At 48.9% G+C, this 108816-nt stretch overlaps 5 protein-coding genes and 1 pseudogene across 15 annotated transcripts; all 6 read left to right on the forward strand.

Moving 5' to 3' along the window:
* The first annotated feature begins 3516 nt into the window (after nucleotides 1-3516).
* On the forward strand, nucleotides 3517-5622 carry TLCD2 (TLC domain containing 2). Of its 3 annotated transcripts, XM_019755477.2 has the most exons (5): nucleotides 3517-3854; nucleotides 4068-4150; nucleotides 4335-4417; nucleotides 4974-5213; nucleotides 5387-5617. In XM_019755477.2, exons 1-5 carry the CDS (start codon nucleotides 3679-3681, stop codon nucleotides 5390-5392), a joined length of 588 nt encoding a protein of 195 aa, XP_019611036.2. In that variant the 5' UTR covers nucleotides 3517-3678; the 3' UTR covers nucleotides 5393-5617. The 3 variants fall into 3 exon arrangements, with proteins under 3 accessions (XP_019611036.2, XP_019611034.2, XP_019611035.2); XM_019755475.2 differs by having other exon boundaries at nucleotides 4974-5622; XM_019755476.2 differs by having other exon boundaries at nucleotides 5100-5622.
* A 10833-nt stretch (nucleotides 5623-16455) lies between these two features.
* PRPF8 (pre-mRNA processing factor 8) lies at nucleotides 16456-42592 on the forward strand. The gene is made up of 43 exons (XM_019755493.2): nucleotides 16456-16587; nucleotides 16783-16893; nucleotides 17406-17574; nucleotides 18518-18682; nucleotides 18771-18989; nucleotides 19119-19331; nucleotides 19457-19582; nucleotides 19679-19784; nucleotides 20792-20982; nucleotides 21117-21236; nucleotides 21326-21515; nucleotides 21650-21769; nucleotides 21859-21993; nucleotides 22353-22482; nucleotides 22738-22934; nucleotides 23064-23270; nucleotides 23396-23559; nucleotides 23706-23832; nucleotides 23950-24142; nucleotides 24415-24602; nucleotides 24758-24996; nucleotides 25211-25357; nucleotides 25534-25744; nucleotides 25941-26057; nucleotides 33306-33553; nucleotides 33652-33831; nucleotides 34015-34150; nucleotides 34264-34433; nucleotides 34594-34723; nucleotides 34844-34990; nucleotides 35164-35324; nucleotides 35625-35816; nucleotides 36067-36304; nucleotides 36436-36564; nucleotides 37371-37484; nucleotides 37566-37739; nucleotides 38034-38227; nucleotides 38880-39119; nucleotides 39218-39359; nucleotides 41387-41527; nucleotides 41662-41801; nucleotides 41905-42107; nucleotides 42251-42592. The coding sequence occupies exons 2-43, from the start codon at nucleotides 16794-16796 to the stop codon at nucleotides 42403-42405; spliced, it is 7008 nt and encodes a 2335-aa protein (XP_019611052.1). The 5' UTR covers nucleotides 16456-16587; nucleotides 16783-16793; the 3' UTR covers nucleotides 42406-42592.
* On the forward strand, nucleotides 26549-27019 carry LOC141568947 (small ribosomal subunit protein uS8 pseudogene; annotated as a pseudogene).
* A 561-nt stretch (nucleotides 42593-43153) lies between the features above and the next one.
* Nucleotides 43154-47122, forward strand: RILP (Rab interacting lysosomal protein). Of its 3 annotated transcripts, none has more exons than XM_019755515.2 (8): nucleotides 43154-43617; nucleotides 43692-43785; nucleotides 43874-43980; nucleotides 44072-44317; nucleotides 44620-44765; nucleotides 45158-45280; nucleotides 46279-46362; nucleotides 46622-47122. In XM_019755515.2, the coding sequence occupies exons 1-8, from the start codon at nucleotides 43390-43392 to the stop codon at nucleotides 46764-46766; spliced, it is 1173 nt and encodes a 390-aa protein (XP_019611074.1). In that variant the 5' UTR covers nucleotides 43154-43389; the 3' UTR covers nucleotides 46767-47122. The 3 variants fall into 3 exon arrangements, with proteins under 3 accessions (XP_019611074.1, XP_019611076.1, XP_019611075.1); XM_019755516.2 differs by having other exon boundaries at nucleotides 43176-43617; nucleotides 43698-43785; XM_019755517.2 differs by lacking the exon at nucleotides 46279-46362.
* A 118-nt stretch (nucleotides 47123-47240) lies between these two features.
* On the forward strand, nucleotides 47241-59296 carry SCARF1 (scavenger receptor class F member 1). Of its 3 annotated transcripts, none has more exons than XM_074319529.1 (11): nucleotides 47241-47653; nucleotides 47953-48014; nucleotides 48245-48346; nucleotides 49244-49769; nucleotides 52208-52426; nucleotides 52845-52973; nucleotides 53706-53809; nucleotides 54840-54960; nucleotides 56255-56376; nucleotides 56460-56606; nucleotides 57237-59296. In XM_074319529.1, the coding sequence occupies exons 1-11, from the start codon at nucleotides 47436-47438 to the stop codon at nucleotides 58094-58096; spliced, it is 2610 nt and encodes an 869-aa protein (XP_074175630.1). In that variant the 5' UTR covers nucleotides 47241-47435; the 3' UTR covers nucleotides 58097-59296. The 3 variants fall into 3 exon arrangements, with proteins under 3 accessions (XP_074175630.1, XP_074175631.1, XP_074175632.1); XM_074319531.1 differs by having other exon boundaries at nucleotides 47259-47653; nucleotides 56497-56606; nucleotides 57237-57485; XM_074319530.1 differs by lacking the exon at nucleotides 52845-52973.
* Nucleotides 59297-62288: 2992 nt separating this feature from the next.
* Nucleotides 62289-103373, forward strand: SLC43A2 (solute carrier family 43 member 2). 5 transcript variants are annotated; one of them, XM_074320643.1, is made up of 14 exons: nucleotides 62289-62655; nucleotides 63519-63716; nucleotides 71709-71922; nucleotides 73018-73073; nucleotides 73870-73946; nucleotides 87275-87367; nucleotides 88780-88913; nucleotides 88996-89198; nucleotides 89674-89820; nucleotides 92401-92539; nucleotides 93938-94067; nucleotides 95998-96071; nucleotides 97285-97408; nucleotides 97921-103373. In XM_074320643.1, exons 2-14 carry the CDS (start codon nucleotides 63557-63559, stop codon nucleotides 98080-98082), a joined length of 1713 nt encoding a protein of 570 aa, XP_074176744.1. In that variant the 5' UTR covers nucleotides 62289-62655; nucleotides 63519-63556; the 3' UTR covers nucleotides 98083-103373. The 5 variants fall into 5 exon arrangements, with proteins under 5 accessions (XP_074176744.1, XP_019611060.2, XP_074176745.1 ...); XM_019755501.2 differs by having other exon boundaries at nucleotides 62335-62655; nucleotides 71733-71922; XM_074320644.1 differs by lacking the exon at nucleotides 62289-62655 and adding an exon at nucleotides 63039-63134.
* Nucleotides 103374-108816: the final 5443 nt, after the last annotated feature.

Consider the following 108816-nt stretch of genomic DNA (forward strand, 5'->3'; position numbering starts at 1 on the left):
AAAGAAAACCCTGTCTACTCCTTTACCCAGATGTCTTTTTTGACCCTCCTTCCTTGTCCCCCATTCTTTCCACTCGCCTTTCCAGATGAGGTCCAGAAGTAAGTTTCCTCTCAGCAAAAAGGTCAGACTGAAATGCTCATCTGAGTAGTCATCCCTCTGCTCTTACCTTTCCCTGCATTTTCTTAGACTGGCTCAGACTCTAGATTCAGGGATACTCATCCGTATGTGAAACCCTCATAGACCTCCCGTCTCAGCTTTCTCCACCTACCTGTGCGATTGGGAAGCGCCCAGTTGAGTATGCATGAGGGAATCAGAAACCCACTTTGCAGACTCAGAGCTTGAGATGGGAACAAAACAGCTTTTCACATAAGCTATTGCCCAACCCCATCCCTGACCATAACCCTAGGAGCTGGAGGTGGGGGGGGGGGGGGCTGGAGGGAGAGGCTAATAGGAATTCAGTCTGATTTCCCACCATGCAAAGGTGGCCCCAGGCTTCCCCTGCCACCCAAAATAGGACTGCGGCTCCTGATGGGGTTCCAGCTACCATTGCTCTCTTTATTTCCTCACTTTACTTTCTAGGATAGTGTGTGAGACTCAGCTCAGGCCTGTGCAGGCAGGAAATTCTCCCCTCCAGCAACCAGGAGAGCTAAATTGTGGGATATAGTCCCCACTGGGGGATCAGGCAGTGTATACCTGCCACTCCCAGCTCTTGATCCAACCTCACTCTTGGGCTCAGGCTCTGGTGTGGTTCAGCCTTGGTCCAGTCTGTCTGCCTGAGAAGGTGGCCACGTTCAGGGACTACAAGAAGCTGTTTGTTCTATTTTGGTGGAGGAGGTATACAGGGAGCTGGGTCTTACTCCCCATTTATGAGAAACTGAAAGATTCAGAAGAGAGAAGACCATTGAACCCAGCTTTTCTGCAGCCTAAGCTGAATGTGTGTGGGACTGCGTTCAAAGGGGGAGGGTAGACTGAGTCCACTCATAGGCCACAACAAAGACCACTCTGTCCCTGGATATTGCTTCCATCCTTTCTTCCCCTCCTCGCTTCACTGGCCAGTGTCTCCCTCCAGCCCTGGGTGTGTGGCTCTGTCATCCTCACCTATCATGGAGCAGAGATGAGGAAGAGCAGCCTGGGAACACAGGCTGGCAGAAGACCAGTGAAGGACAAGGCCTGGAGAGCACAGGGCCCTGTCTGGGCACCTTGCAGAGGAGGCCCATAAAGGCCAGGAGCACCCCAGGAGGAGAGAGGACAGCCAGCCTTCATCAAGAACAAGCTTCCAGCCATCTTCTTCATTCATCATTTCTCTCCAGTCTTTCCGTCTCCCTCAGAGATGTGGGACCATATTAAAGTGTCCTGTGGCCTCATCCTCCTACTTCCACCTCTCATGCACCCTGCAATTTTTATATAAGCTGCTTCAAGGAGCAAGAGCCAGCTGTGAAAGGACATATACAGGAAATTCATAAAATAAATTCAAATGGATAAAACCATGAAAAATGTGCTTCATTAGTAATTAAAAAGAGTCAAATACAGGGGGGCGGCTGGTTAGCTCAGTTAGTTAGAGCGCAATGCTTGTAACCCCAGGGTTGCTGGCTCGATCCCCACGTGGGGCCAGTGTGAGCTGCACCGTTAACAACTAGATTGAAACAACTTGATTTGGAGCTGATGGGTCCTGGAAAAATACACTTAAAAAATAAAAGTTAAAAAAGCATTAAAAAAAAAAGTCAAATACAACTACGCATTTTTCCCAAAGCAAGCTATAACGGAAAAAATAAGACCCAGTTACTGGCAAAGAAATACTAAAATACAGTGCATATGCACATAGAAATTGGTACAGCCTTCCTGGAAGTCAGTTTGGTAATATGTGTCAAACATTACCTTGACCTTTGACCTAGTAATTCTACATTTGGGAATTTATCCTAAGAGAATAATGAAAGATTTAGTTATAAGATGTTCATGTCAGCATTGCGATAGAGAAAAATAGAAGCAACTCGATGATTGGGAATTCATTTCTGCTATAAGGAAAATTTGCAACGGGATTGTTTATGTAAATTATTATATATCCAGCCAGAGGGTGGAGTACTGCACAGCCATTCAAAGTCATGTAGAAGAACATTTGACTGGAAAGAAAAATGCTCTTTGAATATTAAAAATTATAAAAATAGTGTATGTGATCTCAATGTTGTTTTTTAAGATACAGGTATATATGACTTGTAGTTGTATACATAAAACAGATAAAGACTGAGGACATACTCCAAAATGTTGATAATAGTGGTTATCTTGGAATAAGGTGGTGGGATAAGGTAATTGTAATTTTCCTCAAGTTTCTTTTCGTGTAATTTGCAAGTGTTCTACATTTATTGTGCATGACTTTCACATAACAAAATTTAAAAGAATCGGTATAATGTTTTTTAAAACCGTTTGGAGAGGTGGGTGTGAAAGAATGAAGGAATGCCCCTAGCCCCTTGGACTTCATGGGGTTTTGGTGGAGAAAGGGGGTTGTGAGAGTGTTCGGTGGAACACTTAGTGGTTATGAAGTTCATTCTTTGGAAGTAGCTGAAATCCACCCTCTGCATGTTCAGGAAATGGCAGTCTGAATTGCTGGCTGTCAGCCAGCGAAAGAGGTATGGAGAGGAGTAAGACAAGGAAAACAGTAAAAACCAATCACTCTTCAGGAAATGGGTTGGGGGAAATATTTGCCTCTCCAGGATGAAAGATTCTAGAATCCTAACAGTCACGCTGCTGAAAGCATGATGGGTCTTTGTTTTTCTCTTTGATTTTGGTCCAACCTTGAGGTGACCCTGTGTGTCCTCTCCTGGTCTCCTCAAGTTGGAAGGGATACCCCACAGGTACCATGGTGGGGGCGGAGGATGCTTTGCAAGACTAGTGCTGAGTGGGTACCTTTGCCTCCCCTTCCTAATAATGAGGCAGTAATCCCCAGTGGGTCGCTTCTCCGAAATGGAGCTGTTCCGTTTGAGAGGTATTATATATGGGGGTAGGACTCCTGGAATTACGTGGTTGCTGGGATGTGTTAAAGGTCTGGAAAACTCGGGAGGTCGAAGGGGTGGCTCCAAAGAAGTGAGGTGCCCTCTCTCCCACAACTGAGACGAGGTGGGGGGAGGTGAGCAGCAGTGCGTTGGCGAGGTTTAAGCAAGTAGGCAAGGGTTTGCCCTGGCCTCTAACTTCAGGTCTGTGTGGGTGTGGTGGGAGGGATGACCAGCAGGTGAGAGGTTAGAGTAGGGAAAGTGGTGAAAGTTAGTGGGGCGGGGCCTCTGGGAATGTCAGGTGAGATTAGTGACCTATTTCTGGAGCTCCGAGGGGTTCAGGACAGGTAGTTGAGGTAGACCCCTATCGACCTGAGCTGCACTGCATTACCTGGTCGTCGGGAACTCCCAATTCTCCGTCCATCGCTAAGGCGGGACGCGATCGGTTGCTGTGGCTCCAGGGGCGGTGGCCACACGGATGCTCCAATCACCGCCCAGCCAAGGGATGGGGGCGTGGACGATCCCTGCAAAAGTTACTGCAGATTCCAGAGGCGGCGCCGGCGAAGTATCCCAGAGACCCAGTCCTGCAGGGAAGCGGGTTCCCAGTCTCCGTCCGCAACGTGCGTTGGATGCGTCGGGACCGCGAGCAGCGTAGGGGCCCAAGGGACCCATCCGGACCTAGCCCGCCAGCCAAGCCATGGCGCCCTCCGGGCTCCTCGTGACCGGAGCCTCCTTCGCCGCCTTCCGGGGGATGCACTGGGGGCTGCAGCTGCTGCCCACGCCAAGATCCGCTGCTCAGGACCGTTGGAAGTGGCGGAACAGTTGTGTCTCCCTGGTGCACAGCCTGCTCACAGGGCCCGGGGCGCTGCTCGGGTGCGGGGCTTAGAGGTTCCGGAGGTGTTGTGGGTGAGGGTGAGGGGTGGAAGGCTAACATTTGAAGACCTGGCAGACACCTTTAAGATTGATGCGAGACCTTGAGAGTCAGAGGCTGAGGTGAGGGTGTGGGTGGGTGGGTGGGCGTTCACAGCAAGAGAGTGGGCTCCCCGTCTGCATAACGCTGACCGTGGCTCCCCCCATCTCCTCCAGGCTGTTGCTGTACCCTCAGATGGCCGCCGACCTCATTCATGGCCACCCGCCCTGGGCCCTGGTGCTGGTGGCTATATCTGTGGGTGAGTCTGCAGGGAAGGCTGGGCCGGTTTGTGGGTGAGGGGTAACCTTCCAACAGTAATTACAGGTCCCCTTCTGGCAGTTTTACTGAGGGAAACTACAGAACTGGAAAGGGGATGGAGATTCTCCTCCAGGCTGTATATCAGCTTGAGGGAAGCCTACCGTCCCCCTACCCCTTGCCCACAGGTTATTTCCTGGCTGATGGAGCTGACATGCTGTGGAACCAGTCCTTGGGCCAGGCCTGGGAACTTCTCTGTCACCATTTGGTGGTGAGACTCAGGGAGAGGGGAGACAGGAAAGAATGTGTCCCAGTCTCTCATCAGCTTTCTGTCCTGTGACTTCCCAGAGTGTGTCTGATTCCCCTGGCACTTGATCCTCCCAACCTTGGGCTGAACTGGGGGGAGGGGATTGCCTGCTGGTCACACTGGGAGTCTGAGCACGGCCTCAGGAATTTGGATTCCCACAGGTGTGTCCAGTCAATTGCAGAAACGTTGAATATGGAGCTTTCTGAGAAGGAGGAGCCACAGTATTGGGAATGGGGATGGGGCATGAAAGGCCAGGAATAGAAGTTAAGGGGGTACTATGCAGATGCTGCAGCTCCAGAGGAAACAGCTTCTGGGGCAAAGGCTGTTTCCATCCTAGGGAAGGATTGTTTCAAAGCCATTCAGGCCCCTGACGTAAGGGTAAGCATAGTGGTTGGGTGTTTTTTGGGAGGGAGGCGTGCCAGAAAATATTTGGGAGCCCCTCTCTTAAGGACCAGGATATTGGGACATGATGGGTAGTAGGTCTTAGAAGGTCCTCTGACTTTTGACCCTGGCTCCCCAGGTAGTGAGCTGCCTCAGCACTGCCATTCTGTCCAACCACTATGTGGGCTTCGCTGTGGTGTCTCTGCTCCTGGAGCTGAACTCCATCTGCTTGAGCCTAAGAAAGTTGCTGCTGCTGTCTCGACAGGCCCCGTCCTTGGCCTTCAGTGTAGCCAGCTGGTCCACCCTGGCCACCCTGGCCCTCTTCCGCCTGGTACCACTGGGGTGGCTGAGTCTCTGGTTGATCCGGCAGCATCACCAGGTGCCTCCGGCTCTGGTTGTTCTCGGGGGAACTGGGCTGGTCACTGTGGGTACCCTGAGTGTCATACAGGGGGTCCGTATTTTGGTTAGTGATGTCCTGCGGTCTCAGCCCCACTCACCTCTCCCTGGTCACAAGGAAACCAGGACATGTAGTGATGGTGAGCCTGTCCTTAGGGATGATCCCACTCTCAGCTTGAAAGACTAGAGAGAAGCCTCAGGTTCCTCTTCTGTCCGTCTTGAAGGAGGTAAGACCAGGAAAAGAAGATGGTGGTCTTCAACGCACAACCCCCAACTAGTGGAAGGACTGGACTGGATTTTCAGGATCTCAGTTCTTCTTCCAGCTAACTCACACCTCTCCCCCATTCCTAGGATCTGAGAATAAATGCTGATGTTCATCAGCAGGAATCTGGGCTATTGTTCACTGAATTTAATCATCAGATGACTATCCTTTGCAGCAAACTAACTCAAAAGATATGGCCAGTAAGCTACCAGTAAGGGTGGCAGAAGGCATGAAACTGGACAAAACTGCCAATGGAAACAGAAACCCTTTGCTTTAGATGAGGAAAGGTGAAGTCTTACTAGGATCCAAGAAATCTGGTATGGAGTGGGTTAGGTCAGAGAAACGTCACCTATGACCAAATCCTGGCAGTGAGAGGAGAATACAACAAGTGCTTTCTATAGCCAGTTGATATGTAGACATAACAGTTGCCAAGAGACCGAGGAACCTGGGCCACAGTTATTGTTTCTACCTGGTTCTCGTAGCCCCACTGTTGTGTTTGTACTTAACTCTAATCCTTCTGTGTCCATCATCTGCCTTTTTATATTTTTTAGTATCTTCTGACCTTGTTAAAGAAAATGCATGTTCTTAGAGACATAAACATGGAGATAGGTCTGTCTTCTAGGACAGTACTGAAGTCCAGAGCCATAATAAGGACTCACACACCCATTCTGGATGTGCAGTGTAGGGTCTTCCCAGGCTCAGGTTTTCATGGAAGAATGAAGCAGAGGCAGAAGCATTTAAGGGAAGGCTTCCATTTGGCTACAGAGGGATTAAGGAATATCTGACTCTCTTCTGGGAGTCATTCACAAGCTCTCCTTTCTCCCCTGCTGCTTCTGCTGATTTTGTTTTCCTATTGCACAAGACCCCCTCCCTTCTTCAGACAGACCATCCAGGTTATGGGAAGTATAGAATGGATTAAGGTTGCTATTCTACTAAACAGTTGACAGAGAGAGGTAACCCATAGTGACCCACAGAAAAGATACATGAGCAAAAGGAAGAGACAGCAAGATTTTTTTTCTTATCCTGCCAAAAAGCAGAGCTAGAGAAAGGCAAAGGGGGTGTTAGAGACAGACATGCATAGATTGAGGGACAGATAGAAAGAGAAGGATTAGTTGCGTAGAAGAGACAGAGGCAAAGAGAGATGGAGTGCGAGACAGACTCCTTGGCAGAAATATCAAGAAAGATGGTTATAGAAGCTGAGAGAAATCAAAATCATAGAATTGGGAAAATGGTCATAAAGAGGACAAAAAAAAAGAAATAAAATCTGACAGAAAGGGACCCCAAGGGTGGAAGGCACAGATAGTCTAGACAGTGATTTAGTGAGAGTGAGTGACAAGGAAGAACAACCAGACTCACGAGAGAGGGAGGTAATAAGGGGCAGACTGAGAGACTATCAGAGAAAGAGAAAAGAGAGGTGGAAAGAGAGATGGGGGTGGGGGGGATTCATCAGGGGAGCCGATAAGCAGAAGAGCAGAAGGTGGAGGAGGCAGTCAACGGAAAGATTTATTGACAGAAAAAGAAAGCAGGAAATATGTGGAGTTGGAGACAGGCAAAAACACAAAGGACAAGCAGCTAAAGAGCAAAACACAGAAACAGAGACTGACAGGAACCGATAGGCAGAGACTGGTAGGAAAATGACGAAAAGTCAGAATGAGGGATGTACATTGAGATAGAAGAATGGACAAAGGGACTGTGGGGAATCACAGAGAGGGGGTGGAGAGAATGAGTAAATAAACATCCAAAGGAAGGTACAAGAAAAAGAAGGTAACGCAGAGAAGGAGAGAGAAAAATAATAAATATAGGGGGGGGAAATGAGAAAGGGATTGTGAGAGATCCCCATCATAGAGTCATTAACAACCAAGGTGTAAATGGGGAAAATAACAAATAGAAAGTGAGGAGAAACTGTGACAGTTGGAAGTAAACACAGGCAGAAAATAAGAGCAGAGGGTTTAAACATAATCAGACCAAAAGCAGATGCAAAGGTGTGGAAGTTCAGATATAGAAACAAAGTAGAATTCTGTCAGCGTGTTTGTCCTTCATAGAAATAGTATCTTCAAAACTCTTCACTGAATGCCTTGATTAATAAAAATCTTACCTTGAGTTTTCAAAGAAAATAAAATATGACAAACCCAGGGGAGGAATCTGTTCCCTAAGTAATTTTTAATGTCAATATTGAATCATCCCAAACTTTAAACCTTTTCTTCTGCCGCTGTCATAAATTCATGCTCCGAGGGAGTACCCCTCTTGGTCATACTTGATAGTATTTATGAAGGGTGCCAGAGAACTTGACCATCCAGGAAATCTGGCTGTTTCTGTGAGTTAACTATTAAAACCCATACAGGAAGGGTCAGATTAGCTACTGATGAGGGTAAGACATAAGTGGATACCTGAAGAGTTTGGAATCACACCCAAATTTCCATTGTGGTGAACCAGTGAAACTTCAAGAAAGCAAGACTGGATAGTGGTTATAATTGACTAAGTAACATCTCATCAACTAGACCAGTTGTAGTGTGGACCAAATATAAATGATGGGAATCAGAGAAGCATGGTCAATTAGGACCTTAGAAAACAGAAGCTAAAAAATACAGAGGTTGACAGATGCTACGTTTGGTTCAATAAGTTGGGTCACCATGGCAGTGCCTTGTCATACCTCACCCCTCAGTAAAGCAGTCCTCAAGACTGATTCCACGCCTACCAAGCTACTGGCGGATGAATGAGCACAGAGGAGGGGCTTTCCTGGATGGGGGAACATATCTTACGGTCTCAGAACACTATCCTGATCATAAATTAATAAATTGCTATGCAAATAATTGCATCAGTCTTCTGTGAGTGTTGTTTACATTGAGTCATTTTTCTTGGCTACATTGGTGTCCTGATTTATAATGCAGTGCTGGGTTGTGGAAGCTTTGCTATGGGAAGATCACTTGGCACTAACTTTTGACCTACAAAGCCCTAAAGTGTTCTAAGATCCTCTGCTATCAAAAAGCAAGCCCAGGGGGTGGTCGGTTAGCTCAGTTGGTTGGAGCGTGGTGCTGGTGGCACCAAAGTTGCTGGTTTGATCCCCGCTGAAAAAAAAAAGCAAGCCCAGTTTATTCAGTAAAATGGACTTAGAGCAAGAGAATGGATTCAGACAATTTAGAGTGATTCTCAATGCCAAGGGTTGAAACCAAAAGAAGCTTTTAGCCAAATTAATCTTGAGTTAACAAGAAAAGTAAATCTCCATAACTGAGTTGTCAAGGCTTTATTGTATATAAAATCTGGATTTGTCAGGCTGGAAATTAGGAGCCCTCACTTTGCAAGAGATTATATAAGGGAAATGATTCTTTAAAGAGTTGCTCCTGTATTGAAATGAGGTGTTTGTTTAGAATCATTAACTGAAAGTCATAGCGTCCCAGGCTGAACATTTGTTGCACTCCTACCATGTCAGTCACCTCTCCTACCTTACCCCACTTAATCCCACACCATAGAGACTCATCCCATTTTTAAAACGAATAAACCAATTTACTCAGGGTTACCTAGCTAGTTAGTGACAGGGCCTGGACTCAAACTCATATGTATATTTTTTCTATTATACCACCTACAGCCAACATCTGCTATGGTTGCCTGCCTAGCAGTGTAGGGATTTTCCTTTGAAAAAACACTCATCTCTCATCCCCTCAATGGGCAGGTGACCTAGGACTATCTTACCAGAACACCATATCCTCTTTCCCAGAAATGAGCTCATGACATAAGCAGAGCACAGCTTCTGAGCCTCAGCACCTTGATTTCTGCTAGAACTTTTGGCTAACGATGCACTATGTGTGCTAACATCGCTAAGCCAGTAGGACGTTAGAGAGCTTCCCTGAACATGAAGCCAACACAGAAAAAGAGGGCTCAAAAGATGGAGAGAGATTTCTAGCATTTGAGTATCTGGATCAAGCTCTGCCTAAAGCCAGACCTTCCCCTGAACCAGTTAATGAGCCAAAAAATCCCAGGTTTGCTTAAGTGATTATGAGTTGAGTTTTTTCACTTTTAACAGTGAGTCTTTATTAATACACCACCTTCAAGGTTATCTAGTCTTATCATTCCATTTTGCAGAACATTGAAACCTAGAAAGATTAAGTGATTTATTCAGGCCCACCCAGCTAGTTTGTGGCATGGTCAGAATTAGAATCCAGGTCTTTGATTTGGTTCAGGGTTCCTTATAAATTATTTTGTCTTCTCCTTTATAGGAAGGTTGAGGAGTGGAGAAACTTTAAGGTAGAAAGATAGGAGCCAGCTGACAACGGAAGATCAATCAAGTCAGATAAATTGCCTCTGAAGTATTTATAAGGCAGGATGCTTCAGTTTGAAAGCCAGACTTCTATTCACCAAGTATTGATTTCTGCACTTTTCAGGAATGCAGCAACTGTGCAGGGCAGAGATCCATTTCAGCTTTCCCCTGCAGTCATGAGCACCACTTAACAGTGTTGTGAGCACATTATTTCCCTGCCTTTAACCTGATAGGAGACAAACCCTCACTTGCCACATCTTCTGCAGGAACTGGACACAAGTGATTCTCAGACTGAGTGAACTCTTTCAACTGAGATAAGGATGCGAGCATGTGGGCTTTAGGAGTAGAAGAATGGGAGTTCGGTCCTGTAGTGAGGTATGAGGGTCCCTGCAAAAGGCCCTCTGCCTACCACCACCCAACCCCTAAAACAGACTCTGGGGTAGTAGCTGACATTCCAGAGATAGTAAATTATTAACTTGGGTTAAGCTTTGTCCCCTCACTCTGGCTTCCCTGTCTATGCCCTTGAAAGGACTCTCTTACCTCCTTGAACTTCTCTGGTTGGCATTGCTAATCCCAGTGGCTGAGACTGGCACAGTGGCTCTCTCTGCCCCAGATCCCAGGTCAGGGCACCATTAGAGGAGGACAGAGAAGCCTGAAGAACTGGGGTGCCACAAATTCCTAGTGCTGCACTCACTGATCTAAAACAACACTGCTACTCAACAATTCACTTGCTTCCCTTCCTAGCTCATCCAAACATAGTTTTCAAGTTCCTGCTCTTCCTTCCCCTAACCCCAGCTCTTCTTCATAGAATCCAAATGTTTTCACCCTGGCGGCAAGCACGGGTGAAAGGCTGGGGAGATAGAGATGGGGGGGAAGGAAATAACGGGCACAGCCTAGGGCAGCTGTAGCAGCATTTCCTTGACATATATTGAATTTTAAAAATTCATATTCATATATGTATATGAGAAGCTAACGGAAGAGTTGGGTCTCCATTCTCTATAGTGGGAAGTTAGTAGATAATGCCTAAAAGTAAAAAGTCAAGAAATAGCAATGCAAGCTTATTACTTGGAGATATTGCAGTAAATGCCAAAATCATCCGCTAAAATTGGTGAAAGTGGTTTTTTGGGGGGAGAGAAAAATGGTCACAGGGAGCATAAGTGACTGTTTTTTGTAACGAATTTTTGTGTCAAATTCTGCAAGACCGTATAACTTTGTAAAAGCTAAAACTAAAAACATTACAGTTGGCCCTCCTTTGCCGGCCGCCTCCATATCCCTGCGTTCCCCATCAGCAGATTCAACCAACCTCAGAGAAAAATTGGTATGTTGTAGCTGATATGTACTGTGTACTTAGGCCTGTGATCGTTGCCTCTGTACTGAACATGTACAGACTTCTTTTCTTGTCGTTCCCTGAGCGATATAACAACGATTTACACAGCATTTACATTGTATTAAGCATTATAAGTGATCTAGAAATGATTTAAAGTATATAGGAAAGTTTACATAGGTTATATGCAAGTACTGCATACTTTTACAAAAGGGACTTGACTGAGCATCTTTGGATTTTGGTAACACAGGAGGTCCTGGAATGGATCCCCCAGGGATAATGAGGGATGACTATAATTGTATAACTAGCTGTTTAATGTCCATCTCCACATCTAGAATGCAAGCTCCCAGCAGGCATAGCCGTGGTCTAGTCTGCTCTCCTTTGTATCCTGGCACCCTGGCAAGGACTGCACCTGGAGGTGTACATTAAACGTTTGTAGATCTTTAAGAACATACTTGCTTTGGAAAGACTTCCTGCATTGAACAGGAGTTTCGGCGAGATAATCTATGATGTACCTGCCAATAATATGATTTTAATCTACTTTCCTACTCATCTCGATTTCTCTTCATCCTCTTGCTCCAGTCCAAATGCTTGTCTTTCTTTTATGCCTAAACGTTCAAAGGATTGGTCAATTCCCATCGCTTCTGTTTGCTCATGATCTTCCTTGGCAACCAGGAAACTTCTTCTGCCATTAGCTTTCTGAAACCGCTCTCCTAGGTCACAGAATTCTTCCTTTCTCAGTCTGCCTCTACCTCTTGAATTATCTAACATGACAGAGGGCTTTTCTTTTTTTTCTCTCTCAATCTTTGTTTTCCGTTCCTTGCTATTATCCAGATGGGCTTCCTTTTCTTGAAGCTCTCCCTCCCTGTGGGCCTCGCCTGACCTTTCCAGCTGTTCTTGCTCTGGCTTTTTCTGGCATCCTCTTATCCTAGACTGTGTGTATCTCAAGCCTTCCTCATCTGCTTTTCTGTTATTCTTCTTCTGTGAACTGACTCTTTCTCATGGCTTTAGTGTCAAATTTAGTCTGATGATTCAAGCCCTCACCTCAGGTCCTAGACTGCCACTTCTTTATTTCTAGCCAGAGGACTCCTTCATTTTTATTTTTTTATAAGATTTTTTATTGGGGAAGGGGAACAGGACTTTATTGGGGAACAGTGTGTACTTCCAGGCCTTTTTTCCAAGTCAAGATTTTGTCCTTTCAATCTTAGCTGTGGAGGGTACCATTCAGCTTCAAGTTGTCCTTTGACTCTTAGTTGTGGAGGGCACAGCTCAGCTCCAGGTCCAGTTGCCATTGCTAGTTGCAGGGCACGCAGCCCACCATCCCTTGCGGGAGTCAAACCAGCAACTTTGTGGTTGAGAGGATGTGCTCCAACCAACTGAGCCATCTGGGAGTTCAGTGGCAGCTCAGCTCAAGGTGCCGTGTTCAATCTTAGTTGCAGGGAGCGCAGCCCACCATCCCTTGCGGGAGTCAAACCAGCAACTTTGTGGTTGAGAGGATGTACTCCAACCAACTGAGCCATCTGGGAGTTCAGTGGCAGCTCAGCTCAAGGTGCCGTGTTCAATCTTAGTTGCAGGGAGCGCAGCCCACCATCCCTTGCGGGAGTCCAACTGGCAACCTTGTGGTTGAGAGCCCGCGCTCCAACCAACTGAGCCATCTGGGAGCTCAGCAGCAGCTCAGCTCAAGGTGCCCTGTTCAATCTTAGTTTCAGGGGGCAGAGCCCACCATCCCTTGCAGGACTGGAGGAGTTGAACTGGCAACCTTGTGGTTGAGAGCCCACTGGCCCATGTGGGAATCAAACCGGCAGCCTTCAGAATTAGGAGCATGGAGCTCTAACTGCCTGAGCCACTGGGCCGGCCCCTGACTCCTTCATTTTTATGACCCACAGTCACCTCCACACTCAGTTTTAAACTCCTCGAACAATGAGGAGACTGGTTTGACTGCAGTGAATGGTCCATAATAATGGCAGCTAATGTTTTCTGTTCAGATATTTTCCTGGCTTGGTCACTTTTCCTCCTCAATTGAGCTTCGTCAGACTAACTCATACAGACTGTGTTTGACCAGTTAAGGCACCTTAAGAGAAGTACTTAATTTCTTTAAGTTTTAGTTTCTTGATTTGTAAATTATTTCATTTGTACGTGTGTTTCCTAGCTTTAAAAGAAAAAGTTTGGAAATAATTGTCAAGTAGGTCAAATCATTGGCAAAATATCAAAATTCTGCTTGGAATTCAAGACCAGCTTTAATTTGGCTCAAATTTTGCCCTCCAACATCATTTATGCTTCTTAGCATGAACATAGAAGATGATATGGCAGTAATGGTTAAAAACATAAGCTCCAGAGCCATTTTTTACTGTTTCCAGTATTTACCGTCTGTGGGGCTTTGAGCAAGTGGCTCAATTTCTCTGAGCTTCAGTTTTTTTACCTATAAAGTGAGGTTAACAATAGCACCTAACTCATTGGATCATTGTGACAATTAAATGAACTAATACATATAAAGTTGTTAGAGAGAACCTGACACATGGGTCATGCAATTAATCATGTGACCCAAGGCAGGTTACTCCACCTTTCTGAGCCTGGGTTTCTCATCAGTACAATGGGGATCGTAATAATAATAACTCTCTTGTTAGATTGCTTTGAGGATTAAATTAGCTTATTTATTTATTAACTTTTTATTGTGAAATAACTTTAGGCTCACATGAAAGTTACAAAATAGCACAGGTAGCATAAAGATAAACCTATAGATCAATGGGATAGAATTGAGAATCCAGAAACAAATGGTCAGTTTATTTTTTGACAAAGGAGCCAAGACAATTCAAAGGGGAAAACATTGGTCTTTTTAATAAATGATGCTGGGACAACTGAATATCCACATGCAAAAGAAAGTATTTGGACCCCTATCTCATATTATGTACAAAAATTGACTCAAGGTGAATCATAGACCTACGTGTAGGAGCTAAAACTATAAAACTCTTAGAAGAAAACATAGGATTGCGTCTTTGTGACTTGGATTAAGCAATGATTTCTAAGATTTGACACTAAAATCATAAACAATAGAAGAGAAAATTTTAAAAGTTGGGTTTTATACAAATTAAAAACTTTTGTCTTTCAAAGAACACTGTCAAGAAAGTGAAAAGATAACTCAAAGAATGGGAGAACAAATTTCCATATCATATGTATGACAGGGGACTTGTATCTAGAATATATAAAGAACTCCTACAACTCAATAATTTAAAAAAACAACTCAATTTTAAAATGAGTAAAGGATCTGGAAAGACATTTCTCCAAAGAAGTTATATGAGTATATATACTACACAAGGATGAACTTCAAGAACATTATACTAAGTAAAAAAAGCCAGTCACAAAAGACCACTATTCTATGATGCCATTTATATGAAATGTCCAGATCAGGAAGACCTATTGAGACAGAAAGTAGATTAGTGGTTGCCTAGAGCCGAGGAGGAGGAAGTAGGAGGATATGGGGAGTGAGTGCTAATGGTTACATTGTTTCTTTTAGGGATGATGAGAATGTTCTGGAACTAGATAGTGATGATAATTGCACAACTCTGTAAACATACTAAAAATCATTGGATTGTGTACTTTAAACAGGTGCACTTTATGGAATGCCAATTATATTTCAATAAGGCTGTTTCGAAAATAGTACAGAGAGTTCTTGTGTACTCTTTGCCCACTTGAGAAGTTCCTACATAACAATAGTAGGACAATCAAGACCAGGAAATCGACATTACTATTGGCATGATTACAAATTTACATTAGCAGTACAATAGTATTAATGAAACTATAAACAGTATTAGGATTTTACCAGGGTTTAAAACAGTAACTGGCACATAGTGAACCTTCTACAGGTGGTAAAGACTTCAGTACAATGACAATGATGAACATGATGATGACGATGCTGAACTTTCTACTGCCGCCAGGTTGAAGCTCTTTTCAGAGCATCCCATGGTTGTGCCTCTTTCTAAATGCTAATTTTAGCAGTTTCTACTACCTGGGATTCCTTTTTCCTTCCTCTTTCTCTACCCCATGCAATCCTTCAAATCTACCCATTGCCATCAACTCTTTCATAATGCTCCTCTCCCTTCTTTGAACTGTATGAACCTCCACATCAGCCAAAACTTGCCTGGAATCTTCCTTTGTATTTTTTTCTATTTTACCTTTGACTCCCAAATTCCCAACTAGATTGAGAGGCTGTATTGGTTACAATTCCTCTGCATTCTCCACAATAAACTTGGTGTGATTCAAACAAATTTATCTGTTAAGTCAGATTGAAAGTTGTTACCAAAGGATGGAGCAAGAGAGATGGGAGGGCAGACGGGTGGCTCAGTTGGTTAGAACGTGAGCTGTGGGCCAGGGGGCTGCCGGTTGGATTCCCACATGGGCCAGCGAGCTGCGCCCTCTGCAACTAGAATGAAGCCAGTGAGCTGCCGCTCACCTCCCTGGTGGCCAGATGGCTCAGTTGGTTGGATCAAGGGCTCTCAACCACAAGATTGCTGGTTCGAATCCTCCACTCCCGCAAATAACAACAGCAACTGGACCTGGAGCTGAGCTGCACCCTCCACAACTAAGATTGAAAGGACAACTTGACTTGGAAAAAGTCCTGGACGTACACACTGTTCCTCAATAAAGTCCTGTTCCCCTTCCCCAATTAAAAAAAAAAAATCTTTAAAATAAAGAGGGATGGGAAGTAAAACAAGGATGGTAGGAGGATTGTAGGAGCTGGAGAGCAATTCAGGCAGAGCCTGAGGGACTCAAGAAGCATGTATAGGCTGTCCAATATAAACTCCATAATGTAATCATTGCCAAAGAGAGAAGAGGACTGGAGAGGGAAGGGAAAAGGCACCCAGAAACGTTGTTCCCCAAGACCTTTTATTTTTCTATGTTGGCAGACAGGGTTAAATGTTCTGCTCCCGAACTCCGATCACAACGCATCTTAAGAACCTGGGTTCTTGTTCGCATCCCTGCTACCCTGTGAACTCAGTGAGGTTGGCCTTTTCTTTGCTATATTCCCGCAAATACATAGTGAGTATTCAACATATGATGGTTGAATGAACGAATGAACAAAGGACTGGTTGACTTGGAGCTAGTACTGCATCTCAAGTCTACATTTATGAGACTAGACACAGAATAATGTGCAGATTTTGACAAATTTATTAAAACTCTGGAAGCTTGGGTTTCTCACGATCAGAGGACAGTCGCAGATAAGACCGCGAGATTTATGAAAGGGCCCAGAAGCAGCCTCAGAAACGCGGGAGGCGGGGCTTGTGCCTGCTCCGACCACACCCCCTCGCATTCTAATAATCCCGCCCATGGGCCCGCCCCCTCCGGCCCGACATGCAACTCTAATTGGTGAGTTCTCCAACTTGTCTGAGGACCTCGGCGCCTATTGGGTCAACTACTGAACCCGGGTTGCGCACTTCCCGGCGTCGGGAACGCGGAGCGGACGTAGGCTTGCCGCCATTGCGGTGCGAGCGAGCGGCGGGCTGCGAGTTTAGGGGGCTGTAAGGGTGCGTAGCGGTCTTTAAGGGCTGGCTGCGGGAGGCGTGGAGGGGTCAGGCTGAGCGGCGGGAGGGATTGGGCCGGGCCGTGCCTACTCTGAGCGAGGCGGTACTGCAGGCCGCGGGTATCGACGCGTTCCTGCTGCGCCTCTTGTAGGCCCGGGCCCTGTTACCCCTTAATTTTTTTCTTCCGCCGCCCCCCAGATTCTCCGGACATGGCCGGAGTTTTTCCTTACAGAGGGCCGGGTAACCCGGTACCCGGCCCTCTAGCCCCGCTGCCGGACTACATGTCGGAGGAGAAGCTGCAGGAAAAAGGTGAAGAACGCGTGCGGGAGCGGTGCCTACGGGCCCGGAGATGTAGGGACTGGTGTGCGCGCGTGCGCATCGGGTTTGAACCCTTTCCCTTTGTTTTGGCAGGTGTCAAAACATTAGGCGTTAGCGCGGTTATTAGCCCCCTCCCTCATTTATTTTTTCACCTGATCGGGTCTTGAAGAACGTCTGTCATTTGCAGGCACTGATCTAAACAACAGAGATAACAGTAGCGATGCAGACAGAATCCCTGCCCTTACAGAATTTAAATTGCAATGAAGAAAATAGAAAATAAAAAACTTAAAAGTCTGTAATAAAAATGTTAGGCAGTGATACATGTGATGAAGGAAAAAATAAAGCAGAGTGAGTTGATGAGAGAATTGGCTGGGAATCTTTCTGGATGCTGGCCTCTTTTTCATACATCTTGACAGGAGCCTACCCTAGGGCAAGAGGTGGGAATGAGTAGGCTAAGGGTCCCTTAACTGAGTTCAGTCCCTTAAACTGAAGTATCTTTGTAGCCCGAAAATGGCAGCAATTACAGGCCAAGCGCTATGCGGAAAAGCGGAAGTTTGGATTTGTGGATGCTCAGAAGGAAGACATGCCCCCAGAACATGTCAGGAAGATTATTCGAGACCATGGAGACATGACCAACAGGAAGTTTCGCCACGACAAAAGGGTCTACTTGGGGTAAAGAACATTTTTTTTTTTTTGGAGTCTGGCCCCTTTCCCTTCTCGCTGTCCTATAAGTTGTAGTCCTGGATAGCTGCTCTATCATTTGGGACATTAATCTTCTAGGACAGCCTGTCTTGATGATTAGAAGAGAGGAAACCACTAGGGTCCTGTGATAGTTTCCAGATTTTCCAGTTATGGTCCAGATTTTACTTCCTGATCTGGGACTGGAGCTTTAATTTGTGCTGTTGGTGCTATGCTAAGATGTCCCTGTCTTTGAATGGATTGAAGCCCATAACAGGACACTTTGTGCATTCTTCTTGCCTGTCACTCCTCAGTGACCAGAATGCTCAGGTTTGGGAATAGTTAACTCCTGAGGTCTCTATACTCTTGTTTGTCTATGGCCTAAGCTGGGTTAGTACAGATGCCGTAGCAAATCCCTTTTCCATTTGGACATAAAAATGTTAGCTACTTAATGAACTAGTCTAAGACAGCCATGGAAGTTTTGTTTATTTCAGAACTATTTCTTGAGAACTGTGCTAGGTGCAGCGGAGCACCTAGCAGTGAACAGGAAGTGGTGGCCTTTCTGGAGCTTATAGTCTAGTGGCGTGACAGACATGAGACAAATGGTTACAGTAAAGTATCTGACTACTTTATTATTTATGGGAATGTACAGAGAGAATAGAAAATGAGACAGCTTAAAAGCTGCCTTTAGATGGAGAGCTGTTGATTTAGAGGGACTGAAACCCAGTATTGTGGTACTGTGAAGTTTAAGACTGGCACAATTGGAGAGGAGGAGCAGAGTTCCTGGTCATGGATGGCCTGTGTGCTAAATTTGGGAGTTGCACTGTAAGGCAGAATTTTCTGTGGGATACGATACTGTTATACCATGTTGCTTCTCTGCGTGGAACAGGTAGGAGAACATCTTGTGATTTCTAATCATCTCTTCCTAATGCTGCAGTGCCTTGAAGTACATGCCCCATGCAGTCCTCAAACTCCTGGAGAACATGCCTATGCCTTGGGAGCAGATTCGGGATGTGCCTGTACTCTACCACATCACTGGAGCCATCTCCTTTGTCAATGAGATTCCTTGGGTCATTGAACCTGTCTACATCTCCCAGTGGGGGTAAGAAGGGCCGGAATATGGCGTGTGGTGGTGGTGGTGGTTGGGAGGCATTGGGTAGAAACCGTTGTGTGACATTGTTGGCTTCCAGGTCAATGTGGATTATGATGCGGCGAGAAAAAAGAGACAGGAGGCATTTCAAGAGGATGCGTTTTCCCCCTTTTGATGATGAGGAGCCACCTTTGGACTATGCTGACAACATCCTAGATGTTGAGCCGCTGGAGGCCATTCAGCTAGAGCTGGACCCTGAGGAGGATGCCCCCGTGTTGGACTGGTTCTATGACCACCAGCCATTGAGGGATAGCAGGAAGTAAGTGGTTGGAATAATTGCCACTCTTGTGAGAGTTTTGGAAGTCCAGGGGTCCTGAGAGAGCAGTTGGTAGTGTGGTTTGGCTGGCTGGTGTACCTGTCTGACGTGGGCCTCTCTTTTTTTCCTTAGGTATGTGAATGGCTCTACTTACCAGCGCTGGCAGTTCACACTGCCCATGATGTCTACTCTCTACCGCCTGGCCAATCAGCTCCTGACAGACTTGGTAGATGACAACTACTTCTATTTGTTTGATCTGAAGGCCTTCTTTACGTCCAAGGCACTCAATATGGCCATTCCTGGAGGCCCCAAATTTGAACCGCTTGTTCGAGATATCAACCTACAGTAAGTTGGAGAGAGTAGGGATTTTAGGCATCTTGGCTTGAATCAAATCTACTCTCGATCCTTAAGATCCATTGTAACTTCTGAACTCTTCAACTAGTCTGCTCATCTTTGATTTTGTATCCTAGGGACGAAGATTGGAATGAATTCAATGATATTAACAAGATCATCATCCGGCAGCCTATCCGCACTGAATACAAGATTGCTTTTCCTTACTTGTACAACAACCTTCCGCACCACGTCCACCTCACCTGGTGAGAGAGCTGAAACACAGCTGGGGGGAAAGAGAAGGCTGGCGTTTAGGTTGGGCCAGGGGAAGGGCCCTTGGCTGACTTTGCTTTTCATTTTAGGTACCACACTCCTAATGTTGTGTTCATCAAAACTGAGGATCCTGATTTGCCAGCTTTCTACTTTGATCCTTTGATCAACCCAATTTCCCACAGGCACTCTGTCAAGGTGAGAGGAAGGGACGTTTGACCTCACCTCTTCAAAGAGAAATTTCCTGAGGTGTTACTAGATAAAAATTCATCAAGAGGGAGATGTATTTTCCATCCTGTTAAGTGGTTCCACTTGAGCTATAAGCTAATTTGAGAGTCTGGCACTTGGCTCAAACCATGGTATTGGTATAATCTTGGTTTCTGTGATTATCCATCTGGGCTTTATCGTTACTCCTCTGGGACTATATAGTTTATTCTGGTTTGTTTCCATTGTGTTCTTGTTTCCTGTTAAATCCTTTTATTGAGGTACAATTCACATACCATACAATTCACCCATTTCAAATCTGTAGTTCAGTAGTTTTTAGTTTATTCACAGTTTTTTGCAACCATTAATACAACAAATTTTAGAACATTTTCATCATCCCAAAAGAAACCCCATTCCCATTAGCAGCCACTCTCCATTTCCCTGAACCCCTTTGCCTAGTCAACTATTAATCTACTTCCTGTCTCGATAGATTTGCCTACTCTGGACATTTCATGTAAATGGAATTATACAGTATATGGTGTTTTGTGACTGGCTTATTACACATAGAATAGTGTGTTTCTGTTAAGTGTTTATCCCTTTAATATATTTGTTCTTCTAAATGTAGAATAACGTTTTTGATGTTCATCCATGTTCCATTGTGTTCTTAACATGAACACGTCTGCTTCCCCAAGGCCAGTTTTTGGATCTTGGGCAGGAAGTGACTGTAATATTTACGTCTTATGGTATTGGTGCTCCTTTGGGAGGCCTTTTGTGGTGAGCCAGTTGGGGTGTAAGGAGTAATGTTTGCTTGCCTGGTTGGCCCTTGCTTGTTCTCTGCTCTCTTGGCCTCCTTTGCCCTGGCCCTTTAGGGCTTCTCTTATCAGGCAGCCCAGTTTCCATGGCAGATATAGGTACTCTGTGTGGCCCCAGACAGTTTCCCTCTTATCCCAGGTCTCTGCCCAGTTCAGTGAGAGCTGAACCCTTGGGGGTTCTTCTTTCAGAGCCAAGAACCATTGCCAGATGATGATGAAGAGTTTGAGCTCCCAGAGTTTGTGGAGCCCTTCCTGAAGGACACACCCCTCTACACAGATAATACAGCCAATGGCATTGCCCTGCTCTGGGCACCACGGCCCTTCAACCTACGCTCTGGTCGTACGCGCCGGGCCCTGGACATCCCTCTTGTCAAGAACTGGTAAGGCTTCTTTCTACCTAGGGGTATGGTAGTGGATGTGTAGGAGAAAAGACTTCAGATGGGTGCGCATGCAGCCTTTACCAGAAGGGCTGGAAGGAGAGATGGGCCAAGCTCTTGCGGATTTGTTTTCCCAGGTATCGGGAGCATTGTCCTGCTGGGCAGCCCGTGAAAGTGAGGGTCTCCTACCAGAAGCTGCTTAAGTACTATGTGCTTAATGCCTTGAAGCACCGGCCCCCTAAAGCCCAGAAGAAGAGGTAAGGTGCCTGAGGGCCCCTGCTCAGACTTCTTTTGTTCCAAAGGTAATCTGGGCTTACTGTCACTCTCCTCCTCATTCCCACCCCAGGTATCTATTCCGCTCCTTCAAAGCCACCAAATTCTTTCAGTCCACAAAGCTGGACTGGGTGGAGGTAGGACTCCAGGTTTGCCGCCAAGGCTACAACATGCTCAACCTTCTCATTCACCGTAAAAATCTCAACTATCTGCATCTGGACTACAACTTCAACCTCAAGCCTGTCAAGACGCTCACCACCAAGGTGCCTGCAGTGGACCTTATGGGTCTCCCGGGCCTGAGGGATGGACTGGTTTTGCTCTGTCCCCCAAGGAAGGCTTACATCCAGTCGGGACCATTGCTGATTAATGTTTTTTCTGTTCTTGGCATCTTCTCCAGGAAAGAAAGAAGTCTCGTTTTGGGAATGCTTTCCATCTGTGTCGAGAAGTTCTGCGTTTAACTAAGCTGGTGGTAGATAGTCATGTGCAGTATCGATTGGGCAATGTGGATGCCTTCCAGGTAAGGCTAGGTATCCCCAGCCCCTGTCCTAGGTGGGGAAGCTGGGAGGAGCTGGCTGTAGCTTAAAGCCTGTGGCCCTTGTGTTGCAGCTGGCAGATGGATTGCAGTATATCTTTGCCCATGTGGGGCAGCTGACGGGCATGTACCGGTACAAATACAAGCTAATGCGGCAGATTCGCATGTGCAAGGACCTGAAGCATCTCATCTATTACCGCTTCAACACGGTGGGACCCTGCCCCTACACTCACTGTCTCAGATCCATTTTACCTTTTACATCTAGTCAGGGCGCTCTCCAGGGACCTATTTGGAGAGAGACTCTGAGTGTGTTATTATTGCCCTTTGTGAATCTCAACACATCTCTCCCCACCCCCCCAAAGGTCTAAATAGGGAATTTTAGTTACTGGTTTCTGCCTTAAAATTTCTCATTTACCCTGTTTTTAGATGTTGAGGTCCCAGAGTTTGTCATTTTTTTTTTTTTTTCACCGTCATACATGTGCCCCTCCTGCCCCATCTTTGCCCAATTTTGTTTCGTCGTTTAAATGAATTGCTAACTTGCATTCTTGACTTCTGCTTGGGCTCATAGGGCCCTGTAGGGAAGGGCCCTGGCTGTGGCTTCTGGGCTGCTGGCTGGCGGGTCTGGCTGTTTTTCATGCGTGGCATTACCCCTTTGCTGGAGCGATGGCTCGGCAACCTCCTGGCCCGGCAGTTTGAAGGTGAGTGTTTTTCTCTGTGTTCAGCTTCTCCCATTATCTCTTCAAGGGTGAATCATACATATTCCTGTTCTGTCCCCTACCCTTGTTTGAAACAGAGTCCCTTTCTGCTAGGTTGCCTCTAAGTCCCATTGTCTAATGAGTCTGACCTACTGTTCCATTTCTTATTTCGTTGTAACCATGGTTAGTAAGAGGGGCCTGAAGGTAGAGACTTTATTAAAAGCAGTAAACCTTGTTTTTAATTACTTTCACTTCTAGGCCGACACTCGAAGGGGGTGGCGAAGACTGTCACAAAGCAGCGAGTGGAGTCACATTTTGACCTTGAGCTTCGGGCAGCTGTGATGCATGACATTCTGGACATGATGCCTGAGGGGATCAAACAGAACAAGGCCCGGACAATCTTGCAGCACCTCAGTGAAGCCTGGCGTTGCTGGAAGGCCAACATTCCCTGGAAGGTGGGTGTCTCCCCATCTCGGAGGCGGCATGGACTTCATCTTCCTGGGGTTGGGATCACCACTCCTAGGCGTCGTTAGGGGGCCATGTGGCTCCCATCAGCTTGCTCATTGTGCGTTTTGCACTTGCAGGTTCCTGGGCTGCCAACGCCCATAGAGAACATGATCCTTCGATATGTGAAGGCCAAGGCTGACTGGTGGACCAACACCGCCCACTACAACCGAGAACGGATCCGCCGTGGGGCCACTGTGGATAAGACTGTTTGTAAAAAGAACCTGGGACGCCTCACCCGGCTCTATCTGAAGGCAGAACAGGAGCGGCAGCACAACTACCTGAAGGTTGGGCAGAGGAGGCTGGGCTGGGTGTGGGGGCTGGGCAGGGCGTGGACTCCAGAGTTTAGCCCAGGCCTTGTGCTAGAGGGATTGGCTACAGTGGGAGGCTAATTATTATGTCCACCTTGCAGGATGGGCCTTACATCACAGCAGAGGAAGCGGTGGCAGTGTATACCACCACTGTGCATTGGTTGGAAAGCCGTAGGTTCTCACCCATCCCATTCCCCCCGCTCTCCTACAAGCATGATACCAAGTTGCTCATCTTGGCCTTGGAGCGGCTCAAGGAAGCTTACAGGTGAAGAGTGGAGTAGATAGGTTCCTGTGGGCAGGGGATGGGGGAGAACAGCATCGTCCTCAGAGTCCAAAGGAAGGGTTAGCCTCAGTCCTTTCTGGGTTTGACTTCCTCTTGGTTTTCTTGTTCACCTTCTATTATCTTGTCAGTGTGAAGTCTCGGTTAAACCAGTCTCAAAGGGAGGAGCTAGGTCTGATCGAGCAAGCCTACGACAACCCCCACGAGGCATTGTCCCGCATCAAGCGTCATCTCCTCACACAGAGAGCCTTCAAAGAAGTGAGTGAAGTGCCCCCCAAGTTTCTTTTGGCTCTGCTATTCATTCATGGCACCCAGGGGGGCAGGTTACCTCAGGTGACTGGTGGATTGGTTTGAGCCAGCTTCCCTGTCCCACAGGTGGGCATTGAGTTCATGGATCTCTATAGCCACCTGGTGCCAGTGTATGATGTAGAGCCATTAGAGAAGATAACTGATGCCTACCTGGACCAGTACCTTTGGTATGAAGCTGACAAGCGTCGCCTTTTCCCACCCTGGATCAAGCCTGCTGACACAGAACCACCTCCTCTGCTGGTTTACAAGTGGTGCCAAGGTAGAACTTCTGGGGTCACCCTTGAGGAAGGGAGGTGAATTGAGTTCTACATCAAAATTCTCCTTTAGGCAGCATAATTTGCTTACTGTCTTGCTGCATGGTACCAAGGAAATAGTGTTGATGTCAAACTGAGCAAAGCAGACACTCCTAGCCATCCAGATGAGTGAACAGAGCGGTAGTGCGGTTGGGTTCTGGACTAGATAGCTACCATAGGCAGGAGTCCCAAAAGGGAATGTTGAACCTGCTGGAGACCTGTCTTGCTTACTTCTCAGGCATCAATAACCTGCAGGACGTGTGGGAGACAAGTGAGGGCGAGTGCAACGTCATGTTGGAGTCACGCTTTGAGAAGATGTATGAAAAGATCGACTTGACCCTGCTTAACAGGCTGCTGCGACTCATTGTGGATCATAACATAGCCGACTACATGACAGCCAAGAACAACGTCGTCATCAACTACAAGGTGTGTCTTAGGGGCCGGCTAGCAAGGAATTGGCGGGCAGGGTCTAGGCCCTGAGTTAGGGTCTGCTGAGGGGACGACAAAAGAAGATGGGCCCTGGGGAAGCCTGGGACGTGGCCATGGGATAAGCGTGTTATAAGGTATATCTTTCTTTGTAGGACATGAACCATACAAATTCATATGGGATCATCAGAGGCCTGCAGTTTGCCTCATTCATCGTGCAATACTATGGCCTGGTGATGGATTTGCTTGTGTTGGGATTACACCGAGCCAGTGAGATGGCTGGGCCACCTCAGATGCCAAATGACTTCCTCAGTTTCCAGGACATAGCCACCGAGGCGGCCCACCCCATTCGTCTCTTCTGCAGATACATTGATCGCATCCATATTTTCTTCAGGTGAGGGCTGGCCTGGATTCTTATCCTTGCATGGCATTGAGGCACATGCCTGGCCTCTGGAAGCAGTTGTACCTTACTTGACTTTCTGCTGGGTTGTGGCAGAACGAGATTCCATGAGGAGGGTGGGGTTGGGGGTGGGCTCCATCTGGGGAGCTGTAGGTCTCACGGGGTCCTGGTGTATTTGGGCCTCAGCAATGTACCTTGCCTGGTGTAGGTTCACAGCAGATGAGGCTCGGGACCTGATCCAGCGTTACCTGACAGAGCACCCTGACCCCAACAATGAAAACATCGTTGGCTATAACAACAAGAAGTGCTGGCCCCGAGACGCCCGCATGCGCCTCATGAAGCATGATGTCAACTTGTGAGTCTAAGTGGGCGCTGCAAGGACATCATCCTGAGGGATTCAGAGAACAGTTAGGGGGAATTCTGAGGTGGTGGCCTGGACGGGAGGAGTGTGCTCGGGCGGATATCATCAGTCTGGCCTTTGAGGGAAGTTCCTTCCAGGAGACTGATGTGACCGTATATTCTCTGTGGCAGGGGTCGGGCAGTGTTCTGGGACATCAAGAACCGTCTGCCACGGTCAGTGACTACAGTTCAGTGGGAGAACAGCTTCGTGTCGGTGTATAGTAAGGACAACCCCAACCTGCTGTTCAACATGTGTGGCTTTGAGTGCCGCATCCTGCCTAAATGCCGCACCAGCTATGAGGAGTTCACCCACAAAGATGGGGTCTGGAACCTGCAGAATGAGGTACAGCCTGGGAAGGGGGCTAGGAGTAGCATTGCTACCCAGGTACCTCTGGGGCCAGTGTGGGTGAGGATCTCTGGCCCAGCTTTTTATTATCAGTCAGCTGCGCCTTGTGTGGGCAGGGCTTAGTGGTGGTCCGAGTTGGTCTTTGTCCCTGTGGCAATACCAGAGACAAGTTAGCCTTGACCTTGTGGTTTAGGTTACTAAGGAGCGGACAGCCCAGTGTTTCCTGCGTGTGGATGATGAGTCGATGCAGCGCTTCCACAACCGTGTGCGTCAAATTCTGATGGCCTCTGGCTCTACCACCTTCACCAAGGTAGGTCACACAGTCGGCCCAGGCTTTCCTTATGTCCTCTGCACATCTCACATCCCTTTCAGCTCCTCTCCTGGTTTGCTCCCCTTCCCAGCGCTGTCCACTGTGCCAGGGTCCATGCTTTATGTGTCAAATCAACTCACAGTTATTTTCTGAGAATTCCCTGTAGGAATTCTGCGGCTTCCTTCTGTCTACTCTAAATTAAGGCAAGAGTAGAAATTGGATTTTTAAAATTTGAACAAAAATCACTGTTTTTGCCTCTTCCCAGAGGCCAGTTATTCAAGTCATATAGCTCATCTTTTAACCAGTAACAGTGCGCGTGGTACCTCAGTGTTTTATTTCTCCTTCACTTGCTTCCAAAGGCCCAGCTCAAGGCAGCTGGGATTGAAAAAGAATAATTTGAGGATTGTTAACTGTATATTTAAGTTTTTGCAAAGTTTAAAAGTCATCTTGCTCTTTCCATTGTCTTTCCATGGCATTATAATGGTGCACGTAATGTCCTGGCAGATGCTGTCAAGGGCATCAATAATGCGAAAAAGAGGGAAATGCCAGCTTCTTATTAGGCTCTGCTCCAAAGTCGTTGTCCAGTTTCTAGCTGTGATGATGAGGCAGGTTACTCTGCCTCATCACTGATGATCTTGGAGCTGGGAAAACCGTGAACTTCTCAGGCTGGTTAAACAGAGGTGCTGTGATCAACCCCCGATTTGATGTGCAACTCAAAAATCTAGAAAAATGGCAGAATAATCGGCACCAACCTTATCAGTTTGGTTTCCTTATACTGACAACTTCAGCTGGTATCATCGTCCGTGAAAAAGCAAAAGCAGAAAACACACAGGAGGGAAAATCCTGAGATTCTTTTTCTAGGAATGTAATACATATATGGAAATAAAGTGCCTCAGTGGATTAAAAAAAAAAAATCACTTCATCCTGGTTTCCCTTAGAATAACTTAGCTGTAGCCTTTTTTTCTTTCATTCTGACCTTCATATCCCTTTAAATGTGCAGCACATACAGAATGCTTTAAATTTTTTAGTGATGCTTTTGAGGACATGTTTTCTTATCTTAATATTCCTTACCTAAAATTCCACATGATACATTTTTTTGGAATATAGTGCAAAGAAAAAGTTCGTCTTTTAGGTTAGATTATTCCTTCTGAGAGTCAGATAACAGGAATTATGTTATTCATTCCGTTGGTGTTAGTTGCTAACTACTGCATTCAAGGCGTTATGCACGCCCTACACATAAGAGAGAATTGCTGCCTTCATTGAGCTCATCTACCTCGTTAGAGACACAGGCGCATAGTTGGGAGAACTATACTAGGATGCAGTGTTTATAGAGCGATTATATTATTTGGGAATCTGTGAGAACACTTTAATGAGTGTTAAGGAGAGAAAAGTCTTCCTGAAAGAAATAACGTGATGAGGCAGTGAGGGAGGACATACCTTCAGCCAGAAGTATGGAGAGGTAACTGGCATGGTATATACAAAGTTGAGAGTTCGCTGGAGTAGAATTGTGGAGTTGGGACGCTTACAGATGGAGGCTGGATAGATCATCAAGAGCCAGCTCCTGGAGGGCATTGCATGTCTCATTAAGAGTCCTGTACGGGTTTTAAGCATGGGAGTGGCTTTTTGAGATTTCTGTTAGGTGGTTCACTCTTACAGCTGTGGGGAATTGGAGTTTAGAGGAATAGGATATGAGGTCAGGTTTGGGGACTACTGCCAAAGTTCAGAGAGAAATGATGACAGCAGTGAAAGTAGAGATGAGAGCAGAACATTTGATAAGGAGTTATCAGGTAAAATCAGCAGAGCTTCATTTTGGTGGGATGCCAGTGGGAAAGGAAGAAGTCAAAATACTCAGTTTTTGGTACGGGTGACTAGGAGGATATTGGTGCCACCAACTAGAAGACTAAAGGAAGAAGAACAGGTTTAGAGAAAATAAATGAATTTAGGATGTAAAAAGTTTGAGACTCCTGAGAACATCCAGGTGGAAGTGTCCAGCAGGTGTTTATATCGCGTTTCTTTAATTCCAAGATAAATATATACCTATATGTGTGTATCTTTTCCCTTAGTGGTACCTCTTAAATTGATGATCTCTTAGATTTGGTGAAAAATACTATGCGTTTGAAGTTCCAGGGAGAGAAATGAGGTGAGAAAGTAAGAGCAGTCAGGAGTAACTTAGAGGTTCCTAAAGAATGTCCAAGTGGAGATAAGATACTTTACAGTCGGAAGCTTGGAGAATATGTCTGGGTTGAAGATATAGATTTAAGAGTCTGTCAGCATAAGGGAGATGGTTGAAAGCTCAAGCGTGAGCAGGATTACCTAGGGAGAGTATAAGGAGTGAGAAGGGCAGAGGGACGAGTTTGGAACCATTGAGAACATGGAGTAGCAGTGTAGCCAGACTGGGGCAGAGTGGGTCATGGGAGCCAAGGCTATCAGGAATGGGGTAACCACTTAACAGTTACAGTTGCCTAAGGGTACTTCAGCTAGATAAGGTCTGAAAAGTAGCCATTGGATTTGGCAATCAGGACGTCATTGGTGACCTTAGCAAGAGCCGTTTCAGAAATAGTAGGGATAGAAGCCAGATTGCAGTGGGTGAGGCTTTATGGGAAATGAGAGGGTGCAGACAGCAAGGATTGTCGATTTGCTAGAGTAAGAGAGGGAAGGACGTTACATGCCAACTAGAGGGAGATGTAATCCGGGCAGGTTTTTTTTTTTTTTTTTTTTTAATTTTATTTTATTAAATTTATTGGGGTGACAATTGTTAGTAAAATTACATAAATTTCAGGTGTACAATTCTGTATTACATCATCTATAAATCCCATTGTGTGTTCATCACCCAGAGTCAGTTCTCCTTCCATCACCATATATTCTGGGCAGGTATTTTTAAACGAGTGACTTGGGTGTGTTTTCATTAAGGAGCCAGTAACAGTTCATAGTGTAATAGAAGTATGATAACCTGAATTGGGTTAGTGTAAAGGGCAAGCGGAGGGAAAGATCCTCTGAACCTAGTAGAAAAGAGGTTTGGATAGATGTGAATGTAAATAACAAACCTTGAATTTTTTAGCTTGGCCTGGGCTTGAGTGAGGGGCGTGGGGTGCTGGACTTCAGCTCAGTGGTGAGGGTATGATAAGATTGTTGAAGAAACTCTGCTGAGGGTGCCGGTGGGTTTCAAGAAAATGAAGACAACTCGAAGTGAGGGTGAGTTCTTCCCAGGGGCACTCAGCTGCTCAGTGACAGGGTGCAGAAAGTGGATAGATTATAGTGGTGATTCAAGTTTGGGGTTCTGCCAGAGAGCTGTTGTGGAGTGGTAAGGGATTGGATACAGGGGAATCAAGGGTGGTGGCCCTTACTGGAATCCTGGATTGTGGGAGGGTTCAGAAGGAAGAGACTAGTGGCCTTAGAAAAAATAGGGATCAGTAATCGTCCAGGAAACATTCTTTACCTTAAAGTGTTGATTGCATCATTGGGCATTTTGTAGTTTGCTTTCTTTTTATATTGGTCTTTTCAAAGAACCAGCTTTGGTTTCAGTGATTTTTGTTTTTCTCTTTTCTGTTCATTGAACTAGAAAATTCATTCATGATTTATACTCTTTGTTTAATTTGCTTTTAGTTAAGGTTAAATGTTAGATGATCAATTTTGGACCTTTTTAATAGACACAGTCAATACTGTGTAATTGCCTTGTGAGCACTGCTTTGGCTGCATCCCTCAAATTTTGATAGGTTATGTTTTCATTTTCATTCAGTTAAAAATATTTTCTAATTTCTCTTGTGAGTTTTTATTTTACCCATAGGTTATTTAGAGGTATGCTGTTTAATTTTCAAATATTTGAGGGTTTTTCAAGTATTTTTCTGTTACTAGTTTCTAGTTGAATTCCGTTATGGTCAGAAAACATACTCTGTGTAATCTTAGTTTTTCAAACGGGTTAAGACTTATGTTACGCTAGCATATATGGTCTCCATCGGTGACTGTCTCATGTATATTTGAAAAGAATATATTTTGCTGTTGTTGGGGTAGTGTCTTATAAATGTCAATTAGATCCAATTGATTGATTGTATTGGTCAAGTCTTTCTATATCCTTAGTGATTTTTTTTTCTTTCTGCTTGTGTCAGTTACTGAGAGAAGTATTGGAAATCTCAAACTACAATTGTGGATTTATTTTCCCTTTCAAGTCCTTTTTTGGGGAGGGGGTGCTTCAGAGATACTGTTTGCTTTAGTAAAAACACCCAAGCTTACAACATAAAGCCGTGTGACATTTTTCAAGACAAGTAATATATATTTTTTTGAGCATGGAAGAATGTCTGAAGTTCAGACTACTCTGGTATCTTTAAAATATTTAGTCGGAACAAAATTACCCACATAACAATTAGATAATAATTGTTTAAAAAGGCAAATAATCAGTCGAGACATTTTGTTGAACACAGTGGAAAGTTGGTCAGTGTAATTGGCTTGCAGATGGAAAACCAAGGAGTCATCCAGGATACTCACAGACTTAGGGGACTTGGGATACCAAAATGCAAACTGACAAACCTTTTGTCCAAGGAGCAGTGAACCTGCATGTGGGTGACGACCAAGGACTGTGCCAGGTGCAATGCTGTATCGTGTACTTGAAGAGACAGCTAGAATTAGAAACGGCCTTTACAGCTGGCTCCTACATAAACACTTCTATAGCTAGTAGCAACTCCGTTTATACCCCTGAAAGAACATGTATTGTTCACATACTTGGGCATAATTATATGGTTTTTTGAGTTTTATGCTTCAATGGGTCCATCATGTTTTGCTTCACATATTTTGAAGCTCTTGTTATTTGGTATGTAATGTATTTGGGATTATTATGTCTTTTTAATGAATTGATTCCTTTATCATTATGAAATGGCCCTCTTATTCCTGATAATCTCTGTTCTGAAGTCTGTTTTGTCTAATGTCAGTAGTGCCACTCTAGCTGTGTTTTGTGTTTGCATGGATGTCTTTTTCCATCCTTTTACATTTAACCTGTATCTTTATAATGAAAGTTCATTTCTTTTTTTTCAAATTGAATATTTTATTAACATGGTAGTTGTCTAAAGTTCATTTCTTGTAGACAGCATATACAGAGGGTGCCAAAAAAAAAAGTATACACATTTTAAGAAAGGAAAACTGTATTAAAATTGTAATAATATGTATCAATAACAAAAGGTGAATACAAGTTATGTTTGACTTCTGCAATTACAAGAGTTGTTCAAAGTGGTTACCATCAGCATCTAGACACTTCTGATTATGGCAAACTACTGCTTGAGCAACGTTGACCAAAGTGTCCACTTGTGTACATTTTTTTGGTACCCCTGGTAGTTGAATCTTGCTTTTTTTTAAAATCCAGTTTGACAGTCTTTGCCTTACAAATAGTCTAAACACTTCAATTAAGTTTAATAGAACTATCAATATAGTTATGTTGAAATCTGACATCTTTGTTTTTTATTTTATCTGCATTTTTCTTCTGTTCCAGCTTTCTTTTGGATTGAGTGGGGTTTTTTTCATGATTTTAATTTATCCTCACTCTTTGTTTATAGGCTAAACTTCTTTGTTTTATATTTTTTATTGGGTGTTCTAAGGTTTACAGAATACATCTCTGACTTAGTACAGCCTACTGTGACCATTACTCTGCTACTTATATCACTTTCCACATAGTTCGAGGACCTTACAATAGTACGCTTCCATTTACCCCGTCATTCTTTGTAATATTTTCATCATGTTTTAATTGTATGTGTATTATAAACACAATACTTTGTTACTATTTTTGCTTTAATTAAACAGCCTTTTTCTTTTATAGAAATTACAAAATGAGAAAAAATGTCTTTATATTTTACTCACATACTTACTATTTCTGGTATCCTTCATTATTTTATGTAGATCCAAATTTCCATCTATATTGTTTACTTTCTACTTAAACATTTCCTTTAACGTTTCTTACAGTAAAGGTCTATTGGCAATGAATATACTCTACTTCTGTTTGGAAAAGTGTTTTGCCTTCATTTCTATTAGTGTAAACCATTATTTTCTAATGCAGTTTTACAATGTTATTAATCCCATCAGAGTGTGTGTGTGTGTGTGTGTGTGTGTGTGTGTTTACTAAGTTCTTTTCTTCTTTTTTTTTTAATTGGGGAATATTGAGGAACAGTGTGTTTTTCCAGGATGTCAAGTAGTTGTTTTTCAGTCTGTTTTTCAGTTTTTCAGTTGTGGCAGGCGCAACTCAGCTCCAAGTCAAGTCGTTGTTTTCAATCTAGTTATGGAGGGTGCAGCTCACTGGCCCATGTGGGAATCAAACCGGCAACCTTGTTCAGAGTTCTAACCAACTGAGCCATCTGGCTGCCCCAGTTTTTATTTCTTCCATTAATTTTTAATAGGTTTTTTTCTCATCCCTTCTCCCTCCTCCCCCCAACCCTGGGATTACTTACTGTATTTAATCTTATTTTAACAGTTTATATTGCCTCAATTCATTTTTTTGAGGTGAAATTCAAAGTGTTTTTCAGTATATTCGTAAAATTGTGCAACCATTACGCAGTCTAACTCCAGAACATTTTCATCACCGCTGAAAGAAACTAGACCCATTAGCAGTCACTCCCTATTGTTTCCCATCTCCCCTTCCCAGCCCCTGGCAACCATTAATCTACATATATGTAGAATCATACAACATGTGATCTTTTTTGTCTGGCTTCTTTCACTTAGCATAATAGTCTCAAGATTTCATCCATGTTTTAGTATGTATCAGTATTTCTGTCCTTTTCGTGGCTGAATAATATTGTATTATTTGGATATACCAAATTTTGTGTACCCATTTGTCAGTTGATGAGCATTTGGGTTTTTCCCATTTTTTGACTCCTAGGAATGATGCTACTATGAAATTTATGTACACATTTTTTATGTGGGCGTATGTTTTCATTTCTCTTGGGTATATATACCTAGGCATAGAATTGCTGGGTCATATAGGAACTGCCAGACTGTTTTTCAGAGTGACTGCACCATATCACATTCCCACCAGCAATATATGAGATTTCCATTTTTTCCATATCCTTGCTAACACTTGTCACTGTGTTATAGCCATCCCAAAGGGTGTTAAGTAGTATCTCACGGTGGTTTTGATTATACATACTCTCCTGATGACTGAGTTCAAATCTTTGTTCAGAACTAGGGAGAATATAACTAACTAGATAAGTAGTCTGTCTCCCCTGCTCACATGGCTCATCTATATTTACTTCTTTCCCACTTTCCCACTATCTTCAGATTGTGAATAAGTGGAACACAGCACTTATTGGCCTTATGACATACTTTCGGGAGGCTGTGGTAAACACCCAGGAGCTCCTAGACTTGCTGGTGAAGTGTGAGAACAAGATCCAGACACGTATCAAGATTGGCCTCAACTCGAAGATGCCAAGTCGGTTCCCCCCTGTTGTGTTCTACACCCCTAAGGAGTTGGGTGGACTCGGCATGCTCTCAATGGGCCATGTACTCATCCCCCAGTCTGACCTCAGGTAGGACTTGGCTGAAAATCTTGCTAGATGCTGAGGGAAGGGGTCTTTACTTTTAGGCTTCATTTTTTTCCTCTAATCTTGGTTATGCTCCAAAACAGGTGGTCCAAACAGACAGACGTAGGTATCACACACTTCCGTTCAGGAATGAGCCATGAAGAAGACCAGCTGATTCCCAACTTGTACCGCTACATACAGCCATGGGAGAGTGAGTTCATTGATTCTCAGCGGGTCTGGGCTGAGTACGCACTCAAGAGACAAGAGGCCATTGCTCAGAACAGGTAGGCATCCAGGAGGGCATAGCAGTCCTGTGGGGGGCGGGGAGTGACTGAGCCCTTCGTGAGGTTGGGGGCAGAGCCTGCCATATTTTTATGAAGAGAAGGAAGTGTTTATCCTTGGCCGGGGAGGTATGCTGAGCTCTTCATATAAGTATATGTTTGACTTGGATCTTTTTTCTTTGGCAGACGACTGACCTTAGAAGATCTAGAAGATTCATGGGATCGTGGTATTCCTAGAATTAACACACTGTTTCAGAAGGACCGGCACACGTTGGCTTATGATAAGGGCTGGCGGGTTCGAACTGACTTTAAGCAGTACCAGGTGCGTGGGAGGGATGATGGAGACACTCTTCCCGAAATTAGACTCCGTGGCCATCATGCTAACCTGGGGCAGTGGGCGTCTAGGAGCGTCACCATGCTTTCCTTGCCGTCTAGGTTTTGAAGCAGAACCCTTTCTGGTGGACACATCAGCGACATGATGGGAAGCTCTGGAACCTGAACAACTACCGTACAGACATGATCCAGGCCCTGGGTGGTGTGGAAGGCATTCTGGAACACACACTCTTCAAGGGCACTTACTTTCCTACCTGGGAGGGACTTTTCTGGTGAGGATGCTTTTTTCCCCTTATAGTGACCTGTTACAACTCTCTGAGCTCGTCCCTTGAGTGCCTTTTTCTATGGTGTCTCACAGACGCACCCCCAGGAGGTCAACAGCACTGTGGGAGAGGGCAGGTCATCACTTACATGATCTCTTCTGCTTCCCAGGGAGAAGGCCAGTGGTTTTGAGGAGTCTATGAAGTGGAAAAAGCTAACTAATGCTCAGCGATCTGGATTAAACCAGATTCCCAATCGTAGATTCACCCTCTGGTGGTCCCCAACTATCAACAGAGCCAATGTGAGTGTGGTTGGCAGGCATAGGAGATGGGAAGCTAAAAACAAGTGTTTCTGTTTCCTTAATTATGTCCTGAGAGCCAAAGTCTCTTGCTCTCTAGTGACACTGTCTTTTTCCTGTCAGGTATATGTAGGCTTTCAGGTGCAGCTGGACCTGACTGGTATCTTCATGCACGGCAAGATCCCCACACTGAAGATCTCTCTCATCCAGATCTTCCGAGCTCACCTGTGGCAGAAGATCCATGAGAGCATCGTTATGGATTTGTGTCAGGTGGGCTAGAATTGAAGGGAGAGGAGGCCCTGAAAAGTCAGATCAGCTCCCTCTTTGGGGTATGGGAAATTCACCCTGGAAGCTCTGAGAATGAGACTTCTATTGTGCTACCAGGTGCCACATTTTCAGTGGGCTTCCATAACCAGTCATAACCTTTCCACTTTTGCCTCTAGGTGTTTGATCAGGAATTGGATGCACTGGAAATTGAGACAGTACAAAAGGAGACCATCCACCCCCGGAAGTCCTATAAGATGAACTCTTCCTGTGCGGACATCCTGCTCTTTGCCTCCTATAAGTGGAATGTGTCCCGGCCCTCACTGCTGGCAGACTCCAAGTAAGTGCCTTATGGCCTGGCCCCAGGCATCCAGGAACCTTAGTTTTATTCTAGCAGTACTTTCTTAGGAATTGTCTCTGCCTGCCTTTCTTTCTAACTGGGAACCAGTGCTGCCACTGGATACTATCAACATCCTCAGCCAGGTCTGTTGATTCTTGGGGAGGGGTGTCTTGCTGATCTGGCACAGGCTGAGGGGTTGGTGTTAAGATTTTGATATAGTAATTGAGAGTTCTTGTCGGAACGTTGGTTGTGCCAGTGGCTTCCTAGAAGCCTGTACTCCTGACCCATCTCTACCTGCAGGGATGTGATGGACAGCACCACCACTCAGAAGTATTGGATTGACATCCAGTTGCGTTGGGGGGACTATGATTCCCATGACATTGAGCGCTACGCCCGAGCCAAGTTCTTGGACTATACCACAGATAACATGAGTATCTACCCTTCACCCACGGGCGTGCTCATTGCCATTGACTTGGCCTATAACCTGCACAGGTAAGTTGAGGCTCAGAAGCATGTATTTTCCATCAGTCCTGTACTTTAACATACACGTTTTTACTTTGCCCAGGTGGGTGAGGTTTGGCTCGTTCCTTGTGTGGGTCACTGATTCTTCTCTGCCTCTGTGTACATGAGCAGACACTCGTCAGCCTGGCTGACAGTCTTTTCTTCCTCTATAGAGTTGCAGTTTGCTTTGTTCCTGGGGCTGCCAGCCTGGTCTAACTTTTCTTGCCTGTCACCTTCACAGTGCCTATGGAAACTGGTTCCCAGGCAGCAAGCCTCTCATACAGCAGGCCATGGCCAAGATCATGAAGGCAAACCCTGCCTTGTATGTGTTACGTGAACGGATCCGCAAGGGGCTGCAGCTCTATTCATCTGAGCCCACTGAGCCCTATCTGTCCTCTCAGAACTATGGTGAGCTCTTCTCCAACCAGATTATCTGGTTTGTGGATGACACTAATGTCTACAGAGTGACTATTCACAAGGTGAGAAGAGTTAGGGTGTGCGACGCTATAGATGCCTATGGGTGGGGGGCAGTAGAGCAAGTGTGTGCGTATTGGAATGAAGGCAGGATGGTTGTGTCTAGGCCGTGCTAACTGATGGAATTGTTCTTTAGACCTTTGAAGGGAACTTGACAACCAAGCCCATCAATGGGGCCATCTTCATCTTCAACCCACGCACAGGGCAGCTGTTTCTCAAGATAATCCACACATCTGTGTGGGCTGGACAGAAGCGTTTGGGGCAGGTGAGTAGGTTAAAGGATAGAGAGGCTGTAGAACCTTACTGCCTCTTGTTCTTTGGTATGTGCATGTGAGTATGTGAGAGGGAGAGAGAATCTCCTGTTTCTCTCTTTGAAAGATTGAGGGCATGAAGTATTCTATAGGAGGTTCAAGAGTATGTGAGTTCCTTCATTATCTACCAGCTGGTCTCTCTGTTTCCTGAATCTCCCATCTCTAACCTATTTTGAAAAGTCACCTTTCTAAAGGGAACAGGTATTCTTAAAACATCACTTTCTTCTCTACCTGAAAGCCTTTGATAGTCCCTTCTTGCTGAATTAACTCTTCTTTGGCTTCCTAGATACTCGATATCTGGCTGGGCTGTAACCTGTCCAGCCACAGCGTCTCTTCCTTTATAGCATATGTCCTCTTAACAATTAGTCCAGGATCCTAATATCCCAAAACCCTGGTGTTCCTCTCCACCTCTGTGGCTTTGCTCATATATCTTTCTAGAATGAACTCTCCTCTTCTGTTTATCACAGTCTTACTTGTTCCTTAAGACTTGTTTCTTTGTGTAGCTCTTTTTGACCTTTAGCCTTAATTTCTTTTGTCCCCAACATAGTGTGTAGTATAATCAGATACCAGCTTGTATGAGTTTTGTGCAGCCAGCTAGGTTGGGTAAGGCCACTTGACACTTTTACTTTACCTCTGAAGTATCTAACATTGAATAGCAGTGCACAATAGAAACATAGTTTATTTCAAGACTAGGATCTTCTGTTTGAGTTTACTTGGGAGGGTGGAGACTCAATTTCTATTTCCTTTTCTTTCTTTTCAGTTGGCAAAGTGGAAGACGGCTGAGGAGGTGGCTGCCCTGATCCGATCTCTGCCTGTGGAGGAGCAGCCCAAGCAGATCATTGTCACCAGGAAGGGCATGCTGGATCCACTGGAGGTGAGAAGTGGGTGAGGTAGAAGAAAGGAGGGCCAAGCCCTGCAGGCTCTGTTTCTAATCTTGGATTTTATCTTGTGTCAGGTGCACTTGCTGGACTTCCCCAATATCGTGATCAAAGGATCAGAGCTTCAACTCCCCTTCCAGGCTTGTCTTAAGGTGGAAAAGTTTGGGGACCTCATCCTTAAAGCCACTGAGCCCCAGATGGTTCTCTTTAACCTCTATGATGACTGGCTCAAGACTATCTCATCTTACACGGTATGAAGCCACCTCATGAAGAGGGTCACTTTAAGAGAAGTGGGTTTGGGGCCATGAGAAAATCTTGTGCCTTCGCTTTCCCCACAGGCCCCTTGTGGGCCATTATCACGTCTTCAACCTGTGGATGGGACAGGGACTCTGTGTTCTACATATCAAGTTGACTCATGGTGAGGGGTGTGGGGTGGCACCTTAGAGTTTGAAATCAGTTCCTGGGTTCCCGGAAAGGATAGAATCGAGGAGGGGGAAGAACGTCAAGGGGCTAACCTACCCCCACACGGCCCCTTCTCCTCCCAGGCTTTCTCCCGCCTCATCTTGATTCTGCGTGCCCTGCATGTGAATAATGACCGGGCCAAGGTGATCCTGAAGCCAGATAAGACGACTATTACAGAGCCTCACCACATCTGGCCCACCCTGACTGATGAGGAGTGGATCAAGGTGGAAGTGCAGCTCAAGGATCTGATCTTGGCAGATTATGGCAAGAAAAACAAGTGAGCGGCGGTGGGGAGACAGATGGGAGACCCAAAAAGGGTGGCATCACTGGCTCAGTGTATGGTTTGGGGAATTTTGAAACATTTGAGCCCAGAATCTGTTTCTCATTGTCTTGGAGATGCCTGTAGAAGAAAGGTAGGCAGTGTCTTCAGAAAGTGTAGGAAGTGAATGTGTTGTGGGGCTTAAGTCTGACTCTTGGGCATAGTTTCTCAGCAGAGGCACTGTTGTCATTTTGAGCAGGGCATTTCTTTGCTGTCCATACTTGACAGGAAGTTTCACACCCCAGGCCCCCAGGTACCACTGCTAATAGCACACGCACACTTTCTTCCCTCTCCGTCATTGTGGCAAGCAAGTGTCCATAGTTTTCCAGGGTGACAGACAGTACCAGCTCTGAGAACGTGTTTTAAGGTTTCTGTTTCTGAGAATTATCCTGTGCCAGGGCACTTTTTATCAAGGAAAAGTGGGAGGTATGGATGCTGAGCAGGTTTGAGCAAGGCTGAAAGGTGCACGTGCACAGGGCCTTCCCGGATGTGACGAGTCTTACCAGTATTAATACATCTCCACTTCACACTTCCTTCACAAGTGTCACTTAGGGATTGTCTGAGGTAAGAGTATGGGATCCTTGTGGTGTGACCCACACTGTCCCCACAGTGTGAATGTGGCGTCACTGACACAATCCGAAATTCGAGACATCATCCTGGGTATGGAGATCTCGGCACCCTCACAGCAGCGGCAGCAGATTGCTGAGATTGAGAAGCAGACCAAGGAACAGTCACAGCTGACTGCAACACAGACTCGTACTGTCAACAAGCATGGTGATGAGATCATTACTTCTACCACCAGCAACTATGAGACCCAGACTTTCTCATCTAAGACTGAATGGAGGGTCAGGTACTGTCAGGGGCTAAGGGTAGGGATGGAAAGGCCTGCTGGTGCTACGTAAGGTGCTTGGGTTGAGAAATGCTGACATCACTCTACCTGTTTTTTAGGGCCATCTCTGCTGCCAACCTACACCTAAGGACCAATCACATCTATGTTTCATCTGATGACATCAAGGAGACTGGTTATACCTATATCCTTCCCAAGAATGTGCTTAAGAAGTTCATCTGCATATCTGACCTTCGGGCCCAAGTAAGTGTGTTCAACCAGGCCACGGTGTGTACCCAACATTTTATGTGTCTAAAATGCACCTGAGGTATCCTGAAACTTGAGGTGCTGGTTTCAAGATTGATGGATAAGTAAATATACAAGGATAGCCAAAACAGCAAGGAGGGTTTTGGCCCCTACCAGATATCAAAACATAAAGTTAACAGCAATTAGAAGAATGATGTATTACTGGCTTAGAAGTTATTGGCATATGGTTATATAGCAGATAGTTAGAAACAGATTCATGTGTGTATAATAAATGTGGTGTATCAAGTCTGCAGGATTAAGGATTCCTTATGATGGAAAAGGAAGCTAGATCCCTGCCTCACACTACTAACAAAAATAAAATCCAGGTGGAGTAAAGATCTGAATGTAAAATACTAAAACTGTAGAGTATTAGAAGAAAATATTTATCACTTAGTGTTGAGATAGCCTTCTTAAGACACAAAGCACAAAAGCACAAACAAAATAACTTGTGTAACAAAGGGTACCACTAAAAACAAACTAAAAACAGAAAGAAAATATTTGCATAACCTAAGATACAATGGAGAAGGATCTAGAATAGGGAATTTCCAGACGTGGATTAAAAAAAAGAAGAAGATAGGGCCGGCCCAGTGGCTCAGGCAGTTGTTGCTCCCTGCTCCTAACTCCAAAGGCTGCCAGTTCAATTCCCACATGGGCCAGTGGGCTCTCAACCACAAGGTTGCCAGTTCGATTCCTCGACTCCCGCAAGGGATGGTGGGCAGCGCCCCCTGCAACTAGCAACGGCAACTGGAGCTGAGCTACGCCCTCCACAACTAAGATTGAAAGGACAACTTGACTTGGAAAAAAGTCCTGGAAGTACACACTGTTCTCCAATAAAGTCCTGTTCCCCTTCCCCAATAAAATTAAAATAAATAAATAAATAAAAACAACCGTCGAAGAGTGGGCAAAGAATATGCAGGTAGTTTAAGAAAGGAACCACAGATGGCAAATATATGAAAAGATGCTCATCTTTAATAATCAGGAAAGTTCACGTTTTATAAAACACCATCTGTGGCCTCTGGTTGGTGAATTGGAAAAGATTATTAATATTATGTGTGGGTGAATTTATAGGAACATAGGTTCTCTTTGTTGATGGCAATGTAAAATTTAAAATACCACCTAGAGGGGCCAGCCTGGTGGCTCAGGTGGTTGGAGCACCATGCTCCTAACACCTAGATCACGGGTTCAATTCCCACATGGGCCAGTGAGCTGCGCCCTCTACAGCTAAGATTGTGAACAACAGCTCTCCCTGGAGTTGGGCTGCTGCCGGCTGCTGTGTGTTGCCATGACAGGCCAGTGGTCAGCATGAGTGGTCAGCAGCCGGCAGAGCTGCTGTGAGCGGCCAACTGACTGGTGACTGGGTGGCGACCGACTGCCTCAGCCAGGGGAGCGCAAGGCTCATAACACCAGCATGGGCCAGGGAGCTGTGTCCTACACAACTAGACTGAGAAACGGCTTGAACCGGAGTGGGGGGTGTGGGAGGAGCCGAAGAAGGGGGGTAAAAAAAAAGCCACCTAGTGCTGGTTTTACAGATATGTTCACCTTGTAAATTCATGAGCTGTGTGCTCACATGCTCATTTGTTTATGGATACTATGCTTAAATAATGAACTGAGGAGCATGTGAGCAGTCTTTTTCCCCTGGATCCCACTCAAAGAGATTCTGATGTGGTAACTCAGATGAGGTCCATGTTCATGTTTTGAACAAGCACCCCAGGTAATTCTGATACAGGAGATTCTGACCACATTTTCAGAAACTGTCCTTTTTCTTGGAGAAGGGAAGGAAACAGAGGTCTAGGCTGGTACTACCATGTTTCCCCGAAAATAAGACCTAACCGGATAATAAGCCCTAGCATGATTTTTCAGGGTGACAGCCCCTGAACATAAGCCCTAAAGCATCTTTTGGAGCAAAGATTAATAACAAGACCTGGTCTTACTTTTGGGGAAACACGGTAAGAATCATTTTGGTTCTTGACCCCCTTTGTCTCCAGATTGCAGGTTACCTGTATGGGGTGAGCCCACCAGATAACCCCCAAGTGAAGGAGATCCGCTGCATCGTGATGGTTCCACAGTGGGGCACCCACCAGACAGTGCACCTGCCTGGCCAGCTGCCCCAGCATGAGTACCTCAAGGTCAGTGGGGGTGTGAGAGAAGGGGGGTTTCTGCTGTCAGGGTGGGGGAGGGAAGGCAGGCATGTTACTCTCATAGTCAGGTTCCTGTCTGCAGACAGGGCTGTAAATAGCTTTTCACTGCTCTTTGCCTATAGGAGATGGAACCCTTAGGTTGGATCCACACTCAGCCCAATGAGTCCCCCCAGCTGTCACCCCAGGATGTCACCACCCATGCCAAGATCATGGCTGACAACCCATCTTGGGACGGCGAGAAGACCATCATCATCACTTGCAGGTGGGCTTGAGCCCCCTTGTTAGAAGTGTGGTGGGGCTGGCATTGCAGGCCAGAGCCCAGAATGGTGGCCTGAGTTCTCACTTTGTCCTCATCCCTCTTCCAGCTTCACACCAGGCTCCTGTACACTGACAGCCTATAAGCTGACCCCCAGTGGCTATGAATGGGGCCGCCAGAACACAGACAAAGGCAACAATCCCAAGGGGTACCTACCATCGCACTACGAGAGGGTTCAGATGTTGCTGTCAGACCGCTTTCTCGGCTTCTTTATGGTCCCTGCCCAGTCCTCGTGGAACTACAACTTTATGGGTAAGTGGGGAAGTACAGGGAAGTGGGGGTGGGGTTAGGCCATCACATTTAGGGTCTGCCTCTGGTTTGGAGATGGCCCAGGGGCGCCAGCTGAGTAAGACAGGTGGGCCTTACTAACATTGGATGTTTTCCTCTCCCCCAAGGTGTCCGGCATGATCCGAACATGAAGTATGAGCTGCAGCTGGCAAACCCCAAAGAGTTCTACCATGAGGTGCACAGGCCCTCCCACTTCCTCAACTTCGCCCTTCTGCAGGAGGGCGAAGTCTACTCTGCAGACCGAGAGGACCTCTATGCCTAGTCGTTTCCTCCTCCTGCTTCAGATTCCCCAAAGGCTGGAGCCTTTTACTCCCCCACCACCCCCAGACAAGCTGGTGACATTCAGCAGCTTGGCCCCTTTTTCCTGTTTTGTGCCTGTTGTTGTGTTGTTCACCTCCTGATGGCTTGTAATCCTGAACTAAGTATAATAAATTTTGTATAAATTGGAATTTTTGATTTTTCTTTTCCTCAAGCTCAAATTCTGGGTGTAGAATTGGCAGGAGGCCGGACTTGGTAATGGCAAGATGCTGGACTCAGCTTTGAGGGGGCATGAGGTTCCGTATTCAGGGGCTGTGGGGCTAAGTTTCCCTTAAGTTCAGGGGACTGAGGTGAGGTTGGGCTTTCATAATCCTACTGCCTTGACCACATTCCCCAATTTTGCTCCCAAATACTTGCAAATCATCACCCCTTTTCGACATCCCTTGGAGCAGTTGCTGTCATTTTCTGATTTTGGAAGCTCGTGGCTTGTCTGCAGCTGTGGTGCCCAGCCTAGCCCCTTAAGCTTTGTGTCACTCCTGGTCAGGGAAATCGGCACAGGGCTGGACAGCTGGCTATCTCTGGCTGAGCTAGTGACAGCCCTCCTACTTCTCACCTCTTGCCTGAAAAGCTTGGCAACCAAGTGAGGCCCCATGACTCCAGACACGGGGGTGGAGCCTGGGTTGGGCCCTGTGAGGAGGGCTTGACGAAAGTGACCACTTACAGCCCTGAGCCTCAGCTCTTGGACGCCTGGCAGGAGGTTGGCCGTCCTGCTCCCTGTGACCTTGGGGACTTGAACAGGAAGGGGCCTAGATCACTTGTCTCCTTCCCTACGCTGTTTCCCTTAATCGCTCCTCCCCTGTCGCTTCTACCCCACCCTCCGCGACCCTAAACTGCTTCCTGGGCAGGAACTGTTTGGCTTTTTCCTGCCCCAGTTAGGGGTGGGAGTGTGTGGGGGGGTGACTGTCGCAGCCCTTGGCCTTCAGGGTATATGGAGACCAGGAGGGGGGAGCTTGGGGCGCATGGCTGGGGTCCTCGAGTGGCCGCGGGGTCGGAGACGGCGGCGGAGCTCGTGTACCATCTAGCGGGGGCGCTGGGCACTGAGTTAAAGGAGCTGGCACGCCGCTTCGGGCCGGAGGCTGCGGCCGGGCTCGTGCCGCTCGTGGTGCGGGCGCTGGAGCTCCTGGAAAAGGCTGCGGTGGGGCCCGACCCGGACTCGGTGAGTCTGTGCCGCCACTCCTCGCCACCCGCGTGGTTGGCGGGAGCCTAAGCCTGAGAACCGGGACTCCCCAGTTGCAGGTATCCGCGCAGCAGGCCGAACTGGAGCTGCGGCGGCTGCGAGAGGAGAATGAGCACCTCCGCAGAGAGTTGCGCTCTGGGCCACAAGGTGAGTGCAGGCCCGGCCAGAGGGGCGGGTCGTGGCCTGCTAAGGGCCTACCTCCCTCGGGCCGCCACTAAGAACACCCCTTCCTCAGAGGAGCGCGCTCTGCTGCAGCAGCTCAAGGAGGTGACCGACCGACAGCGGGACGAACTCCGGGCGCACAACCGTGATCTGCTGCAGCGTAGCCAGGAGACTGAGGCGGTGAGGGAGGGGCCGGGCGACGGCGCGGGGCGGGGCTCCCTCGGCCCCTCGGCACTCCGCCCACCAGCCCCACCGTTTGCTCCGCCCCCAGTTGCAGGAGCAGCTGCAGCGCCTCCTACTGGTGAATGCCGGGCTGCGGCAGAAGTTGGCCGCGGTGCAAACACAGCTGCGCGCCGCGCGGGACCGCGAGAATGAGAGGGAGCTGCGGCGCGAAGGGGCAGTGGACGCGGCTCAGAAGCGGACGCGGGACCAGACCGAGGGTCCTGGGTGTGAGCAGAGACAGGAGCCTGAACGAGCGACCACCGGAGCAGGAGCCCCGGGAACACCTGAGGACCCTGTAAGTGCCTGCTGAGGTCAGGGACCCATCCCAGTACTCACAGCATATGGCACTTGGTGGACACTTGGGAAAAGTTTGCTGTGCTGTGTAACAAATCCAGCGGGAAGTTGGAAGGTGGCACACAAGTGTGTCCCCCCAGCTGGCCTCTGTCTCACTCAGCTAGAGCACTGGTCTGTCATCTGTTGCAGCACCCTTGCCTCCCAAGTCTCCCTGTGCCTGTCACTCCCTGTAGCTTTCCTGTAATGGCACAGGGTCAGAAGAGCGCGCCAAGGCACCGCTCTGATCAAGCCTTCCTTCTGCAGGCGGAGGCCCCGCAGCAGCCACAGTGCCCCTCCAACATAGGGCAATGCGGCTTCAGTCGGGAAGAGCTTAAGCAGATCCTTCAGGAGCGGAATGAGCTCAAAGCCAACGTATTCCTGCTGAAGGAGGAGTTGGCCTACTTCCAGCGGTGAGGACGCTGAGCAAGGGCTGGGAAGCTGAGGGGACCCCAGGTACACCTGTTTCTGGGCCTCGGGTCACCCACCTCATTCTTTGGCTCATTGATGTATAAACAGTGACACATGCCAGCCACTGTGCTGAGCGCTGGGAGGACACGAATCACAGCCCCTGCGCTCCTGGAACTTCATCCAAATGAGCGAGGGGGCAGTGCAAAGGATCACAGCAGCCACTGCAGCAGTCAAGGAAGTATTCCTAGGAGGGGTGACACCTAAGCCAAGGTTTGAGGGGTGTTAGTAAGGCAGAGTGTTTCAAAAAAGGGGGACAACATGCACAGGTACTTGGGGTGAGACTTACTGTTGGCGTCCCCACCACTTTTTCCCTGCCCTTCCCCCTCCTCTGTAGGGAGCTGCTCGCAGACCACAGAGTCCCTGGGCTTCTGCTGGAAGCCATGAAGGTGGCTGTCAGGAAGCAGCGGAAGAAGATCAAGGCCAAAATGTTAGGGACCCCAGAGGAAGCAGAGAGCAGGTAAGTCCCTGCCTTCATTCCCACTGAGCCAGCTTGGTCATGCTCTAATCTGGCCTAGTCACCTGCTGAGTCTGCTGACCTACTCTGGTCATCCCGTTTAGCTTGCTGACCCAGCCTGGTCATCTTTTGAGTCTTTTGTCTCAGACTGAACCTATCACCCCAACCGAGTCACCCCTTGAGCCTACCACCCGAGCAGTCAGTCCCTAAGCCTGTCACCTAGCCTGGTCACTCTTGAACCTGCTAACCTGGCCTGGTTATCCCATGAGCCTATTTTTCAGCCTGCCCTGCTGCTGGGCCTGCCACTCTACCCTGGTCAGCGCCTGAGCCTACTATCTGGCCTGCGCTGCTCAGCCTGCCATTTTGTCTTGGTCACCCCTTGGGTCTGCTGATCTGGTCTGGTCACCCCCTGAGCCTGCTGTCCTGAGCCTGCCACCCTTCTCTCTGGATCACCTTGCTCCACTTGCCATGCATCCTGCAGAAGAAATCTGCTAACGCTGTTTCTCCACATTCATTTTTCGGTTCCCTGCCCTGGCTGTATATGTTTGTTCTCAGAGGGGTAAAACTGTAGCTGCAGAGACCTCCATAGAAAGCCAGAAGGACTGGGTAGGGAGAGCTTCTGGGTTGGTGAACACATGGAGATGCGGGACTAATGGCGGGCCTGGAGAGGGCATGGAAGCTCCGCACCCTTTCCCCATACCTTGCCCTATACATCTCTCCCATCTGGCTATTCTTGAGTTACATGCTTTTATAATAAATCAGTAATCTAGTAGCCGCAGTCTTGTCAGGGGCCTGCTGTCCATCAGGCTATAAAATAAAAATCTCAAGATGTCTTTCATCTCCCTAGTATCTCCTTCTCTCTAGCCTCCGGGTCCCGTTGTCGCTCTGTCCTCTCCTGTCTGTTCCTGGGGGCTGCGCAAAAGGCTGAACGTAGCTGAACTCCTGTTGTCTCTCAAGGCCTTGATAAATGACCCTCACATCTCCTCTCTCCTCTGCCTCAGTGACGATGAGGATGGCTCATGGCTCCTGCTCTCCAGTGATAAGGGAGATTACCCCCCACCCCCTGAGTCCAGAATACAGAGTTTGTATGTTGGGGGAGGAGGAAGGGCAAAAGTGGTGGGACTGAAGGAGGGGCCCCACCTTGGTTCTTTTCAGCATCCCCTCTCCCACTCCCCTGAGCTCACCCTGCTGTCCTGAGCTCTAAGCGTGCCGCTCCCCTCCTGCTTCTCTGGCCCCCACCCCTTCACCTCCCCACTACCTGACACTGCCCTTTCCCTGTCCTCAGCCCATATCCTTGAATTCTCTGGCATAGAGGCTCAAATTACCTCTTGGGTCTCCCCACAGCTTTGGCCTGTGTTATCGGGGTGAAGCAGAGGCCCCTGAAGCCAAGACCAGCAGCACAGATACCAGCGAATTAGGGGGAGAAGAAGAGACCCCACAGCAACCCCACTTGGAGCCTATGGACAGCCCTGTAGCCCCCAGCTCCTGACCGGCCCTGATCTGCTCTCAATGGACATCTTTGTCTGGAGGCCTCAGCTGCCCCAGAGGCCTGACCTTCGAGTCTGACTCTGGTTGGACGTGTGATCTTAAAGGAGGACAGGGCTCCCTCCTTCCCAGCCCTGCCCAGGCTCTTTTCCAATTCTGGCCTGAGCCAGGACATAATGGGGAACTCAGCCTACCTTCCCTATACCTCTGAGCCAAGCCTCTGTGGCCAGATAAAAGTGCTTCCTCTTTGAGTCTCCATTTCCCCATCTATGAAATGGAGAGCTGACTACCTACCTCCCAGTGGTTTGTGCGGATAGCCTAAGCTAATGTAATAAAGCAAATGCCCATGATACCTAGAAACTGTTGCATGTCTGTCTGTCAGTGGTCTTCCCCCCCCCCCCCGCTCTGCCAGGGGCAAAGGCAGGCTGAGGTTGCCTCGCAGGGTCTTCTTGGTCATCACTGGGTGGGGAGGCTTCTCCCAGCTTGGGCCTCGCTGGGGAGTATGACCTAACAGAAAGCTGTGGCTCCCTTGCCCCGGAAGCTTCATCTTCCTGCCCCCTCCAGACTGAGACCATCCCCTTAAGACCCCACTCAGCATTTGCCATTGGCCTTCCTTTTCATTTCTCTGGTGTCCCTGGCCTTCCCAGTACCCGCCCTCTCAGGGAGGTGCCTCATGGCAGCCCGCCCCTCCGGCCTGGTTTCCTCAGGAAAAGCCTTGGGAGGAAACAGGAAGGGGGTTGGGAGCTGTGGGGGCCAGACTAACTCTAGCCCTCTGACTGCGCTGACCGCCATGGGGCTGGGGCTGCTGCTCCCACTGCTGCTGCTCTGGATTCAGGAGACCCAGGGGTCTGAGCTGGACCCTAATGGGCAGCACGTCTGCACGGCCAACAGGTGGATCTTGTGGGAATCTGATGGGGGGGGGAGGTGGCTGAACTGGTGTTGAGGCATGGGGGGAAGGAGACTGTGAGGGAAGAGGTCATGGGGCCTTAGGGACAGCCTGGAGGGTGGTGGATAGTTAGGGCAGATGTTGGGAAGGCCAGGGAAGGAGAGGGAAGGGGCTGGGGATTGGGGCTGTGACTCTTGGCCAGGCCTGCCTGATGCGGCTGAGGCAGCCTCCCGCATCTAGCCAGAGACAATGATCCACCTGCGGAACCAGGCTGCCCTCTGACTGACCCCTCTCTGCTCCACAGCCCCTCTGCTGAGCTCCAGTGCTGCCCAGGCTGGAGGCAGAAAGATCAAGAATGTACCATCCGTAAGTAGCCAGGACCGACCCCCACCCGAAGAGGAGGGAGGACATAGTCCAGTGACCTTCCTACTTTCCTGGGGCCTGTTTCCCGTTCTGAGCCCTGGAGTTAAGGTCCATCCTGTTTCATACCTCTAGGCCTGAGGCAACAGCTCTTGAGGGGACAGGGGGCCAGTGAGGGGGCAGAGTGTCCCCTAGTTGTGCCCCAGTCCTTCCAACATGGGCGGGGTGTTTTTCAGCCATCTGCGAGGGACATGATGCCTGCCGGGAAGACGAGGTATGCGTGAAACCAGGCCTCTGTAGATGCAAACCTGGATTCTTCGGGGCCCAGTGCAACTCCCGTGAGTCCTGAGTCTCACCACGGGGATGAAGTTGCTGGGCAGAACTGGGGGAGCAGGGAGGAAAAGCAGGTAGGAATGGAATCTTAGAACCAAAGGACCAGAACCTCTCCAAGCTTCCCTGAGGAAATTGAAGCCCAGAGACAGGAAGTGACATACTCCTGGAAGATGCCATGAGTCATTGGTGTTTACCTATATCCTCAAAGCTCTACCCACCGGTTCAGTCTGGGCCCTTCATCTTCCTTTTCAGCCTCTCTGAAAAGATGCTGGTAATTCCTGTTAATTGCAAAATGGATGCATTCTCAGTCTCCCTCCCATATACTTTATTTATACATGTGTGGTGGGCGGAAGGAGGGCCCTGACCAGGCTGTCTCTCCTCTCTGACAGAAAAGAAGGGCATGGGAAAGGCGTTGGTGGGCGGGATAGCCAGAGGGCAGCCACCAGGAATCAGGGTTGAGAGGACTCATTGGGGGAAAATGTGGCTTCTCCTCCAACCCAGACCGGCAGCATACAGGCCTGCCAGGCCCAGGTCATCTCATACAGCCCAGTGGGGGAACCCAGTGGGAGGGAGGAAGGGACATGAATGAACTCTCCCACTTCTGTGTAACTCTGGGCAAGCCCCTTTTCCACATAGGATCTTTAAGTGTGTTCTGGAATGTGAATTAGGAAGCTGGGACACTGCTAAGGGGTTTCGTAGTTCAGTCTGGGGTAGGAAGTGAGCTTTGCCCCAGGAGGATAGGCTGCCAGATGTTACAAGGGTCTGTGCCAGGATCTTGGGAGGGTGGGCCTGGCTCCCCTCATCCTGGTAAAAAGGGGCGCAGAGCAAAGGATCCGTGACTGGCCCTGAGCCCTCTGAACCCCTTCCATCTCTACCCCCACCTCCACCTCCTCTCCCTGCAGGCTGCCCGGGCCAGTACTGGGGCCCTGACTGCCGTGAGAGCTGCGCCTGCTACCCGCACGGCCAGTGTGAGCCGGACACCGGCGTGTGCCACTGCCAAGCCGACCGCTGGGGCAGCCGCTGCGAGTTCGCGTGCGTCTGCAGCTCCCACGGGCGTTGCGACCCAAAGACCGGCGCGTGCCGCTGCGAGCCGGGCTGGTGGACGCCTACATGCCGCCGCCCATGCCAGTGCAACCCCGCGGGGGCACGCTGCGATCAGGCCACCGGCACCTGCCTATGCGAGGCGGGCTGGTGGGGCCGCCGCTGCAGCTTCCACTGCTCCTGCAATGGCTCGCCGTGCGCGCAGGAGTCCGGCCGCTGCATTTGCCGGCCAGGCTGGTGGGGCCCCGAGTGCCGGGAGCCTTGCGAGTGCGTGCGCGGCCGCTGCAGCGCCGCCTCCGGCCAGTGTGCGTGCCCGCCCGGCTTCCGCGGCGTGCGCTGCGAGCTGCCCTGCCCGGCTGGCCGCTATGGGGCGCAGTGCCGCCACAGGTAAGCCTGGTGCGAGGTGGCTGCGGGAGCGAGGCGGGGGCGGGGGATGAAAGGGACCCGCGCCCCTGAGGGAGAAGGGTAGGGGATGCTAAGGGGAGCAGGGAGTGTGAAGGACGGGAAGGAAGGGCGCAGGGAAAAAGTTGTGCGGTGTTGTTCACAAACCTGAAAGTACCGCATGAAAGGAGGGAAAAGAGACCCTCCATGAGCCTCGCCCACCCCTTTCACCTGGTTACTGTTAAACGAAAAAATACGAGTATGGCAGGCCATACTTAGAAACAGATAAAGAATGAATCACATGACAACATGATTGCATGGTCCCTTTGAGATTCAGTGGCTTTCATACTTTGACCAGCTCCACCCATAATAAGAAATTTATTTTATATCCCACCTAGCACACACACCCATATATATAATATATAAAACGGAGGTAAAAGCTTAACCAGACACTACATATTCATCTTTACTATGTATAATATATAATAGATGAAAATATAAAATGTATATACTGTAAATTTTTTTTTTTGGAACAGGACTTTATTGGGGAACAGTGTGTATTGTACTTCCAGGACTTTTTCCAAGTCAAGTTGTTGTCCTTTCAGTCTTGTGGAGGGCGCAGCTCAGCTCCGGGTCCAGTTGCTGTTACTAGTTGCAGGGGGCACAGCCCCACCATCCCTTGCTGGAGTCCAACTGGCAACTTGTAGTTGAGAGGACCCGGTCCGACCAACTGAGCCATCTGGGAGCTCAGCGGCAACTCAGCTCAAGGTGCCCTGTTCAATTTTAGTTGTGGGGAGCGCAGCTGGCTGTCCCATGTGGGAATCGAACCGGCAGCCCCATTGCCCAGAGCTCGGTCTCTAACCAACTGAGCCACCCGACCGCCCCTAATTCCCCCCCCCCCTGCTGGTCAGGATCTGCTAAATTGATTTTATAAACTCCCCTCCTCCCCAATAATGAGTCTGATCAAATCATATAATCCCAGATAATTAAGTATCTGGAGGGAGGAATTTCAAGTAACTGTTAAGAATCAATGAGAGGGCCGGCCTGGTGGCTCAGGCGGTTGGAACTCCATGCTTCTAACTCTGAAGGCTGCCGGTTCAATTCCCACATGGGCCAGTGGGCTCTCAACCACAGGGTTGCTGGTTGGACTCCGGCAAGGGATGGTGGGCTGTGCCCCCTGCAACTAGAAAACGGCAACTGGACCTAGAGCTGAACTGCGCCCTCCACAACTAAGATTGAAAGGACAACAACTTGACTTGGAAAACATCCTGGAAGTACACACTGCTCCCCAATAAAGTCCTGACCCCTTCCCCAATAAAATCTTAAAAAAAAAAAAAGAATCAATGAGAAATTAAGAGAAGGTAAACCTGACTGGAAAAATAGCTAAGAGAGTAGATCCTAAGAGATCTCATCAAAAGGGAAAAAACACTTTTTTCCTTTTTTTGTCTCTATATGAGATAATGAATATTACCTAAATTTTCTGTGGTAATCATTTCACAATTAAACAAGTCAAATCATTATGCTGTACCCCTTAAACTTACACTGTGTTTGTTGCATGACAACTATATCAGTAAAACGGGGGGTATATTTCAAAGATAAGATAAACTTGAAATTATAGTGGTGGGCTGGCCCAGTGGCTCAGATGGTTGGAGCACGGTGCTCCTAACGCTGAGGTTCGATTCCCACATAGGCCAGTGAGCTGAGCCCTCTACAGCTAAGATTGTGAACAACGGCTCTCTCTGGAAATGGAATGCCTTGGGCTGCCAGGGGCAGTTGGTGGCCAGCCATGAGCCGCTGTGGGCTACCATGAGCTGCCCTGAGCAGCCAACCAACGACCAGTGACCTCAGGGGGCGGGGAGGGGAGCGTAAGGCTCACAATACCAGCATAGGCCAGGGAGCTGTGTCCTACACAACTAGATTGAGAAACAACAGCTTGAACTGGAGGGGGTTGGGGGAGGCGGAAGAAGGGGAAAAAAAAAGAAAAAAGAAATTATAGTGGTGAAAACAGACATTTTATGCTTTTATTTTTTTATTCATTTTCATGTTATGGGATAGGAGATAAACTACTGAGGTCCATCCCTGCCAGACCTCAAGGACAGCATGGGTGGAAGGCAGAAAGGGGTGCAGGACCACAGGCAACAGGGAGCTGAAGGTTGGGTGGTTAACTTGGCTGTTCTGGCTGCGTTGGTAGCTCCTGGTGACCCTGGGACCCAGGGAAGGATGGGTACCAGAATGGGGGTTAGAAGGAGAGGGCTGGAATCCTACTAGAGTATGCCAAGATCATTTGTATAGCCTCTTTGTTGTACAACAGGGGGAAATTGAGGCTCAAACCTGCCTGAGTGACTCAGCTGGGACCTGGATGCCCTCCAGTGTTCCCGAAGGCCTGGGTGGGCACTCCATCCATCAGCCCTGCAGTGCTTCCCACGAACTCCTTCTCTTTCCAGCTGTGGCCACTGCAAGCAGAATGAGCTGTGCTCTGCAGACACAGGCAGCTGTGAGTCCTGTGAGCCAGGCTGGAATGGGACTCAGTGCCACCAGCCCTGCCCACCTGGCACCTTTGGCGACAGCTGTGGACAGCAGTGCCCCCACTGCCGGCTTGGGGAGGCCTGTCAGCCAGACACTGGGCACTGTCAGAGCTGTGATCCTGGCTGGATGGGGCCCAGGTGAGGGGGCTGGCCTGCTCAGGGTGGGGTACACCTTCCTCTAGAATCCTCACCCCAGCTGCTGCCTCTGAGATAGGTGCTCCCCTCCCCCAAACACACATTCGCACAGCGCTCTGGGGTCTGCCACCTGGCAAAGACTGAAGGGAGGAGAGAGATAGGTGCTGATAAGGTCCTGGGCAGGGTTCTCTTCTAGTTCCCCTGCCACTCAGGCTTCCTGCCCTCTTCTCCCTCCAGAGATATCTAGTCTGTCACCTATTTGGTTTGGCCCCAGCTTCAAGGCCCTGTTTGCACCTGAGCTTCACTGCCGAGGACCCACATTTGGGTTCCTGAGTCCAGAAGCATGGGGGAAGATGGGTAGGGCCCCCCTGTGGGGGCCAGGCTTGCTCTGTCCCCCATTTCAAGTCTTGCCTCACCTCAGCTGTGAAGAGCCCTGCCCCAGTGGCACCTTTGGGGAGGGCTGTGGCTCGACCTGCCCCACCTGTGTTCAGGGGTCCTGTGATCCTGTGACTGGGGAATGTGTCTGCAACGCCGGCTTCTGGGGGTCCAGGTGAGGACTGGGGCCCTGGCAGGGAGGCAGGAGCCTAATTCAGGCCTCTGTGCAATCTGTTTCCTTAACTTCCCTCCCTGAACTTCTCCGCCTCCCACCCAGCATCCTCATAACTGAGAAGTTGTTCTTCCTGTTGTGGGGTTTGCATCTTTCAAAGGAGGGTCAAAGTGATGCTTAATCTACAGGCCAGTCTCCCTACCTAGATGGGGAAGTTATTTAGGGGTAGGGTTCCCAACCGCACCGTTGTTTCCCTAAGGTCTTCAGGTGATAACACATAATCCATGTCCATGTCCCCAGTGTCAGGTTTTCCATCCATGGGCCAGAATGTAGTATCAAATGGGAGAGAACTCATTTTATAAAGGAGAGGACCAAGGCCCAGAGAGTTAAGGGGCAGGGCTGGACCTGGCTCAGACCTCTAGACCCTGAGGATATCTCTAGATGCCATTGGCATCTTGCTTATTTCACATTAGTGTTGGGTGGGCAAGGGATGAGGATCGTGAGAGGTGACTCTGCCTGTGGGTTATACCCGGGTGGGGGGTGGATTCTTCCCAACACGGCTGGGCGTACTGAGCTTGTCGCTCAGAGGCTGGGGAGTCTGCTTGGGCGTCCGCCAGGGAAGTCTGAGTGGTAGGGGTGGGGAGCAGTGCCCTGAATTCTACCTCCCCCTGTCACCTGCCTGCCGCTACCCCTTCTCACCCAGCCTTCAGCTTAGCTCTCCTTGTCACTCCACAGCTGCAACACTTCGTGCCCATCTGGCTTCCATGGACACAACTGCTCTGTTCCCTGTGAATGCCCTGAGGGATCCTGCCACCCTGTCTCTGGGGCCTGCCAGCTGGGTAAGGTGGAAAGCAGTGACCAGGGAAAGATGGGCCCTTTACATGAGCTCCAGAAGTTCATTACTTGCCAGGGAGGTTAAGCCCACTTCAAAGACATTCTCTGCCTGCCGTCTGTATGGATGCTTTGGGGCCCCCCTGAAGATGTAACAGAGCCCCTGTCCCCTGAGAAACCAGGGTAGCACCCAGGAAATGAGCAGGTAGGGCTGAACACGGGAATCTGCATCAGGTTTGAGAACTGGGGGCAAGAGCTTGTGGAACAGACCATGGACCTTGGGGGGGAGGGGAGACTAGCAGAGAGGCCGCCTGGAGGAAGGGCAGAGTCTGAGCAGAGTCTATATCTCTCAGAAGAGAGGAAGGGACCCACAGGTAGAAGACTCTGGGGAGGAGGCAACTCAGCTATAGATGAGACATACATGGGAGACAGGAGGGCCCTGACTATTTGACCGTCGCTCACCTTGTTGTGGCTGCTTGCTCTCAGGCCGTGAAGCGATTCACAAGTCTGGTAGAAATATAGAAGGAAGGTTTATTAAAGTAAGAGAAGGGTTGGCTGGGTAGAGTCTGCTGGAAACTACTGCAAACTACTGTGTCGTGTCTTTGTTTCATAAAAGTGTTATATTTTCTAACCAGGATGTAAATCGCTTCGGCCTGTAGTGGAATTTTCTATTGAGTTTGGTTTTGTCCGTTGGGTGGGGGAAGGTGCCAGTAGGCTGGTTATCACACCCTTTGCATACATAAATTTAAGTTGGAGCCAGGAGTGGGTCCCATACAGATGCAAAACCTCTCCCAAGTCACCAGGCCTACAGGGGCCAAAGTAAACAGAACCATTGAAACTCCGTAGTAAACATAAAGGAAGCAGAATCATTAAACATTTGGCAGAAAGGAAGCGAAAAAGGAAAAGAAAGCTTTCAAAAAGTCCCAAGCTGAACTACACGTTTTAAATCAAATTATACCAGCAATCCAAATCTCAAAGTAGAAGATTTAGTGCCACCATTAAAATCCCTCTCTCTTAATCCCCCCCCCCCCCCCCCAGGGCCTCACAGTCAGGATGCTGCCCTCATCGCAGGCATTCTGATACCTCTGCTGCTGCTCCTCCTGGGCATTGCCTGCTGTGCCTGCTGCTGCTGGGCCACCCGGTTGGACCCCAAGGACAGGTGAATACTGGCCTATCCCTTCCCCCCACCAAGCTCCTGGCATGGGGTGGGAGCAAGGTGGCAACTGGTTTCCTTCTAGGGTTGGGGAGGGGCTGGCCTTGTCACACACTTAGGTCGGAGGTGATGGGGTAGTTGGCTGTGGCTGTGGCCGTGGCTGTGGCCTAGAGACACCAGGTTAGCCGCCTGCCTTCCTCAGAAGCCTTCAATGGGAGTCATTTGAGGAGGGGCACCGGGCAGCAGGCTGGTAAAACTCAAATCCACAGCAGGAGGCTGAGGGTTTACGATCAAGGACCAGAGGAGGAGGTAGGGAGGGCAGAAGCCCCAGGGCCACTCTGAGCAGGGAGGGGAAGAGGCCAGGCCTCACACCCCCCAGAAAGCAGAGTGACGTCAAAGTCTGAGCAGTGGTTTAGCCGAGCATATGGCTTTCCCAGAAAAGGAGAGAAGAGGAAGGGTTTGGGCTTGCAGCCGGCAGGGAACCATGACTCCCACAGAGCTTGTCCTAATCTTTTCACGCTTCTCTCACTCCTTGGAGTCACCACACCGTGCAGGTTTGGAGCAGGGAATGTGGGGGCAGGAGGATTAGCAGAGGGCAGAGGACACTGGTAAAGTGACCTGGCTGGTTACTGGTGCACACGATGCCCAGGCCCTGTTTTCTGGACTCTTTGTCTGGTGCTGTCTTATAGTTCGTGCACTAATCCTTGAGCTTGTCATCCTGTGTGCTGTGGGGACTTCACAGATGCACAGACCTGTCCTCTGGGGCATAGAGCCTGGGGTGGGGCAGGAGCCCCTGACACGTACAAGACAGGGACAAAGACTGTCAGAGGAAGAGTAATGAGTGAAGCAGTCACTTCCAGCATGGGGGTGATGCCAGGGGCAGGCTTCCTGGAGGTAGTGCCACTTCCAGAAAGCTAGGTGAGCTGGGACTCAGCTGGATGATAGTACATACCTGCATTTGGGGGAACCCCACCTGGTGCCTGGTGCTGTGCAGGGACCTAAAAAAAGCTCTGATAGTTTGGCGTTTTCCCCATTTTACAGATGAGGTAACTGAGGCCCAGAGTTTGAGCAGAGTTGCTGCCCAGGCCTATTTGACTTTGAAGCCATTCTGCTCTCTGTGACAGGCCCAAATTTCAGGCTCAATTGTTTGGATTTTACTCTGTGGTCATAGGGAGCCATTGTAGTCACCCTTCTTCCCTGACACTAACCCTGGGACTAGGACAGTCCTGGCCCTTTTCTCCTGCCACCACCCTCCCCCAACCAGGAATCTCACACACTGACCACCCTCCTGTGCCCTCAGGCCAGCAAGCGATGGAGCTGCTGTATCCAGGATGAAGCTCCAGGTCTGGGGGGCACTGGCCAGCCTGGGTTCTGCGCTGCACTGCGGTTCCCTCAGTAGCCACAAGCTTCCCTGGGTGACAGGTAAGTGGCGCTGAGGGTAAGGGGGGCTGGGATAGGACAAGGCTTTCCGTGGGGCTCTGCGCCTGACCTGGAGCCCCCCACAGTCTCCCACCACGACCCGGAGATCCCATTCAACCACAGCTTCATCGAGCCGCCCTCTGCCGGCTGGGCCTCCGACGACTCCTTCTCTTCTGATTCTGAGTCTGGAGAGGAGGACGAGGGTCCTGCCTACTGTGTGCCACCCCAAGAAGGTAACCCCCCCAACAGCCCACTGGGCCCCTGAGCAGCCCTGCCCACTACAACTTCTTTACTTTGTCAGCAAGTATGCCTCAAGTGTCCATTCTATGCCAGTCACTATTCCTGGCTGTGGGACGCAGGAAAGAACCAGATAGATTCCTGTCTTCACCAAGCTTATCGTCTGGTGGGCAGGAATCAGACACTGATAGGACAGAGGGATATGTACTTTGATGGAGGACGTATACGGAGAGACTATCATCCAGCCATGTCAGAGGAGATTGGGGTCAAGGAAGATGTCTCAGTGTTGGTGATATTGGAGTTGAGTGTAGCAGAATCAGGAGTTGGCCAAATGAAAGTTAAGGAGAGGTGGGAATGGTGTTTCAGGAGGAGGGAACAGTGTACACGAAGGCCCAGAGGTGAAAGGGACATGGCTGTTTGGCATTGAAAGAGTTTTAGCTTAGCTAGAAGGTGACCTTAGGTCAACGTAGGGAGAGAGGTGAGAAAAGAGTGTGGAAGTAGTATCCCCAGCTTTCTACATCCTCACTGCATGTTTGAGGCTTCCGAAAAGAGGCTGACCTGGGTAAGCAGGATGGACTGGGGTGGCTAACCCAGCTTTGGCCAAGCTTTTCTGTCTCTTCTGCCAGGGATCACCCCTGTGGTGCAAGCAGAGTCTCCAGAGGCCAGCCTGGCTGGAGGTCCCTTCCCTCCCCCTGAGGATGCCTCCACACCATTCGCCATCCCGCGCACTTCCAGCCTAGCGCGGGCCAAGCGGCCATCGGTCTCCTTTGCTGAAGGCACCAAGTTTGCACCGCAGAGTCGCCGAAGCTCAGGGGAGCTCTCTAGCCCTCTCCGAAAGCCCAAGCGACTCTCCCGGGGGGCCCAGCCAGGTCCTGAAAACCAGGAGGCTGAGGAGGCCACAGGCACTGAGCAAGCAGAAAGGGACAAGGCCCCTCCTGGGGCAGCCAGCCCCAGGGATTCAGCCATTGGCCACCGCCGGCTCCCACTTGGTGGCCGGACAGTGGCTGAGCGTGTGGAAGCCATCGAAGGCAGTGTCCAGGAGAGCTCAGGCTCTGTGACCACAATCTACATGCTGGCAGGGACACCCCGGGAATCTGATGGCCCCGTCCGGTCTGTCCTCCGCCGTTTTGGTAGCTTTCAGAAAGGCCAGGCAGAGCCCAAGGTCAAGAGTGCTATCCCCAAGCCTCCACGTCGGGCCCTGAGTCGTAACAAGGGCAGCCCCAGGCTGGCCTCTGGCTCTGCCAGTGAGAGCCCTGGCTCAGCCCTGAATCAGGAGCTCACTGGGGCCTTGGAGTCTACAGGAACTGGGCTAGAGGAAGTGGCCAGGGGCCTGGGGGATGGCATCAAGATTTCAGGCAGTGCCCAGGAGCAAGTCCCTGAGGGTGACCCCCCAAAACAGGATCCCCAGAAGCTGGCTGACGAGGAAGGGCAGGAAGAGCCCCAATATGAGAATGTTGCACCCATCTCTGGGCCACCAGAGCCCTAAGGACCGTGAATTTGGAGTGGGAAAACTATGGATGGGGGTCAGGCATCCGAACTAACCATGCATCAGATTGCGCTTTATGCTGGAAAAAAGATCCCAGGGCCAGGAAAGACCTACCAGAGCCTCTGCCTTTCTATGGAGAAACGTCCCAAGTTAGAGGCCAGAGACTGGGAGTGGTCTGGAAGGCCTGGGCGGATACCCTGCAGGATGGGGTTAGGAAGGGGAAATAGATGGCTGCAGGGACATTTTCTCTGTTGTCCTGGATTCTGTTTGCCCCAAAAGACTGTTCTTTCCTTCATTTTCAAAATATTTGTCTGAAATGAGAAACAACCTAAATGTTTGGTTAAAGAAATTTTCTTATGATAGGTTCCTAAGAAACCACAAAAATCATGTGCAAGAATATTCAATATGGGAGAATGTTCATGCTATATTGTTAAGTGTGAAAAGTAAGTTTTCTTTTTATAAATTTTATTTCTTTTTGCCACAGGATACCTGTTTAGAATTCGTCCATTTGTGTATATTTTGTGATTGTTTTACAAACTGTTTTTTAAGGATGTATGTGCATAAAAAAGCTTCAAGGGAAATGCATCAAATGGCATTTTTCTCTGGGAGATGAGATTGTGGCTGATATTTATTTTCTTCTTAAACGTTTGTGTAACTTGCAAATTTTCTACAGTGAACATTCTTTTTACTTTTCTCACTAGATTGAATTTAAAAAGCAATGTTCTTTGTTAAAAATAAATAGTACTAACATTACAGACATGTATAAAGTAAAAATGAGATTTCCCCTTCTCCCCAGAGGAGTCTAGGGGACCAGTAAGGGGCCAGACTTACTTTTTCACTGAACGCCTTTTGGTCTTATTCTGAATTTTTTCCTCGCATATTGTATTACCTAGTCAGGAAATAAAGAGTGCGTTTTCCTCCTATCCCAGTGCTCAGAGAATCTCAGGAACATTTTAGATGCTTCCTTTCCGGTGTTTTTCTGTTCACATGAAAACAAAACAGCAAACTGTTCCACAATTTGCTTTTTTTACTTAATATATCTTTCTGTGTCAGTAAATATAAAGCTACCTCTTTTTATAAAAAATGACTACATGGGATTCCATCATGTGGAAATAACACAGGTTATTTAAACCATCGCCTACCTATGGGGACTTGGGTTGGTTTTAATTGTTTTGATACAATAAATGATATGGTGTACAACTTTGTCTGTATTTCTTTTTGTACTTGTGCAAGTTTTTCTGTAGAAGAGATTCCTAGAAGTGGAATTGCTGGGTGATGGGGTAAGAACATTAAACATTTGTGTACTTACTCCAAAAAAGTTGTATGGTTTGTATTCTCGCAGATTATGGCAGTATCTATTTCCTCACACCAATCTGATAAGTTAAAAATGGTATCTCATTCGCTTGAAGATGATGATTTGGGCTGTATCAAAATTTAACCTATGTAACTCACATTTAAATGATTTGGTAATTGACATTAGCTTATACTTGTTGATAGGCTAAGGATGCAGAAATTATTAAATTGTATAATTTTTGAGAAAAAAAAGGTATCATTATTTTAGCACAATAAAAAATCAAAAGGGTAAAGCTTCTTAAAAAGTTAAAATCTTTGTACAGATAAGAGTTTTTGTTTCTTAACAATCAAAAATGGTACTAAAATTTGTATTTCTATGATTGTTCTAAGGTTGAGCTTCTTTTCATATCTTTGTATTTTTCCTATAGATTATCCGGTTATTTTCTGTCCCCAATTTTCAGTTGAGGTGTTCATCTTTTTCTCATGGATTTATAAAAGCCTTTATATATATATATATATATATATATATATATATCTCAAAGATACTCTTTGCCCAGTTTGTGACTGGTCTTTTAATACTATTGTGTTTTTTTTCTCTGTAGAAATTTAATTTTTTAATTTAGACAGTCTTTTTTTTTTAACTTCTGGGTTTCATGTCATACTTAATGGAAAGGTCTTTTCTAAAAATCAGTGAAATAATCTACATCTTCTTCCAGTACTTTAGTGGCTTTATGTCTTTATGATTTGCCAGCAGTGCTAGTATTTAGGCTTTAACATTCCTGACAAAAAGACTTAAACAACAACAACAAAAACCTCAACAACCAGAATTTCATTCGGATTCAAAATCTAGTTCTGACATACTTCTTTTGTGACTTTGGAAATGTTACTTAAAGCCTCAGTTTTTTCAACTGAAAAATGGGGATAATGGCCCTCTCCCAGGGTTATTGTGGGTGATTAACACAAAGTATATAAAGCACCTACTAAATTTTTAACTCTCAATAAAGGGTAATTATTATTGACAGTACCATCATTCTCCCAAGGTCCCCAGAAGCTGATACCTTTCACCCCTTTCATTTGTTCATGTTTTCATTCAACAAACTCATATTGTTTGTCTGTTTTGTGCTTATTTCTGTACTAAGGGCTGGTCATACAAAGTTGAATAAGATAGAGTTTGTGCCCCTAAAGAGTTCATAGTCAATAGGAAAAGGGAGAAACAAACAGACACACAGATAAAAAACAATGCAATCAGTGGACAAAGATAGTGAGAGTATTGTGGGGAGTGGTTACGGAACGTGTCCTGGAGGCGATGCTGTCCAAGCAGGGACTCGGCGAGCGCGAGGTTAGAGAACAGCATGTGTAATTCACAAGCAATTCCATGTGATTGGAGCATCTAGGATCAGGCAGGTCAACCAGCCTCCAGTGGGAGGAGACTGGTGGGGAGGAGCCTGTGTGCGTCAGGTGGGAGAACTTGAACTTTATGATAGCTCACTGGGAAGGGTGGGGTGGAGAGATGAATTTCAGGAACTGAGATTGGAGGCTGGATGAACAGCAGTTGCAGTCCTAGAACACAGATAGGCAAATGAGATATTTAGGAGATACTGCTGTATTGGGGGGGGGGGGTGGCAATAGGGTGGAGAGGGAGAATTAATAGCAGGTGTTGAAACGGTAGTTCAAGGTCTCTAACCAATAGGTAATGGTGCTATTAGCTGAGAAAAAATGGGAGGAACAGTTTTTTTTTTCCTTTGGATCGGGGGAGAAAGTAAATTATTTTAGAGATCTGTTTGAAACAGTTTAGAGATGTGTATAGAATAGCTGCCTGGAGACCGTCCTCAAGCAGGTGGCCGTAGGAGGAGGGAGGGAAAGACCGAAGTTTATCAAGTGGCAGTCCCAATCTTTATGAGTGGGTGAGATCCTGCAGAGGGTGGTAACGGGATAGGTAACCAGCAAGGATCCCCCAAACCGACAGCTACAGGTACGGTCTGAGCGAGGTTGCCAGCGGCGGGTTCAGGGCGGCAGGGGGCGCTCTCGGACTGGGGGACATGGAACAGGAGGTTGCTGGGGCTTGCATAGCTCTGGGATAAGCTAGTTCCAAGAGACTGCCAGGGAGACCGAGCTGAATCTGGGGGACACCGCGGGTCCTCCGAGGTCGGGCTAGTGCCTCCGATCGGGGAGAAGCCGGGCAGCAGAACCTCCAGAGCCAGGGCTCCATTCTGCTGCCCTGGCAGTTCCTCCTGGCCGGTCCAACTCAATTATCAGACTCCACGCATTCTCCCGGAGGCCTGACTTGTTCTTGCAGCTTGGAGCTGCCCACCGCGTCACCCTGAAGAGGGCTTTTACCTGAGGGAGACGTCTGTGAATAGGGTGGAGGTGCGGAAGGGCAGTGGGTATACAGTGGTCAACTTGGGCAGGGAGCAATAAGATGATCGGTTTGGGTGAGGGTTTCCCGAGGAACTAAAGGGAGTACGAGTCTGGATGGGGTAACAGAGGAGACACCGTCCTAGGAGACAGACAAGCCTCAAACTACGACTAGGGATCCCTGAAGGACACCTTCCTGGGACCCAGAAGGTCGGTGAATCAGGAGAGCAGGGAAGAGGCACACCACGCCTGGACAGGGGTCCAGAGATCCGGAATGGGCAGACAGCGCCTGGATGTGAGGCACTGTGCGCAGGAGAGCGAGAAATCAGAACACAAAAGCCCGAGACAGCCGGAATGGCAGCGTTGCCTGGGGAGGAGGCGGCGGGTGTGGAACGACCCACACGGAGCCAGAGCATCGGGGCGTGGTGCTCAGTGCAGAAGGGAAGCTGGGGACTATAGCTCGCTGGAGGAGAGCGGAGTGCAGGAGCCGAGCTGGGTACGCGAGGAGTACGGGCGTGCAGCTGGGGAAGTCTGGGGGGCGCCGGCTTGCGGAGCCGGAGACCCAAACCCGGCCAAGGCTTCGGGGTGGGGCACTGGAGAGGCCATAGGGCAATGCCTCCGGGGTTTCCGGCGCGGCCGAGACTCCAGTTTAAGGTGGCAGAGCAGAGGCTCGGCCCACCGCTGCCTCGGGCACCCCCAGCTGTCTTGTTTGTCTCCAAGTCCGGCCGGAACCGGCTTCTGCTCGCCGCCGGGCAGGCTGGTGCCTGCTGATTGGCCAACGCCTGTTTCCAGCCCCACTCAGCCAATCAGCGTGTGGCAGTGTTTTCATCTTGGAGTCAGAATAAAAGGGCTGGAATAAAAGGGGGCAGAAAAAGCGCCGGCCGGGCCCGATACACACGAGAAGGAGCCGGGTGAGCTGGAGCCGGGAATCTGGGCCGTGGGCAAGGATGCTGGGGGCAGAAGGGGTACAACAATTGGGTCATAGGGAGAAGAAGTGTGACTATGAGAGAAAAGAGACTGAATGGATGAGGAGCTGCCAGAAGAGATGACGAATCGAGGAGGAGCTAGGGGATTGAGGGACGGGTCCGCTCCTATGGAAACGGGCAAATTGCCGGGGCAACGAGATAGGGGTCGCGCAGGTGGCTCGCGCCGCCGGTTTGAACCGGCTTCGCCTCCCATGCGGGTTTCGCGTGGCCGCAGCGCCTAGCGACCTAGTCAGCGGCCAATGGCGCGGCAGTTCCTGTGCTGCGAGGCCAATCAATGGGCCGTGGGCGGGCCATTCCGCAGCTAGGTGCGCTGATCTTGTGGTTGAAGGAATCAGCTCTGGGGAAGGGTCTCGAGCGCGGGCGGGAGGGCTCCTTTTACGGTGCGAGGGAGTGACCACCCTCAGGTATGCCTCTGTCCAGGTGTCCGGTCCTCAACCTGCCTCCCCTGCAGGCCTCCAAGCTATGTCAGTCCTGCTGGGAGCCAGGACTAATTTCACGTCTGAGTATGCGTTAGTCTCTTCCTGCTAGCATGCCTCAGTTTACCTCTGAGTGAGCTGAGGGAGAAGTCTCTCTGCCTGGCCTGAACGGCTCTCCCATAGCCGAGGGCAGCCGTACAAGTCAGCCGCGGCGGGTGGCCCAGGTCCGAGGCAGGGCTGGGGCTTCCTTCGCTGCACGCACCTGCAGTCCGGGCCGAGGAGGGATGACAAGCTCCTCGCGCTGCGGCAGCGGTGGAGCTTGGTCGCAACGACTGGGCAGGGCCCGGCGCTGACGCCGAGGTCTGTGCGCAGGTGGCTGCAGAACCGGAGCCAGGCCGCCTCGCCACACCATGGCGCCCACCTTGGCCACTGCCCATCGGCGTCGCTGGTGGATGGCCTGCACGGCCGTGTTGGAAAACCTCTTCTTCTCGGCAGTCCTCCTGGGCTGGGGCTCACTGCTCATCATGCTCAAGTCGGAGGGCTTTTATTCCTACCTGTGTACTGAGCCAGGTGAGACGGGCCCCTCGGGCTTGGGATGGTTCCTGGAGTGGGGGTTTGGGGACAGGTCCGAGGCAGGGCTGGGGGACAGGGCGGGATGGCGGAGAAGACCTATCCAGCAATACCATCTCCCTGCACAGCGCCTCCCAGTTAACAACAGACCGATTTGATTCTCACCCTGCTATGCTGGGTATATATTTGTTCCCGTTTTGTGGATGAAAAAACTGAGACTCAGATAGATCTTCTGACTTGCCCACACAGCTGGAGACTATAATAGATCCAGAACTCCTGAGTCCAAGTTTTTCTTTCCACCACCTGGGAACATTGCTGGATGTTTGTCCTCACAGCGCCTGGCCCATCACTTGCCTTGCAGTAAACAATTGCTGCCTGACTGTAGAAAGAGGAACTCCGGACTCCATGGCTGGGGGTGTAGCAAGAGAGAGGAAGTGGCTTGGCCTGCATCCCCTGGAGGGTTCATCTACAATCTAGATGTTTTTAAGTCAGATCATTACTAGTCTCTTATGGGCTTGTCAGATACAATTTCTTGTCTATTTTTGCTACTTTATGATTTTCCAAAGGACATTTCCTCCCACAGACTGAGAGAATGTCTCAGTGGCCTTCTACCCCCCATGGCAGGGGGTGGAGAGGCAAAGGGGGTGTTTATGGAAATGACACTAGGTCGGTCCTTTCCCTTTGCCACGCCATTGGTGTTGCTGAATGAGGGCCGAGGATGCTGGTCTACAGGAAATGTACCCCAATCCCTACTTTCATACTCCCCAACCCCGTTTGAGGATCCTAATTGCTTCACGTAGGTTCAGCCCAACAGTGGGACCCAACTTCTACCCTCCTACCCCCTTCTAGGCAATCTTGATAGGAAACATTGCCCTCTGCCGACTCTCAATGTCTCCAACAATGGCTGCCTAGTAGTTGAACTAGGCAATGCCTCTCCCCAGTGCCTTTGTCAGGAAGCCACTGCCTGAATACCTTTAGATAGAGATAACCCAACCTTGATTCCCTGAATCACACCACCAGCATGCCTTTTCTTCCTAGAGTTCTTACTTTAGGGGAAGAAAAGGCTTTGAACCCGCTCATGTTGCCTCTCACCCCACTAGAGCCCTCCCTGCTTCCCTTCTCTGATCTGCCCACAATATTCCTGAGTGTTCCAGTCTCTAGGGAAGCTTAGCTGGAGAGGTGAAGGGCAGGGGAAAAAGGGCGGGGATGCACAGGTGCCTGGGAGAGGGCAGAGAGTATATCTTTTAGAACCTTTAGCCTTTAGCCGCTCAGAAATGTTTCTTGATAGCCAAAGGGTTCTTGGCAGACCTTTCCCCACATCAGCAAGAAATCTTGGGAAATGGAAGAGCCACTCAGACCTTGTTCCTTGAAGAAGCTTTCTGTTCTGCCCAAGAGATGGTAGATTAATGACTCTGGAAGGAACAGGTTGTTTGGCTCCTCCTCTCTCCCTCTCTTGCCTCCCTGATGCGTTCTCTCAGGCTGCACAGAAGGTTTGAAAAACGGAAAGAAACATCATCATCCCCAGATGAAGCTTTTAGCATCTTATCCAAACTGGAGGACTGTTGTAGTTAAAAAAAAAAAAAAAAAAAAAAAAAAAAAAAATCTTTGGGCCCCCTTGGCATTGGAAGGTCAGATTCTGGGTTTTTTCCCCCTGGTTGGCCACTGATTTAATTTATTTTATAGTATCAGTAGCATTGGGGCTGATCACTTTATTCCTGCCTCAACCTTGGCTACTTCCTTCGTTTAAGTGGGAGGAGTCCCAGAGATTGTGCCAACGCAGTGCTGAGTTGGTTTTTACGCTCTTGGGGTTTGTCTGGTCCCCCCTGTAACCCAAACTGAAGGTGAAAGGTCAGGATGTGGGTTGAACATCAACTTCTTATCCTGTGCCTTTGCTCCTGCCTCTTGATTTTGGTTTTTCTGACTCTCTTGCAAACCCCCTGACTCAGCATCCTTGGGGCAGGGCAGGCCTGCTGATTCTACACAGCTTATCTCTCTGGCCTCTCTGTTCCTGCTTCTTGGAATCCGAGTAGCCTGTTGCCTTTCAGAAGCCTCCCCGTGACTCTCTTGACTGGGAGTGCCTGGAGGATTTGGGGTCACGGTTTCTGCTTAGGCCTAATATTTTCAAACTTGGTAGATGGCTGAATTGCAGAGAAGCAGTTAGGCTGTTTTTGAATTAGACTTGTGCAAAGCTGACCAGTCTACAGCTGATTGAGATGCAAATTGGTCAGCCTTGTGTTGCTTTTAGAATTGATGCTTTGGTTTGTTCTCTAAAGAAAATATGCCTGAACCTGTTGAAAGGTTCTCAGAACTCTTTCTTGGGACTCCAGCCAGAATCTGGCTATAGACACAGTACTGGGTTCCAGCTTAGAGATAGGAGAAGGAAAGAAACAGTCTCTGCTCTATTGCCCAGAGCTCTTTTTGCCCTGCCCACTGGACAGTCAGGATTGATGGCAGGGGCTGGGGCTGGCATTTGGGCTTTGCCTCCCCAGTTCCCTTGGTGTGGGCAGGAGACTGACTGGGTTTCCAGTCTAGAAGGAATGAGGATTTTCCAGTACTGTGTCCTTTTGACCTCTGGATGGCTGCTGTAACCATCCACTCCTTACCTCTTCATTTTCTCTGTCATCTGGTGGCCCTCTTCGACAGGGTCAGCTCAAGGGGCTAGTGCTCCCTGTGGATGTTTCATCTCCTCCTTCATCTAACCTACACTTTCAGTAAACATTTCTTGAGGTGCTACGCTGGGGTGCAGAGCAATCCTGGCCCTCAGGGAGTCTGTAGTCTGCCAGCATCAAAGACGTCATCACACACAGACCTGTATAATTCTAAGTGGTGGTCAGGGAGCCAGGACTGAGAGTGACAGTGGGGATCTGGTTCAAACTGGTGGGAGGGCCTGTCTGATATTTAGGCAGAAGTGTGGAGGGTGAGGCGGGGTGAGTCAGTAGAGAAGGGGTCAGGGAGCCCTGAGGCAGACTACACATTGGAGAAGAAGAGAGAAAGGACTGAGAGGAGGGGAAGGAAAGGGCCCGAAGGGGAAGCTGCTTGGGGAGACTGGATTTTATTTTCAAGGCAGAAAAAAGTGGTGGGGGCAGAGGAGGGCGGTCAGGTTCACCTATTATACACTTAGGAACTTTTTTTTAAATTTTTTATTGGGGAATATTAGGGAACAGTGTGTTTCTCCAGGGCCCATCAGCCCCAAGTTATTGTCCTTCCATCTAGCTGTGGAGGGCGCAGCTCACTGGCCCATGTGGGAATCGAACCGGCAACCCTGTCGTTCAGAGCTCACGCTCTAACCAACTGAGCCATCTGGCTGCCCCTCTTATGAATTGTTGAGGGCTTGCCACATCCTGGGTGGGGGGAGGGCTGTGAAGGCGAGAGACATGGCCTCTGCTCGAGGAAGTCACAGTGCAGACCGGCCATGGACACAAGGCAGACCTTGAGTCAGTCACTGGGTCGCTGCCGTCACTCTGCCTGTGTGTGGGGGGTAGCCATACTCCTCGCTGAAACGAAACAGGAAGCTGGTCCCTGGAGTTCTGAGAGGGCAGAGGGGCTGCCAGGGAAGCAGAGCCAGGCCTGGTCCCCACCAGGATGGGCGGAGGCTGCAGGACAGGAGACAGGTCCTGTGGCTTTGAAGCCCTCCCTTTTTATGGTCCCCTACATCCACAGGCTGGTGGTTGATTGCTTTTGAAAACCCACCCTTTCACTTTTATTGATATGAAGATGACTGTTTTCACTTTTCCCCTCAGTTTGTTTTGGATTAAACAAAATACTGTAGCAATGGGCAAGGTTAAAGGCTGGTGCCCACGGCCTCAGGGTGTGTCACAGCGAAGAAGTGACACCCCTGGCCCTCCCCACCAACCCTGCCTTTCTCCTTCCCATTTCATGACCTAGTTTTCCTCCGCCACATCTGCTCGCCCCACCTGCCTTCTTGGTATCCCATTAAGGTCCTGTCCAGCGTGGGTTGGCCTTCAGGTACCTCGTGGGAGAGCCTTATGGGCAGTACCGTTCTCACTAGGTGACATTAAAGACCACCTGATACTACTGCTGACACTGACAGCCTTATGCCATCTCTATTCTCTTAGCATTTTCTCTCTGAAATGCCTCTAACCCAGGTAGTACAGTATCAGCACATCCTGGATTCAAGTCCAGCTTCCCCGGTATCTATGAGACCTTGGGCAAGCAGCTTACCTGCTCTGAAACTCCTGGTATCACAGTGTGGAATGTGGGGTGGGGTTGGGCGCGCTAAGTGGCACAGAAAGGAGTAGCACTGAACACAGCAGACAGCACACACAGGCACTCTGTGAGCACAGCTAGGGGGCTAGGCCCTTCTTTACCCAGACGGCCCCTAACTGTGTCCTGTCTCTAGTTTGCTCTGTGTCTGAAGCTGAACTCTCACCTACATCCCCCCTGCTGCACTGAGATACTGCTTCCTGTTGCCGGATAGAATAAGGATTTGAGAGAGAGAGAGAGACCAGAGCTCCTGGGGCAGAGACCGTTAGCAGGGCTGTCCAGGGACCTACCCCTAGGGAGGGGAGCATCAGTAAGCAGCCAGTCAGAAAAGGGCTTTCAGGAATTTAGAGGGGCCACCAGCTGCATGCTCCTTGCTTCCTCAAGCATCATCCAGCCAGCTATTCTGGAAGCTCCCCACTCCCTTTCCCTGGGGTGGGGGGAGCCCCCTCTTTGACCCAAGGATGTCAGGGGAGCCCGAATGGGGTCACAGCACCCTCTTTTCTGTAAAGATTTTGTGTGAGTGGGACCAAACAGTGCAGGCATTGTTCTCTCTTCCCTGCCCCTGGGTTTCCTCCTAAGCGGCCTTCCGCCTGTTCTCAGCACTCTGTGGCCACTCCAGTTCCTGGCCTCTCTTCTTGTTTCACCTTCCTCAGCTGGGCTGGGCTGCTCAGGCCGCCCACTGTGGAAGCATCTGTTCAATAAACAGGCGCAGGTGAGGTGCAGAGCCGGCTGGGCTGGGGTGAGGGCTGAATTCTGTCTAGGCTGGGGCCAGAGGGGCACCCTGGGTTCTTGACACTTCCTGGGTGCTTGTCTGTTTGTCTCGGCTCACAGTGGCCCAAGTGGGAGCAGGGGGAGAGGAGCAGCCGGAGTGTGACTGTGTTTGGGCACCTGCTGGATCTGGGGTTATTCATGTGGGCGGTTTTACTGCCAACAAAGCTTCTGGGCTCACCAAAGGTGTCGTACCCTCTGGGCTAGGGACACTCGTATTGGTCCATAGGCATATGAGGGGCCACTCAGACACCCCCACCCCTTGCTCATCTATTGCTGGACATCACTGCCTCGAGGCAGGAAGGTAGAGGGCCAGGTGGTCCCTTTGGCAGAGATTTGTTTAAGAAGAGCAGTCTGGTGGCCCAAAATGTACGGTCCCTGTTCCTGTGTATATAATGTCTTGAGGATGAAAGACCTTTATTCTGACCTTCCTCATGAGCCTCCTGTAGTTACAGGGGTTACCAGATCTCTAAACAATTCAGAGGTTTCTGCCCCATCCCCACTTAGAGCAAATCAGGGAGACTCTCTTAGGTATGTTGCCTTAGGATTTTATCTTCTCTCTCTTGGTGAGTACAGGCATGGATTTAGGGGTCCCCTGTGGTTCCTCTCTGGGGGATCTGTGGACAGGGCACCCTGGTACCTCTCCTCAGGGACAGTGCTGCCTCGCCTTCGGATGCCCTGTCCAGCTATGGTCCCTGCTTGCAGTAGAAGACCCTGCAGCACCTTGTGCAATAATGGGGGGCCCCAGTCAGGTCTCCCAAGCCAGCCATCCTGGCTCCTGAGGCACCCTCTCCACCCATCTCTGTCACACCTGTGCTGGTTTGCTCCTATCTGCACACCAACCTGGAAATGGCCATTGCTGTGCGGAGACCCTGCTGTCCCACTTCATTCACATCCAGTTCCTGTTTCTGCTGGCAGAGCTGACAGCTGAAACGAGTGCCAACCTGTGAAGCAGCTCTGCTTTCCCAGAAGCTGCCCCACAGTGGGTGAGCAGCTCACACCCCCCCCCCTGCCCCCCCCCCCCCCGCCCCTAGGCTAAGGCAGTGTGTGTGTGACAATTCCAAGCTGGATCCTACTGGGCTCAGAGGACCCTGTCTGACATGTGTTTTGGCTGCCTGTGTGGTAGGGTCTCTTTTGGAAAACTGAAAGTAGTGGGCTATGGCAGGGACCTGGCTGTTAGCTTTTGTTTCTCTGGCTTCAGGAGGTTAACATCGTGGCTGTAATCTCCTTAAATCCCCTCCATGTTCAGCTTGGTTCTGTATGTCCTACTTCCTTTTGTCTCTCTCTCTCTCTCTCTCTCTCTCTCTCTCTCTCTCTCTCTCTCTCGATCCTTTTGGCCATTGTGATCTGATTCCATTGTTTTCATTAATTCAGTAAACACCTGCTGTGCACCAGGACCTGAATCAGATGCTAGGGACGCGGTGACTTGAACACAGTCCCTACCCTTCAGGGACCCCAGCCCAGTGGGAGACTAGACACGAATTCATGCTACCATGTACACAATTTTGGAACTCTACTCCCAATTCTGCGTTGGACTCTGCTGCCAGCCATCTGCACCATTACCCCCATCTTAAGCCTCCAATAATAATAATAATAATAATAAATTGTAGCTGTTATATATTGAGTACTTTCTATGCCTGTGTGAGCTCTAGAATATTATCTGGATTTTCTTATCTTCCCTAAAACTCTAGGAGGTAGATACTATTGTTAGCTTATGCCCATTTTACAGATAAAAAACAGAAAGAGCAGGATTAAATCACTTCTCCAAGTAGAAAGCAGAGGAACCAAAATTAGAACCCAGAGGCCAGGTCCCAGCACCTCACTCACAATCAACATGCCCCCAGCAGGGCTTGCTGGTTAGAGGTTGCTATGTGGCATGATTCACCCAAAGTGCATCCTTGTCTCTGACCTTGGGGCAGCCCTGAGAAGCCTGGGCAGGCCTTTACAGACCTCAGCTTTACAGCCCTGGCGCCAGAGGTCCGCAATCTGCAGGTAAGCAGTTATCTGAAGAGAGGTATTTCCTCGTCTCTCCCAGTGTTACCTCAAATCTAATCAGAGGCCGCTCCTCTTTCTGCAGGATTAGTCAGCATCTCTTAACTAGCAGTCCCAGAGAGGAGAGCGTTCCTCAGCCATGTCCCTGGCCTGTCCCCCACCCTCCTGACCTCAGCTGCCACAGCACTTTTTTCTTCCTTTTTTTGTTCTGGTGCGGGGTGGACTTTGGAGAGGACCATTAAGGGCCAGGATTCCAGAACAGGCGTGGCCTCCCGGGACAGCAAACACCGTGACCCCAGTGAGGAAAAATAAGAAAGGTGCACCTGCACCCGTGAAAACTAATAAGTCGGGACTGTTAAAAAACAAAAACCCTTTCCCCGGGGGGTCTATAATACACGCTATGTAGTGGTTGATGCTAGGAAACTGAGAGGAGGAGGTGGCATGTGGATTGCACGTTTGAGAAGTCCAGTGTACTTGGCTTCCAGGAAAGGAGGCCCACACACTCTTCTCCAAACTGACGGAGGAGAACCAGGAGGGCATTGCAGCGAGACCAGCAGCTTGTCCTTCCCAAGTGGTCTAGGGTCGGCCTCCTACATACTGGCTGCAGCCTGTTTCCATGGACAGAGCTGCTGAGAAGGTTCTAGCCAGCATGAGGCCCCACAGCCACGGCTGGGTCCTGAGCCCGGCTATTCTAGGGTGTAGGTGGCTCTAGAATGGGAATCCCAACCTGGGGCTCAGGAGTGCTTCAAGGGACACGTGAAGCCCCTGAAACTGGGGGTAAGATTTTGTGTGCATTTACTGGGGAGCAGGAACATAGCTTTCTTTATTCGATTTACCAAAGGGTCTCTGACCCCACAAATGTTAAGAAACTCTGCATTATGGCTCCCAGGGGCTTGGACCTGATGGACATCCAAGCCCAGAGCCAGCCTGCCATTCCCACTGGGTTGACTCCGAATGCGCACCTGCCCCTCTGATCTTTGGGAACCCCTGCCATGACCCTGTGATCAGGTTTCCCTCCCTCTGCACACACAGAGAATGTCACCAACAGCACAGAGCATGAGGAGGAGGTGAGCTGGATGAATGGCTGGCTCAGCTGCCAGGCCCAGGACGAGATGCTAAACTTGGCCTTCACCGTGGGCTCCTTCCTGCTCAGTGCCATCACCCTGCCCTTGGGCATCGTCATGGACAAGTACGGCCCAAGGAAGCTCAGGCTGCTGGGCAGGTTAGTGTGGGGGTGGGAGGCGGGCAGGTGGGCCCTGGGCTGAGTTCCCCACTGGAGGGAATCCTGGTGCCTGCTATCAGGTGCGCTGTGGAGCTCCCTCAGTGCCCGCCATCTGCCACCGGATCCGTAGGTACTGTGATCCTTGCAATGTGCCAACGTTGCATTAAAAGGTACAGGGCCCCGGGCTTGCCTGGGAGGGCCTAGAGTTGCTTGTCATTAAGAACACTGGTTTCCACAGTCATTTGGACCTGCTACCTCTATCAGAAAAAAAGATTTTGAAAATATACTTCTAATATCAGCACATGGAATTATCAATTATATACACATATGCCAGTCTTAATTGTTTACGTGCTTTGTGGTACAGAAACAAAAATATACATTAAAATGGCTGAGATTAAAAATGATAAAACAGAAGACCTAATATTTCCCCTACTGCCAGCACCCGTCATCTTGTGTACCCTCTGGGGTGTGTGTCCCGGGTCTATAAAGCCCAGTGTGCCAAACTCAGGGTCCGTTCACCCCGTAACTGGCCTCTCAGGGCGTGGCCTCCCCAAGTCAGTCCCATCGGGAGTGATCAGGTCTTGTCTCAGGGCAGTGGTTTGCAGTGAGCGAGACCCGTGATCGTGAAGGGAATAGGTGGGGGAGCAATTTCATTCACTCTTTGTTACTTAAGTGGCCTTGGTCCCCAGAGCAGAGCCAAGTGGAGGGGATTCAGGAGTTGCCGCTCATCTCGCCCATGCCCAGTGGCGTTCTGTCCATCCCATGACTGAGCGGGCATAGGAACCTGGGGAGTGGCTTGTGCCCTCTCTCACTTCAGAACCTTGGCCCCCTCCAGTCGGGATGGCAGGCGCCAGTGCAGTGTGCTGTTTATCAGATCTGGCTTTCAGGCTTGCTAATTGGGTAGCTTGGAGAAATCAGTTCTCACTTTTGTCATCAGTGAAATGGGGCCAATTACACTCCTTGGAATTATTAAATAACATATTATATGTAAATTTTCCAAAAGTATCTAAACCGTAAGAAATATTCCCAAATAATAACAACAATATTAACCATAACAGTAATAAGAAACAGTGTGTTATTTCTGCTTGTTTTTAGTGCCTGCTTTGCTGTCTCCTGCTTGCTGATTGCATATGGAGCAAGTAACCCAAACTGTGAGTCCACTTCTCCCCCGCGCTTTTGTCAGGGAGTGGGGGGAGAGTGCGCAGAGGCCCACCTGTTCTAGGAAGCTGTGCCAGGCCTGCCGCTTACTGCTCAAGTTAGAGGGGACACTTGTGAGGCCTTTCCCCAGTTGCTTACCTCACATGGGTGGCTGGGTAAAAGAACAATCATCCCAGACAGACATCTGGGAGAAGCTCCCAGGCTATGCAACGTTGCCATCTCACCGCCTAGCCAGGCCAGTCCCCGATGGCCTCATTGACCCAACCTGAGAGATGAGTTCTAAGACCAGGCCAGCTGCAGGGGTGTGTGTAGAATCGTTAGCTGCGTCCCCTCAAGGCAACCTAGGCCAGCCACTTTAAAGATGCCTGAGAAGCTACCTGGTTCCCAACGCTGTTTAGGTGCAGCTGTTGCTTCAAGGACTTTTATAACAAGCACCAAAATAGGACTTGGGTTTCTTAGCCAGGCCTATCTACTGATTTGGGGGGGTACCTGTCTCTTTGGTTGCAGTGAAGCAGCTTCTTTAGGCCCCTTGCTTTGCTGCTCAGGTTAGTGTAGAGCAGAGAATGGGGAGGCACCCGTTGCAAGAGCCCAAGCTCCAGAGAATGGGCAAGGGGAGGATGGTGAGGAAGAGGCTGTTCCACATGCCCAGGTATCCGGCACTGACCTCTGATGGCTTGTCATTCATTCGCATTTGTTCGGAGCCGATTCCCTGTGAGGCACTGGGCCACACCTGGCATCCCTGATGCTCTGCTGTGTTTCCCTGATTATGAGCCTTCTGTTCCTTTACAGCTCTCTCTGTGCTCATTTTCATCTCCCTGGCTCTGAATGGCTTTGGAGGGATGTGCATGACTTTTACCTCATTAACAGTAAGTATCGATTTTTTTAAGATCTCAGTTCAGTCATCTCCTTGTGAATTTGAGGCAGCTTTCATTGGCTACAATTTCCTTGCCTTCAGTTTGCCTGCGTATGCGTGGACGTCCCAAGCACTAGAGGGCTGCTGGTGGAGAAGCAGCCAGGCAGCAAAGCTAGTCGTGGCCTCTCAAAGCGGGCCCATCTTCTGCCTGCTGACCTTGGCTTAGGTACTGAGGGAGCCACTTCACTTGCCGTGTGTCCAGGGAAGACAGGAGCAGGGAGAAAAAAGCTGCCACCCACTTGCTTTTCTCTTAACTCCATGGCAGCTCTGGTTAACAGTGCAACCTGAAAACAAACTCCATCGGAATCTCCCCACCCCTAACCGTTGCCTTTGTCCAGAACTGAATGAGAAACTAAGGGGAGCACACAGGCTTCCTCTCTTCTTGGTTTTCATAATGCCAGGGCACACAGAGCCCCGCTGGGGAAGGAGATGTTTTCTTGGGTTGCCGAGTACCCCCTTATTGGTAGCACCAGAATGCCACAGAATGTGCTTGTTTTTGAGGTGAGAGAGGCTGCAGGAAGGTCCAGGTTGAAGGAAAGAAAGTCAAAGAAAGCCAAAAAGAGTCTTTCTCGGGAGAGACGGGAGCTCTCTGCAGGCTCTCCGGGTCAGGCAAGGGTGCCTTTCAGAGTTGACCAGTGGGAAAGAAGTGAGAATAATAGGCTGTTTAGAGAGATTTCTGCCCAGGAAAGTCTGGCCTGCCTCAGTTTCCCCACGAAAACATTATGACACAGTACCTCCCATCACTATTTGCAGCGCCCTCTAGTTTCTGTTTTCCCTTTCCACGAATGAATCAGGAATCATGTTGTTGAGGGGCCCTTGTTAAGCTTTCAGGGAGCCCTGGCAGGGTCTTCTTGTAAGGAGCTTGAAGAGGTGCTGGCATCTGCCGTGATCCCTTGTCTGCAGGCCAGACACAGGCCCAACCCAATGTCTCTTCTGTTCACCTTTCCTACACCTTGCATTGTTAATTTGACCCTGGTGGGTAGGATGAACTGTCTGTGTCTGCGTACATGGAAATGGAATGTTCAGTGGTGTCTGTGTTAGGTGAGAAAGGCATGGTATGGGGCCGTGTATGTGCTACACTCAGGGAGTGGGTGACACGCAGAGCTGGGAACTCTAGTTGCGTTGCCCTGGTGGTGTGAGAAAGATTGACTTCATGCATTTTTATTTTTATTTTTTTAACCAGGTAGATTAAAGAAAACAAAAATATTCCCTCCCTTTCTCAAATATCCAGAGGAAAACAAATGTCAAAACTGCAAGAAATCTGTTAGAACTGTCAGAAGTACATAAGTTCCACCAAGTTGTGTGAACTGTGTAACACGAGTCATGGTTCTGTTTGTTCTTTGACGGCGTGAGAACGACCAACTCTTTCATCCAAATGAAAATTAAAAACTTGGATCAGCTTATTATTTTAGTCACTCTATGCCTATGTCATGGCAGTTCTGAATTTCAGGATAAAAGAAAGAGATGGTCCTTGAACTTGAGTTTTTGCTCTGACATGCAGAAAGATGCTTTATTGCGATAGAGCATAAGACAAATGGATAAAAACCACTGTACCATGAATCCCCTTTATGAAAGCATTTTTTAAAAAAAATTAGTTTTAGGTGTACAAAGCAATGTAATAGTTAGACATTTATTCCCCTCACAAAGTGATAATCCCCTTCAATCTACTACCCGTCTGACACCGTATACAGCTGTTACAATACCATTGACTCTATTCCCTGTGCTGTACTCCACATCCTGTGAATGAATATATACATATATATTTAATTATAGTTGACGTTCAATACAGAGGGTGCCAAAAAATGTATACACATTTTAAGAAAGGAAAAAACTGTATTTAAAATTATAACAACACTCAATATATACCAAATAACAAAAGATGAATACAAGTCATGTGTGTACAGTGTTTTGGCAACCCTGGTATTATTCTTCTTCAGCTTCAGGTGTACAGCGCAGCGGTCAGGCATCTACACAGTCTATGAAGTGATCCCCCTGATAAGTCCAGTGCCCATCTGGCACCCTACATAATCTTTACAACATTATTGATTATATTCCCTGTACTGTATTTCACATCCCTGTGACTATATTGCAATCACTACTTTGTACTTTCTAATCCCTTCACCTTCTTCTCCATTCCCCCGCCCCCCACATCTAGCAACCATCAGTTTTTTTCCCTGTATCTCTGAGTCTATTTCTGTTTTATCTCTGAGTCTATTTCTGTTTTGTTTGCACATTTATTCTGTTCTTTAGATTCCACATATAAGTGAGATCATATGGTATTTGTCTTTCTCAGGCTGACTTATTTCACTTAGCATAATATCCTCTAGATCCATCCATGTTGTTGCAAATGGTAGGTTTCATTCTTTTTTATGGCTGCGTAATACTCCATTGTATAAATGTACCATAGTTTCTTTATCCAGTCATCTATCGATGGGCTCTTCAGTTGTTTCCATGTCTTGGCTATTGTGAATAGCGCTGCAATGAACATAGGGGTGCGTATACTTTTTTTGAATTAGCGTTTTGGATTTCTTTGGATAGATACTCAGAAGTGGAATTACTGAGTCATAATGTAGTTCCATTTTCAATTTTTTGAGGAACCTCCCTACTGTTTTCCCTAGTGATTGCACCAATCTGTAATCCCACCAACAGTGCACAAGGGTTCCCTTTTCTCCACATCCTTGCCAACGCGTACTGTTTGTTGATTTGTTGCTGATAGACATTCTGACAGGAGTGAGGTGGTATCTCATCGTGGTTTTTATTTGCGTTTCTGTAATGATTAGTGGTGTTGAGCATTTTTTCATATGTCTGTTGGCCATCTTTATGTCCTCTTTTTTTTTTTTTTTTTTTTTTTAAAGATGTTATTGGGGAAGGGGAATAGGACTTTATTGGGGAACAGTGTGTACTTCCAGGATTTTTTCCAAGTCAAGTTGTTGTTCTTTCAATCGTAATTGTGGAGGGCGCAGTTCATTTCTAGGTCCAGTTGCAGTTGTTAGTTGCAAGGGGCGCAGCCCACCATCCCTTGCAGGAGTCGAGGAGTTGAACCAGCAGCCTTGTGGTTGGGAGCCCACTGGCCCATGTGGGAATCGAACCGGTAGCCTTCAGTGTTAGGAGCACGGAGCTCCAACCGCCTGAGCCACCAGGCCGGCCCCTTTATTTCCTCTTTAAAGAAATGTCTCTTCATGTCCTCTGTCCATTTTTTAATTGGGTTGTTTGTTTTTTGGTGTTGACCTTTAAGAAAGCTTTTAAAAAAGAATTCATAGTTGTCCAAGAAACCTTTAGGAGAGACTATTAAGCCCATAAGGATTCATTTTCTTTTCTTTCTTTTTTTTAAATTATAAAACAAAAGTGTTTTAATTTTTAAAAGCTAATATTTTATAAAGTATAGACTGTAAAATTCTATAAGCCCACCTTTATCAGTTCAGAATACATCTCTTCAGTATTTAAAAAAATTCAGATACCAGTGTTATTTTTTTTTTAAAGAAATACTGTTACAACTTGCCTTTTCCACTTAACATTGTATGTTTTACATCTTTTCCTGCCAGTCCTTAGAAATCTACCTTATTATTTTAAACTGTAGAGACTTACCTCATTATTAAAGAGTTCCATGTAATTCTATAATATAGATGTACCATAATTGATTTAACCAGTTTCCTACTAATGGACGCTTGGGTTAGTTTCCAATTTTTCTGATTTATGATGCTGCTAAAGTGAACATTCTTGTACATATATTTTTGTAAAATAAATTCCTGGAAGTTGGATTGCTGGGCCACAGGATCAGCATGTTTTAAATTTTAATATATACTGTCACGTGGTCGTTCCAAAAGGTTATCCTGTACACCGATATTATACTACCAGCATCAATGAGAGTGCTTTTTTCTTCACACCCCTTCCAATACCCTATCATTAATCTTTTAAACATTAGCCAATCAGATCTAGTGAAAAATGACGTACCGTGATTTTTTAAAAATTTCTTTCATTGTTAGTGAGATAGAACATCTTTTCACCTCCTTATTGTGGTCATTTGTATTCTGTGAATTGCGTCTTTGTGTCATTTGTCTATTTTTCTATAGGATGTTTATCTTTCACATACAAAGAAATTAGCTCTTTCTGAGTGGGCAAAGGATCTTACCAGAAGATTTTTAGGTTTCTAGGTGATCTGTGAATAAGCTTCAGGAGGGCTAGGTCCTCCCTTGAGATTATATGCAAACTAATGGTGTGTGTGCTACGCAAGTGCATTTTTCTGGGGGAGGGTCCATTGCTAACCTCTAATAGATCTGTGTGAAGGCCAGAAGCACTGCAGCAAGAGTGTTCCTATTAGCACCTCACTCCCACTGGGCAGTAAAAGGCTACAATAGGCTAGATAGCGACTAGGCAAGAAAACTGTCATATCATCACTTCAAGTGTTTGGTTAGCAGAGATGTGTCTAAGGGAGGCTGGTGGCTTGCCCTCCAACGTCCCATTCTTGGGTCTAGAGCAGGGGTCAGCAAACTGCTGCCCCCAGGCCAAATCCAGATCACTGGAGGAGGGGTGTAAACAAAGTTTTATTGGTACACAGCCATGCCCACTTGTTAGGTTTGTGCTATAGTAGCAGAGGGAAGTATTAGGTTGGTGCAAAAGTAATTGCGGTGTTTGCAATTATTTTTAATCTTTTAAAGCGCAATTACTTTTGCACCAATCTAATAGTTCTACAGAGACCCTATGGCCGGCAAAACCTAAAATATTTACTGTCTGGCCCTTTACAGAAGGAAGTTTGACAACCTTTGGTCTAGAGGCACCAAGAAGCTGCTCAATCACTGTCCCCTGTGGGTAGACAGGGGCTGACACCCTCCCTCACCTCCACAGCCTGCCGACCCCTCTTCTAGTTATAGAGGCCAGCTCCCTAAGCACTTTTTAAGTGGTCCCTTTTGCCCTCTACCACTGCCCCTGGCCTGAGGGTTCTTCCTGGGCATTCCCCTGTCCCGTGAGGCCTCAGATGAGGGCTCTCATGGCTGTTCCTCTCCAGAACAGACCCTGAAAGGGAATGAGAAGCAGGTCAGCCAGGACAGGGCTGGAGCTCTTGGGCAATGTTCAAGGCTGGCTGCGGCTTCTGCTGAGCAGAGCTGACTCTCTTTCTGACACAGCCCAGGCTTTCAAAAAGCAGAACTGTCAGGATCGGCTCCCAGAGTCGCTGAGCTAGCCGCACAATGGCACTTTCTGTTCGTGTCTCCCACCCATATTCTAATTTGGGGGACAAAGGAGTCTTCAGGGTCGCCTTTGGGAGCTTTTAAATCAAATCTCCTACAATTGCTTTGGGGCCGTGGATAACTCCATGATAACCTGGGAATCTGGAGGGAATGTGTTGACATGGAAACCTTAATTTGGGGACTTTCTGAGTCCCAAGGGATTTTATGTTGCATGGACTGTGGTATAAATAAAGATGTACAGGCACTGTAAGCCCTTATCTCCACTGGGGGAGAGGGGCCCCAAATTGGCAAAATGCCTTTTCCCCACAGGCCAGGACCAGATGGTAGGCAGGCCTCCCTATGGAGCCCAAGAGGTCTGTACTGATGGGTGATCCTTTCCTGCAGAGGGGAGGCACAGAGGGGCAAGGGTGGATCCCATACCAGGTGGGCTGCCTGACATCCAGAACTGGCTCCCCCAGGTCCCTGGGGGATGTGACATCCTTAGAGAAGGGTGCCAGGTGACCTCGCAGGTGCAGAGCATTCCCCGAGGTGCCCACCCTCAGCCACCCCCAGGGCATCTGGACAGCACACTGTGGTTTGTTTGCTCAGTGCCTTCCTTGCATTTGTACTTCCCTTTAACTCACTTCATTGGCTGGAGCGCAAACACCAGCCGTCCGCTGAGGTGGCGTCTCTGGGCTGCCACCCCATGATCCAGCGCCCGGGTTGCTTAGAGATGGGAGCAGATGCAGCCAAATGTGGACATGGCTTTTCCACTTCATTACTCTGACCCCTGTCCATGTGGGCGGAGCGGGGAGTTCTGAGCTGAAACCCTCACAGGAAAGTGATTATAAAATGTTGCCAGGCTCCTCCATGAAAAATGTTTCTGTGGGCTTTTCCTATTTGGTTCATTGAAGTCTGACTTTGAACCTGAGGAAGAAACAGTCCCATGGCAGTTGGGATCTGAGTTTGGAGAGAACAGAATAAATATCCCTCTGCAAAAATCTGAGAGAAAGGGAAGGAAGGATTCAGGGGCAGCAATGAAGCAGATGTCCCCAGTGTAGGGTGCGAGGTTAGCATTCCTGCTTAGCTGACCTGTCTCTTAGCCAAGCAAGCGTCCCCACAGCACCCGACCAGCTGTCCAGAAGCCCAAGTGCCAGGTGAACAGGACTCTCCCAGAGCCATTTCTGCCTCTGGGTTTCTGTCCTGTGCCCTGAGACCCTAAAGCAGTCAGCTGATCACCATTGGCCTGGGAAAAATTCACCCATCAGGGGGTTCCGCGTCGTGAGCTTTGCTCCAGCATGTATCACGTTCAGGGGCAGACAAAGTATAGTGGGGGCATTGGCAGGGCTGGACTTGGCTGGGAAGGCAGATGAGGTAGCTGGGGGAGTGGAAGTCCCTCCTCCCTTCCCTTTAGCAGTGAAGCGGAAAGGTGACCTCAAGAACCTGCTCCTGGCATTGAGTGTTTGGAGCTACCAGGTTGTTTGGGGTTCGGAAATAACTCAGCTTTGCTGAGTCCGCTTGTCTAGACTGGTACCTGGATCCCAGCCTGTACAGGTTGTGCAGAGCTCTGGGTGTGTATACCAGCCATCCGAGGACAAGGCTTACCTCTGGAAAGGACCTGAGGGCCAAAATGCCAGCTCCCACCCAGGCTGCACATGGCACTTCCCTAAGGGCCAGGGTGTGCCCCCAGCTTGTGGTCTCGGAAAACCACGAATTTGGAAAGTCAGTTCCAGTAGCCTTTCTGTCCCTGCCTGCCAGCAGCTCCAAGACTTGTCTTGGAGGCCCCTGGGTAGAAATAGAGAGGGTCCTCTAGGGAGGGCAGCCCATCCTCACCGTCCTGGAGCCTAGGCCTCTCGGGACTCTTGTCCAGTAGCCTTGTTCTGTGGCCAGAACTCCAGGGGAGGGGCGGCCTGCAGCTGCTGTTTTCCCCTCTGGGAAGGTCACACAGCCGGGGCGTGTTTACAGTACAGCTGAGGGGCTGAGAGAATGAGTCACCCACAGTATCCCCATGTGAGGCCAGCATGGAGGGCGGGTTCTGCTTCGCTGAGCCCACTGCAGCCCTGCAGTCTCAGGCAGCAGGGGTGGTGGTGGGAAGCACCCAGAGCTGGGGGAGAGGGCCTGTGCTCCCTCCCTGTGAGTGCCGTGAATCCTGAGTCAGGAAGCAGCCTCTGTTGAGTGTTTTCTCCTGGCATCTGTCAGTGCAGCACGGCTCTGGCTTCCTACTTGGCAGCAGAGCTGGCTCTTCCCCCTCCACCCGGTCCTTGAGGCCCACACTAGGGCACTCTGCTCAGTACTCAGCCGTCACTCCGTCACTCCATCACCAGGGCTTCTGATAGCCATTATGTGCAGCTGAGGTTGAGCAGAGGCAGAAGGAGGGAGAGGAAGGGAGGAGGGACATGGAGACCAGTGTGGGGAGGAGACTCAGACGTGGAGATGAAACAGTAGAGTCCACTTGATGACGTGGCCCCAGATCATGAGGAGGTCGGCCACGGGGAGGGGAGGGGGCAGATGGGTCTAAAAGGAGCATCAGAAGGGATGTAAGAAATCTCTAGTGGGGAGAGCTGACAGAATGCTTCAGGAACACAGAGGCATGACAGGTGAGGGTCATTGCTGTGGGGGCCAAACTGAAGTGTGTGCTCAGGAGGTTTCCCAGCGGCTATGCACGTGAGCTTAACCTGCTTTGGATCCCAAATTTGACGCTTACCAGCTTGGGGGGCGGGCGTCCCTTGACTTTCCTAATCCTAAAGTTTTATACCCACTAAGTGAGGATAATAAGTGACACCTACCTGAGGTTGTTTTGAGGGTTTTTAAGATAATATATACAGGAGGTATTAAAAATAGTTGCTATTGTAATAGTGCTATTACTATTATAATAATATAGTATTATATTAATATAACCATGCTATATTATTATCACTTAATAATAAGGAAAACCCTCTGATCAAGCTGCTTCTGGGCATAATCTCTGGCAGGCGTGGCAGCTTTGGGAGGAAGGAAAGAAAGCGGTTTAAAGGATAACACAACTGGTATTAACATTTAAAAAGTAATTAATGTCCACAGGGAAACTCTCACTTCTCCTGTACTTGTTATTCCTTTGTAGCCACACGTTGACTGTTGCCAGGATGTTTATGCTTTGGGTTTCACTGGTCAAGGTCATCCTTGATGTTCTTTTTCAGAGAGATTTCATCTGACATAAATGCTAAGTAGTTTCTAAAAGCTGAAACACGCTTGGCTACCTATTTATTTAAACACTTCAATTGGTCAGAAAAACTACATGAACTAAGAAGTTAAATGACAAACTAGGAAAACATACCTGCAGTATATTAATAAACGGTGCCTGTCTTTAATGTATAATCTATTCAAAATCAGTATAAAAATATTAACATCCTTGTAGAAAAAAAGGACACATGAGGAATATAAATGACTGATTTTCAAAATTGTAGGAAAATGTTCAGTCATGAGTAATTAAGTAAATGTATGTTTTTTCAATTTCTATTTTTAATCATGGAAAAATTTAAATATAAATGGTATTAGAGAGAATAGTGTAATGAACCCCATGTACCCATCTTGCAACTTCAACAGTTACCAACTCATGACCACTGTTGCTTCATTTCTACCTCCACCCATCATCCAGATTATTTTGAAGCAAGTATCAGTCATTGATTCATTCTAGCCACATACACAAAGAAACGGATTTTAAAACAACAAGGATATAGGTGAAGTAGCAAATATTAAAAATAATAACACATAATGTTGCAGTGGCTACAGTGAAATAGAGAATCTGCTATGCTGCTGGTGGGAGTATCAATTGTTGTCAATTTTCTGGAAGGCAATTTGGCACAGCCTGACAGAAACTTAATGTGTATTCCCTTTTGTCTAATGATTCTGCTTGTGGGAATTTACCTTAAGGACATAGTAGCTATGTGCACATGTGTTTATCTTCCAGGATGTTCTTTGAAATGTTGTTTATGATAAAAATGAAAAAGGACCTAAGGTCCAACATCAGAGAAATGCATAAATTATGGACCATGCAGATTAAGAAATACCCGTCATTACGAAGTGTGTTGAAGATGAATACTAAATTAAAAAACATTTATAACATATCAAGTAAAAAAGAAAAAGTTTATAAAACAATATGTACATTTGATCCTAATTTTGTTAAAAAGTTATAGGTATTTATAAGAAAAAGATTAAAGGGAAATATATCGAAATGGTAATATGGCTTTATCAGGGTGATTTTTATTTTATTCTTTTTTTTTTTAACTTTTAATTATTTTAAGTGTGTTTTTCCAGGACCCATCAGCTCCAAGTCAAGTAGTTGTTTCAATCTAATTGTGGAAGGCACAGCTCACAGTGGCCCATGTGGGGATCGAACTGGCAACCTTGTTGTTAAGAGCACTGCACTCTAACCAACTGAGCTAACCGGCCACCCCTGTTTTATTCTTTATGTATACTTTATTCCAGATGTTTTACAATGGATGTGCATTGCGTTTCTAATCAGGAAAAATAATCATAATTTAAAATACAGGACATTGGTGTTGTTGGGAATGCTATGTACTATGGTTTGCCCTGAGGCTCTGTACTCCCCTAGGAATGGCCCTGCTGACCAAAATAACACGTTGGGGAGGAGAATTTTCTTGGTATTGCTGTGTTCTAGGCAGAGAGAGGCAGGCCAGCAAGGAAGGCAGCTGGAAGGCTATTGCCCTTGTCCAGATATGAGGGCGGGAGTCTGTCTCATCCAAAGACAGATGAACAGTCAGCTCCTCTCCCAGTCTCATGTTCTTCTCTGTCCTGGATCTAGTTCTGGGGAGAAGACCCCAGAAGATCAGGTCATAGTTGCATGCAAGCCCCAAGGCCCTGTTGTTCTGTTGGCCTCCAACCTGAGTTATGGTTAGGGCAAGCTTGGGCTTAAGGGAGAAGGGAAAAGGCCAGCTAGCAAGCCATCTGCTTCTCTGGAGTATCCCCCAGCGCTGTTGAACAGTTCCAGACACTCTCTGTGCACACAGGTGACTGCTCCTTTGGTGGCTTGACACTGCAGCAAGTGGCCTTTGCTACACCAGGCTCTTGTCCTCCACCGGCTCTTCTGGTTAGGTTCTGAGGCCTCCTTGATCCTGCCCTGGATGCAGTGGCATTTCAGCTGGGAACACTTCCTGGCTTCCATATTAGCAGAGCTAGTTTTTGGATTTTCCCTGGGGCAGATATGGCCCCAGAGATGCCTCCGCTACAAGGCTGCCTTGCTGGAGTAGGCGGCATGGAGCAGCCCAAATACGTGAGCTCAGGAACTGAAGCCTGTCCTCTGATCACAGCATTCCTGGGAGGCAAGTGTGCAGAGACTAAGCCTGGGCGCCTCTGGTGCTCACCTGAGTAAGCCGTATGCCCAGACACACGTGAGCGCATCACGTTGCCTCTGGCTCCTGCTGGGGGAGTTTCCGTAAGCTCTTTGTCCTCCTCCCACCCTTCCTGAGAAGCCCGAGTGGATAGAGGGCCTGCTCTGCATGGGGGCTAGAAGAAGAGCTCTTTGTGTGCTGGGAATTCAGTTTTCTAAAACTTTTATTTATTTTAAGTGTGTGTTTCCAGGACCCATCAGCTTCAAATCAAGTAGTTGTTTCAATCTAGTTATGGAGGGCGCAGCTCACAGTGGCGCAGGCAGGGATCGAACCAGCAACGTTGTTGTTAAGAGCACCGCGTTCTAACCAACTGAGCTAACCGGCCGCCCCCTGGGAATTCTTGAGGGAGCCTGGATGGTCACCCTGGCTTCAGGCCATAACATGGCTTAGTTGGACATACACTATAGATTTATTCATGTTCCTTTTAAATCCCGGGATCCCAAAACAGCTTAAGTTCCTTTATTTATGTTTTTTTAACAGTGATATTGAGACCTAATTCACATACTATGTAATTCACCTGAAGTACATAATACACTGTATTTTAGTATATTCAGAGTTGTATAGTCATTATCATAATCAAGCATATCACCCGAAATAGAAACCCTGTACCCCGCTAGCGTTTCCTCCCTGTTTACGCCTAGCTTCCTCTACCGGAGCCCTAAGCAACCACTAATCTATTGTCCATCACCATGGATGTTCCTATTTTGGACATTTCTTATAAATAGAATCATATGATACGTGGTCCCCGGTGACTGGTTTCTCTCACCCAGCATGTTTTTGAGGTTCATCCATGTTGTAGCACATGTCAGTACTTCGTTTCGTTTTGTGGCTGAATAATATTCCATTGTGTGGATAGATCCCATTTTGTTTACCCATCCATCCATTGATGGCCACTGAGGTTGTTTCCACTTTTTAGATATTGTGAATAATGCTGCTGTAAACATATACAGCATTTTTGGGTGGACATTGTTGTTATTTCTCTTGGATATCTACCTAGGAGTGGAATGATTGGATTATTTGGTGACTCCGTGTTTAACTGAGGAACTGCCAGACTGTTTTCCAAAGTGGCTGTACCATTCTACATCTCACTAGCAGTGTATGAGGGTTCCGATTCTTCTATATCCTCAGAACATTTGTTATTATCTGATTTTTTTATTATAGCCACCCTAGCGGGTATGAAGTGGTATTTTGTTGTGGTTTGGATTTTCATTTCCCTTTGATTAACGACATGGAGTATATTTTCATGTGTTTATTGGCCTTTTTTTTTGAGAAATGTCTATTCATGTCTTTTGCCCGTGTTTAAAATTGGTTATTTATGTTTTTTATCATTGAGTTGTAGGAGTTCTTTATATAATCTAGATATAAGTCCCTTATCAGATACACGATTTGTAAAAATTTTCTCTTCTGTGCATTGTCTTTTCAGCTTCTTGATGGTGTCCTTTGAAGCACAAAAGTTTTTAATTTTGATGATGTTCCTTACTCATTTTTCCCAGTTTAATTGAGATTATACATATAACATTGTATTGGTTTTAGGTACACAACATGATGATTTGATGTATGCCTTCCTCTTTTTTAATTGTGGGCAGAATAGGCAGAAATGATGAGGACCAGGTGTGTAGCCAAGTTCAAACTGCTTCTGTTGAGCAACAGTGGATTAGCTTGCACGCAGCCATCATGTGTTCCGGGTTTGATAAAACCCCAACATGATTGCAGACAAATGGGGGAAGGGAACATAGAAGAGGTCCATATAAACAGTCCGAATTCAACAAAACAGCTTGGCATAGCCATCCAGACAGCATCCTCAGTGTTGTGTGGGTGTGGGTGTGGGTGTGGGTGGGAAACCTTCACGACATGGGTGCGGTCTCTCTTGAAGTTCATGAGAGAAGTTGTGACTGGCTGTTTGGGGGATGCACTTTGCCCCATATCTGTTTGCATCCGTGATTACACTATCCTATTTTATCACACCTGGATTTGTGTGGAATTGCTGAGGTTTTCAGCTTTTTAGTGTGTGTCAGATGGGCCCAGAATGATTCGATGTGAGATGCAAAAGAGTGGCCTCGCTGGGAGGAGAGCCGCAGCCTTTCTTGCCATTGGCCTTGTCAGGTGCAATGGCCGGAGCAAAACACCAGGTGGAAAGGGAAGGCCCTCCAGCACTTAGAAATTCAGAAGCAGAAATCCCAGGCCAGCTTCATTGTCAGCCCTGAGGGAACTGGAGAATTCTGATTGGCACCTTCCAGAAATCTACTTTCTCAGAACTGAAAGTTGCTTTTGCTGACATCTGGTCCTTCTGGGACGCTGATATTTTTATTTATAAAATGACTCTTGTCCCCAAATAGATTCTTATTTTTAACAGGCTTGCTCCCTTTGAGGGATGCAAGGCTCCCAGCTTTGCTCGCTGCCATCTCCATGTAATCCTGCAAAGACAGGAAGGCCCCTGGCCTGTGTTGGAGCAGAGAGGGATACCGCCAGTCAGGAAGCCCAATGGCTCTGTCCTTACATCCGGAGTCCAAATTCTGTATGACACTCCTCCCCCACCCTTATCAACCTCAGCCCAGGAAAGAAAAACTTTCAATTAGCAGTAATTATCCCCTGGACTCATTCCCCTGTGAATTACACAAGGAGAGCAGATAAGAAAGGGTGCCTAAGGACACCTTAGTCCTCTCTTCCCCTCCTCCTTTATCTTCCTCTGTCCTTTCTCTCAGCTGAAGTGTCCCTTACTTCTTCTCTTGCAGCTGCCGAATATGTTTGGTGACCTTCGGTCCACGTTTATTGCCTTGATGATTGGTTCTTATGCCTCCTCAGCAGTCACCTTCCCAGGAATAAAGGTGAGGGTGTGGCCAGCCCGTTTCCAGCACGTGTATTTTGTACTAGTATCTGAACAGAGGCCTCTCTCAAAACTTCTTCAGCACTCCCTGAAGAGGGAATTGTGGGCGCCGGGGCTGGTCCCTCCCCACAACCCACACCTGGGAGGATGCACCTGGGCACCATGGGAGGAAGAAGAGAAACCCACTGGGCCATGGGGGATGGGAAGTTCAAGCGTATCATTACAGGGTGTCACCTCAGGATGCCTTTGCATTTCTGGGCTGGGGTAGAGAAAGGGGGTGGTGAGTTTGTTCCCCATCCTGAGTCCAACTCCAGTCTCCCCACCCTCAGGTCTGTTGTTGTTGGGCTGTGACTTCCCATTAGCCAAAGCGCTGCTCTCGGCCAAGTTGGTTCAGCTGTTTCCCTCCCAGGCAGGATTCTGAACCCATGGAAGTCATACAGGGTCAGCATGAATCAAACACCTCACAAGCCATCAGCTCCAGTTCCCACTCCAAATCCTGTTGCTCCCGCCAGGGCTTCAGAAGGGGCTTCTCCTTCCTCTGACACCAGCAGCAAGTAGAGTCCCCTTTCCTGAGGTGTATGGTGTGTGGGTAGGCCATAGATGAGAAGGAGTCACAGATGTGGGCTGGTCACCTGGGAATCGACGTACTTAGAGGGTGTAGGGCCAGGCCTCTGAGGGATTCTCAGACTCCTGGAGTGCTGAGACTCCTACCTATGCCTCATCCTCCCAGCTCAGTGTCTCGCTGCTGGGCCCTCTCTGTGGAGCTGGGCAGTGTCTGCCAGTACTCTGGGGACTCTTGTGCTGGAAATAAATGGTAAAATGATGGTAACGGCTAATACGCTCGTGCTCAGCAGGCTCCCCTGGCCCCCCTGGCCACTGAGCACTCTACCAGGATCACACTTGCTTACCCTCCACCACAACACCCTGAAGGCACATGCCAGTGTCACGCCTAGTTCACGGAGCAAAGTGAGACGTCCATCTGTCATTCCTCGAGTAGTTTTTGGCACCCATTGTGTGTGCTCTTTAAGGCGCTGGAGCAACATCAGCAGACAAGGCCAGCAGGTTCCTGTTCTCAGGGAGCTAGATTAACAATGAATTAAGAGGTCAGTGTTCTCAGCCAGGGCTATTCACTGCGATCCAGTGATATGACAGTGATGGGGGTTGTCAAAGAAGGCCTCTCCAAGGAAGTGACATCTGGTCCAACATGGAGGCGCAGAGGGTTAATGACGTGCCAGGCTGAGTTGCGATAATCAGGATATAGAATATCTGATAACCGAACACCAGGTTGTCAGGGCTTTGCCTCCTCATAAGCTCGGCACACGGAGAGCGGGGCTGCCAGATGCCCCCGCTGCTGCCTGGCTGTCCTGTGCTAATTACCCGCTAGCCCTGCCCCTGCCCCATTGTGTCTTTCAGGTCATCTATGACTTTGGTGTCTCCTTCATCACCATCCTTGTGGTCTGGGCAGGCTGCTCTGGGCTGGTTTTCCTCAACTGCTTCTTTAACTGGCCTCTGGAGCCCTTCCCGGGGCCAGAGGACATGGACTACTCGTAAGTGGACGTGCTGTCTGCCCTCAGCCCTACCCCGGCCAGGGTCCCAGACAGCACTGACGGACACTCCTGTGGCCTCCAGGGTGAAGATCAAGTTCAGCTGGCTGGGCTTTGACCACAAGATCACAGGGAAACAGTTCTACAAGCAGGTGACGACAGTGGGGCGCCGCCTCAGCGTGGGGAGCTCCATGAGGAGCACCAAGGAGCAAGCGGCGCTGCAGGAAGGCCACAAGCTGTGCCTGTCCACTGTCGACCTGGAGGTGAAGTGCCAGCCAGACGCTGCAGGTACCCATCTCGAGGCCCTCGCCTTCTGGGCCTGCCTGAGATGTCAGCGGGCCTGTCTGCACCCACACCCACACCCCCAAGATAGGGAGGGGTGGCCAGTCCAGATCTGGAAGCTCCAGCCCGGGCCAAGGGGCCAGCACTGCGACCGAGGGCCTTGTGGGTATTATCTCACTTAATTCCCACTTCATCCCAAAAGGGCAGGCAGCGCCATTCACCCTGGTTTACCAATGAGCACACGAAGGCTCGGAGAGGGTAAGGGATTCACCCAATTGGTTTTACACAGCTGGGTGACCTAACCCCAGCACCTACACCTTTAACCTCGCCTGGGCCCATCGTCGCATCCAGCACAGAGTGATTTGGTCAGCAGATCGGCCTCCCCTCCCCACACCCTGGGTCCCTGGGTGGCGGGTGGGCTGTGAGCCATGGCGGTACCGGCCTTGATTCGCCCTGAGCACCTGTGGCCTTCTCCCCACAGCCGCCCCCTCCTTCATGCACAGCATATTCAGCCCCATCTTGCTGCTCAGCCTCGTCACCATGTGTGTCACACAGCTGCGGCTCATCTTCTATATGGGCGCCATGAACAACATCCTGAAGTTTCTGGTCAACGGCGACCAGCAAGTAGGTAGGTGGCCTCTGGACCTCCGTGCACGGCCCCACAGGAGGGCACCCCCCACCCCTGCCTGAGCGGTGGTCACTCCTGCCACCTAAGGTCGAGCGCACTGCCCCGCCGGCTGGAAGGTGTTAGCTGGGCTGGGCTAGCAGGGCTGTGAAATGACGGAGTCCGAGGGACTAATTGCTTGTCAGAGCCATTTCATCCCAGCCAACCCCAACTGTTCTTTCATGTCCCCATTAGAGTTTCCTAGTTTAGGAAGGAGGAGAGGACAGAAATAACTACATGTGTTTGGGGTGTGAGGTATATGTTTTCCATTGCCTAAAGGGGATAGTTGACGTGTGTTTGTAAATGAAAGTATTGCCTGGAACAGAGTACTCCACCTGAGAACCTGTTGAAAGATAGCCAATCAAATCCAATGCCAAGAATCCCCCTGGGAAACTGCTGGGTTGGTACAGGGAGAGGCTGGATGCTGAGTGGGGGGGCCTGGGCCATTGTGGCTGGAGACTTCGGGGCAATTAGGTCTGCACTGGGAGCTGTACCCTGAACTAGAAGCAAGGCCAGGCCGAAGCTTCCTCACTCACTCATGTAATCCAGTCGAGACTTGTTAAATCTGGTAAACAGAACTGATAACCCACACGCCACTTTCCCAAAACTGCACAGGTCTTTAGCAGATTAGAGGTTCTGATTCTACAAAGAAAGTCAGTACTTCCTCAGGGCCTGAGCTGAGTCAGCTTTAGTCATCCCTAAGCGGGACAAACACATTCGGTAAATCCTTTTTCCTGGCAGTCTCATTGGTGTGCAACTTTTTTGTCGGTTTAATTGTTTCCCCTTAGGGATTGTAAGGAATCCAACACAGTTTTTAAAGGGCATGAGAAATGTAGCCTGAACAAAAGGGAGGGATGACAAAGAGACCCCAACAACGGTGGTTCCCCTGTGAAAAGGAGCATGCCATGGGGAAGCACTGTCATGTGCCCTTGGAAAATTTCATAATGAACGCTGACGTGGTCAAGGCCCTAAGAGAGCCCTAAAGGAAAACATAACCTGTTTAGCTTTGTTGAGTCCAGTGATGTTTCCCCAAATTTCTGCTACAGGAATAGTTTTATTACGTAACACTCACTGAAATTTGTGGGCTGAACTTTGGGGAAAGCTGATCTATCATGTCTGAACACCCTCTATTATAAACTCGCAGGCCCAGAGAGGTGGAGACACTCAAGTGTACAGAGAAGGGTCCTCGCTGGCTCTTGGAAAGCACATCTCCCTGCTGCCGAGTCATGGCCTTTTACTTGAGTTGTCTGAGAAATCCTTTGCTGTCCAAGAGGAATTTTTTTCCAACTGTTTCCCACATTTAAAAAGCCAGTTTCAAGAAGTCGAGGAAGTTGGGCCAGGAAATTCAATCTGCAGCTGACAGGGCATTGGTTTTTCCCCTTCCTGCTCCTGTGAAGTGTTGTGCATGGACACCCACAGCCCCAGCTGTGCCCAGAGGGGTGGCTTCAGGGTCAGGGAGCCGGTGGGGTGGACAGGAGAGCAGCTCTGGCTGTCCGGGGTGACCCATGGTTGGCTGGAGGTCAGGGTGGGTGGTTGGACCTCTCTTGCCCTCGGAGTGCAACTATAACAGAGCAGTGTTCCTGAGGGGCCCACGGCAGTGAGTTCTGCCAGGTTTGCGGCACCCATACCACGTCCCCATCATGGTCCTCTGCGAGCCATAGGCATGATTCATCAGCCCGCCTGTGACAAGGCACCAGCTGCACATGACTGAGGCCCCAGCAGACAGGCAGACGTCATCAGGTGCCCGTGCTCGGCCCTCTTCTATCTCCTCTCAGCCAACCATGGGTGCTCTGAGATTCAGGACTGGGTGGGAAATGGCATGTGTGCTGGGCCCAGAGCCAGCGTGCCTCCATGCCCCCTCTCCCTATCACAACCTTTGAGATTGCTGTTGCTAACCTTGCTCCTTTCTGCTTTTTCACTTTGCTTTCTTGATGCAGTGATGGCTACTGGTAAGCAGGGGGACATTGCCGGGAAACATTGCAACATTCCCTCCCAGCCAGTCTCTGTTCAACCAAGAAACAAACGCTTTGCCTTGAATTCCAGATACCTCTCATGGCCAGAGCTGTGGGTGGGGGAGGGGCAGTCAACTTCCAGTTTCTATTTGCCCAAAAAGTCCCATCTTAATTTTAAGGTTCTTTGAAGATTGAAGCCCTTACGTCAGAACCCCTGTGAGAGTCGTGCCTTCCTGGTATATTTCTAAAGGCAGAAAACTAATGACCAGTCTGACTTAGGCAAAGCCTCAATCCCAGGCATTGGTTAATTTTGTGGTTCCCAGGTCGTCGAGGTTTCCTGGAGCTTCTGGGGGCGGTCATTGTAACATACTGGATTTCATTAGCTGTTTCTTGGTAAAAAGCATGGCATTTTGAGAAGAGGATAGGGTGCCTACTTCTTGTTCCAGCTTTGGTTTCAGAGGTGAAGGTCTCTGGGCTCCCCTCGAGACCCACAGTGAAAAGAAGGGGTCTGTGGGGTCTCAGCCTTCGCCTGGCACCTGCCCCAGGTCCTCTGCAAGGAGCCCCTTATGACACAGCCCCTCTGCCTCCCCAGTTGGCCTCTACACCTCCATCTTCGGCGTGCTCCAGCTGCTCTGCCTGCTGACAGCGCCCATCATCGGCTACATCATGGACTGGAGGCTGAAGGAGTGTGAAGACGCCTCTGAGGAGCCCGAGGAGAAAGACACCAGCCAGTGCGTAGGCAGGACCTGTGCGCCGGCTCCCAGCCTCGGGAGAGAGAAGTCCCGCGTTCCCTGTTAGGCAGGGACACGGTGGGTGGGTGAGGTTTGAAAGTCAGCAGGAGGGGCCCGAGAGGGTTGTGCTCACGGCTACTCTCCCAAGGGCATTAAGACACTCGCGCACTCAGCCCAGCACGCACTTAGGGCTGTCACTTCATGGGAATTCTTTGGTACGCTGAACTTGGGGAAGCACTGGGTTGGATGAAAGAAGGGCGGAAACCAGAGGAAGGTCCGTGTGCAGACACTGGATATCAACCCATTCTGCTTTTGGGACCACACTCAGATCCTTAGCATGAGAAGCACAGTGGATGAAAGATCGTAAGCAGGGCTGCTTGCCTACAAGTCTCACCCCACTCAGTGGCACTAGTAAGTTGCTAGAACCCTAAGGGGTGTTAATCGATTTGTTCATGATCGTGAGTATTGAACAAGACACTGGAGCCCTATTTTCTGTAAGCATCGGGCTCTAAGATCAGAAGATGAATGAAATGCTGTCTTCTGTGACTCCACCTTAGTATAACAAGTTACTATTTATTGTATCAGGCCCTGTGCCAAGCACTTAATGCACAGTATCTCAGTTAAGCCTTACAACACTTTGATGAGGTGTGTACTCGTGTGATACCCATTTTACAGATGTGGGAACTGAAGCTAAGAGTTTGAGTAACTCGCCTGAGGTCACATAGTGAGGAAGGGGTGGGCCTGGGACTCCTTACACACCTCCTAGCACTTGGCATTCATTCTTCCATGTCCTACAATTGTCCATGGGGTGTCTGTGTGGGTGGTGAGACTAAAATCAGTAATAGTGATTGCCAAGGAAATAATTACAGAGAATGCTTTGTTATCTAGGTCAGGTCCTACCGCCAAGAGGTTATTTGTGCCCATTCCGGTTCCATCTGCTGCATATTTGTTTCTCCTTCACCCCTCTTTGCCCCCCCAAGGGGAAATCCACTCACTCCCTTATTTGGCTTATTATTTGCCTTATCGTTAGCTCCCTGCAGGATTTGGATGTAGTTGAAGCTAGTGATGAAATGAGGCTTTGCCACATCCTAACTTGGGCACACTTTGCTCCTTCCCTCCCCATCATTTGAGCTCCGTCTTCACTGAAGCAGTGTGGTGTGCTGATTACCGTATCTTGTATCCGACCTCTCCACTGAGGTTCAGGCCCACTGCTGAGTCAAGAGGGTATAATGGGAGTGTCCCTAGTGCTGGTCTAGCTCTGCCCGTCCCTAAAATGTGCTTGGGTGGTCACAGAGTCTTGAGTTGTCTACAAGCTGTGACTTGCCAGGCCTGATTTCTTGGGAAAGCCCATCCTCTTCCAGGGAGCTCCCAGCTGCAGTGTGTGCTCTGTCTCCACAGAGGTGAGAAGAAGAAGAAACGGGACCGGCAGATCCAGAAGGTCACCAACGCCATGCGGGCTTTTGCCTTCACAAACCTGCTGCTCGTGGGCTTTGGGGTGACCTGCCTCATCCCCAACCTGCCTCTACAGGTGGGTGTGGGGAGAGGGAGAGGCCAGGTGAGGTAGGGGATAATGAGACTAAAAGGTGCATGATGTGTCATGAAAGCCATCAACAAAGAGAATGGTAACTTTTCGTTCATTTAATTCCACCAACAAACTAACCAGCCCCCTGTTATATACCAAGCGCCTCTTACCTACCAGGCTGTGTGCTTGTTGCTGGGAGTGAGCTGTAAATAACACTGGGATTGCCTTTCACAGAAGACTCTTCTTTACAAAGGCATATCATTCCTCTTGGTCTTTTGTGCATTTGCATACCGTGAATACCACCGTCATACTATTTTCCAGAACTATGTTGGGTAGCATGGTTACTTATTTTGCATTGCTCAAATAGCTGAAATCTGATGTCCAAAGAGGTCTGGCTAATCTGTGGCATTGATGGGAACTAAACAGATACAAGCGTGCCTACAGGGTCTCTAATTGTAGAGAGTGGGAAAAGATTGTGATTGTTGCTTGGCATCTGGGTTCAAAAGTTTAATTCCATTCCACAAGATTTCTGATGCTTTTGAAACTTGACTTTTGGCAGAGATTGTGAGCGAGGTAGATTTTAGTCACCTGCCCGACTCCACCCTTAGGTCCATGAAAGTGTTCTAGTCCCAACCCCCAAGTTTACGAACTTGGAAAGGACGTGAGGGATGGCATTGCCTCCAGATGGGTGTAGCCCAAGGCCAGATGGTATCTTGGGCCAGGTCCAGGAGGAAAGCAAGAGTCCCTTCTTTTTTACAAGTGGCCACGTGTTGAGGTACATTGAATACCCAGGTGTGCACACCACCCACGGGTACTATCGCTTGTATGTGCCGACACTGTGCGTGCAGATCAGAGTAAACAATTGGAAACTTGTACCACTTCCAGGTAGGAGTGTTGTTACCTCCCTGGTGCCCTCCCGGTCTCCTGGGAGCTGCCCTCTCTGCAAGACTGACAGACCCTTGCCTGGACCACCTTGTTCAATCGGGGGACAGTTCTTAGTGGAGACAGTCATCTGTTTTTGGTTTTTGTTTGTTTGTTTAGTTCTCATTAAAAGCAAAGTTATGAAAAACCAACAAGGCTTTTGAAGTGGAAAGGGGAGCTTGTCCAAGTATGTGCCCGTACATTCGGGTGCAGCCCTCTTTCAGCACTGCAGAGAGAGGCCCCGGCCCCCCCACCTCCCGCATTCCTCAGAGCAGGTCCTAGCTTCTGAGCAGGATGGCAAGGCTGCACATGGAAGAACAAAGGGTCATGTGGCACAGTGGACAGCTCTCAAGCCTTTCAAATCATGAACAAGTGCTTCTCAGGGCTTGTAAGCCTGCCGGCAGAAGCAGAGCTTTCCTAGGGAGGGGACAGTAGGGCCTGAGTGACCAGGCAGGGAGACCTCATGTCAGCAAAGGCAGGAGAGCCAGTCGTGATTAGTGACCTGCTTAGTGCTGCCAATACATATTTAACAACAGGCTCTAGGTCGGGGTGGGGGTGCCCTGATTTTTTAACATTTGCCAATTTCCATGGTGTAAATACTCTCATGGCTAATTTCAATCTATGATGTCACCAATTGTGGAGTTGGAAAGAGAGTCACAGTAACACACCATCATATGGTGTGTGTGTGTGTGTGTGTGTGTGTGTGTGCGTGTGCGCGCGTGCACGCCATAAAAAACCATAAGAGCACAGATAATAGCCAAACAGTAAAATAATTAGGAAGTGATGTTTTGAGTATTCATTACCTTTATTTTTAATTTGTTTAATTGCAAGTTTATAAAATTTTAACAACTGGCTTGGGAAATTCCTAAACATTCAGGAATTGGCCCTGGAGAGCTGGTACAAGCCACCTCCAGGTTGCCATTGCTCCCACTGCATAGGACTCCAGGAACTGTGGGGTGAGGGGAGGAGAGGGTTGTCACAATCTTCTGCTCACGCTCTGCTCTCCTTCCCTCAGATCCTCTCCTTCATCCTGCACACAATTGTACGAGGATTCATTCACTCTGCCATTGGGGGCCTGTACGCCGCTGTGTAAGTCCTGGGAGCTGCGGGCGGCCTGGTGACTGAGGGAATGACTTAAGGGGGGTTCATGGTGGAACTGAGGTCATGAGGGGGGCCAGCCTGCCCTCAGGGTGCATCTTGCAACAAGGGTCAGGTACCAGAGCTTCTGTTGGTTGTGTCAGGGGAAGGCCATACCTGGCGGGAGGTAGGTCAGTGGGCAGACAGTTGGGTGCCTGCAAGTCTTGGCATTTAACATGAAGTCAGCTCTCCCAAGCAGAATCAGTGCCCTGGGCAGCTCATTGCCTTGGGGGCTGCCGCTCAGCCGAGTCCTGGCTGCCTCTGGTTGTTCATGGGAAGGCCAGGGATTCGTTCCGGCTGCCCAGAGCTAAATGTTCACATTAAATGGCCCTTCATAGGGGAAGAGACATGGCTAACTGAGCCCAGAATGTATCCGACAGTTCTCACCCAGAATCTCGTGGGGCCTGATTCTGCCCACAGCTTTCTCAGGCCTTGGTTAAAATGAAACCTGCCTCCCATGCATTAGGAACCAGTGTTCTTCCTCCTTGGGCCAGGGCTTGGCTCAAAAACTGGAATCCAAACACCATCTGCTGTCTCTCTCGGACTAAAGACCAGCTTGTTTCCTGCTGGGAGCCCCTTCCCACCTCTCAGGCCCCAAAGCCTGATGTTTTCTGAGATTTTGTCAGATCTCTCTCCCCAGCATTGCATGGGGGTCATTCCAGGTCTGCGTGTCCCCCACCCGCCCAGGCCTGGAGGAAGTTGCGGCTGCCCTGGCAGGGTCTGAGGGAGTCGGCCGAGAGCTGTGATGCTGCATTTCCGTGATTACACAATGCTCCTCTGGATGAGGGCGCAGCAGAGCCAGGCCTAACCTCCAACCTTCTTCCTGGGCCTGTTTCCCAAACTGCAGACTCCTGCTGGCACCACACTTTCCACTCAGCTTAGCCAGACACCCACAGGCCCAGGGCACACATGGGTAGGGGGGTTTCTCCCAAGAGTCTGGGGCCTCAGATGGTCTGACAGGGAAATTCACTTTGCAAAACTGCTCAACAAAAAATAATCTGAAGGTGAGCACCCTGCCATTCTCTGAGGCTGTCACCTGCCTCTTCTCTGGTAGCAAGGTGCAGCGTGGGGACACCAATGTACCTGGGGCCAGGCTGAGGCCAAGGAGCATTTGTAAAGCCTGAGAGTGGCACCTGTGGTGACAGGTTCTCTATTTCCCCGGCAGGTACCCTTCCACCCAATTTGGCAGCCTCACAGGACTGCAGTCTCTGGTCAGCGCACTCTTTGCCCTCCTGCAGCAGCCCCTGTTTCTGGCCATGATGGGTCCCCTCAACGGAGACCCTCTTTGGGTAAGAAGGGCCAGGGGGCAGTGGGTTATGGGCATCTGCCCACTCTGCTGATGGGGAGCTGGGAGGCATTGCTCTCGGGCTTCCAGAGCCCCGAGGACAGGCAGTTTGGGAACTTTGGTTAAATTAATTCACTGTCCTTTTGTGAATGGTGGCCAGGCAGAAGAAGAAAAGTGTCCTTTCTGGACCTGATTTTGGGATAAATAGAACCTCCTTGCTGTCCATGCCCCACCCCGGGAGATTTCAGATCAGTAGGTCTGAGGTGGGGTGGAGTGGGGAGGGCCGGCCCTGAGGGCTGCTGGGTAGCCTACAGACAACGGGAATTCTGGTGCTGGAATGTGGCCCTGTAGCCTCTTAAACATTCCAGTTTCAGTTTTTCCTCCTTTTCTATGACCTTCTCCCCTGTCCCCAACATACATGTGAGAAAGGGTCTTGAGCTGGGCTCTGCAAAAGACCACAGCCCCCACCTGGTCCCGTGCCCCATGTGATGGCAACTCTCATCCCTGCCACCCCAGGTGAATGTGGGGCTGCTTGGCGTGAGCATGCTGGGGTTCTGCCTTCCCCTCTACCTCATCTGGTACCGGAGCCAGCTGGAGAAGCAGCTGCAGCAGAAGAGGGAAGACGACAAGCTTTTCCTCAAGCTCAATGGCTCATCCAACCAGGAGGCTTTCGTGTAGTGCTCATACCTCAGAACTGTGACCTCCTGCCCTTGCTTCAGTGACTCATCAGTGTCCTCCTCCCCACCCCAGAGGACCTCCATGCACCCCCAGGAACCTCTCCTTCACCATATGGAAGTCCATGCTCCTTCCCAGGGCCTTGGTCCTGCAGCTCTGCTATGGAAGGACGGGAGAGGGCTTGGACATGTGATTCTCCCATTGCTGGAAACAGGGGCTGCCTTAGGCTTTGCTCTGCCACCTTTGAGGAGCCCTGGAGCCTTGAGGCTCCATGGTGCCTGCAGGAGGAGCCAGGAGGACTCCCAGCAGATAGGCTCTCACCCTCAAGTATCTGGATTCTGCCTCTTGCCAAAGCAGAGGGGTCTGCCATCCACTGTCCACCATCTGCCCCTCGGCTGCATGCCCGCTGACCACGCCTGCCTGAGGACAAAGGCTTGCACTGTCTGCACCCCCCTCGCCTGGCCCCTCACCTCCCCCCTGGCCAGTCTGAAGCTGCCTGAGGAAGGAAGGACCCGCTTCCTGTTGTTGGTGCTAACTCCTTTGTAATTCCAGCCCCCTGTGGCCTGTCCGTGACCTGTCCTCCGAGTAGAGGCCTGTGGAGGAGCCCCCCTGGCTTAAAGCCTGGGGAGGGGATGGAGGGCGGGATGGTCATAGGAGGCTCAGAGCCATGGACGAAGCTGAGCAGCAGTCGCACACCTCCTCCCGCAGGGCCTACGCGGGGAGTAAGTTTCCACTGCCACCCTTCATCCAGTCTGTGACCTGGAGGGAATTAAAGGGGCACCCCCTCCTCCCACCCATACACACAGCTGTTTTTGTGGGGGTGGAAGTGAGGCTGCAGATGACAGACATGGAGGTGCAGGCCTGAGTGGAGGGTAGAATGTGAGGGGCTTAGGGGTGTGTGTATGTGTGGGTGTGTACATGTGATATGTGTGAGAGATGTGTGGGGGTGGTGGTAAGGTGTGGGCTCTGAGTATCTGCTCTCACTCTCCCAGAGCCACCCAGGAGCCAGCCAGGCCTGCCCCAAGCTCAGCACCCTAGAGCCAACCTGGCTCGTTCCGCAGCTTGTCTGAGGCTGTGGCGCCACAGTGCCCCCTGCTGGCAGACTCCTCCAAGGCCCTGAAGCTGTTTACGTGAGAGAGGCTGCCCCCTTCCTCTGCCAGGCCGGCCTGGTTTACCAAATCCACCCACCTGAACTGCCCCCAGAAATGTGTCTGGAAATTTCTGGGAGCGCTGAAAGGGGTGGGTGGATTTTTAGGCTTATAGTTTTGTTTTTCTTTTAAGTTTTATCAGACTCCTTTTTATAAAGCAATAAATCCATTTTCCTCCTGGTAAGGGTTGTCCCTGGTAGCACATCAATTAAGGGCTACATGTGCCTGTTTTGAGCTTGAGGAGAAAAAGCAAGACAAGGTTTTCTGCCACCGACCAGCTTCAGTCGTACCCAGCTGCTCACCGTCTCTCTGGATGATTGCCATCTTGGAAGGGGCAGTGGGCCAGGAAAAGACGTTACTCTTCCACCCCATCCCCTAATAAACTGGGCTTGTGCAGACATCTTAGAAGGGTGGGCCACCCCTTCCTCTGCTGCTTCTCCCAGCCAAACGGGCCAATCCTGACCCCCTTTTCTCCCTGACTCCAATTTCCTGTCACTGGTCCACTATCCTGGGTGTTCCTCCTGAATTCAAGACACAGGTTGACCCCAGGCGCGCCTCAGGCTCAAAGAGACAAGAGGCAGAATGTGGTGGGGGAATGGATAGAGAACAGGAAGGGACAGACCCAGGCGCAAATTCGAATTCCGTGTCAGTAGTTGAGCACCTTGAACACACCTAATCTTCCTAGGCTTTTCAGTCCATCGAAATAATAAAAAACAAAAAATATTTGTTTAAAACATTTTTTTAAAAGGAGAGAGACCGAGATCAACATTTCCCAAAGCATTTCTCAGAATACTAGTTATGGGCGATGCTAATGGTTATTCTAATCAAAAAACAAAAGTTTTGTTGTCAAATTTGGGAAATGCTGCGTTAGTCCAGCATGTTTCTTCGCAGCAAGCACTTGCGGCACTTTTTGGCGTATCATGGGCTTTGCGGCTCTCCAGGAGGTGTGGTAGGCTGCGGAGGGATGGTTTTAACAATCAGAGCCATCCTCTGTGTGTGCCCCAGTGACCACCCGCAGCTGGAGCTCCTTGGTGCTTGTTCAACATGTAGACTCCTGGTCTTAACACTGATATAGAGGGAATCTGCAGCCTATATGTTGCTGAGCCCTACTTGGTGATTCTGGTGTCTCCCCACTCCCCCCCAAAGTTTGAGACCCACTGACAGGAGTGCAGTTTAGGGACATGTTGATTAGCAAGGGCCCTTCTGCTGTGAAAACACTGAGGTTACAGACATGGCCTGTGCTACCCCCAGCAGCGCCCAGGCCCAGCCCCCAGCCGAACTAGGAGCTGCTGTCCCCCAGCCACCTGCAGGGTGTGGGCACTTGGTGGAAAGAAGCAGGCATTGAGAAATGAGTTCAGGGTGGAAATCAGTCTAGGGCCAACAGTGTGTGGGGATTTTAGAGTCATGAAAATGGGAGCAGGGTACCAGATGTGTCGGCTACCAACGGCACCCCCACCCCCTTGTCAGGGGCCGGTCATTCTGCTCTGACGTACAGAGTTGATGGGTTACATATTTTCCTATTATCATCATTGAATCATGATAACAAATCCAAGAGTTAAATAGATACTATCATTTCTGTTTTACAGTTGGAAAAAATTGAGGCCCAGAGAGGTGGAGTAATTTACTCAAGATTAAAGCCAGGACTTGCATATGGGTCTTCACATCTCTGGAGTAACCAAAGAAAGCCCTCTAGATGAGGACATTCCTTTTGGAGCAGTAGCCCCAGGGGCCACCAGGCTTTGGGAGCAGAAAGGCCTGAGGAAGGGAAGCAAACCCAGGCACCACTTTCTTGGAGCCAAGAGACTCCTTGGAGAACAAGATGATTTCTTCTACTCAGGAAAGTCGTCTTAGCCCTGGAGGCTGATGGGTTCTTAGGGAAGCAGTTCTCTGGCCACCCTAACCCCTGAGAGGAGTGCCCTGGAATGGGAAAGGAACCATGGGCTGGTCAAAGGCACTGGGCACCAAGTGGCCATGGCCCTCCACCTTCCTCCTTGTCCTCCAGGCTCCTGGTGGGCAAGAGTGGGAAGTGATGCCCGGCGGGTGGTTTCAATCAGAGTGAAAAAGGGGGTTGAGCCAGTCTCAGAAGCATTGCCAGGAACCCCTCTCCTCACTAGTCTCTCTGGAGTCGGGTCTAGGTGGTTCTTTGTTGGCTTTCTCCAAACCTTCCTGGCCTCTGCCTGCAGCTCCCGCTGCCTGGGCCAGAACTAGGGAAGGTTCCAACTCGCCTAAAAAATACAGATGGGGTTGCAGCCTCTTGTGGGTGCCTTTCTGATTTGCTCCATCTCCTTTCCACTCTCATAACCAGTATCAGCCTGTCCCAAGAACTTCTACTCAAGCCCTCCTCCTGACCCTGCTCTGTGCAGTCTGAGGAGTGTCTCACACTGCCCTGGACCCCAAGGACACTGAAAATGGGGGGACATCCAGTATTTGGGGTACACGTGCAGGACAGTCCCAGAAAGCAGCACAAACACATTCCGCCCAGAGGGGCTTTTGATGGACTTGCATGTCAGCCTGTGTGAATTGGAGCAGATAGGCAACTGGGTAGGTGATCGGAGGAGGGGTCAAGCTGTAGGCATTTTATGGTGAGGACTGCCTGTCAGAGAACTCTGAGAGGATGGAGCTGCAGGGGCTGTTTTAGGAACAGCTCCCGCCCTCTGGAGAATAATATGATGGGTTATCATGGGCTCTTAATAGGCGCCTCGTCTATTCCAATTACCAGGGGCCCAACTCAAGGGTGGCAGCCCATTTTCCCCAAGTGCAGATTGTGAGGTTAGGAGCCCAGGACCCCCAAAGTGAGAGATTGGTTTTCCACAAGACGCAGCCTTCCCCTGGGGAGGGGGGTGGTCAGAGTGAGCAGGTGGGCTCTGCAGGCAGAGCCAGCCCATGTCCTGACTCACTGTCCAAGTCCAGGAGTGAGGACGGAGCTTCCCAAGCGTCAGGAAGGAGAAACAGCATCCTCCACGGGCGTGGTCTGCCAGTATGGAGCTACCGTCCGTGTCCCTTAGTCTCCACAGCTCTGAAGTTAGTCGTTCTCAGCCTCCCGGGCCAATCCGAGACTGCACTGGGGGCCCCTAGCAGCTCCCAGTCCCCGATCTATCCCCAGAGTGAGGTGCCGTCTTCCTGGGCCGAGGGGAAGAGCAGAGGTTAGAAGCCTCACCCCACATACTGCAGTGACCTTAGGCAAGTCTTGAGCCTCAGTTTCCTTATATGTAAAGGGAGCTAATATCCTTACTGTGAGGCTCGATGAACACAGATGTAAAGCAATTGCACAGTAGTATACCTAGCTCTCCATAGGCACTTAACAAGTGACAGCATAATTTGTATGACCCTAGAGGAGTGCAGATAGCAGAGGGAACAAGGGCCACCCCCACCCCTCTACCCCTACTTGTATAGTAGGACACCTACTTTAGGCAACTCTGACCTCGTGGCCAAGAAAGGAAGTGCGGTCTGTTTCTGCTGACCCTACTCCTCTCTGAACCTCTCTCCAAGCAAAAGCCTTAAGATGTTGTGCCCTTGTTCACTTTTATGTCTCACATTTTGATAACACACTTGGCCAAAAAGTTTCTTAAGATAATCTCCAAATGGTGGATATTCAGGCGCTCCGACAGATTTATGTTGAGGGAGGTGACTCAAATCATGGCATGTAGGTAGCAGCTCCACACCACCTCCTTATAAAACTGCTTGGCCGTGCGTGTGCTTGTGTGTGTGTGCTTGTGTGTGTGTGTGTGTGTGTGTGTGTGTGTGTGTTTGTGTGTGTGTGTGTACAAGCGCATGTGTGTGAGTGTGCGCGCGCCACATGTGTGTATGCGTGGGTTGAGGTATGAGATATATTTCAGGCGTGTCAGGTGTTAACATGTTTAGAGAAGTGCGTAGGGGTTGTCCGTGTGCCTCTACCTGAATGGAGAAGAGGGAGAGGGTCTTTCCTCGCTGACTCCCTTTTTGTTGCTGGAAAGGCCTAGGCAGGACCTGTCCAAGGACATAGCCCAGGCCCCCAAAGTTGTGCCTGTGATAACCAGGGTCAGTACAGTGTCACTGAAGACCTGCTAGGGGACCCTGACTCTGCCTGCCTCCTTGCTGTTTCTAGCACCTGGCTTACTTCCTGGCACACAGTAAGCACTCAATAAATGTATGCTGAGAATGACAAGACCTGCTTTCTCCTCAGTGCCATGTCTTTCTCCCTGTGTCACACATCCCTTGCTGTTTGTCCCTTGCCCAGATTCCCTGTTACTTGTCCAAACTGTGCTCCCTCGCCCCCACCCCCTCCCCTGGACATCCTCTGCCATGGCCCAGCTTTGCTGGTTTGGTCTCTGCACGGCCATTTGAAGAGGTGAGGAAAGGAGAGAGTAAGGGGCGTCTTGGGGGGGAAGACAGGGCTGCTGATGAATTCTGTTTCTAAAGGACGGAGCTCATCCTTGCGCCTTTTCTTTTATCTTAAGGCAGTGGCCATGGGCATGACTGTTCCTCCTACAGATTTCCAGCCAAGCTGGCCACACTCCTGCCAGGGCCCTGGGCAGTGGCAGAAGGAGAGAGAGCAACTGCCTGCCCCACACACATACCAGAGAAGCCTCACCGCCAGTGAGGGAGGTGGCAGCCTGATCGTCTGAGGCCTGGGCCCTGACCCTGCTGGGACGGAGGAAGCTTGAGGCCGAGGGGAGAGAGAGAGAGATGGATGGCCTTGGGCACCAGCTGGGGAAGGGATGAACAATGTCCCCCCCACCGCCTCCTCTCCGCCGCCTGCACAGTATCCAGGGCAGAGAGATGCTAGATGGATGTCCTACTTGTCAGGACCACAAACTCAAAAACTGGGGCTCTACCACTTCCTTTGTTGTTAACCTTTCATCTTTCTGTGTTGGATAGAGACAGTACAGAGACTATTTCTCTAATATAAGTAGAACCACAAGCTCACTGACGCTACAGGGGCAGCTAGACTTTGACCTCTGTGCCATGGACACATAAGGACTTGGTGGGGACCGTGGGGACCTGGAGGCTCCAGCCCCCATCTCAGGGGACAGCCTTAACACAGCTTCAACCAATTATGGCCGTGTAGCAACAAGCCCAGTGTTGGCAGATCTTCGGATTTTTTTCAAGAGAAGCCGGAAAACCTGAGTTTTATATAAAATATCCCCATTTTCAAATGTTGGTCCAATAAAATATTTTAAAAATATAATAGCTGCTCAAAGAGCTTTTAACCCTATGTAGGCCAAACATTGTCAAAATTAGGGAGAGAAAAGAGGAGATAAAGTGCCTCCTCACCTCTTTGAGCACCCAAAGCAGACACTGGCTATTTCTTTGGCTCCAGCAGATGTTACATTTTCCTTGCATTAGACTGTGGCTCTACATGGGCTGGAACTTTTTTCTTTTCACCTGTGTCTCCCCCAGCCTGGTGCATAATAAATGTGATTGAGTCTGGCTTCTAGAGTGGTCCACAGTTCCTATTTAGGGACAAGGAATTGTCAGGCAAAGCTCAGGGCAGAGCCAGCTTGCCCTCGTGGGCCAGAGTCCCTGTGCATGGCTTGGCCTGGCCAACACGCTCCTCTGCCCAGTGGGACGAGCCAGGTAGCCAGGGACACATGTTTGTGTGTTCTTTTGTCTGGTATCTGTCTGCCCACTAGAATGAATGCTCCTTGAGAGCTGGCACGTGCGCCACCTTAGTCACTGTGATACCTCTAGTGCCTCAAATGGTTACTGGGATGGAACTGCTGCTCAACAAATATTTGGAGGATGACATTTTTAAAGAGAAAGACAGAAATAAAAAAAAGAGGCTGAAACAGACTGATACAGAAGCTGGGAGAAGAGCATGCTGTCACCAGCCAGGAAGGGACAGAGCAGAAGATGGAAACAGTGAAACACAGTCTCCCTGAGATACCCAGAGATGGGTTACAGGTGTGGCTGTGTGACCAAGGCAGTAACAAGGGCCAGCCAGCCAGGAGAAACAATGCGGGGGCCAGAACTGTGAGATGCACAGACACCAAGATGAAGGAGGGAGGGAGAGAGAGAGGACCGAGAGCAGACAGATAGGGGAAAAGGAGACAGCTTCAAAGAGAAGATGAAAGAAACACAGGCAGAAGGTGCATTACCCAGAGTATGGTGACAGACTGACAACTGGGATGGAGAGAGAGAGGGCCAAAGAAGAGAGACAGAAAAAGGGGGAAAGAGAGGGGGAAATGCAGAGGGACAGAGAGGAGAGATAACAAGAAAGAGATTAAAGACAGTGCGATACAGAGAAAATGAAAGAGAGAGACAGAGAGGCGAGATAAAGAGATAGAAGGGAGAGACAGAAAAAGAGAGAGAGAGAGAGAGAGAGAGAGAGAGAGAGAGCCAGAGAGGGAGCTAGAGAGATGGAGAGAAGATAGGAACCAACAGAGATGGAGAGGGAGAGAGACAAAGGGAGACATGAGCGACAGAAAGATCACTGGAGATTCACTTCTTTCTCTCTTTTAAGCTTGGAGCATGCAGAAGTAGTTTTGAGGGGTGGTAGTGTCCATCCCTCCTTCCTCACAAAGTCCCTGTCCCCCAACAATAATAATATGGAAACGTGCCATATACTACACAAAATTTTTTTACGTACATTTCCTTGAAGCCAGCCCTATCACTGCTTCCCAGCCATCCCACTGGGCAGGCACTATCATTGCCCCATTTTACAAATGAAGAAGCTGAGGCACAGAGAGGTTAAGTAACTTGTACAAGGTCACACAGGTAGCAAGTGGTAGGGCTGGGATTACAGGGTATCAGGCACCAGGGGGTCTGTTCCCACAGTGGGGCTCAGTGGGGCACAATTGGAGAGTGCTGTGGCCTCTGCATGTAAGGGCTCATTCCTATGCACACCTGAAGCAAAGCTTGCTAGAGTAAGAGATGTAAGAAACAGAACTAAAAATAAAATGTGAAAAAATAAATGCAACCTTGCTCAGATACTAAACTTACCTAAAAGAAACTATAAAATAATATTTTAGATGATTAGGGAAATCTGAATATGAACAGGGCATGAGATAATATCAAGAAATTATGAATTTTATTAAGAATGATATTAGCATTGTGGATTCGTAAGAAAACATCCATAGTTCTAGAATGCACACTGAAACATGGAGGAGTGAGATGACATATGTCTGAGTATGTATGGTGTCATATGGGTACATTCGACTTATGGGGGGAATCACTTCGTAAGTTATATGAATGTCTAACCACTATGCTGTACACCTGAAACTAATATAATATTGAATGTCAACTGTAATTGAAAAATAAAAATAAATGTTTCAGAAAAGAGATGAAGCAAGAGTAGCAACATCTCAGTAATACTTGAATCTGGGTGATGAGGAATAGGGGTTCCTTAAGGCCCTCAAGGGGCTGCCCCCCGCCCACGGAACAGAGGTACAGTTCTCTAGCTTGGCAATCAGGGCCCCACCCTCGTCCCTCCTGTGTATGTGCAATGCCAGAACCAGAGGCTCTACTCTGGCCTCTCCACGCCCCCAAATTCCATCCCCTAGAATCCTGCCTCTGCACCTTTGCATATGCTAGTTTCCCTCTGAAGATGCTGTTCCCTCTTTCTAGCCAAATCTGGCTCAAATCACCCTTGTCCTGTATGCTCCCTACACCTCTCCAGCTTAGAGGCCTTTCCACGGATTTTTCCCCAGCGTCGTTCTTTGTGTTACACACGTTCACTTTTAATGCAAGTTACGACGAGTCACTAGAGTTTTCTGCAAGTGCAAGGTCTACTCTCCATGAGTGCTTCCAGACCAGAGGCTGGTTCTCAGGTATTTTGATTGTGTTTTGCTTTATATTTCCCCAGGACCCAACACCGTTCTCCAAACTCCCTGTCTCAACTCGTGAACTAAGAGCCAGCTTAGCAATTCCTCTGGTCATTCAGGCCTGTGTCTAAACATCACCACCTCTAAAACTCTTCCCTGACCACGCAGCTAATGCCACCCGCCACTGCCCAAAGTCACCCTGTTCAGTCTCTTCGTAACAGTTACCATGACTTGAAGTTAATTCTGTATTTGTTTATATTCTGCTTCCCCTCACTGAGGAAGGGAAGGATGTCATTTTTCTTGGTCATCCCTGTATCCTGAGTACCTAGAAAACGGCACTCAGGACAGGGCCAGGAGCTCAATCAATATTTATTCAGTGAAAGAGGAAGTGTAGTTTTCCCAACTAGACTGCAAGCTCCCAGACGGCAGGATTTGGTTACTTCCTGGAGAAATCCAGCACATGGTCATTGTTAAATAACTATTCATTGATATTATGTGGGAGGGGAAAAAAACCCTACACTGGGTGTTGGGGGGGGAGGGGTCAGGGGACCAGGGTCCAGGCCACTCACCTAATCTTGGACTTTGGGTCATAATATCTCTTCTCTTAACATTCTCTCACAGGGCCTAGGCTTGGATTTCCGGGGCAATCCCTGTTCCCACTCTAGGATTTAATGAATGAGAGGCCAACACATGTAATACTTGGGGCTGTCTGGGAGCACTAGTCATGGCTTGATAGCAATACAGCCACCTGCTCCACCCCCCTTCCCAAGTCCCTATCTTGGGCAGTCCCCTAACCATCACCTGGGTGCTCAAGTCCAACCCTGGCATCGTTATCTTCCGCTGTGCAAATATGCCTTTCTGTGTTCTCCTCAAGGCAGTACTGTCCACCCAGGCTCCTAGGCCAGAAGCCTGGGTGGTTTTCTCCCCTCCTCCTCTTACCCTCTCAGCCAATTAGTTAACAAGTCTTGCTGATTCTACCTCCTGAGTTGCTGCTGAATCCATCCTTTCCCCCGCCCTCCCTTCTCAACACTGTACTAGTCCATCTTCGCCTGGATTTCTGCAAAGGCCTCCTAACTGGCCTCCCTTCCTCTGCTCCGACCTCTTCTGTCCCCTCTCCACCCAGATGTCAGAGTGAGCCTTCAAACACCAACCCTACTTAAAACCCTTAAATGCCCACATGTGCCCTTAGGATGGACTCCAAACATCTTATCACCCACCAGGAATTGCATTATTTGGTCCCAACCCACTCCTTCTACAGCTCCTTAGCTCCCAAATTTCATGCCCCAGTCACTTCTTTCAGTTCCCCAAATGCACCTTTGCATTCACTGTGCCTGGTAAAGCCTTCCCCTCCCAGCCTCCTGCAGATCTCAGCTTAGAACCTCTTCTTCCAGGATGCCTTGGCTGTCTACATCTCCTGGTGTAATCTCAACACACTTGTGTTTCACCTCTCACAGCCCTTTTCATTCTGTCTGGCTCTATCTCTCCCCCCCCCCCCCCACTTGACCCTGAGTTCCTTAAGAGCTAGATGGTCTCTGCCTTGCTTACTTTCTCAACAAAAGCACGGGTTTTGGTATACAGCAGGCACTTAGCAAATACTAATTGGATGAATGACGTTACACTAAAACTGCCTGGTGAAAATAGCGGCTCCATTACATGCTAGCTTTGGACTTGAACAAGTCTCCTAACCTCTGCCTCCTTCTCCTCACCTGTAAACGAGGACAGTAATAGTACCTTTCTGGTAGTGTTGTCCTGAGGAGTCAAGCACTTAGAAGACCACTTGCACGTCAGTTTGGCTATTCTTAACATTTTGTGACACAAGCTTTCCCTAGCTCTCACCCCATCCCACC

This window comes from Rhinolophus sinicus, linkage group LG15, assembly GCF_036562045.2.
Source record: "Rhinolophus sinicus isolate RSC01 linkage group LG15, ASM3656204v1, whole genome shotgun sequence".
NCBI lineage: Eukaryota > Metazoa > Chordata > Mammalia > Chiroptera > Rhinolophidae > Rhinolophus > Rhinolophus sinicus.

What these genes read in the sequence shown, in the direction of transcription:
- TLCD2 (XM_019755475.2), top strand. Translation starts at nt 3,679, where the DNA reads ATGGCGCCCTCCGGGCTCCTCGTGACCGGAGCCTCCTTCGCCGCCTTC. An exon ending in GGGCCCGGGGCGCTGCTCGG is followed by an intron (nt 3,855 to 4,067) that starts GTGCGGGGCTTA and finishes CATCTCCTCCAG; the next exon opens with GCTGTTGCTGTACCCTCAGA. An exon ending in GCTGGTGGCTATATCTGTGG is followed by an intron (nt 4,151 to 4,334) that starts GTGAGTCTGCAG and finishes CCTTGCCCACAG; the next exon opens with GTTATTTCCTGGCTGATGGA.
- PRPF8 (XM_019755493.2), top strand. Translation starts at nt 16,794, where the DNA reads ATGGCCGGAGTTTTTCCTTACAGAGGGCCGGGTAACCCGGTACCCGGC. An exon ending in TCTGGAACCTGCAGAATGAG is followed by an intron (nt 25,745 to 25,940) that starts GTACAGCCTGGG and finishes CTTGTGGTTTAG; the next exon opens with GTTACTAAGGAGCGGACAGC. An exon ending in CTGACTTTAAGCAGTACCAG is followed by an intron (nt 34,151 to 34,263) that starts GTGCGTGGGAGG and finishes CTTGCCGTCTAG; the next exon opens with GTTTTGAAGCAGAACCCTTT.
- RILP (XM_019755515.2), top strand. Translation starts at nt 43,390, where the DNA reads ATGGAGACCAGGAGGGGGGAGCTTGGGGCGCATGGCTGGGGTCCTCGA. An exon ending in CCAGAGGAAGCAGAGAGCAG is followed by an intron (nt 45,281 to 46,278) that starts GTAAGTCCCTGC and finishes CCTCTGCCTCAG; the next exon opens with TGACGATGAGGATGGCTCAT. An exon ending in GAGTCCAGAATACAGAGTTT is followed by an intron (nt 46,363 to 46,621) that starts GTATGTTGGGGG and finishes GTCTCCCCACAG; the next exon opens with CTTTGGCCTGTGTTATCGGG.
- SCARF1 (XM_074319529.1), top strand. Translation starts at nt 47,436, where the DNA reads ATGGCAGCCCGCCCCTCCGGCCTGGTTTCCTCAGGAAAAGCCTTGGGA. An exon ending in AGATCAAGAATGTACCATCC is followed by an intron (nt 48,015 to 48,244) that starts GTAAGTAGCCAG and finishes GGTGTTTTTCAG; the next exon opens with CCATCTGCGAGGGACATGAT. An exon ending in CTGTGTGCCACCCCAAGAAG is followed by an intron (nt 56,607 to 57,236) that starts GTAACCCCCCCA and finishes CTCTTCTGCCAG; the next exon opens with GGATCACCCCTGTGGTGCAA.
- SLC43A2 (XM_074320643.1), top strand. Translation starts at nt 63,557, where the DNA reads ATGGCGCCCACCTTGGCCACTGCCCATCGGCGTCGCTGGTGGATGGCC. An exon ending in CTACCTGTGTACTGAGCCAG is followed by an intron (nt 63,717 to 71,708) that starts GTGAGACGGGCC and finishes CCCTGTGATCAG; the next exon opens with GTTTCCCTCCCTCTGCACAC. An exon ending in CAACGGCGACCAGCAAGTAG is followed by an intron (nt 89,821 to 92,400) that starts GTAGGTGGCCTC and finishes CTGCCTCCCCAG; the next exon opens with TTGGCCTCTACACCTCCATC.